The sequence below is a fragment of the Bufo gargarizans genome, chromosome 7 (genome assembly GCF_014858855.1).
Source record: "Bufo gargarizans isolate SCDJY-AF-19 chromosome 7, ASM1485885v1, whole genome shotgun sequence".
NCBI classification, from domain to species: Eukaryota; Metazoa; Chordata; class Amphibia; order Anura; family Bufonidae; genus Bufo; species Bufo gargarizans.
The window spans coordinates 32,994,909-33,138,884 of record NC_058086.1 but is presented as its reverse complement, the minus strand read 5'-3'; the positions used below and the strand labels follow the sequence as shown (position 1 = coordinate 33,138,884).

The following is a 143,976-nucleotide window of genomic DNA, read 5'->3' as shown; positions in this document are numbered from 1 at the left end:
CTACTCGTTTCAATCTGGATTAAAACTACTTTTTCTCCAGATCGCCAAGTGAAAGGTACCATTTCGTTCTGCAGAGCTAGTCCTACAAGGCATTGTGTCTGGCTTATAAGTGAACTTCCCCCTGACAGATTCCCTTTAAGTTAATAAAGCATCCAATCACTCTCACCCAATCATTTTGGCAGCATATATACAGTGGGCAGTGAACAAGAACAAGCGTTGTTCATACCCGACCTCAGCATGGGCCTTCAAGAGCCCTTCAAACTATAGAGACCTAAATATATTAAATCACCCTAAAAGTTTGCAAAGTTTTAAAATGTTCAAATTTCTCTTCCTAGTGAGAGCATTTATATCAAAGCTGTATACGAGCTATCCCATCTGGTGAACTACAGATTGTTCTATCCCCTGTATCATAACGATCTGATTTTTTATCTGAGCCCTCATGGATTCCGATTCCGCCGAGCCTTGAAGATAGCGCATGAACACACAGGTGAGTCTAATCTGGAGTAATACACCCAATGGTCTCCAACCGGTGGCTCTCCATCTGTTGTAAAGCTCCAATCCAACATCACTTGTTGGGAGTTGTAGTTTAGAAATTACATTTATTTTACTACTGGGGTGCTTTAGGTTTATAGTTTTAGGAACCAGGGTCGGACTGGCCAACCAGAGTATCCTCCAGGGAGCCCAAACTCTGACACAATAATGGGCCCCTTATAATGTAGGGTCACTGAGGTCTAGCAGGAGATAATTTGGAACTGACCTTGAAACCAATGAGGAATTAAACTTTATAGATAACTCCCGAATATGGAATGATAGCAAAAATGGCTTAAAAGCGAATGTGTGTATAATGGTGGGCGCCCAGGATCATTTCCTCCGGGGGGAGGGGGGGGGGGGGGCCCAAAGAACTTCAGTCTAACGCTGATAGCAACACCTACTGAGTTCATTATTGTGTGCTTACATTAGGCATGAACTTTGAGCTGTTGCTGAATACAGTGAACCGGACTTTGTTATCAACCACAGTTGATGCCAAGTGATACAACAGAGTCCAGCACGCCCATGTAGAATTGTAAAACTTGCATGGAATCACTGGGAAGGCATCAAACTAAAAGATACGATTCCAGCTTCCTTAAAATATAGAATTTTTCAAGCCAGTAAAGTCAAAGAAAAATGACATGTGCACACTTTAACGCGTTTCGGGCCAACACTAGTTTAGAGATACATGCAGATGTGTCCTTCATTACCCGACACCCTTGCCAATCAGCTGTTTGAGGAAGCTGTGGAATTCACTGGAGCTCCGTCGAGGGTTGTGGCCTCCTGACAGCTCCGTACATTGTTTAACATCTGTGCTTGTTTTTTGTAGCTCAGCCCCATTGACTTGAATAGGGCTGAGCTGCAACTAGGCCATGTGACCAATGTATGGTGACATAACATGGCCTAGGAAGACTCTACGTCACTCATGCAGTGCCCCGAATCTTCTAACAGCTGAACGGTGGAGGTCCCGGGTGTTGGATCCCCACAGATCTGATATTGATGACCAATCCTGAGGATAGGTCATCAATATCTTTTCCCGGATAACCCCTTTAATGAAATCTGTGGAAAGGTAAGGGCGGACATGTGGGTAGACTGAATTGATCTTGATCTAAGGATTAAAATCTGGGAAAAACCCTCCAAGTAAGGTTAGGTTCACATCTCCGGTATGTACTACAGACTACTCGAGTATACTATATCCATCATATCCAACCATCGCTGGACCCCCATTGACCATAATGCTGACTTTTATGTTGAAAAACCCCAGATTCCCATCAGATCCCATTATGGACAAGGAGGATCCGGCAGTGTGTGGCAGTGTCTGGCTGTGCCGAATACAGTGCTTCCAGTAGTCTGTTCCTCTGCCGGAATACCCAAAGCCTGTATTGCACTGGCCGATTGCTGGCCAGTTCATTGTTAGCAATGATCTGACAGTCTAATACTGTCGCCGATAACCTGATGAACAAGCAAAAGATCATTCATCAGGCAATCCAGATTTTAAAGCATGCTTAAAAATCATCATTTGCCGGCAGCAGATCATGCTGTGTAATTATGATCTGCTGCCGGCAAACAACTGGACAGCATGGGGGCGAGCAATGGCATAACAATCGCTCCTCCCCATACGCTGGAGGAGATTGCTGCATGTAATAGCAGTGGTCTCCTCTGCTAGCAAGCAGGCGATTGCCAGGAAGGAACCCTTCCCTCCCGACAATAGCCTGCTAGATCGTATAATCTAATACAGGCAGGGGTGCACCTAGCCTTTATGCTGCCTGAGGCGAAAACTGAAGTGGCGCCCCAACCCCCAATTGTCACGGATGATGTTGCAGATAGCTGGAAGTTATGATAAAATGTCCAACTGGCTTGATCCCAAACTAAGGAGCATATAGGTGACCACTACAAAACCCTAAGAGCTCAGCCTCACTGCTAAGCACATACAAGGGTCTCAAAGGTAGACGATTGTATGCCCCCGTAACCTAAGACTGTTTGACACCTGAAAACCCTATAATAGTGAGGGGACACGACCACCTGCTCCCTGCACTTCATACGGGGGGAGTCAGGGTCACCTAGAATCAAGCCAGCAAGGAAACACAATACATGAAAGGACTTATCTGAACAAGCAGCAGCAGAAGTCTCCAGCAGTGAACACTTCAATCCAGGAAGTAGTATAAACCGCAAAGTGAGGCAGTATGGGAGGGAATATAAAGGAAAGAGGATTAGTCTAAATAGGTGACACCTGGGAGAAGGAAATGAGATGAGAAAGTGAAACCAAAACAAAGAACATCATGCAATAGGTAGAGAAGGATGTCTGTCAGACCTTCTCACAGAAGTGGCGGTGACACCAATGCCAATTTCTTAACCTAACCACTTTCCTTCAGCCCTACTGTTAACCCCTTAGTGACCACCCATACTTGTTTTTACGGCTGTCACTAAGAAGCCTTAGGCTGGGCTGCTGCTTTTTTTATGTTGGCCCACGGGTCCCCCGTGCAGCGGGAAGCAAGGACCCAGCTCTCACATGGGAGCCACAGCCCTGCTCTAACAGCCCGGACTGGCAGGAGTGCCGATCCGGGCTGTTTAACACTTTACATGCCGCGGGCATCGGCACCCCGCAAATGTGATTGCCAGGTGCCGATGTGTGTGAATGCTGCCTGGGGTCTGATGTAGGCCCCAGACCAGCTTTCAGTAATTTCCAGCAGGCTGTGCCTCTCTGGTGCAGCCTGCTGATAAATGTTAGAATAGAATTGCCATTAAAATGCAATGCACTATAGGGATTGTGCATTGCTTTTAAAAGCAATCAAAAAGCTGTTTGTTATAGTCCCCATGTGGGACTATTAGGTGGTAAAAAAAACAAAAAAAACTCATTTATTCAATAAAAAAATGCCATTAAAAAATTACGCTTTTCAATGAAAAAAATTTCGAAAAAAAAATCTTCCCCATATGTTTGGTATTGTCGCGTCTGTAATGACCCGAACTACATAAATATTATGCAAATTATCTCCTACAGTGAACGCTGTAAAAAAAAAAAGAAAAAAAAAAGAAAAAATTGCTAGTTTATTTTTAGTTGCCACAGAAAAAATGTAATAACAAGTGATAAAAAAAGCTCCATTTACTCCAAACTGATACCAATGAAAAATACATGTCATCCCACAGAAATCAAGCCCTCACACAACTCCATAGAAAAAAATTATGAGTCTTGCGAAGAGGCAATACAAAAGCATTTTTTCCTTTTAAAAAAAGGGGGTTTTATTGCAAAAAAGTTGTAACATGTAAAAATAACTATATATATTTGGTATCACTGTAATCGTACTTATCCAGAGAATAAAGATATTATGTTATTTATACCGAAAGATTAATGCTGTAAAATGTATAAAGTAAAAAAGCTGTGGCAGTATTGCTGTTTTTCCCATCTCGCTCCCAGAAAGATTTTAAAAAAGTTAATCAGAAAGTTATGTGTACCCCAAAATGGCGCCATTAAAAACTACAACTTGTCCCGCAAAAAACAAGCCCTCATAAAGATATATAGACGGGAACATAAAAAAGTTATAGCATTTGGAACGCGACGATGAAAAAAGGAAGAAAAAGGCTTGGTCAGTAAGGCCCAAAACAGGCTGGTCACTAAGGGGTTAAAGACATACTTGGAAAACATTACATACAGAGCTACAAAACATACAGAGTAATACAGCGCCACATACTGTGCCCATTGTGCTTCCTAATACTATACTGCAGAAACAGATAACCGCCCCTTCCGCTGCCCCCTCTTGCCCTTACCTGGTTCTGCCTGAGGCAATCGCCTAACCTCATCTCATTGGTGGTGCACCCCTGAATACAGGCTTAAAAGGAGATGTGAACATAACCTAATATTCTGTCTGTTCTGCACTTCAGATAAAGTAATTAAAGAGAGGAAACAATCCCTCAAAGAAGATACGGAGCTGGAGAAGATCCAGAAGAAGAGGCACCTGGATTTCCTTGATATTCTCCTCTGTGCTAGGGTAAGTTACGGCACCCCTGACTGATTATATTTCCATGTGCCCCATTAGGGTTTACTGACAAACATGGATGAGGTCCCCTTCAGGAGACCCCCATTATATTAGCCAGACAGAAGAGGCCATAAATAAGAGCTCCTCCTGTTCTGGTGGATTCAGTCTGGCCGGGTATTACATCATCGTCCTTTCATGTGAACAGATGGGATGAATTTTAGAATTTCTGGGTAATGTGTGGCTGCACCAAACATCCCCAGGCAGTATCTGCAGAGCAACCTTTATCGGTGAGACAAACCAATGTTCATATCATGAGTCTTGTTTGGAAGTAAATAAATATAGCATTCTTCCTGATGCCACTACAAGATGCCTGATGGCTACCCTCTCCTTGCCTTGTACCTGCTGAGGATATTGGGTTCACAGGACATGCAAATCAAGTGGACAAGTCAAACTGATTGTCTCCATCTGTATTGATTTTGTTTGTTGAGGCCAGTAATTTTACAATCTATAAATGCTACTCAAATTTCATCAAAGTACCCCCAAGACTGTGTACCCCTTGTACCACAGGTTTAGAACTTGGGGTGTATACTATCATTCTGGAAAGCTCCACAGTATAAATGGAGGGGTTATCCCCTTTTCAGAATTAAGCCACCAGCTTCACCCAGCTTCTCTTATCGTCAATGATCGGAGCTGGAGAACCTGTTGTTCATTATACGTGACATGTAATATAACTTTATAGGATGAAAATGGTCAGGGTCTATGTGATGAAGACCTGCGAGCAGAGGTGGACACCTTTATGTTTGAGGGTCATGATACAACATCGAGTGGCATCTCCTGGATATTGTATTGTTTGGCTAAATATCCTGAACATCAGGTCAAATGCCGGGAGGAGATCAGAGAGGTCCTGGGGAAGAGGACTACAGTGGAGTGGTGAGATTCTGCGGTTTGCAGCATCTACTTGTATTATTATTAATATTGTATATTCTGTTTCATAAATTGATAAATTCATGTGATATCTAATATTTGATGCCTCCCTTTCTCCATGCGCTGAAGCTCTGTGCTTTGTGACTGGCTGTTAGGATTAAGCACAAACCCTAGCCCGCTCTTCAACTAGTGCCCAACTTCACATTAAAGGGGTCCTCTCACTTCAGCAAATGGCATTTATCATGTACAGAAAGTTAATACAAGGCACTTACTAATGTATTGTGATTGTCCATATGGCTTCCTTTGCTGGCTGGATTCTTGTTTCCATCACACTATACACGGCTGATGTCCAGGGGTTATGACCACCGCTGCAGCGCAGATACAAGGTGGACGGGAGCTGCTGCGCATGTTTGCCTATGTGCACTCCCATGGTGCAGGCCAGAGAGGCCGATACCTTTCTTATGGTGTGCAAACACGACCACTGCTTCCGGATTGCAGGGTGGTCATAACCCCTGGGAATGAACATTGTATACTGTGATGGAAAAATGAATCCAGCCAGCAAAGGAGACAATATGGACAATCACAATACATTAGTAAGTACCGTACTTTCTCTACATGATAAAGGCAATTTTTGCAGAAGTGAGACAACCCTTTCAGGGGCTTTTCCCATAAAAAACTCATATTGACTATATATCCCACAAGCCTGGTGGGACCTGGACTAGGCCACCTCTGTCCTTAGCACAACCCATAGAATGCCTCGATATCTACCAAAGATAAGTCATAGTTTCGTGTGTAACCTGTTATCTGTCTGAAGATTATGTTTCTTCACTGTGTGTGCCAGGGAGGACCTGAGTAAGCTGCCATACACCACCATGTGTATTAAGGAGAGCCTGCGTCTCTACCCCCCTGTACCAGAAGTGGCTCGCCAACTTAAAGAACCAATAACATTCATTGATGGACGGAGCCTACCCAAAGGTTAGATACATTCTGAGACATTGAGGGTAAAAAGTAACTTTCATCTATCTATCTATCTATCTATATCTATCTATCTATCTATCTATCTATCTATCTCATATCTATCTATCTATCTATTTAGGGCCCTCACTCCTAGTGTTTCAGTTCAATATTAGCCGGTAACTTTGTGATGTCCTTTGTTACTTGAATCCTCTGAATTGTAAAGCGCTGCAGAATATGGTGGCGCTATATAAATAAAGATTATCTATCTATCTATCTATCTATCTCTTATATCTCTCTCTGTTATGACACTATTTTATATATTGTATATATGATCAGTTATCGTCTCGTCTGTCTACAGGTGCTATTATCTTCCTCTGTATATACGCTATAAACAGGTGCCCCAGCATCTGGGAGGATCCAGAGGTAATACTAGGAAAGTCAAAATGTTCTACAAGTCCATGAAACCACAAACCGTTATCCTGTCACACTCCTGCAATGGCATTCTGCTCTATTTAACAGGACCAGACACAAGTAACCGGGATCTCAGCCAAATATCGTTGGCTCTGTCCCTACAACAGGAGATATGTGACACGGCCGGATTGTGTTAGTCATTGTGTCTGGACATGACTTATCCAATTCCCCACAGCCCTCCAGTTTTGGTATAACATCAGATTAAGGCTACTTTCACACTAGCATTTTGGCTTTCCGTTTGTGAGATCCGTTCAGGGCTCTCACAAGCGGTCCAAAACGGATCAGTTTTGCCCTAATGCATTCTGAATAGAAAAGGATCCGCTCAGAATGCATCAGTTTGCCTCCATTCAGTCACCATTCCGCTCTGGAGGCAGACACCAAAATGCTGCCTGACGAAGCGGAGCCAAACGGATCTGTCCTGGCACACAATGTAAGTCAATGGGGATGGATCCATTTTCTCTGACACAATCTGGCACAATAGAAAACGGATCCGACCCCCATTGACTTTCAATGGTTTTCAAGACGGATCCGTCATGGCTATAGAAGACATAATACAACCGGATCCATTCAATGTATTACTGTAACGGAAATGTTTTTGCAGATCCATGACACTAGTGTGAAAGTAGCATGCTGTATTAAGATGGAGCTTAATAATTTAACAAATGTACATGAATACTGCACCCCTCTCCCATTGGCCAAATTAGTAAACATACTTAAAGGGGGTTTTCAGGATAATAATTGTATTCCATTTTGTTAAAAGAAGAATTAAGAATAAGTTAAAAATGTAAAAAGAATCATTACTCACCTCACTGATCCTCCACCGCTGCTGTTCTGATGCTACTGCTCCCTTCCCTAACTGCTTCTCACTTCCTGCTCCTGGGCTCGACACACAGAAAATCCCTTGGACTGCTCACAGAGCCAATGACTTGCTGCAGCAGTGACCTACCTGCCAGTGATTGGCTGAATGGGCAGCCTACGCCATTTCCTGTATGCTGAGCCTGGGAGCAGGAGCTTGAGAGTGGCTGGGAATCAGTGAGGTGAGTAATGATTCTTTTTTTTCTTCTTTTTACTATTCTGCCCCTCTTTCTTTTTTTTATAAAATCAGTGAGGTGAGTAATGATTCTTTTTTTTCTTCTTTTTACCATTCTGCCCCTCTTTTTTAAAAATAAAATTATTCCCCTGGAAAACACCTTTCAAAAGACCCATGTTGCAAACTTAGATATGTGCTATGGTAAGCGTTACATGTCCTATGTCTTTTTAGGTATTTGATCCCCTGAGATTCTCTCCTGAAAATTCATCCACTAGACACTCCCATGCCTTCTTGCCCTTCTCTGCTGGAGGAAGGTAATGTAAAAAAGCTAAATAGTAATAAAGAAACCATTTGGAAAAAAAAACAACTAGTGGACCGGACCGCAGGGGCACAGTGGGACGATGGGGGTAGTAGTTTATCTGCTCACGGTTAGCAGGGTCTCCCTGGGCCGGTGTGCAGTGATGGGGAAGACAGCACTAAATCCTCCGGGGCACTCTCTATTGCAGGGAACACCAGCCAGATGGTGGTTGAGGTGCCCTTGATGGTAATGGGTATTTAAGGTGCTTTTGTGGCTGGGCCCCTGTGTTGTTCGTGACGCTTGGTACAGTTTACACAGACGCCTCCTGTCCACGCAGGTACAGAGAGGCCACAAGCTGAGAGAGCCTTTTCACTGCCCCAGTGAAACAGTGCTTTATCAGTCCGGGTAGACTGCCACCCAGCTTCTCGTTTGATATAAGCTTGGTCCACTAACGGGATTATGTAGGGTGAGAAACCAACCCGCAGTAGCGTATAACTAGGCCAAAACACAGACATGGGGATTCGTGATACCAGGACAGCACAAGATTAAATTATATATTTAATTGTCTTAAGGGCTCACTAGACATAACACGATATACACAGGGAATATATACAGTGGTCTGAGGTTTAAATACATATGTAGTGGTACAAACAAGGTTAAGCCGAACAAAAGTCAGTTTACCAGAGATATGAGTCCTTTGGGTTGTGATGAGTTCTTAGCTGTAGTCACATGGAAGGCAGTGATGTCAGTAGTTTGCAGGTCCCTCTAAACACATGGCACGATGTGACCCCCCTTCAGAGAAAAGACACGCCCGCTTGCTGGCATGAGCCTTTTGACCTGTAGCCGACCCCACCCCTTCCGGCCTCTGGGAGGAGTACCCCCCTACCTGCTAGTCCGGGCCGCCCAATGATCCACGAAACCCTTTAGGGTACATAGCTCCAGGCCAGAAGGTCACAGGTAGATGGTTCTGGGACCAACAGACCCGCCTGGGTTCCGGCTACAAGTAGAGTCCAAACCTGGTACCGTTATTTGGTTTGATAATTTTATTGAAGTGGTGAATGGCTTAGAGTCTGGAGTGTGAAATTGTACACAAGTGGCCTGCTTGGCCCGGACCTCCTGCAGAGTTCTCTGACCTCTGCTATCTGGCTGCTCTTTGAAGCAGTGCCCCCCATGGAGTTTGATTTCCTCTGCCCACTCCTGGAGCATATGGCAGGAATGAAATCATATTCCATATTCCTCACAGTAATCCTTACAACAGGTCTGGCAATTGTCAGTTGAGGAGTTTTCCTAATGCTGTTACTTTACAGGCAAGACAAAAGTTCTCTTCTTAAATAATTGTACTTTAAGTCCAATCTCTAGCACTCAGGTACTGAATATAATGGTTTTCTTACTTTATATTGAGCAATCCAATAAGGGCGTTCTCCCTCATGGCAGGCAAACTCTCTGCTACATTAATTTATGCAGGATGCTCTCCTGAAGTATTCAGTTTCACTATGTCCCAGAAGGCATTTAGTGAAATAGGATAATTATGGCATTTAATTATCTGGTTGTGTCCAGGTACCTTCAAGTTCCTCCTGGTCACTGGTACTTGTGAAGTCCCTTGGCTAGACTCAACTCTAATCTTCACTAGACTTACTTTATATTCGTACATAGACTCACTTGTCTGTGCTGGGCTGCTTTGACTTCTTGGTCTGTCCGCTCCAGGTTTGATCAGGGCCCAGAGGAAAGAAAGGCAGCTACATCTTAGACTGATCCTGCTCTGCTCCTCCATACACTTGCTTCTCCTCTCTGCTTCCTACATTTTTCACTTCTGCTTCAACACTTCCTTCACACTGTGTCAGCAAACCCCAAGCTATATATAATATGTGGTGCCAGCACCACCTAGAGGCGAATAGATGTAATGACAATGCCAGCCTGCACTTAGGAAGTACAATACATTAAATACATATACAGAAATTTAGGGGAATCACTTATACACACATAAGTGGGACACTGCACTACCTTATTAACAAGGTCATACTATTGTTCACGGGGACTATGTCGTGTTTGCTGCTATTGGACAATGAGTACACTCCTGGGCATGTAATAGGAAGGTACAGCATCATCATCATCACACCTACCACATCACATACCTACAATACATATCATACTTGGCTGGACTGTACTTCTTGACAACCTATTGAATATATCTTAGCATAAAATCAAGGACAGATTGTAGGAAGAATGACTGGAGAATCAGACTACGCAGTGTTTTTGTTGTCTGTTACTATGGAGACACATAGGACTGTAGTGGAGCTGTCAAAACAAAGAGGAAACAATAGGAAATTTGGCTCACACATGATTCAGACTTGGAAAGTTGCACCATTTTTCATCTCATATCAGTTGGGATAATTATTAAAACACATTAAATATGGAGTTCACAGGACCCACCCGAGGAACAGATTTTAAAGTCCTCCCTCCATGTATACATAGCATGTGCATGTACGCTTAATTTCATCCTAATCTTTATTATAATCACACACCGGATATATGATCAATATGGTCTAATAGGTTATTTGTGAATCATACCTTAAAGGGCATCTGTCAGCAGTTTTGTACTTATGAAACTGACTGACCTGTCACATGTGCACTTGGCAGCTGAAGATATCTCTGTTGGTCCCATGGTCATATGTGCCCGCATTACTGAGAAAAATGATGCTTTAATATATCAGCAAATCAGCCTCTGCTGACAGATGCCCTTTAAAAAATAGACCCTAGTAGTCTGATTGTGTCCAAGTCACCTTCAAATGTGATTGCCATCGTTGGGGGCCATTATTGTGTCAGAGCCCACCCGAGGATCCTCTAGCATTAGTATGACCTTAGTTACATGTATTATACATTGTATTACTATTACTATATCTTACCTCTATATTTTTTTCCGTCCCAGGAACTGCATTGGGCAGAACTTTGCAATGAATGAAATGAAAGTCGCCACCGCTTTAACCTTACAGAGGTTTGAGCTACAGCTGGACCCTAAGAGAGAACCAGTAATACGATCCCAATTGGTCTTACGCTCCATGAATGGGATACACGTCAATCTGAAGAAGATCCACTCGGACAAGACAAAAAATATCTGATCTGATAGAAATTTCTGAATATCACTGTTCATAATGATATTTAATCTAGAGGTTTTCAAGGATACAATCATGAAATTAATATTAAAGGGGTATTCCGATTTTTTTGGGTATCAGATCCCCACCAATCAGACGACAGGCCATGACTTGTTAAACTCTGGAATACCCCTTTAAATATCCTACACTGCTCAAAATTGAGATACACTATAACATTCTGTTTGCCCACAGCTCCCACTACATAAAGCACCCATCAGCAGGATCAACTCCATAGGGTTGATCCAGAATGATAGCAACAGTGTTCTTTCGTCATCCATTCGGCAGTATATGCCGTGGTTTCTGAATAGGGCAGCGGGCTGCTGTGCTATTCCATCCAGAGACATCCAGTAAAAAACATATACCGTGCAGAATAGGTTTTTAACATGGGCGCCTGTGGGTGATGAGTGCCGCCCAATGGTATCTGTAAAACGCATACGTTCCAGGTTTCCATGGGGGAATACTCCCAACAGACACTGCTGATATAGTTTGAAAAGGGCCATATACATGTTTACTGCTTTTGTGTCTTTTTATAATTTTACACTGCATTCTTGTACTTTCTATAATTTTATGCATTTTGATTAAATTGTGTTTAAGAGAGTATTTCCACGCCATCACTTCCAGCTGTGTTTGATTAAACCTCTCTACCAGGCCATCCGTTTGCGGATGATACACGGACGTCTGTAGCTGTTTTATGTGGAGCAACTGTAACTGTCAGGTACACACACACACACAGGGGGGAGGATAGTGACCACTGCGCTCCACCCTCACCCCTGGCCCTGCCTACTTGCCTCGCAAGTCCTGATGACAGGGGACAACTGGACGACAGTCCCTAGCTTAGAATACATACTGGGAGGACAGACAAGACAAACAACGGATAGTGAATGGACCGAGTCAATACCAAGAGAGCGACAAAGTACAAATGGAGTAAGCAGAGAATAGTCAGGAGAAGCCGGGGTCAAATACCAGGAGAGTAATAAAGTACCACAGGAGTCCGCAGAGAATTGTCAGGTGGAGGCCGGGGTCGGAATACCAAGAGAGCAACGCAGTACAGGAGGAGCTGGCAGAGGATCCTCAGGGAACACAGGAACAGGTAAGTATGCCAGGTAACAGAATCGCAAATGAACCTAATTAACAGGCTTCCTGTGGCCAGCAGGCTGCCTGTTAAATACTGACTAGCTGGGTGTCACAACTATGGTTTTGGTCGTGACTCTTTGTGTCGCATGCAGTTGTCAGCGGTCTGCTCTTTGTTGTCTTCCGCAGGTGAGGGCAGTTAGTTTGTTGCCTCAAGCGTGGTTGCCGCTGGCAACATGATGTTGTTGGCAGTGTAGCAGCCTGAGCTGGTTGCTAGGCGGCTCGCTGTCAAGGCATGCGGTTCCATCTGGCAACGTGTGTTTGAGTGTGTTCACTTTCTATGTTTGGTGTGCACAGGATTTAGTTGTGTGTACACTTCCCCTTTAAGTGGCTACCTAACCTTGTCGGGTGGTGGAAGGGTTAACTCCTTTCCTAGTATGTGGGTGTGGCTGCTTGGGCTATTTAGCTTCTGCTGGCTGCCTGTAGCTGGGGGGTACTGCAGCCATGCTTTACGCTGGAGTCATCCTCCTGGTCTGTATATGCCATCTATCCAGTGAGGGCCACCCTTGTGGTCATAAATATATGTTAAGATGTTAAGAAGATGTTTTTATGATCTTTATGTTTATTGCAGCTATGGGTGTCCTGGGTACCTGTGTGATTTGTGGTGTGTGCTGTGTCCTTAATGTTTGTGTGGACATCAGTACCTGTGCACAGGTTCCAGTCAGCGTGTCTGTGGCAGGTAGGTGTAGAACTGGTTTAACTCACCTGCCATATCCATATGCTGTATATGTTTCCCCTATCCTTGCTCCTTGGCCAGTGGAGACTCCTGTTCATCCGTGTCTAGGAGGAACAGGTCGTCTTACCCTGCTCCTAGTCCAGGGATTTCCTGAGGGCTAGTAGGGACCCTGGGTTACGGAGTATGAGCCCTCCTACCATCTGGGTTGGCTCATACGGTTAGGAGTCAGGGTGAGAATTAGGGACGCGCTAGGAGGTGACCTGCTCCCTGATCCTGTCGTCCTGGCCTAGCAGCTCCCCTTATCCTATGGACATCGCACGGTTGAGGATTTCCCCCACTCTCATCTGTGACACTGACCCAGTGAGTCAGCTGTCAACCATATTAACTAACCCTGTAGGTAGTAGTTCAGTTTCTCTATTGCTGCATTCTGTCCTGTCTCCCATGAGAGTGCTGAAAAATTTTGGCTAAAAATATTTTTAATTAGCCTTTATTAAAAATATTGAGCCGTTCTGTCACAAAGGGTTAACTGTTTTTCTAGCTGTGCACTGGTACTTTCACTTAGTGCCGGTCATCTAATAACCCCTATCTCTAAACTATATAAACACTTATTAATCCACATTCTTATCAGTAAGATAACGATTGAGCTCTGATGACCTGAACGCGCGTTCGCAGCGAGCCCCATTCACTTTAATGGCAGGCAAACCTGAAAAACCTTCAGGTCATATTTGTAGCCACCAAATACTTACTAGAAGTGCACAAATAGTCCCACAACATGGACAGTGACATACAAGAGGGGGATCAATGGCGAAAATCCCCACAAAAAATATGTATTTTAATCAGGGGCCATTTTTATGCGTCTTAAAGGGAAACTTTCAAAAATGTGTCCTGCTGGAGCCTAGAATAATTTTATTTTAGGCCACTGGAGTACGGGCCCCAAAAATTAGGCATTCACCTGACAGAAAAGAACAAGTGGTTATGTGGCTGGAGGTATATTAGGCGGTCACTGAATAACAATTTTACTGTAGGCCAGTGGAGTACAGGCCCCAAAAATTAAGCATTCACCTGACAGAAAAGAACAAGTGATTATTATGTGGCTGGAGGTACCTTAGATGGTCAGTGGATAACAATTTTACTGTAGGCCAGTCGAGTACAGGCCCCAAAAATTAGGCATTCACCTGACAGAAAAGAACAAGTGATTATTGTCTGGAGGTATATTAGACGGTCAGTGGATAACAATTTTACTGTAGGCCAGTACAGGCCCCAAAAATTAGGCATTCAACTGACAGAAAAGAACTAGTGATTATTAGTGTTGGGCGCGAATATTCGAATAGCGAATATTAATCGCGAATATCGGCACTTCAAGAATTCGCGAATATTTAGAATATAGTGATATATATTTGTTTTTTTTTCGAATATTCTAGTTTTTTTTTCATCTGAACACATGATCCCTCCCTGCTTCTTGCTTGTCGGCCAATGAGAAGGCTGCAATGTCTTTGTCTGAGCTTAGCAACATGCAAGTCCAGCACAGAAAGATACAAGCCAATATAGGGTCAAATGGAGAAATAACTAATTCCAGCAGTAGTACTAACCCTCTAAAAAATTATATACTTTAATTATAATCATTACATAAATGACAAACAGGAACACTATTACTATTGGGTGGGGAAGCTATCCCTATAACCTCACCCTAATCTCATGCTCAGCCCAGGGACGGCCCCTGATGGTGGGTACTCCCTGTCCTCGAACCGGGACTAAAAGTTCCTAATACCACCCTATTACCGGGATAATGATAAAGGGTAGAAAAAAAATCGCCTATTGTTAGATGACAAAACATACACAATACATAACACATATACAACCCTACAGACGTAGGGTAAATGGATGAACTTTGTATACAGCCCAAATGACACAGAAGCTGGTCAACGGTACAGAGAACATCCAAGTATATGACACACCCACAACATAAAATACAGTAGAAACAAAGAAACCCCAACGCGTTTCCCCTACGGTGTGGGATCATCAGGGGGTAGGTATACGATCAGGTAGTTGATATCATAAAAGGCGGATATCCATACTATAAAACGATACCCGTAAACAGGGTGAAAACCACCAATATTGATAGATCGGTGTCAATCATGTATCCATCATAGTTGTGAAAGGACCATCACTCAATGGGAAAAAGAGGACAAAACCAGTTCAATTCAGAGACCAAAACTATATGCTCCATATAGTCACATATTCAATGGCCACATCTGTGGGGGAGAGACACAATAACTATAGTAACCTAGTGAACTTGCTTAATAGTGACCTCCACCCAGATCACATATGTATTCCTGTTTGTCATTTATGTAATGATTATAATTAAAGTATATCATTTTTAGAGGGTTAGTACTACTGCTGGAATGAGCTTAGCAACATCCCTAGGAACCAATAGGAAAGTTGCCTACCCCTTACTAAATAAGAATATAAGAACCTCCCCAGCAGTGTCATTGCTGTGCTCTGTGCTTTCCACACTACATTAGATAGATAGAAAGATTATATATATAATACAGATAGTTAGTGGGAGATAGTCAGTGTAGGTTTGATTGATCTATAGTGTAGCTGTCGCAGTGCAGGGTGTTAGGTAGTGTGATAGGTTCTGCCGTCCATACATACATGCTATAGACAGTGCTGTGATGTCACAAGTTCACAACAATACTTAGTGCACCAATCAGTAATATGTAGTAAGACCTGCTAAAATATGAAGTTGCCCGTATTGCGCCGAAATATGCGCATCATTAATTGACGATTTTCAGATTCGCGAATATATTGGAGCACTCTATCTGCATATAAAACTTTTGTAATGTTCTACCGTGCCAACCATTTTGTCCAGTCTCAGGAAACTTCCAGCAGCTTGGAAAATGTAGCAATAGTTAATATTACATTGCCGATTTTTCGCAATCAAGAAAATTATCTCGAATTTGCAAATATATTACAAATATTCGCCCAAATATTCGTGAAATATTGCAAATTTGAATATAGCCCCTGCCGCTAATCACTAGTGATTATGTGTCTGGAGGTACATTAGGCGGTCACTGGATAAAAAAATTACTGTAGGCCACTGGAGTAGAGGCCCCAAAAATTAGGCATTTACCTGACAGAAAAGGCCTTTTATGCCGCTGTATATACATAAGAAAAGGTCCATTCTTTGTTCTGGGTGGTGGCGGATATGTGTGGGCTGGCATGAGGAAATTCAATTAGACGTGGTCGTCACAGGTGTTGAATTCCTCTGAGATACATGCCTCATTCATTTTTAGAAATGTGAGGTAGTCCACACTGTCGTGAGCTAGGCGAGTGTGCATATTGGTCACAATCCCCCTTGCTGTGCTGAACGTCCTTTCGGACAGGACACTCGACGAGGGGAAAGCCAAGAGTTCCATGGCAAATTGTGCCAGCTCTGGCCACAGGTCAAGCCTGCACACCCAGTAGTCAAGGGGTTCCTCGCTTCTCAGAGCATCCACATCGGCCGTTAACCCGATATAGTCGGACACCTGTCGGTCTAGGCGTTTCCTGAGGCTGGATGCGGAGTACGGCTGTCGATGGGTTGTATGCAAGAATGATCTCATATCGGAAGTGACCAACACATCTTCAAACCGACCTCTTCTTGCAGGCGTGGTAGGATTGGTACCCCCACCTGTTTTGCTGTCGGTGGAAACTCCTCTGCCAGCACCCACAACAGCAGAATGCAGTATCTCTTGCAGCAAGGCCTGGAAATGCTGCATTCCGACAGCCCTCTGTGATTCTGGTAACATGTCCGCCATTTTGTGTTTGTACCGGGGTCTAAGTACGTTGCCACGCAGTACTAGTCCTTGCCATTTATGCTTTTTATACGGGGGTCCCTCTTCAAACACTGGAACATGAAGGCCCCCATTTGCACAAAATTGGAAGCTGTGAAGCACCCTGGCTCCTGCTCATTGCCCACGAGAATGTCGTCCTCAGTTTCCTCCCCCCAGCCACGGACAACACCAGGGATCTCCGAAAACCACAGACAAAAGGAGGATGAGAGAGCTGCTACTAAACCCCACCAGTCCTGCTGCCTCTAACTTGGAGGAATCAGCACATGGCGCGGCAGGCTGCGTTACCGCAGTGTTCTGCTCCAGATTTGATGTGCCCAATTTGGAAACTGAGAGCAGACTGGTGCAGGCAGCGTGTGCAGCTAAATTTGTACTAATTTATTGTGGGCTTTACAAAGTTAAAATACCTTTGAAAAAAAACTATTTCAATGGAAAATATAGCATTTTGTATGCATGGGAGCACAATCCTGCTCTAGACAAAGAACCTGCTGCGGTCTGGTGGGGGCCCATTCCTGGGAACACATTCCTACTGCAAAGAACCTGCTGCTGTCTGTCCTGATCATGCTGAGTTATGTGTAGGCCTGATACTACACCATTACCTTTACCTGCTGCTGTCTGTCCTGACCATGCTGAGTTATGTGTAGGCCTTATACTCCACCATTACCATGTACCTGCTGCTGCTGTCTGTCCTGACCCTGCTGAGTTATGTGTAGGTCTTATACTCCACCGTTACCATTACCTACTGCTGCTGCTGTCTGTCCAGATCCTAGTAAATTTGCCATGGACTAAATGGGCCTTACTGCAACCTTATCGTTTACAATTACATGAAAACATAACAGTATTAAAAAAGTACGCACACGTTTCAACTGCAAAAACGATTTATTCAAAAGTTGGAGCCAAACATGGCTCTATGGCAACTTTTTAAGTAGCTCCTGCAGGTCACACAGCACCTGCATCTGATTTAGTTGCAGTGCATCAAACTGCTGCACCTTCAGTGCAAGCTTTTGCTGCTGCTAATGGATCTCCTTCACCTTCTTTGCCAGCTGCCGCTGCTGCTCCTCGTTCTCCTGCATATTTTCTTTCTTCTCCTGCTGCATCTTGTTGAGGAGTGTTTTATATTCACTGAGTACTTTTTTGTTAGGAAAAAAATAATGAAAATTACTTGCAATTCCGATAAAGAGGCAATTAGTACATTGTGTGTAGTATTTGTTTAAGCACTGCCGATTTACATCTCAATTCGTTAGTTAATTATATTTATGCTAATTATATAGTTGGTTAGTTAGTGATAGTTAAGTAGAGTATAATGTTATTTATTTGGTTAGTTAATGGTTTTTATGTAGATTACAGAGTTAGTGTCCAGTGTTTTTGTTTTCTATTACTGTACTTCGTGTTGTCCCCTCATTGTTGGCCGTTTTAACCCCTTCCCGACCAGCGCCGTAATAGTACAGAGCAGAGGGACATGACTTGCCGCCCAGCGCCGTACTATTATGGCACAATGAACACCGGCCACCAGGCATAATCGTTCAGAAACCGGGGTGCAAAGGCTGCTCTGCCGAGCAGGCAGCCATGTTAACTAAACGCTGCGGGAGGTTTTTCTGACCCCTTGCAGCCCCGATCGCTACTATTGGCTGGATTCCTTACACATGCGCATCGCAGCTCTGGGCGGTGGGTGTCATGTGGCGGTGACCGACGATAAAAAAGTCATCACCTGTCTACTCCGAGGTGAGGCAGGGGACATCAGTGTTTTGGGTCGCCTGCCAGCGCTGCTATTGGCTGGAACAATGCTCCAGCTAATGGCAGGGCTGTGGCTGTACAGGAAGAGGCATAACTTCCCTGCATGCAGCCATTCTTGCTGGGGACTGCATGCAGAGAGGTTATGTACCTTTCTGTGCTGCTTGTGGCTTGCTGGGACTTGTACTTTTTTTTTTTCATTTGCAGCTGTTCTAGATTATTCCCAGCTGAAGTCCCCCAGACAGCAAGAAAGGGAAGGACCCAAAAAAGATGGTAAAAGGGGTATTAGGAAGGACACCATTTACCACGCAAAACCTGCCCTGAAAAACATGGCATGCGCATGAGGTAGTGTTTTAAAATCTAACACTCATCCATGGTGAATACATTTAATTTCATCCTTTATGCTCCCTTTAATATTTCCACTTTATATCTCTGATTTAGTCCACCTCGCTTGCATATCCACTTTCCAACAACCAATACATAATTTTTCACGCGAGACAACTGTTCGGTCAAAAGTACTCTTTCCACCCCTTAAAATGTTCGTACGGGGGTGCGCTTTCCAAAATGGGGTTACCTGTTGGGGTTTGTCATTTCTGGGGACCTCAGAAATGTATTTATCGTGATATTGGAATTGCTGCATGGCTAAGTTCAAGACGTGTGCCAAGCACGGCACGTGTGTCATTTTGCCCTGTTTCAGCGCACTCAGCAGATTGGCACCGTTGTCGCACACCACTTTACCAACTTGAGCGGGGTTAACCACTGATCGGCATGTGACCGCAGAGCTCAAAGCGGTGCAAGACTGGTGTGGCTCTTGGCTTCCAGGCACAACAGCCGCAGCACAGCATGGCAACGTCTCACCTGGCACGTCGAATAGGTTCTGGGGAGCTTGGGGGGTGCAGTGGAAGAGGCGGTAGCAGTGGAAAAGGAGGAGCCAGCCGAGGAGGAGATGGAGTATGGAGTAGCAGGAGGAGAAAAAGAGGCAGGCCTGCATGCAATCTGTGGCGGTAACACCAAATCCACACGGGTGCCATGGGTTACATGCTTGACGTCATCAGAAGGTTCACCCAATTGGCAGTAAACGTTATGCACCTTCCCTGCCCGTGTTTGCTAGACCATGTGTCTGTGGTCAGATGTATCTGTGTGCCAGAGATATATTAACTTGCCGCCGAACGTGGCCATATAGTTCAGGGATGCCCTTCTGGGAGAAATATTTCCTTCCGGGGACCTTCCATTGCGGTGTGCCAATGGCCACAAATTTTCTAAAGGCCTCCGAGTCCACCAATTTATATGGCAGTAGTTGGGGGGCCAGCAGTTCCGACAAGCCAGTGTGCAGCCGTTGGGCAAGAGGATTATCTGGCGTCATCATTTTTTAGGCTCAATATTTGGTGGAAACGGGTATATCAAACCCCTTAATCAGTATTGTGTGGAAGCAGGTATATCAAACCCCTTAATCAGTATTTTTTGGAAGCAGGTGTTTCGCAGGCCTCAATCAATATTTGGTGGAAGCAGGTATATCAATCTCCTTAATCAGTATTGTGTGGAAGCAGGTATATCACAGGACTTAATCAATATTTGGTGGAAGCAGGTATATTAAACCCCTTAATCAGTATTTTTCAGAAGCAGGTGTATCTCAGGCCTCAATCAATATTCGGTGGAAGTAGGTATATTAATCCCCTTAATCAGTATTTTGTGGAAGCAGGTATATCGCAGGCCTCCATCAATATTTGGTGGAAGTAGGTATATAGAACCCCTTAATCAATATTTTGTGGAAGCAGGTATATCGCAGGCCTCAATCAATATTTGGTGGAAGCAGGTATATCAAACCCCATAAAGGGACATTGTCACCTGGATTTTTGCGCTGCAAGATCCCCGCTAGCATGTCCGCTATATACATTCCCCATAGCTCTCAGTGCTTTTATTTTGCTAAAAAAAGATTTTATATATATGTAAATGAGGCAAGTAAGGAGCCCAAGGGGCTGTTACTAATGTTTCAGAAACCCAGCCACGCCCACTGTGAAGGAGCCCAGCACCGCCCGCATCCTCCCAATCTCCTCCTTGCTCCCCTGTTGTCACATAGCTGAAGCGCTGTAATCTGGCTAGCTCGTGCATCTTGAGATTACGGCGCTCTAACTTTGTGACGTCGGGGAGCAATGAGGAGATTCAGAGGATGCGGGCGGTGCTGGGCTCCTTCACAGTGGGCATGGCTGGGCTCCTGAAACATTTACATATATATAAAATATTTTTTTTAGTAAAATAAAAGCACTGAGAGCTATGGGGAATGTAAATTGCGGACGTGCTAGCGGCGATCTAGCAGCGCATGTCCGCAGCTCTTTACCCCAACTCCAGGTGACAGGGTCTCTTTAATCAGTATTTTGTGGAAGCAGGTGTATCGCAGGCCTCAATCAATATTTAGTGGAAGCAGGTATATCAATCCCCTTAATCAGTATTTTGTCGAAGCAGGTATATCAAACCCCTTAATCAATATTTTTGTGAAAGCAGATATATCACACCCCTCAATCACTATTTTCTGGAAGCAGGTATATAGAACCCCTTAATCAATATTTGGTGGAAGCAGGTATATCACACTATTCAATTTGTATTTTGTGGAAGCAGGTATATCAAACCCCTTGATCAGTATTTTGCGGAAGCAGTTATATTGCAGACATCCATCAATATTTGGTGGAAGCAGGTATATCACTCCCCTTAATCAGTATTTTGTGGAAGCAGGTGTATCGCAGGCCTCAATTAATATTTGTAGGTAGCAGTTATATCAATCCCCTTAATCAGTATTTTGTGGAAGCGGGTAAATAGAATCCCTTTATCAATATTTGGTGGAAGCAGGTATATAGAACTCCTTAATCAATATTTGGTGGAAGCAGGTATATCGCACCCCTCCCCAATCAGTATTTTTGGGAAGCAGGTATATAAAACCCCTTAATCAGTATTTTGTGGAAGCAGGTATATTGCACCGCTCAATCAATTTTTTTGGGGCGCAAAAGGTATATCACACCCATTGCAAATAGTTGTTCCAATAGTGCTTGTCCCTCTATATACCTGCGGTATGGCAGCAGAACTGCACACAACTACTACACAATACAAATGCACTATATACTTTCTATGTTAGAAAGTATATTATAGGTATATCACACCCCTCAATCAGTTTTTTTGAGGCAACAGGTATATCACACCAGTTGCAATTAGTTATTCCAATAGCGTTTGTCCCTCTATATAACTGCAGTATCGCAACAGAACTGCATGCAACTGCTGCACAATACAAATGCACCATAATATACTTGTCAGAAAAGTGGGTGAAAGTATATTATAAGTATATAACACCCCTCAGTATATCACACCTATTGCTAGCACACCCATACCAGTCCTTAAAAAGACTTTTGTGGCCCTATTAGCTACCCTATCCTCTAGGTAGGTCATCAATATCTGATTGCTGGGGTTTCGAAACACCCAGGACCCCTACCAATCAGCTGTTTGAGAAGGCAGTGGCACTTGCAGTAGCTTTACCTAGGCCAGTGACCTCACGTTCATCAGTCACGGGGCCTAGGAGCAGCTCAGCCCTATAGAAGTGAATTGGCCTGAGCGCGATACCCAGCACAGCCACTATACAATGTATGGCGCTGTGCTTGGTAAGCACGCAGAAGGCTGCAGCGCTCACAGGAGTACAGGTGCCTTCTCAAACAGCTTATCAGCGGGAGTCCAGGGTGTCGGACCTCCATTGATCAGATACTGATGACCTATCCTGAGGATAGTTCATCAATATTAAGGTCTCAGTAAACCCCTTTAATAGAAGCAGTGGAATAATTGCAAAATACAGAACACTTCAATCTTTTATGCTTCATTGAGGTTAGGAGATGTCCAGGTCCCTGTTCTTTAAAGCCTATACAGACAAGCACCAACATGTCAAAAGTCACACTTAAAGGAGTATTCCTCCCAACTAGTGACATATCTTCCACTCTGGCCACCCACCTGTCTGCTATGGAGCCCGTATGGAAGGTGGGGTGGCGTTGAACTGCTTTTTACTGTTCCTAACATAGATTCACTGCATCTTCCATTAACCGCCACTAGAGGGAGCTCAGTGCAAAGAGATTTTTACAGCTTCCATGGCAGTCGATGGTAACTATACAAATTCCTATGCATTAAACTCCCCCTAGTGGTAGCTTCAGTAAGACAGTTTTATAATGCATTGAGGGAAAGCAACAGACATAGAGCTGTATGGGGAAATTTATCAATGTATTCATGCCAGTTGTCTGGTGTCAATACATTGAGAAATATGATGCTCAGAATGAGCGCAATATTTATGAAGCACCTGTTTCACTTCTTGTGACGTAGATGTCAGAAAAGTGGGTGAGCCAGAGGGGGATTTTTGTTATTTATTTTTTAATTTTTTTATTAAAATTTATTTTACTTAATAATAAAAAATCATACATTTGTCAGAAATCTGGGGCGTTAGGCTTTGACACATGTGTATTGGAAAACTGGGTCAGGCAAAAATGTGGGCCATACAAATTTTTGCTGTGGAGCCCTCTAAGATCTGTGTATGCCTATGCTCCCAAGCTAAGTGTTACTGCCTGTGTCCCTTCCAATATGGCAGGGAAGTATGAACATGGGCACCATGATTGGTGGGGAAGAAGGGTGCATAGGCACTTAGTAGACTTCATCTCAACGTGATCTGTACCTGCAACTCCCATATCTGTCATTTGTGACATGGCCATACTGTATATCGCATATGGATTTGCACAGTATTGGGAAAACCAAGCTCAAATAAAGGCTTGCGCTTTAGTTTCCTTCCTTGACATGTATTGTCGTAAAGAATAGGACGTGTTGTATATCTGCAGGAGACTCGAGACTTCGGTGGTATCTCGAAGCAATGATTGTCAAATTATAAACAAACGTGCCTTCGAGACAACCACTGATTATATCTCTAGAGGTTAGACACTCTACGGCAAGTGTACAAACAGTGATATTGTAACCACTCCAGGTGGCAGATCTTGCACTGTCTCAAAGCTCACCAGGTAGATGCTGATGGTTATAATGGCAATGACCACAGGCAGCCATACCAGAAGCTTATGAGGTTTTCATCGAAGAACAGGTCTCTTCTACTAGGCTCACCTTTGTATGTTATGCAGTATGTGTAACAGAAGATTGCTGCAGATGTCATCTTTCCTATGGCACTAGAAGCCAACATGGCTAGGTAGGAGCATATGGGAACCAGAACTGGAATTCCCAAAAAATTTACAACTTTGGTTCTGGAGTTCTGCGCTAGGAGGGTAGACTTTCCATGTTTAGGGGGTTCCAATTCTGGTCTCCAAGTGATTGTGATGTACTGGCTAAGAAAACATTTGCCTAGGGAATGCATGGGTGATGTAGCAGTTGGAGGGAATGGTCTGCTTTAGGGTACATTGATATGACTGTATGTATTTTGCGGTCCGCTCTGTAAAATTTGGATGAAGTGACTTTAATGGGTCCATAGCCTGCATTTTATGGCCTAGAATAGGGCCACACCACTCGTCACACAACCAAAGATCACTGTGTAGCAGTGCAGCTATTGAGCTGAATGGTAGTGCAGTGCAACTTGGAAGTTTCCACGACCCCAGAAATGGAAAACAAAATATAATAATCACCATTCTTTTGCTATTCTGGGGTCATGGAAACTTGAAGGTTGGGCTGCCACCCCATTCAGTTCTTTGGATGCACTTCTACACAGTGATCTTAGCTCATGCAACAACTGTCATGGCCAAGATCCCCGTGTAGCCCTGCCTCATAGTGGTCAGGGTCCTGGTTTCCAATTTTCTTATGGTGGTTGTACATTGTCCTGGAACTCCACTGTAAAGTGTCCATGTATTGTATTTAATGCACTCTATGTCCCAAATACTGTGTATGAGTGGGAGATACCTAGTTCTGTAGCTGGGGGAGCTGGCACATTTTCTTGCTCTGTAGGAGGAAGTTTTAAACTACATTTGACTTACACTGTGTCCGTGTGACTTATCCAATTTGCTCATAGTTTGCATTGTTATGCATTTTTTTTTTTGTTTGTTTCTGGCCATAGGTCCTAGTAAGGAATGGTTGGCAATCCAACCATTGCTTAGGTGTTGCAGCCTCTGGGGCCTTTCAAAAAAGGTGTGTATATGTGATGACAGATCATGTGACACTTAGATTGCACACAGGTGGACATCATTTCACTATTTATGTGACTTCTGAAGGTAATTGGTTGCACCAGAGCTTTTTATGGGCTTCCTAACAAAGGGGGTGAATACATACGCACATGCCAATTTTATGTTTTCTATTTCTAAACAATAGTTTTATTTATATATTTTTCTCATTTCACTTCACCAACTTAGACTATTGTGTTCTGATCCATCACATAAAATTCAGATTAGCACCATCCATCTTTCCCTCCACTCTGACCAGTTTCCCAGTCCCATCCCCCCAGCATGATGCTGCCACCACCATGTTTCTAAGTGTCACATGATCTGTCATCACATATACACACCTTTTTTGAAAGGCCCCAGAGGCTGCAACACCTAAGCAAGAGGCATCACTAACCAAACACTGCCATGAAGACCGAGGAACTCTCCAAACAAGTAACTCTCCAAACAAGAACATGGCACAACAGCAAACCTGCCAAGAGACGGCCGCCCACTAAAACTCATGGACCCGGCAAGGAGGGATTAATCAGAGAGGCAGCATAGAGACCTAAGGTAACCCTGGAGGAGCTGCAGAGTTCCACAGCAGAGACTGGAGTATCTGTACATAGGACGACAATAAGCCGTACGCTCCATAGAGTTGGGCTTTATGGCAGAGTGGCCAGAAGAAAGCCATTACTTTCAGCTAAAAACAATAAGGCACCTTGTGAGTTTGTGAAAAGGCATGTGGGAGACTCCCAAAATGTATGGAGGAAGGTGCTCTGGTCTGATGAGGCTAAAATTTTACTTTTCGGCCATCAAAGAAAACGCTATGTCTGGTGCAAACCAGAGTGGAGGGAAAAGATGGATGGTGCTAAAAACAAGGATATTCTTGAGCAAAACCTGTACCACTCTGTGTGTGATCTGAGGCTAGGATGGAGGTTCACCTTCCAGCAGGACAATGACCCCAAACACACGGCTAAAGCAACACTTGACTGGTTTAAGAGGAAACATATAAATGTGTTGGAATGGCCTAGTCAAAGCCCGGATCTCAAGCCAATAGAAAATCCGTGGTCAGACTTAAAGATTGCTGTTCACAAGCCCAAACGATCCAACTTGAAGGAGCTGGAGCAGTTTTGCAAGGAGGGAATGGGCAAAAATCCCAGTGGTAAGATGTGGCAAGCTCATAGAGACTTTATCCAACGCGACTTGGAGCTGTGATTGCCGCAAAAGGTGGCTCTACTAAGTACTGACTTTAGGAGGGTGAATAGTTATACACATTGACTTTTTCTGTTATTTTGTCTGTTATCTTGTTGTTTGCTTCACAATATAAAAACAAACAAACGTTCTCAAAGTTGTCGGCAGGTTCTGTAAATTAAATGATGCAAATCCTCAAACAACCCATGTTAATTCCAGGCTGGGAGGCACCAAAATACGCAAAAAGTCAAGGGGGGGGGGGGGGGTGAATACTTTTGCAAGACACTGTATATACCTGTACACACTACATCTATTCGACCTTGTATCTCTTATATCAGTATATTGCTGTATATACTATATCTCTGTACACACTGCATCTATTCTACCTTATACCTCACATATTAGGACACTGCGGTATATACTATATATCTGTACACATTGCATCTATTCTACCTTATACCTCACATATTAGTACACTGCGGTATATACTATATATCTGTACACATTGCATCTATTGTACCTTGTACCTCACATGTCAATACATGGCCTAATGGAGTCTGGCTTTTAAAGATGGTCTGAGTGTACTGATATGTGAAGTACGAGGTATAATAGATGTAGTGTGTACAGGTATATAGTAGGCGCACAGACCTTTCCCACTATCTTGAAGATGGGAGGGGGGAAGGAGCGCATTCCAAAGCCCAAGGAACATGTCAATGAGGGGGCTGCGGAGCTGTGCTGTCAGATGATTTCTTAAGTCAGCCTGATGAAAAAGAAGTGTAAGATTAACCCATTGAATGCTTGCTATTGCTTCCCAGTAACCAATAAATAAGCACCACATTTAGTCCCCTCCCACCGGGAGTGTATATTCTGTGTTAACACTTGCAATTAAACTAGAGATTTACCTTGACTCCAATAGGTGTGTCAGAGTTTGATTTCTCCGTGCACGTTAATACAATTTTCTACTCATTTGGAGCAGTACATCAACCTACCTGGTACCTTGGCCAGATCCAAAACATACTGATATGTGAGGTAGGAGGTATAATAGATGCAATGTGTACAGATATATAGTATATACAGCAGTGTACTGATATGTGAGCAGTGGCGTAGCTATCAGGGAAGCATGGGAAGTGACTGCTTCAGGGCCCGAGCTTAGAAGGGGCCCCAAAGCAGTACTGAATGTCAGGGCCCGCATTGGGGGGGGGGGGGGACTGGGCAATTGCCTTTGGCCCCCATCACCAAAGGGGCCCCTTCAGGTGGTCTTCCTCTTATCTTTACATGAAACAATGCTATGAGACTGAACCGGAATCAGTCTGCACTAGCCGGGCAGCAGCTAAGTCCTTCCTTCTAGCAGAGGTTCCGTCTGCTAGCAGCTGCTTTCCTGCCTGTGCTCCCGTCATACACTTCCCCCTCCCCTGGCACTCCCACAGAGAAGAGAAGCGTGGGACTGAGAGGGGGGGAGGATGTTTGCATACACTCTCAATCCAGCTAACTCGCCCTCCAGCTCACCCAGCTATGTGCATAAAAAGTAAGTGTATGTTTGTGTAAGGTGAATGTAATTACAGTATGGCCATACCTGAGTGTAAATGTGTATATTGTGTGTTTTTATGTAGGTGTGTGTGTATCTATACACACACTGTATGTACACTCACCTAAAGAATTATTAGAAACACCATACTAATACGGTGTTGGACCCCCTTTTGCCTTCAGAACGGCCTTAATTCTACGTGGCATTGATCCCACAAGGTGCTGATAGCATTCTTTAGAAATGTTGGCCCATATTGATAGGATAGCATCTTGCAGTTGATGGAGATTTGAGGGATGCACATCCAGGGCACGAAGCTCCCGTTCCACCACATCCCAGAGATGCTCTATTGGGTTGAGATCTGGTGACTGTGGGGACCATTTTAGTACAGTGAACTCATTGTCATGTTCAAGAAACCAATTTGAAATGATTCGAGCTTTGTGACATGGTGCATTATCCTGCTGGAAGTAGCCATCAGAGGATGGGTACATGGTGGTCATGAAGGGATGGACATGGTCAGAAACAATGCTCAGGCAGCCCGTGGCATTTAAACGATGGCCAATTGGCTCTAAGGGGCCTAAAGTGTCCCCAGAAAACATCCCCCACACCATCACACCACCACCACCAGCCTGCACAGTGGTAACAAGGCATGATGGATACATGTTCTCATTCTGTCTACGCCAAATTCGGACCATTTGAATGTCTCAGCAGAAATCGAGACTCATCAGACCAGGCAACATTTTTCCAGTCTTTAACAGTCCAATTTTGGTGAGCTTGTGCAAATTGTAGCCTCTTTTTCCTATTTGTAGTGGAGATGAGTGGTTCCCGGTGGGGTCTTCTGCTGTTGTAGCCCATCCGCCTCAAGGTTGTGCGTGTTGTGGCTTCACAAATGCTTTGCTGCAGACCTCGGTTGTAACGAGAGGTTATTTCAGTCAGCGTTGCTCTTCTATCAGCTTGAATCAGTCGGCCCATTCTCCTCTGACCTCTAGCATCAACAAGGCATTTTTGCCCACAGGACGGCCGCATACTGGAGGTTTTTCCCTTTTTCACACCATTCTTTGTAAACCCTAGAAATGGTTGTGCGTGAAAATCCCAGTAACTGAGCAGATTGTGAAATACTCAGACCGGCCCGTCTGGCACCGACAACCAAGGCACGCTTAAAATTGCTTAAATCACCTTTCTTTCCCATTCTGACATTCAGTTTGGAGTTCAGGAGATTGTCTTGACCAGGACCACAACCCGACATGCATCGAAGCAACTGCCATGGGATTGGTTGACTAGATAATCGCATCAATGAGAAATAGAACAGGTGTTCCTAATAATTCTTTAGGTGAGTGTATATTCTTATGTATGAGTGTATGTGTATATATATATATATATAGTTAAAAGTTTATTTACCCATGTGGAACAATTCAACAGCAACGTTTCGGCTCATCCATAGAGCCTTTCTCAAGCAAAAAACACATGTGACTAGTGGCAAATATATAATCCAACCAATCAATAAATCTCATAAGTGATAATTGTGATAAACATTGAGTAAAAACATATGAAAAATGTTATTAAATGACATAAAAACAGGTGATGTTCACATACTGTCATCATATTAGCGACATAATATTAGTGAAAACATAACTGTGTTACAAATACACAGTATTCATAATACTTAATTAGTGTACAGCCTTGTATGTGCATAATCATTACCAGGTGATGTGAATCAAAACGATGGCGCAACGAGCCGGGATATGAGAGAGAGCTAACGAGTGTTCATACCCACCAGGTGTGACAGCAACCTCATGTATTCCAAAGCCAAAATCTCAGCGTGCTGTAAGGTGTACTGCGCCTGCGCCAAAAGGCATCAACCTTCAAACAGGAAATGGTCACTAGAGATGTCCCGAACAATTCGCCGGCGAACAGTTCCCGGCGAATATCGCATGTTCGCGTTCGCCGCGGTGGGAAAACATATGCGATGTTCGGTCCGCCTCCTATACGTCATCATTGAGCAAACTTTGACCCTGTACCTCACAGTCAGCAGACACATTCCAGCCAATCAGCAGCAGACCCTCCCAGACCCTCCCATCTCCTATCAAAAAGCAAGGACAGCAGCCATCTTAGATTAATTCTGAAGCTTCAGTGTCACAAAGTTGTAATCGCAATGCGAATAATACAGGTTATATTATTCGCATTGCGATTACAACTTAGAGCTGCTGGGTTCCTAATGGTTTTATTGCTAGAATATAACGAAGACTGAGAATATAGCGCTATATTCCTTATATTCGTCAATTCTAGCAATACAACCATTAGGAACTCAGCTCTAAGTTGTAATCGCAATGCGAATAATGCAGGTTATATTAATCGCATTGCGAATTCAACTTAGAGCTGGGTTCCTAATGGTTGTATTGCTAGAATTGACGAATATAAGGAATATAGCGCTATATTCTCAGTCTTCGTTATATTCTAGCAATAAAACCATTAGGAACCCAGCAGCTCTAAGTTGTAATCGCAATGCGAATAACATAACCTGCATTAATCGCATTGCGATTACAACTTTCTCAAATCCGACAGTACATTCTAGCATGGAGCCGTTCCCATGGTTCCGTTCCATGAGCACGGAAGTCGGCAGAAGCTCTAAGTTGAAATCGCAATGCGATTAATTCAAGTTCTATAAATCGCATTGCGATTTCAACAGAACTTCTGCTGACTTCCGTGCTCATGGAGCGTCCCTATCACCATGGGAACGACTCCATGCTAGAATGTACTGTCGGATTTGAGAAAGTTGAAATCGCAATGCGATTAATTCAAGTTCTATAAATTGCATTGCGATTTCAACTTACCACACTCTGCGTCAACTACGTAATTTTCCATGGGAGTTTTGCCATGGATCCCCCTCCGGCATGCCACAGTCCAGGTGTTAGTCCCCTTGAAACAACTTTTCCATCACTATTGTGGCCACAAAGAGTACCTGTGGGTTTTCAAATTCGCCTTCCTATTGATGTCTATTGCGGTTCGCCCCGGTTCGCCCGTTCGCGAACATTTGCGGAAATTCGCGTTCGCTGACAGAAAATGTTATGTTTGCGACATCACTAATGGTCACACGGACCCACGTTGGAGTCTATATATGTGGTGAGTGTGTGTATGAGTGTGTCCAAGTATGTGGTGAGTGCATCTATGTATGTGGTGAGTGCATGTATCAGTGTGTCCATGCATCTGGTGACTGTGTATTAGTGCGTCCATGTATGCGGTGACTGTGTATGAATGCATCCATGTACAGATGTAGCAAGGGTAACACACACACTCTTAACTCAAATTTCTTAACTCATCACGTTATCTTGAAACAAAAGCCAATGAAAAGCAATTGCTTAACGCATTTAGTTGCATTTAGTTTAGATAACATGTCTCATAAAGCATGTGATTTAACCCTGCTACATCCATATGTGGTGACTGTATAAGTACGTCTATGTATGTGGTGAGTGTGTATGAATGCATCCATGTATGTGGTGACTGTGTATGAATGCATCCATGTATGTGGTGACTGTGTAGGAGTGCTTTCATGTATGTGGTGAGCACGTGTATGAGTGCGTCCATATATGTGGTGAGCACGTGTATGAGTGTGTCCATGTATATGGTGAGCGCATATGTGAGTGCATCCACGTATGTGGTGAGCGCATGTATGAGTGTGTCCATGTATGTGGTGAGCACATGTATGAGTGCGTCCATGTATGTGGTGAGTAGTGATGGATGAACATCGTCCGGGACGGTTCGCAAACGCGATCAAATGTTCGCGAACCGCAAGTTCACGGCGGGTCCCATTCACTTTAATGGCAGGCGAACCTGAAAAACCTTCAGCTCATATTTGCAGCCACCAAATACTTAGTAGAAGTGTACAAATAGTCCCACAACATGGACAGTGACATACCAGAGGGGAATCATTGGCAAAAATTTCAACAAAATATGTAGCTTAATCAGGGGACATTTTATATGTGTCTTAAAGGGAAATTCTCTGAAATGTGCCCTATTGGAGCCTAGAAAAATGTTATTTCAGGCCACGGGTGTACGGGCCCCAAAAATTAGGCATTCACCTGACATAAAAGAAATTCTGATTATGTGGTACATTATGCGGTCAATAGATAAAAATTTTACTGTAGGCCACTGGACTACATGCCCCAAACATTAGGCATTCACCAGACAGAAAAGATCAAGTGATTATGTGACCGGAAGTATATTACACAGTCAATGGATATTAATTTTACTGCAGGCCAGAACAAATACAGGTCAAATTCATATGTTTAAAATAACTAAAAATATGAAATTGGAATAAAAACATGGCTAACTAAATCCCCCCTCTTGAAAAAAACTCTAATGATAATAGTTGAAATTCGATAACACATGGTCGTCACTTGTGTTAAATTTCTCCGAGGCCGCAACAATTATTTATTCAAGAACAAGTAAGTATGTGACTGGAGGAAGATTACACGGTCATTGGCTATCAATTTTCCAGCAGGCCAGTGTACTAGAGGTCCCAAAAATTATGCATTCAGCGTACATAAAAGAACAAGTATGTGGCTGGAGGTAGATTACACAGTCATTGGATATTAATTTTCCAGCAGGCCACTGTACTACAGGCCGCAAAAATTATGCATTCAGCGTACATAAAAGAAAAAGTAAGTATGTGGCTGAAGGTAGATTACACGGTCATTGGATATCAATTTTACAGAAGGCCAGTGTACTACAGGCCCTAAAAATTATGCATTCAGCATACATAAAAGAACAAGTAAGTATGTGGCTGAAGGTAGATTACACGGTCATTGGATATCAATTTTCCAGCAGGCCAGTGTACTACTGGCCCCAAAAATTATGCGTTCAGCATACATAAAATAACAAGTATGTGGCTGGAGGTAGATTACACGGTCATTGGATTTCAATTTTCCAGCAGGCCAGTGTACTACAGGCCCCACAAATTATGCATTCAGCGTACATAAAAGAACAAGTATGTGGCTGGAGGTAGATTACACGGTCTTTGGATTTTAATTTTCCAGCAGGCCACTGTACTACAGGCCCCAAAAATTATGCATTCCCCCCTCTTGAAAAAAAACCCTCTTGAAAAAACCCTAATGATAATAGTTGAAACACGTGGTCGTCACAGGTGTTGAATTCCTCCGAGGCCCAAAACATTAGGCATTCAACGGACAGAAAAGGCCTTTGATGCCGCTGTATTTACCTAAGACAAGGACCAATATTTGTTCTGGGTAGTGGCGGATATTTGTGGGTTGGCATGAGGAAACTCAATTAAACGTGGTCGTAACAGGTGTTGAATTCCTCCGAGACCCATGCCTTATTCATTTTTAGAGCTAGGCGAGTGCGCTTATCGGTCACAATCCCCCCAGCTGCACTGAACGTCCTTTCGGACAGAACACTGGACGAGGGGCAAGCCAACAGTTCCATGGCAAATTGGGCCAGCTCTGGCCACAGGTCAAGACTGCACACCCAGTAATCCAGGGGTTCCTCGCTTCTCAGAGCGTCAACATCGGTCGTTAACCCGATGTAGTCGGACATCTGTCGGTCTAGGCACTCCCTGAGGCTGGATCCAGAGGGCAGCTGTCGATGGGTTGACTGCAAGAAGGATCTCATATCCGAAGTGACTAACACATCTTCAAACCGCCCTCTTCTTGCATGCTCTGTTGGATTGGTACCCGCAACTACTTCTCTGTGAGTGGAAATTCCTCTGCCAGCGCCCACAAAAGCAGAATGCAGCATTTCTCGAAGCCAGGCCTGGAAGTGCTGCATTTTGACAGCCCCATGTGATGCTGGTAACATGTTGCCATTTTGTGTTTGTACCAGGGGTCTAAATACATTGCCACCCAGTACTGGTCCTTGCCCTTTATGCTTTTTATACGGGGGTCCCTCTTCACACACTGGAGCATGAAGGCCCCCATTTGCACTAAACTGGAAGCGGTGGAGCGGCTTGGCTCCTGCTCATCATAGTCCAGGATAATGTCGTCCTCGGTCTCCTCGCCCGAGCCACGGACAACATCAGGGATCCCAGAAATGTTTAAAGCATGCTCTTCTTGCTCCTCCTCCGCCCTAGCACCATCCTCCTCTTCAGGCTCCTGTTAACTTCTGGAGTAGCCCCCCCCCCCCCCCGGGAATTCATCCAGCATTGCGACTTCCTCATCTTCCTGCTCCTCAACGGCTTGCTTGATCAATGACACGAAGCAATGCACACTCCAGAAAGAAGGCGTAAGGTACGATGTCACTGATGGCGCCCTGGCTGCTCTCATCAAATGGCTACAGAAGTCTGCACGTGTCGCGCATGAGCAGCCACTGGCGCAGTGAAAATAAACAAGCTCCCGAGAACCTGTCCTACCGCAGAGTTCATACAGGTAGTCGTTAACTGCACGTTTATGCTGGAGCAGCCTATCAAACATATACAAGGTGGAGCTCCATCGCATCGGGCAGTCACAAATCAGATGTCTGACGGGCAGGTGGTGTAGCCGCCAAACGTCAGCATGGCAAGCCATGGCCGTGTAATATCTTCTAAAATGGCCAGAGATTTTCCTGGCCTGCCACAAGACGTCCTGGACCCTGGGGTATTTGGCAACGAATCGCTGCGCGACTAAGTTCAGGATGTGTGCCATGCACGGCACATGTGTCATTTTGCCCTGTTTCAGCGCGCTCTGCAGATTGGCACCATTGTCGCACACCACTTTACTAACTGTCAAATTGAGCGGGATTAGCCACTGATCGGTCTGTGACCGCAAAGCTGAAAGGAGTGCAGGACCAGTGTGGCTCTTGGCTTTCCGGCACAACAGCTGCAGCACAGCATGGCAACGTCATACCTGGCACATTGAATAGGTTCTGGGGAGCTTGGGGGGCGAAGTGGAAGAGGTGGTAGCAGTGGAAAAGGAGGAATCAGCTGAGGAGGAGACGGAGGATGCAGTAGGAGGAGGAGAAGAAGAGGAAGGCCTGCATGCAATCTGTGGCGGTAACACCAAATCCACACAGAAGCCACGGGTTACATGCTTGACAGCCGTCAGAAGGTTCACCCAGTGGGCAGTAAAAGTTATGTACCTTCCCTGCCCGTGTTTGCTAGATCACGTATCTGTGGTTAGATGTATCTTGGCACCGACACTGTGTCCCAGAGACACATTCACTTGCCGCTGTACATGGCCATATAGCTCTGGGATGCCCTTCTGGTAGAAATATTTTCTTCCTGGGACCTTCCATTGCGGTGTGCCAATGGTCACAAATTTTATAAAGGCCTCCGAGTCCACCAGTTTATATGGCAGTAGTTGGCGGGCTAGCAGTTCCGACAAGCCAGCAGTCAGCCCTTGGGCAAGAGGGTTATCCGGCGTCATCATCTTTTTCCGCTCGTACATTTGGGCAATGGAAGCCTGCCTTTTGCCAGATGAATGCGATGACGGCATGGTGGAAGGTGGAGTGGAGGACAAATGGGAGGAGAGAGGAGAAGGAGAAGAGGCAGGACGTGGAGCACCAGGAGTGTGTCTTTGTGGGTTCTGACGGTGTTGCTCCCACTGGACTCGGTGATGGGAGGCCAGGTGCCTTCTTAAGGCGATCGTCCCTAGGTGAGTGTTGGGCTTACCGTGACTTATGCGTTGACAGCACAGTCTGCAGATGGCAACACTATTGTCAGTAGCGGACACGTTAAAAAAAGGCCACACTGCAGAGCCATGTGCCGACGTCCTGGGAGCGCCAGATGTGACCGTGCATGGTGGATGGCTCGTTCCAGATACATTAGCAGTGTGCTTTTTGCCTCCAGTGCACTGTAAGTTCTGCCTGCTTCTCCTCCCTATCTGCTACTCCATCTCTCCCTCTGAACTCCCCTCCTCTTCCTCTCTTGTGGGCACCAACATGACATCCATAGACACGTCATCATCATCCTATTCACCACCACTGACATTAGAGATCTCAGAGTAGGCAGCAACATCGGGGACCACCCTCCGTGGGCTGATCTGGGTACTGTCGTCAGACCGCTGGGTGGCGACTGTTGATACCTCTTCTTCCTGATCCGATGCCAAGAATTGCTGAGCATCGGAAAGGTCTTGTAATGGATGGGAAAATTATTCCTCTGACTCGAGCAGATGGGATATGGTGGTGGTGTCTTTGGGGGTGCACACAGCAGAGAGTGAAGAGGGTGCAGATAGAGAGGATGAGGAGGGTGCAGAACAAGAAGGCTGAGTGAGCCACTCAACCAAGTCTGGTGCGTCCTTTGACATAATCGCACGCACCTTCTCCAACTTCCCACTTAGGCTCCGGCCTGGTGCACCTGCCCAACCCTTACCACCCCTGCGGAATGGCCTGCCTCTTCCTCTGCCTGTCATTTTCAAAATGACCTTGTGACAAAAGTCCCTATAGAAGAGCAGTATTTGTGGAAGAAGGTATATCACACCCCTGCTTCAATCAATTATTTTTTCAAATATTGTTTTTCACTCTGTGTAGATGCGGCAACGCAGCAAAACCGCAAACAAATGCTGCACTACCTAAATGCACCATATAGAAAGTATTTAATTGGTATATAACACCCCTGCTTCAATCCGTTTTTTGGGGGGCAACTGGTATATCACACCAGTAGAAATTATTGGTTCCAATGGCGTTTGTCACTATCTGTAGCTGCGTTATCGCAGCAAAACCGCAAACAAATGCTGCACTACAAAAATTTGCTGTGGGGCCCAGTCTTTTCTAGCTACACCCCTGTTTGTGAGGTACAAGGTATAACAGATACAGTGTGTACAATAAGTTAGTTATATATATCTATATTATATATTATGGTTATTGTCTGAGGTACATGAGGTAATAGTGGTTGTAACTGTCTGTACAATATATGAGTGAGATGTGAGTAAAAATGGGGGGGGGGGGGGGGGCAAATGAAGAGAAAAGGAGGAGGACCTCCTCTTAGGCTACTTTCACACTTGAGTTTTTGCCTGATCCGGCAGGGCTCAGCAAAAACGCTTCCGTTACTGATAATACAACCATGTGCATCCGTTATGAACGGATCCGGTTGTATTATCTTTAGCATAGCTGAGAAAATGGTTTAATCCCCATTGACTTTCATTGTGGTTCCGCATCCCATGGGAACGCAACCAAATGGAACGGAATGCATTTGCGTTCTGTTCAATTACGTTTTGTCCCCAAAGACAATGAATGGGGACAAAACAGAAGAGTTTTTCTCTGGTATTGAGATCCGCAAGTGTGAAAGTAGCTTTACCACTCCATTCTAGTCTCAGTGGAGAGCTCATCCTGCAGTTCTCCTCACTGTTGGTGGTTGAAGGACCTTTGATGATGCTCTATGCAGTTCCTTTACTAGATGTACAGGACCTGTGATGCTGAAGATGATGTCAGCACAGGTCCTGGCAGATGCCCCTATTTAGCCTGGGACCTACACCATTCTTTGGAAAGTTCCTTTACTAGAAGTACAGGTAGTATTTGGTGCAGGTTCCTGTTCTAAAGAGATTGCCTCGACGTTGGTGGACAGGCACAAATTATTTTGGCCAAAATATGTTTGGCAAGCATCTCACATTTATAATGTAGCATTAGAAATAGTACAGTTTCTATAGTGAGTTTGGCACTATTGTATTTACTTGATTATTTGTGTTTGCAGAGTGCTGTTGCATTGTTTTTGCAACTATGCATTTTCACCTTGGAACATTTGCATATCTCCTAACTTTTGAAAAACAGAAAGAGGGACAATATGTGCAGCACACACAATTTTTTTCATACTAGGCCATGCCTCTTACTTCGGCCAAAACCTAACTATACACACCCAGTCCCCTTAATTTCCCCACATGTGTCAGCACACAGTAGTAATGCACACATTGTGCCTCTCAAAGTAGCTATGTCCACATTGTGCCCTCTTCACAGTAGTTGTGCCCAGATATGCCCCCTTCATTGTAGTTATGGCCAGATATGTGCCCCTTTCACAGTAATTATGCCCAGATATGTTCCCCCTCACACTGGATTTGCCAGATATGTGTCCCCTTCAGGGGAAGTAAAAATTTTTTTTTTTTAGTAAATACTCACCTAGTTCCTCCAATGCCGGCACTCCCCAGTTCAGATGCTGGCACTTCCCAGTGCTGCTGGTCTGTGGATAAGGAGGAGCACATATTCCTGGCTCCTCCTCCACAGACCTTCAGCCCGATGTGTGAGGGCATAGTGCTGCTGGTAAGCGCCGGCGGCTGAGCTGCATGGTGAAGCGGGGAGCATCCTATGGAAGCAGGACCGTGGGAAAGCCACTGAAATCCGGAGCTGTCACGCTGGATCCGGGATGGTTAGGAGGTATGCATTTGAGGATATTTATCAAAACTGCTGAAAAGAAAAACTGGTTTAGTCACCCATTGCAACCAATCAGATTTCACATTTCATTTTTAAAGGAGCTGTGAAAAATTAAAGGTGGAATTTGATTGGTTGCAATCAATGACTAAGGCAGTGTATCTTTACACTAACCTTGATAAACGAGGCCCATTGTGTTGCGTACTGCTCCTGCCCTCGTCCTGACATTCCCTCCTCCTCTCTACAATGTCCTATGAACCTTTTTCAACAGAGCACGATCTATCTCCAGTGTGACAATCCTGACCTATGTAGCAGAGCTCAGGCTGCGTCCCGGACATGTCACCCCCTGTATTCTTCGGGCTGCACTCGCAGAGTGTGTGGTCCTGGGCGGTCTGGCTCTGCCTCCTGTATGTGCTGGTGAAAGCCTGGAAGCTCTACCTGAAGAGGAGGCAGCTGGAGAAAGATTTTAGGCAGTTCGAAGGTCCCAAGCGTCACTGGCTGTACGGCAATGCTCAGGAGGTAAGAGGTGTGCAATGTAGAGGGTTCTGCATCAATGTACTTTATGTTACTGCATTACTTCCATAGCAATCTATCTGTCTATATATATAAAGAAGGACGTATATATGTATGTATGTACTGTATGTATGTATGTTACACGATCACTCAAAAACGCAACCATCGATTTCAATGAAACTTGGTATACACATCCCTTGCTACCTGGAAAGAAATCTTAGGTGGGGGGTGGGGGGGGGGGGGGGGTCACAGCTCTCTAGGACGTACCGTTCCTGAGATATTCCCAAAAAAAGCATTAACCAATACAAGCCTGCAAGTCTTTCTCCTCGTATCCCAACTGCCATACACACAGTCACATGTCCCTTTTTAGCCAATAGAAGCTTGCAGGCCCTTAGTCTCCACATACATACAGTTTTACTCCAGGTTTCCATAGCTACCCAGCCATTTTTCTTCACTGCTGTAGGTCAGCTTTAGGCTAGGGCTGCACGACACATAGGGCACAACTACACTGCTACATGTGTCGCGCGACATTGAAGTTGCACCAATGTCGCACAACAATTTTTATAATGATTGTCTATGGTGTTGCACTGCGACATGTGACATGCTGTGACTGCAACAATGGATTTTTTGCAACTGTCGTGTCGCAGTCGCAGCATGTCACAGTGCGACACCAATAGACTATCATTATAAAAATAGTTGAGACAAAATGTCGCGCGACACATGTCGTCATGTAGCCCTAGCATTAAAGGGGCAGGGCACCGTGGAGGTCACTGTTAAAGGGGCGGGCACTGTGGAGGTCACTGTTAAAGAGGCGTTCACTGTGGATGTTACGGTTAAGGGGGCAGGCCGCTGTGGAAGTCACTGTTAAATGGGCGGACACTGTGGAGGTCACTGTTAAGGGTGCAGAGGCCACTATTAAAGGGGCAACTGCTGTGAAGGTCATTGTTAAGGCAGCAGGGTACTGTGAGGTCACTATTAAGGCAGCGGGGTACTGTGGAGGTCACTGCAGGGGCGTAGCTATAGGGGGTGCAGAGGTAGCAGTCGCTACCGGGCCCAGGAGCCTGAGGGGCCCAAAGACCCTTGTGCCACATTAGACACTGGCATTATAGAAAGTGCATGCTGGTCAATTTACACCTCTGGCCGGAGGGAAGAGGTTAGGTTAAGAATTTGGCATGAGGGGAGCCCTTTCAATGTTTGCCTCAGGCAGCAGGAAGGCTATGTGCTCCCCTGCCCCTTGCCAACAAGCACTGTGGGACGGGGGCCCAAGCTGAACTCTTGCACCAGGGCCCATGAGCTTTTAGCTACGCCCCTGGGTCACTGTTAAGGGGGCGGGCCCCTGAGGAGGTCACTGTCAAGGGAGTGGGGTGCTGTGAAAACTCACTGTTAAAGGGGCGGGCTGCTGTGAAGGTCAAAGTTAAGGGGATGGGCTGCTGTGGAAGTACCATTTTAAAGTGGCGGGGCACTGTGGGGGGGGGGGTCAGTGTTAAGGGGTGGGGGACTATGGAGTTCACTGTTAAAGGGGCGGGGTGCTGTAGAGGTCACTGTTATGGGGGATACTGTCAATATCTTTTAACGACACACACAAACATTAAATTAAATAGATGAAATATACCCGTGCGAAGCCGCGTCCTTCTGCTAGTTCCGTAATAAAAGTCACTTATTATGTGATCAAATTGGCAGTAAAATTCCAATACTGTAATTTTTCATCTCATCATCCAGAAGGTCTGAATAAAATTACCGAATCTTATCTTAGCCATAACTAAACTTTGTTCTGTACTTGAAGTATAATTAAAATCACCTAATCGTATCTTTACCTTATCTAGGGTTGTAGTCTGAGCTCCACTTATCCCCACTGGGATGGGATATGGCCGGGTTCACGTCACCGTTTCGTTTCCCGTTCTTCTGATCCCTAAGAAGAACTGAAAGATAAACAAAAACAAAAAAAACGGATCCTGTATTTTAAGCATCCGATATTCACCGTTATGCACAGTTTGCATCCATTTTTAGCCATTTCCATCTCAAATCCCTTATTTTACACAGAAAAAATTCAATGCAGACATTGTGCTTGTTCGGATTTGAACCTAGGACCCCAGCGCTAACCACTGAGCCACCGTGCTGCCCGATTGTTTTTCTTGATTAGCTACTATATGTCTTGACCTCCGATCTGCTTTTCCTTCATTAGTTGGCACACTACCACACGATACCTCCATTTGCGAATGAGGGCGAGTGAATGTGATCTAATGTTATTAGCTTAATGGGGTGCTGCTGCTCCTAGAAATGGATCATCAATATCAGATCTGTGGGGATTATACATCCCGCACCCCCACTGATCTGCTGTTTTCGGCAGCTGCCGGTGCAGGAACTCTGGTCGGAACCAGAGAGCAGAACACTTAATTTACTGCCTAGTGGCCATGCTGGGTACTGCAGCCCAGCTCACATTCAGCATGGTCACTACACTATAGATGAAGTCTTCTGCTTTCGGCTCCATGCCTGTGTTCTAGAGCTGGCAACTGGTTGCTGGGGGTGCTGAGTGGCCACCAATATCTAGAAAATGAGTAACCCCCCTTTAATCAATAGGATAACTCACCGTCCAAAGAATCATTGCTGTTCATTGTGAATGCCTCAGCTTTGAGTACCTGTCTTTCTTGATTCCCACCATAGTTCCGTGAATCTGGCAATGACATGGATATTTTGGTTCGTTATGCTGAACAATACCCGTACGCCTATCCAATGTGGCTGGGAAATTTCTTTGCAGCACTGACCATATGCCACCCAGACTATGCAAAGGCCATTCTGTCCAGACAAGGTGAGAGGCCCTTGCGATGACGTCTTGTTGACCATTTTTCTGTCACACATTGCAGGAGATTTATCACCGAGGGAATATAGAAGTGAATTTAGGAGTCTGCGTTGCACCAAATGTATCAAAATGTTTGATAAATGTGGTGTTTCTTCAAGTCTAAGGGTAGGACAACATGGTCAGGTTTCCAGATGCAGTTTTGGAAGCCAAAACCAGTAGCCTGATTTAAAAAAAGAGCAGAAGTCATATCCACCCTTTATACTTTCTCTCATTTTTTGAGCCACTTCTGATTTTGGCTTCCAAAACTGCATCAGGAAACCTGACCGTGTGGCCGTATGTAGAAGATGGTTGATAATTGAACAGCAGTTGAGCAAACATCTGGTGAACGTTCGTTTTGCAGACACCCTTTGGTCCATATTGACCGTTATGGTTGATCAAACTGCCCCACACATGTTCAATGAAACCGGGCGATGTAGGAAAGAACCTTCTGGGAATGTTCTTTTAGAAAGTTCTTTCATTCCTGAACGATCACTCTTTGAAGAAAAGATCTTTCGTCAGATTAAAATATTAAACACAGCCGACGGTTTTAAACGATAGAGTGTCGACTAAAGCGATTGTTCATTGTTAAATTTCACCCGACGAATGTTTGTTTTGGTCAACACGTTCCTTTTGATAAACTTTAGACTAATGTGTATGGCCATCTGGGGTTATCTGGTTTACACCGCTGTCCTGTATGGGGGCCACTTCTTGGATCCCATGCAGTACAGTAGGCACATGATCCTAGCCTGGCGTTTGAACCCACAGAGCATGCACGAGTCTGAATCACTCGTTAGCACTGTGGTGAGAGGTTCAGGCTCACGCATGCGCAGAGGGTGCTAACCCCAGGCTAGGATCACATGCCCAATGTATGGCATGTGATCCCGGAAGTGCCCGCCGCACGGCATCAGGGCAAAATCCAGATAAACCCCTTTAAAATTTCTGTCTTTACATGTTATTCTACTTTCTATGCCAGCCCTTTACTGAAGTAAGACTTTTAAAATGTTGCAGTTAATGAATGTTCCTTATATCAGCTGGACAGGCTATCCATGTCCGCTTTCCTACCCTTTTCTCAAAACTGAAAGGAGTAATAGAAGTGCAAAAGTTTGTCCCTACGCAGTCTGACAATGGCAGCACTGATTGGATAGTATTAGACTGTGCAGGAACATGCCCTCAACTGGTAAAACCCAGCTGGACCTTCAATGTAAACGGTTAGCAATCCATTCATAACTTCTAGCAGGAATATTAAAGGAATGGCAGGACATAGAGTCGTAGGAATAGATGCTCCAGAATTATTATTACATGGGGAATGCAATTAGATGATAAAACAGACATCTCAGGAGGGAAGACAGGTCCTAAGAATAACACAGTACTATTTTGCCCAAAGTGTTCCTTGAAATCCCCCTCTAAAATGTTAACCTAGATTTTCTTTTTTTCTTTCTTTTTTTAGATCCAAAGGATAATTTTTTCTTCTACTTTATTACTCCATGGATAGGTATGTAATTTAGTAGAAATAACTATGACTGAGGTGCCTACAGACATTGAGGTGATTAAAGAGGACTTCATCAGGATCCAGTAACAGCCTTCCTGTGTATCTGACACCAAGATCTAAATCCACATTCTAAATCTTCAAAAAAGCTCATTTCTCACATTTGCATCATTTAGGGAAGGGGTTGCTGGTGTTATCAGGAGAGAAGTGGTTTCAACACCGCCGGCTGCTGACCCCGGGATTTCATTATGATGTTCTGAAGCCGTATGTCAAGCTGATGTCCGACTGCGTCACTGTCATGCTGGTAATTCTGCAAAAAGTTTAATAATGGAATATGACGAAGGATTTCCACCAAACAGGGATGACAGCTTCCCCCGTTCTTCATCAGGATGGGGCTTCAATTTATAGTATGGGCAGAATGTATGGCTTCAAGGGCTTTCCACCATTAGGTCGAGTTGTACCATCTAAGGTGTGAAAATACTATATTTCTGGAATCCCTAAGATTCTTCAGGAGTGAATCCTATCTGTATTGTTACTATGGCAAAATCCCCATATTACCGCTATGCATCTATATCTCTATGTGGGGTCAGACTGGGGTTCCTTGAGTCCACCAGAGGAAATTATTCTCAGGCCCAAACCCCATATCAACAATAAAGTCTAATAGATTTTGATTCAAAGCTCTAGACCCTAATAGTAGGTTATTGGCTCCAAAAGCAACTCCAAAAAGAATTTTGTTCCTGGACCTTTGGGGCCCACTATGGTATCAGAGCCCAGGAGGATCCTCTGGTTCTCTGGTGGGCCAGTCTTACACTGTCTCTATGGTTATAGTCTATAGCTCCTGAAATATGTTGTTGATGTATTGTTGAAGGACAAATGGGAACGTCTTATCCCAGATCAGAACCCTGTGGAGCTTTTCCATCACGTCAGCCTCATGACCCTGGACACCATCATGAAATGCGCCTTCAGCTACCAGAGCAACTGCCAGATGGACAGGTTAGCCCAAAAAAACATATGACACATAAGTATAAAGTATTTTGGGAATAGGAATTTGTATTAAATATAGGGATTGTACAGCAAAATGTAGATGCTTTCTTCCAGAAACAGCGCCACACCGGTCCGCAGGGTATGTAGCAGCTTAAGGGTGGGTTTGCATTTGCGTTATGTCATTCCGTTATAGATTACGTTTATAACGGAATATAACGGAATGTCCAGACAGAATGCAAACGAAAGCCTTTAAGAGACATTCCATTTTGACCCGTCACAATAGAAGTCTAAAGGCAAGCATAATGGATCTGTCTGGTTTCCGTTATGCAGAACAGAAAAAAGTCCTGTCCATAGTTTTTTTTTCCGTCCTGCATAACGGAAACCAGACGGATCCATTATGCTTGCCCATAGACTTCTATTGTGACGGATCAAAACAGAATGCCTCTTAAAGGCTTCTGTTTTGCATTCCGTTTGGGCATTCCGTTATAATCGGAACCTATAAAGGAATGCCATAACGCAAGTGCGAACCCACCCTTAACGGCATCTTTGTCCCTATGACACCGGCTGACCTGTTACATGTGCACTTGGCAGCTGAAGGCATCTCTGTTGCTCCCATGTTCATATGTGCTTGTATTGCTGAGAAAAATTGTGTTTTAATATATGCAAATGAGCCTCCAGTAGCAACAGGGGTTGTTGTCATTACACCTAGAGGCTCAGCTCTCTCTGCAACTGCCGCGCCCTCTGCACTTTGATTGACAGGGTCAAGTATTATGATGTTTCCACTGCCTGGTCCTTTCAATCAAAGTGCAGAGTAAGGTCTAGCAGATGAAGTGGGAGGATCAAGAGTGCACACAGTGACTTGGACCTGCCTTCAGTGCACTTACCTGATCCTCAGCATGGGCCTCCAAGAGCCCTTCAAACTATAGCAGGCAATGAAGTGTCCCTACAGCGACCTAAATATATTAGATCACCCTAAAAGTTTTCACTTTTAAAATGTTCAAATTCCTCTTCCTAGTGAGAGCATTTATATCAAAGCTGTATACGAGCTATCCCATCTGGTGGACTACAGATTGTTCCATCCCCTGTATCATAACGATCTGATTTTCTATCTGAGCCCTCATGGATTCCGATTCCGACGAGCCTTGAAGATAGCGCATGAACACACAGGTGAGTCTATTCTGGAGTAATACACCCAATGGTCTCCAACCGGTGGCTCTCCATCTGTTGGGAGTTGTAGTTTAGAAATGGCCTATTTAACGAGATAACGACATTTCTTTTACTACTGGGGTGCTTTAGGTTTATAGTTTTAGTAATGTCGGGATTCGCTCTGGTAAACAGGATAAGCGGACGCAGTGTAGAGGAACCAACCAGTTTGTAAACCAAAAGTTCAGTGTTTATTCACATGTTAGAAAGTCCACAGAACAAAAAAATACTTTCAAGCAAAAAAGTCACTGCTGCTCACTTTCTGTTTGAAAAAGACACCTGTGAGTGTCGAAACGCGCGTCACATGAGTGACCAATAAATCTTTTTGAGCAAAGAAAATTGGAGTGCCGGTTTTTCTTCGTTGTGCAGACTTCAGGATTACATCCGCAAGACCGAGCACCCACCGACTAACGCGCAGTGCTACCTGACCTTACCATACATCGTGCAAGTATTGATGTCAGTTCACACCATGCCGCCTGTTCTGCCAACAAGAGTCCATCAGCAGGCTTTAGTCTGCCTGTTTCCCCTCACATGGGTCTCAGCACTCCACCCCAGCATAAGCCTCAGATCCCAATGCAGAGATCTTTTAAAGAGGACCTTCTACCTGGATACATCTATAGAACCAGTTACATTACCTAACAGTGCGGCCTCCAGTGATGTATTTCCGATTATTATTTTTTCAAAGGACCCCCCCTTTCGTCCGCTGTGGTCTCTGATAGTTCTGGCGCCTCATATGCTAATGAGTTGATTCGGTTCAAGTAGGCGGTGACTAGAATTTGTCCTGGGCATGGTTATCTTATCCCTGGCTAAGAGCGCATCCAATCAGAGTGCCGCGCTCTTAGCCAGGGAGAAGGAGCTCAAGTTCTTGCAAGATTTGCGAGAACTTGAGCTTTTACACATCCCGAGGCGTGCGCCATCTTGGAGTCCCCACGGAGAGCATCGCAGCGGCGGCATAGGCGGCAGCAGCAGTAGCATCCTGTCTGTAAGTATTCTATGGTTGTTTTTATTTCATACTTACAGACAGGATGCTACTACTGCTGCCACCTATGCCGCCGCTGCGATGAGGCACCAGAACTACCGGAGACCACAGCGGACGAAAGGGGGGTCCTTTGAAAAAATAATAATCGGAAATACATCACTGGGGGCCGCACTGTTAGGTAATGTAACTGTTTCTATAACATGTATCCAGGTGAAAGGTCCTCTTTGAAGGCAGCTAGGTGTTAACAAAAACCCAGACCGGCACCTGCGATCCAAACCGGTATTTGACCTTATCTGACTGCTAATTAGTCCAGCAGCACACACTGGGAAGAAAATACCTGCCTCCACATACAATTCCCTTAAGGCCTCATGCACACGACCGTTGTGTGTTTTGCGGTCCGCAAACACGGATGGCGTCCGTGTGCATTCCGGAATTTGCGGAATGGCACGGACAGCCTTTAATACAACTGCCTATTCTTGTCCGCAAAGTGCGGAGAAGAATAGGACAGGTTATATTTTTTTTGCGGACCACGGAACAGAGCAACGGATGCGGACAGCACACGGAGTGCTGTTTGCATCTTTTGCGGCCCCATTAAAGTGAATGGGTCCGCATCCGAGGCGCAGTTTTGGCTAAAACAACGGCCGTGTGCATGAGGCCTTACTGTGTCACAGTAACAAGGGTCAGGCTGGCCCACCAGAGTATCTTCCAGGGAGCCCAAACTCTGACACAATAATGGGCCCCTTATAATGTAGGTCTAGCAGGAGATAATTTGGAACTGACCTTGAAACCAATGAGCAATTAAACTTTATAGATAACTCCTGAATATGGAATAATAGCAAAAATGGCTTAAAAGCGAATCATTTCCTCCGGGGGGCCCAAAGAACTTCAGTCTGACGCTGATAGTAACACATACTGAGTTCATTGTGTGCTTATATTAGGCATGAACTTTGAGCTGTTGCCGAATACAGTGAACTGGACTTTGTTATCAACCACAGTTTAGAGATGCCAAGAGATAAAACAAACAGAGTCCAGCTCGCCCACGTAGAATGGAATCACTGGGAAAGTATCAAAATGAAAGATACGATTCCAGCTTCCTTAAAATATAGATTTTTTTTTCAAGCCAGTAAAATCCAAGAAAAATTACATGTGCACACACTAATGCGTTTCGGGCCAACAGGCTAGTTTAGAGATACATGCAGATGTGTCCTCCATTACCTCTCCTCGTGATCGATAAAAAATAAATAAACCTGTTACTCAGTCGGGCGACCTTTATGTTATAAGTCCTCAGAATAGGTCATCATTATCACATTGGCGGGAGTTGGAGTCCCGACACCTTTGCCAATCAGCTGTTTGAGGAAGCTGCGGAATTCACTGGAGCTCGGGTGAGGGTTGTGGCCTCCTGACAGCTCACCAAGCACAGCTCCGTACATTGTTTAACATCTGTGCTTGTTTTTGTAGCTCAGCCCCTTTGACTTGAATGGGGCTGAGCTGAAACTAGGCCATGTGACCAATGTATGGTGACATCACATGGCCTAGGAAGAATCTACATCACTCATGGAGTGCCCGACTCTTCTAAAAGATGAACGGTGGAGGTCCCGGGTGTTGGATCCACACAGATCTGATATTGATGACCAATCCTGAGGATAGGTCATCAATATCTTTTCCCGGATAACCCCCCTTAATTAAATTTGTGGAAAGGTAAGAGTGGACATGTAGATAGATTGAATTAATCTTGATCTAAGGATTAAAAACTGGGAAAAAAACTCCAAGTAAGGTTAGGTTCACATCTCCGGTATGTACTACAGGCTACCGGAGTATACCATAACGTCGGAACCATATTGACTATAATGTTTCACATCTCCGGTGTATACTCAGTAGTAGAGCTGTAGACTACTGGAGTATACTATATCCATCATATCCAATCACCACTGGATCTCCATTGACCATAATGCCGACTTTTATGTTGAAAACCCCCCAGATTCCCATCAGATTTCATTATGGACTAGGAGGATCCAGCAGTGCCTGTGTGGCAGGTGCAGCACTATGAAGTGCCTTTTGCGCTGTGGCATTAAAAGAATTTTGATATCTCTGACTTTTAGTCTAACCAGACTGTCTATTACTCTGTAATTCCTCTAGCGCCGTTCTATAGAAACAGTAGGTTTAAACAGCACACCAAATGCTTGAAATAACTTCTTTATTAACTTCAACTTTTCTTAATATATAACACTGCCGCCTCCGCAGCAGATAGTCCATGTACAAAACACGTGTTGCATAAAGATTCATAAAATGGCGGTATGAATAAGATGGTGGTTCAACTGTTCAATCTTGTCATTCAACATAAAATGGTGGATATATTTCTCTCTTGAGTATCTGTACTCTCACTTTAAGTTATTTAAGCACTATATTATCTCTCTGAGAGGTATATCTGAGATTTAACAGTTCTACTGGCTAAACTTGGTTTGCACTTTGCAGTAACTATTTGCAGATTGGTTGAGTATGAATTGAATTAGCAATTCTATGCTTGCAGTTTGTAGCTTGAAATTTGTAGCTTGCAATTTGGAGTTTGCACTTAAATTTGGTGGAACTGTAAGTAAACACACATATAACTGGTTCAGTATACAGTTCTAATCACTATACTAACAGTAGGAACATTATATAACTGTTTTAAATATCTCTCTGCTTCCATAAAAACACAGCTCTCAGTGGAGTGAATGTCTCTTCAGCTCTTGTCTCTGGTGATTAATGATTCTAGCAGCTCCTGCTAGGGGCATTCCCAGACAGGCTGTGTGTGAGGCTTGTGTGTGAGGCTGGCTGTGATTGGTGAAAACTCTTGCTGTGTTAGAAGCTGGCTGTGATTGGTCTAGACTTCTGCCCAGCAACAACAGATTAACACTATGCTTTCTGTTGTTTCTGCTGTATCACTGAGCTTACCTTACATTACAAAATTAATTTAAAAGGCATATTATCTTTTTCTGATTCTGTGAACACAAAATATATGACAACCAAAACATGATGTCACAGTAAATAACTCTGCTTTTGTCTTTAACACATAGACATAGGAAATGTATTAAGGTTACTAGCAGGTTTAGCTGTATACACTTATAAGCTAAACTAGCAACCTAGGACAGGTCTTAGCTGGCCAGCTACAGCCCGGCAGTGTGTGGCAGTGTCTGGCTGTGCCGGATACAGTGCTTCCAGTAGTCTGTTCCTCTGCCGGAATACCTAAAGCCTGTATTGCACTGGCCGATTGCTGGACAGTTCATCGTTAGCAATGATCTGATAGTCTAATACTGTCGCCGATAACCTGATAAACAAGCAAAAGATCATTCATCAGGCAATCCAGATTTTAAAGCATGCTTAAAAATCATTGTTTTCCGGCGGCAGATCATGCTGTGTAATCATGATCTGCTGCCGGCAAACAACTGGACAGCATGAGGGCGAGCAATGGCATAACAATCGCTCCTCCCCATACTCTGGAGGAGTGGTCTCCTCTGCTAGCGAGCAGGCGATTGCCAGGAAGGAACCCTTCCCTCCCGACAATAGCCTGCTAGATCGTATAATCTAATATAGGCAGGGTGCACCTAGCCTTTCTGCTGCCTGAGGCGAGAACTGAAGCGGCGCCCCAACCCCCAATGCCAATTGCTTAACCTAACCACTTCCCTTCAGCCCTACTGTTAAAGACATACTTGGAAAACATGACATACAGAGCTACAAAACATACAGAGTAATACAGCGCCACATACTGTGCCCATTGTGCTTTCTAGTACTATACCGCAGAAACAGATAACCGCCCCTTCCGCTGCCCCCTCTTGCCCTTACCTGGTTCTGCCTGAGGCAATCGCCTAACCTCATCTCATTGGTGGTGCACCCCTGAATACAGGCTTAAAAGGAGATGTGAACATAACCTAATATTCTGTCTGTTCTGCACTTCAGATAAAGTAATTAAAGAGAGGAAACAATCCCTCAAAGAAGATACGGAGCTGGAGAAGATCCAGAAGAAGAGGCACCTGGATTTCCTTGATATTCTCCTCTGTGCTAGGGTAAGTTACGGCACCCCTGACTGATTATATTTCCATGTGCCCCATTAGGGTTTACTGACAAACATGGATGAGGTCCCCTTCAGGAGACCCCCATTATATTAGCCAGACAGAAGAGGCCATAAATTAGAGCTCCTCCTGTTCTGGTGGATTCAGTCTGGCCGGGTATTACATCATCGTCCTTTCATGTGAACAGATGGGATGAATTTTAGAATTTCTGGGTAATGTGTGGCTGCACCAAACATCCCCAGGCAGTATCTGCAGAGCAACCTTTATCGGTGAGACAAACCTATGTTCAAATCATGAGTCTTGTTTGGAAGTAAATAAATATAGCGTTCTTCCTGATGCCACTACAAGATGCCTGATGGCTACCCTCTCCTTGCCTTGTACCTGCTGAGGATATTGGGTTCACAGGACATGCAAATCAAGTGGACAAGTCAAACTGATTGTCTCCATCTGTATTGATTTTGTTTGTTGAGGCCAGTAATTTTACAATCTATAAATGCTACTCAAATTTCATCAAAGTACCCCCAAGACTGTGTACCCCTTGTACCACAGGTTTAGAACTTGGGGTGTATACTATCATTCTGGAAAGCTCCACAGTATAAACTGAGGGGTTATCCCCTTTTCAGAATTAAGCCACCAGCTTCACCCAGCTTCTCTAATCGTCAATGATCGGAGCTGGAGAACCTGTTGTTCATTATACGTGACATGTAATATAACTTTATAGGATGAAAATGGTCAGGGTCTATGTGATGAAGACCTGCAAGCAGAGGTGGACACCTTTATGTTTGAGGGTCATGATACAACAGCAAGCAGCATCTCCTGGATATTGTGCTGTTTGGCTAAATATCCTGAACATCAGGTCAAATGCCGGGAGGAGATCAGAGAGGTCCTGGGGAAGAGGACTACAGTGGAGTGGTGAGATTCTGCGGTTTGCAGCATCTACTTGTATTATTATTATTAATATTGTATATTCTGTTTAATAAATTGATAAATTCATGTGATATCTAATATTTGATGCCTCCCTTTCTCCATGTGCTTTGTGACTGGCTGCTAGGATTAAGCACAAACCCTAGCCCGCTCTTCAACAAGTGGCCAACTTTATATCAAAGGGGTCCTCTCACTTCAGCAAATGGCATTTATCATGTAGAGAAACTTAATACAAGGCACTTACTAATGTATTGTGATTGTCCATATTGCCTCCTTTGCTGGCTGGATTTATTTTTTCATCACACTATACATGGCTCGTGTCCAGGGGGTTATAACCACCGCTGCAGCGCAGATAGAAGGTGGATGGGAGCTGCTGCGCAGGTTTGCCTATGTGCACTCCCATGGTGCAGGCCAGAGAGGCCGATGCCCTTCCTATGGTGTGCAAACACGACCACCGCTTCCGGATTGCAGGGTGGTCATAACCCCTGGGAATGAACAGTGTATACTGTGAAGGAAAAATGAGTCCAGCCCGCAAAGGAGGCAATATGGACAATCACAATACATTAGTAATTGCCTTGTATTCACTTTCTCTACATGATAAAGGCCATTTGCAGAAGTGAGACAATCCTTTTAAGGGCTTTTCCCATTAAAAACTCATATCACTGTCTGCTTAAACTAATAACACACAAAGAATTAAATGTTACCATGTTTTTATTGAACACACCATGTAAACATTCACAGTACAGGTGGAAAAAGTATGTGAACCCTTGGATTTAATAACTGGTTGAATTTCCTTTGGCAGCAATAACTTCAACCAAACATTTCCTGTAGTTGCAGATCAGATGTGCCCCCACCACCATACTTCACAGTTGGGATGAGGTTTTGATGTTGATGTGCTGTGCCTCTTTTTCTCCACACATAGTGTTGTGTGTTTCTGCCAAACAACTCAACTTTGGTCTCATCTGTCCACAGAATATTTTGCCAGTACTGCTGTGGAACATCCAGGCGCTCTTGTGCAAACTGTGAACGTGCAGCAGTTGTTTTTGGACAGCAGTGGCTTCCTCTGTGGTATCCTCCCATGAAATCCATTCTTGTTTAGTGTTTTACGTATCATAGATTCGCTAACGGGGATGTTAGCATATGCCAGAGACTTTTGTAAGTCTTTAGCTGACACTCTAGAATTCTTCTTCACCTCATTGAGCAGTCTGCGCTGTGCTCTTGCAGTCATCTTTACAGGATGGCCACTCGTAGGGAGAGTAGCAGCAGTGCTGAACTTTCTCCATTTATAGACAATTTGTCTTACCGTGGACTGATGAACAGCAAGGCTTTTGGAGATACTTTTATAAACCCTTCCAGCTTTATGCAAGTCAACAATTCTTAATCGTAGGTCTTCTGAGAGCTCTTTTGTGCAAGGCATCATTCACATCAGGCAATGCTTCTTGTGAAAAGCAAACCCAGAACTGGTCTGTGTGTTTTTTATAGGGCAGGGCAGATCTAACCAACACCTCCAATCTCATCTCATTGATTGGACTCCAGTTGGCTGACACCTCACTCCAATTGGCTCTTGGAGATGTCATTAGTCTAGGGGTTTACATACTATTTCCACCTGCACCGTGAATGTTTACATGGTGTGTTCAATAAAAACATGGTAACATTTAATTCTTTGTGTGTTTTTAGGTTAAGCAGACTGTGATTGTCTATTGTTGTGACTTAGATGAAGATCAGATCACATTTTATGACCAATTTGTGCAGAGATTCATATCATTCCAAAGGGTTCACATATTTTTTCTTGCAACTGTATATCCCACAAGCTTGGTGGGACCTGGACTAGGCCATCTCTCCATCTCTGTGCTTAGCACAACCTGTAGGATGCTTCGATTTCTACCAAAGATAAGTCATAGTCTCGTGTGTAACCTGTTATCTGCCTTGAAGGTTATGTTTCTTCACTGTGTGTGCCAGGGAGGACCTGAGTAAGCTGCCATACACCACCATGTGTATTAAGGAGAGCCTGCGTCTCTACCCCCCTGTACCAGGTGTGGCTCGCCAACTTAAAGAACCAATAACATTCTTTGATGGACGGAGCCTACCCAAAGGTTAGATACATTTTGAGACATTGAGGGTAAAAGGTAACTTTCTTCTTTCTATCTATACATCTATCTATCTATCTATCTATCTATCTATCTATAATCTATCTATTTATATTATTCAGGCAGGCTTATCATACTTCCTAAGCTGACACATTCCTTTCAGTACAAAGCTGGCTGGACCACTTCAGATAACAATCAGCTACCTTTTGTGTCACCCCCAGATTGTAAGCTCTTGCGAACAGGGCTCTCACTCCTAGTGTTTCAGTTCTATATTAGCCGGTAACTTTGTGATGTCCTTTTGTTTCGTACATAAATCCTCGGAATTGTAAAGCGCTGCAGAATATGGTGGCGCTATATAAATAAAGATTATCTATCTATCTCTTATATCTCTCTCTGTTATGACACTATTTTATATATTGTATATATGATCAGTTATCGTCTCGTCTGTCTACAGGTGCTATTATCTTCCTCTGTATATACGCTATAAACAGGTGCCCCAGCATCTGGGAGGATCCAGAGGTAATACTAGGAAAGTCAAAATGTTCTACAAGTCCATGAAACCACAAACCGTTATCCTGTCACACTCCTGCAATGGCATTCTGCTCTATTTAACAGGACCAGACACAAGTAACCGGGATCTCAGCCAAATATCGTTGGCTCTGTCCCTACAACAGGAGATATGTGACACGGCCGCATTGTGTTAGTCATTGTGTCTGGACATGACGTATCCAATTCCCCACAGCCCTCCAGTTTTGGTATAACATCAGATTAAGAAAGTGGTCCAAACCGCAGTTTTACCAAGCTCTGCGTAAAGATCTTTTGTGCATATGTAACCACATGCCGTATTAAGACGGAGCTTAAAGGGGTTGTCCAAGTTATATTTATTGATGACTTATCCTCAGGATAGGACATCAATATCAGATCGGTGGGGGTCCGACACCCGGCACCCCCGACGATCAGCTGTTTGAAGAGAAGGCGCGTGCCGTGCCAGCGCTGCCTCCTCTTCACTGTTTACCTTCTAGCCGTTGCGACTGCAGTGGTGAGCAGGTGTAATTACACCCAAGCCGTCCCATTCATTTCAATAGGAAGGCTTGGGTGTAATTACACCTGCTCACCACTGCAGATGCAACGGCTAGAAGGTAAACAGTGAAGAGGAGGCAGCGCTGACACCGCGCACGCCTTCTCTTCAAACAGCTGATCGGAGGGGGTGCCGGGTGTCAGACCCCCGCCGATCTGATATTGATGACCTATCCTGAGGATAGGTCATCAATAAATATAACTTGGACAACCCCTTTAATAATTTGACAAATGTACATGAAAGCAGCACCCCCCCCCCTCCCATTGGCCAAATTAGTAAACATACTTAAAGGGGTTTTCCAGGGAAATAATTTTATTTCATAAAAAAAAAAAGAAGGATTAAGAATAAGTTAAAAATGTAAAAAGAATCATTACTCACCTCACTGATCCTCAACCGCTGCTGTTCTGATGCTACTGCTCCCTTCCCTTACTGCTCCCCACTTCCTGCTCCTGGGCTCGACACGCAGAAAATCTCTTGAACTTCTCACAGAGCCAATAATCATTGACCACAACTCTCTGGACACGGTCCTTCAGCCAGTTTTCAATCCAATTACAAACTATACTTTCCAAGTCTATAGACCTTACTTTACCTATTAAACATCTATGAGGGCCAGTATCAAAAGCCTTTGCAAATTGCAGAAACACTACATCCACAGGTGCCCCTCTGTCCAGGCTACTGCTCACCTCCTCAGAAAAACAAATCAGGTTAGTCTGACAACTTGTTGGTTATCACATGTTGGTTATCACTTATAATATTATTTACATAATCCTGTATATAGTCCCTTAAGAGTCCTTCAAACATTTTCCCACAACAGAAGTTAAACTAACTGGTCTATAATTACCTGTGGAGGACCTAGATCCTTTTTTTAATATGGTCACCACATTTGCCTTGCGCCAATTACTTGGCACTGTACCAGTCCCTAGAGAATCTTAGAAAATTATAAACAGAGGCACAGCAATAACTGAACTGAGCTCTTTAATAACTCTTGGGTGCAATCCATCTGGACCCGGAGCCTTGTTCACATTTACCTTATTTAACTTATCTTGGACCATATCTACAGTTAGCCAATTGAGTATATTACTGGATGTACTAACAGTCTTTTGTATATACAGAGCTAAAAAACCTATTTAGTAACTCTGCCTTTTCCTTATCTTTTTTTTTTTTTCAAGTACTTTTTATTTGAACATTTCAGGATTGAACAAAAACAGAAATGTTGCTACAGTATGAAAGACATGCCATAAATAAAGATTTTCAAATCATTACATCCTCTTGAGTATCTCTTCCAACCATTGGCATAGTAGTCAAACGCAATAATGTGGTATATAAGAAACCTTTGCTGAAAGGAAAAGGGGCAAGGGAGGGGAAGGTGGGGAAAGGGGCAAGGGTGTATTACACTTGAAAAGCGCCTACAGTTTCTTTTAGAGAAGAAACAATGTACCAGGAGGTATATTGAAATGGTTTGACCATCGAATGAAAGAAAAGAGAAACTGTTTGCGAGTGAGTGGATTGGTGTGTTGGTAAACAAATATAGTGAAACAAGAATGTTTGAGGTTCAAGGGGGAGAGAGATCAACCAGTGCCTTTTGATATACAGAACCAAAAATCTGTGGCCTCTATTTTACATTTGGGGCAATGGGTAATGTGATCTGGGAAACTGGGAGAGGCCGGGAAATTGAATCCATATATACAGCATTATGCATCATTTTAAAATAAGATTCTCGCCATCTCTCATTTATGACACAGAAACGGACCTTCGCCAATCCTTTCAAGATTTTGTCCCTGATTTCATCATCCTTCGTGATTTGTTCCCATTTGCAGAAAAGTTTGGATGGTATCGCTTTTGTGAAATTCCCAGACATGGCTCTGTAGAGATCCGAGAGCGACACCATTGGTGGAGAGCTACCTACTATGTCATCAAAGGTGTTTGTGGTTGCTTCCTTTGAGAGATCCCGGACCTTATGTTTGCAGAATTCCAGCACCTGCATAATATGCAAAAAATGAGAGTCTGGAAGTTGGTATCTTTCCTTCAGTTCTCTGGGTGACAACTATCTTTTCTCCCCCATGTGCATCAGATGCTCCGCCCTTACTATGCCCCTGGATTTCCAGTCCTTAGAAAACCTTTCATGTATCTCTTGAGGAAACTCTGGGTCATTCCATAACGGAATCCATTTGGACATTGAGCGAGGAAGTCCAAATGTTCTCCTGATAATTTTCCAAGCCACCACCGTGTCTCTTATTAGCACAATTTTTTTTTTTATCTCTTGAGGGAGAGCAGCCAGATTAGAATGCAGATGTTATATCCCCGTATATTTGGAAGTTTCACTCCGCCCTTCGGCTTCCATATCATCAATTTTTGTAAAGATATCCGTGGGAGTTTACCCGACCATACAAATGCAGTGAAGGCCATGTTGAGAGTGTCAACATTCATGTGTTTTAGCAAGATTGGAAGAGTTTAGAGAGGGTATAATAGTTAGGAAAAGCTCATCATTTTGATTAGGTGACATCTATGATAATGGAAGGCTATGCCATTTCTTTAGTTCTGCTACTATCTTTCCTATGAGTGGCGGATAATTCAGATTATATAGCGAACTAGGAAGCCTACTAATTTTCAGTCCCAGGTATGTTATGTGTTGTTTTACTGACGAGGTGGTGAACCCGTTCTTCTGCCAAAAAGCGGGGGATTTTTGCTTTGTAGTTCCAAAATTTCACTTTTGGCAGAGTTTATGTGTGTTACGCTGAGCGCTCCGGGTCCCCTGCTGGCCGCGGAGCGCTCACAGCGTATGCCCCCAGGCAGCACTCCAGTGTCTCGGCGTGTGCGTCCTCGCTCTCTAGGGCGCGCGTGCGCCGGGACTCTTAGATTCAAAGGGCCAGTGCACCAGTGATTGGTGCCTGGTCCAAAAGGGATATTAAGGGTTAAGGTTTGTGAGAGGCAGTGCTGACTTAATTAGGCTGCACCTGTGCACTGCCCATTTATACCTTCTCCTCCCACAGCTTCCTGCCGGATCTTTGTGCCTTGTGCCTCAGAGAAAGCGTTCCAGTGTGTTTGTTTGCCTTGCCTGTTGCCGAACCCGTTGCTACCGTCTACTCGCCTTTGAACCTTTGCCGCCTGCCCTGACCTCTGCTACGTCCGACTACGCTCTTGCCTTCTCCCTGTGTACCACGCCTTATCAGCTGCCAGAGAGGTCGAGTTGTTACTAGGGGACACGACCTGGTAGTTACCGCCGCAGCAAATCCATCCCGCCTTGCGGCGGGCTCTGGTGAAGACCAGTAACTGCTTAGAACCGGTCCTCTAGTACAACCCGCGCCATCGCCTCTCTGGTCCAGAGGATCCACTACCTGTCCTGCCGGTACGTGACAGTAAGATCCGGCCATGGATCCCGCTGATGTTCCCCTGCCAAGCCTAGCGGACCTCACCACTATTGTGGCCCAGCAGGGTCAACAGCTGGCCCAGCTGACCGCTATGTTGCAGCAGCTCCTGCCTTCTCAGCAACAGCCAGCTCCTCCGTCTGCTCCTGCTGCGTCACCTCCGCCTGCAGTTGCCACCGGTTCCAGAATCCGTTTGTCCCTACCAGACAAATATGACGGAGATCCTAAGCAGTGCCGTGGGTTCTTGTCGCAGTGCTCTCTCCACCTCGAGCTTCTGTCCGACCAGTTTCCTTCTGAGCGAGCCAAGGTAGCCTTTATTCTCAGTTTACTGTCCGGGAAGGCCCTGGCCTGGGCTACACCACTATGGGACCGCGCAGATCCTGCCACCGCTTCCGTCCAGAGCTTCTGCCTAGAGTTCCGGAATGTTTTTGAGGAGCCTGCCCGGGTTACCTCCGCAGAGACTGCCTTACTAAATTTGACCCAAGGAGGTTCTTCCGTGGGTGACTATGCCATTCAGTTCCGCACTCTGGCCTCTGAGCTGAACTGGAACAATGAAGCCCTTTGCGCCACCTTCAAGAAGGGACTTAATAGTGAAGTAAAGGACGTTCTGGCTGCACGTGAGCTTCCTTCCACTCTTAGTGACCTCATCTTGCTGGCCACTAGGATAGACAAACGTTTCGCCGAAAGACAAGAGGAACTCCTCCTTGAAAAGGAAAAAGCTCGTCCTAGACGCTTTCCTCGTCTGGCTCCCGTTTTTCTGCGTCCACCTCAACCCGCTACTGGGCTTTCCGCCGTGGAAGCCATGCAGGTGGATCGGTCACGCCTGACTCCGCAAGAACGAAGCCGCCGCAGAAACGAGAACCTGTGTCTGTACTGTGCCAGTACCGAGCACTTCCTTAGAGATTGTCCTCTCCGTCCACCGCGTTCGGGAAACGCTCGCACCTAGTAAACGTGGGAGAGGCGTTGCTAGGTGTGGATTCTTCCTCTCCACGTCTCATCATACCCGTGCAGTTGATCATCTCTTCCAAGTCCTCTTTCTCCGCAGCCGCCTTCTTGGATTCCGGTTCAGCTGGCAACTTCATTCACGCCTCCTTGGTTGACAAGTATCGTATTCCAGTAATCCGTCTACCCAAGCCGTTTTTCATCTCTACGGTTAACGGTGAGAGACTCTCTGCCACCGTGCAGTTCCGTACCCAGCCTCTGCAGATGGACATCGGAATATTTCATACCGAGACTATAGAGTTCTTTGTCCTTCCCTTCTGTTCCTCCGAACTCCTCCTGGGTCTGCCGTGGCTTCAACGTCATAGTCCTATCCTGAATTGGTCCACCGGTGAGATCCTGCGTTGGGGTTCCTCCTGTTCGGACCGCTGTCTCAAGCCTGCACTGGTCAAACAGAACCCGCAAGTTTCTCCGCCTTCTGGGCTGCCCAAGCCATACCATTCCTTCGCGGATGTCTTCTGCAAGAAACAAGCTGAGGTCCTTCCTCCTCACCGATCCTATGATTGCCCGATCGACCTGATACCCGGTTCTACTCCACCTCGGGGCAGAATTTATCCTCTCTCACCTCCTGAGACTCTTGCCATGTCCGACTATATAGGTGAGAACCTACAGAGAGGATTCATAAGAAAATCTTCTTCTCCTGCTGGGGCCGGTTTTTTCTTCGTGACAAAAAAAGACGGCTCCCTCCGCCCCTGCATTGACTACAGAGGTCTTAATAAAATTACCATCAAGAACCGTTACCCTCTGCCTCTAATCTCTGAGCTATTTGATCGTCTCCGAGGGGCTAAGATCTTCACTAAATTGGACCTTCGAGGGGCCTATAATCTGATCCGTATCCGTGAGGGAGACGAATGGAAGACCGCCTTTAACACAAGGGACGGCCATTTTGAGTATTTGGTGATGCCCTTCGGCCTCTGCAACGCACCTGCTGTCTTTCAGGAATTCGTTAATGATATTTTCAGGGACTTACTTTACACCTGCGTGGTCGTATACCTGGATGATATCCTGATCTTTTCCTCCAATTTGGATCAACACAGGGTCCATGTGCAACAAGTTCTTACTCGTCTTAGGAGAAATCGCCTGTACGCTAAACTTGAAAAATGTCTTTTTGAACGGACCTCCCTGCCTTTCCTGGGATACATTATCTCTGCCCAAGGACTTCAAATGGACCCAGCCAAGCTCTCGGCGGTACTGGATTGGCCACGCCCCTCTGGTCTCCGAGCCATACAAAGATTTCTGGGCTTTGCGAATTACTACAGGCAATTCATCCCTCACTATTCCACTCTGGTAGCTCCTATCGTGGCCCTCACAAGAAAAGGAGCTAACCCCAAATCCTGGCCTTCCCAAGCCGAGGAAGCCTTCCAGTCCCTGAAATGCGCCTTTGCCTCTGCACCCGTTCTCTCTAGACCAGATTCCACCAAGCCTTTCTCTCTTGAAGTGGATGCCTCCTCGGTGGGAGCCGGAGCTGTCCTCACCCAGAAGTCTTCCCGGGGCAAGATTTCTACTTGTGGCTTCTTTTCCAAAACATTCTCTCCCGCAGAGAGAAATTACTCCATTGGGGACAGGGAACTGCTGGCTATTAAATTGGCACTGGAGGAATGGAGACATTTACTCGAGGGCGCCACACATCCTGTGTACATCTTCACGGACCACAAGAACCTGGCTTATCTCCAGTCTGCTCAGAGATTAAATCCCCGTCAGGCTCGTTGGTCTCTGTTCTTCGCCCGCTTTAATTTTGAGATCCATTTCCGTCCGGCTTGTAAGAACATTAGGGCAGATGCTCTGTCTCGCTCCTCTGATGTGGTGGGCGACGAGTTAACTCCTCGATATATTATCCCTCCAGAACGCCTTATAACAGTCGCTCCCGTGGACCTGCGCCTTCTTCCTCCTGGCAAATCCTACGTACCTCCACGTCAGCGGCTGCGAATTCTCAAGTGGGGCCACGCCTCCCCTTTTGCCGGTCATCCAGGGGTGCAAAAGTCTCTCCAACTAATCTCCCAAAGGTACTGGTGGTCTTCTCTAGAGAAAGATGTCTCGGACTTCGTCCAGGCCTGTATGATTTGCGCCCGGGATAAATCGCCTCGCCAGAAACCAGCGGGTCTCCTCTTGCCTCTACCCGTTCCTGAAGTTCCCTGGTCTCACATCGCCATGGACTTTATTACTGATCTTCCCTCCTCCCATGGCAAGTCCGTTATTTGGGTCGTGGTGGATCGCTTTTCCAAGATGGCTCACTTTGTCCCCCTGCCCGGTCTACCCTCTGCACCCATGTTGGCCAAACAATTTTTCCAACACATCTTCCGTCTCTATGGCCTTCCCAAACATATTGTCTCGGATCGTGGGGTACAATTCGTCTCCAAATTCTGGAGGGCTCTATGTGCTCAGCTCGGGATCAAATTGGACTTTTCTTCTTCGTACCATCCTCAGTCTAACGGCCAAGTAGAACGGGTGAACCAAATTTTGGGTGACTATCTGCGTCACTTTGTATCCTCACGCCATGACGACTGGGCTGATCTACTTCCCTGGGCGGAGTTCTCCTACAACTACAAACAATCCTCTGCCTCTAACAAGTCTCCTTTCTTTGTAGTTTTTGGCCGTCATCCTCTTCCACCTCTGCCGCAGTCTCCCACTCCTTCTTCTGTACCTGCCGTGGACAGTCTTGTACAGGATTTTTCCTCCATCTGGCGAGAAACCCACGCTGCTCTCCTCAAGGCTTCCGCCCGTATGAAGGTTCAAGCTGACAAGAGACGCAGATCTCCCCCGGAATTTCGCCCGGGTGACAAGGTGTGGCTCTCCTCTAGGTACATCCGATTTAGGGTCCCAAGTTACAAGTTGGGCCCTCGTTTCTTGGGACCCTATAAAATCAAGAGTCGTATCAATCAAGTTTCTTATCAGCTCCATCTTCCTCCCTCCCTCCGAATCCATAACTCCTTCCATGTCTCCCTTCTTAAACCTGCTGTCTTTAACCGTTTTTCTCCCAAGCTTGTTTCTCCCACCCCTGTCGCCGGTACCTCCGATATATTCTCTGTCAAGGAGATCTTGGCGACCAAGATCTCCCGGAGAAAAAGATTTTTTTTGGTCGACTGGGAGGGCTGCGGTCCTGAGGAGAGGTCATGGGAGCCGGAGGAGAACATCCTGGACCGCAGTCTCATCCGCAAGTTCTTCGGTACCAAAAAGAGAGGGAGACCAAAGGGGGGGGGGTACTGTTACGCTGAGCGCTCCGGGTCCCCTGCTGGCCGCGGAGCGCTCACAGCGTATGCCCCCAGGCAGCACTCCAGTGTCTCGGCGTGTGCGTCCTCGCTCTCTAGGGCGCGCGTGCGCCGGGACTCTTAGATTCAAAGGGCCAGTGCACCAGTGATTGGTGCCTGGTCCAAAAGGGATATTAAGGGTTAAGGTTTGTGAGAGGCAGTGCTGACTTAATTAGGCTGCACCTGTGCACTGCCCATTTATACCTTCTCCTCCCACAGCTTCCTGCCGGATCTTTGTGCCTTGTGCCTCAGAGAAAGCGTTCCAGTGTGTTTGTTTGCCTTGCCTGTTGCCGAACCCGTTGCTACCGTCTACTCGCCTTTGAACCTTTGCCGCCTGCCCTGACCTCTGCTACGTCCGACTACGCTCTTGCCTTCTCCCTGTGTACCACGCCTTATCAGCTGCCAGAGAGGTCGAGTTGTTACTAGGGGACACGACCTGGTAGTTACCGCCGCAGCAAATCCATCCCGCCTTGCGGCGGGCTCTGGTGAAGACCAGTAACTGCTTAGAACCGGTCCTCTAGTACAACCCGCGCCATCGCCTCTCTGGTCCAGAGGATCCACTACCTGTCCTGCCGGTACGTGACAATGTGATAGCCTGAGAGGGAACTAAAACAATGTAGTTGGTCTATCAAAGGGCGTAAATGTTGCTGGGGGTTGGACATAAAGATTAACAGATCATCCGCATATAATGCCTGAATATAAATCTGAATCTTCTAAGAGTCTGGTCAGGGGTTCCAGGGCTAAGTCAAAGAGCAGCGGAGATATAGGACAACCCTGCCTGGTACCTTTTTGAAGGGGGAAGGTAGGGGACAAAAACCCACCTGTGTGTACTCTAGCCCTCGGGTCTGTATATAGACCAGTTAGAAAGGTATAGATGTCACCAAATATCCAGAATCTGTCGAGCACCGCCCCCAGCCAGTCCTACCTTACTGTATCAAAGGCTTTCTCCGCATCTAAAGCCAGCATTATGGAGGTTGTTTCCGTCTGAGGGCGTTGCCCGACCCAGTCCAGGGTAACCAGCACCTTTCGGATGTTAGCCACTGCCGATCTATCTTTTATAAACCCCACCTGTGAAAGTCCCACCAACAATGGCATCAGAGTTCCCAATCTATCAACCAAGATCTTTGTCATGATCTTCAGATCTTGATTGATCAAAACGTGATCAAAACGTAATTTTGACGATACAAACATTTCAACTTTGTAACGATGCTTAAGATAAAGCAGTCTCTACGCAGGTGAGTAAAAACGTATGGGTAGTAAGCTCTATCACTTAAAGTGACTTGTGGGTGATATATAAAGAGAAGAGAGAAAAATGAAGGGGTAGGTGGGGGGGGGGGGTATAAATTAGTGACTTAGTAGGTAGACGTCTTGTACCTAGAGTGATCAAAGCATTAGAGAGCAAGACGGGGAAGGCACCACGAGTTACAAAACGTTGGCTCTGTTCTTTCACAGTTGCCATACTTCTACAAACTTATCATGTGTTCTGGAAATCCAACTGGATAGTTCTTCATATTGACAAATCAGATCAACTTTCTTAACCCATTACTGTATTGCGGGAGGATTCTTGTCTAGCCAGTGTAGTGGGATCAATGATCTAGCAGTTGCGAGTAGCTGCGTGATTAAATCTCTTTTAGAGGGTGTGAATGTTTTGTTGGGTCTTGCTAAAACTATCATATTTAGGGAAATTATGATCTCCTAGTGACTTTACGTATGAAGCCTTGAATCCCATTCCAAAAGGGACGAATCTCTGGGCAGTCCCACCATATATGTGACAATGAGCCCACTCCAACCCCACACCTCCAGCAGCCTGGAGACGGCAGTAATCCCCTGTTGGGCAGGAACTCAGGGGTTTTGTACCAACGGGATAATAGTTTATAGTGACTTTCCTGCATGATGAAAAGCCATGGGAGGCGGATAGTATCCTCTTTACCTCACCATCCGACAGCGATATGTCCAGCTCTCTCTCCAACTCCATCAAGAAGCAGGGTCTGTCTCAACCTGGATCCTAAGAAGCGTCTAGATAGCAGAAATTTTCCTATGCTTTAGGATTGGAGAAGTAATTATTTTTTCAAAGAGGGACAACAAAGTCCCCACTACGTTTTTAAAAAAAGCTCTTTGGCAGATCGAGGTAAAGTGTGCCCGACATAGAGTCAAGGAGGCTGGGTGTCTAAGGCCTGGAGGAAGAGCTTCCTGAGATGGGAATTGGTGATTATGAAAAAAAACTCCTCTAAAAAAGTCTGTGAGAAACAATCCCAGAGTTCTTGATAGGTATCTGGTGGTGATCCCATGAGGACCAGGAGGAGACTAGCTGGGAGCATTGGGGAAGGGATTTGAAAGAGATCATTGTGGAGCTTTGCCCCTGTTTCCCACAGGGCCTCCAAAAGTGGGTCACTTGTTCCTGGAGTCTGTGAAGGGTTCCGGGGGAGCCACAAGCATTGGAGGAATGAGGGACCCTCCGAGAATGCCGCTAATTTGGCAACATCCTGTTGCCTCCTCAGGGCTGCTAGTTCAATCCATCTATTTAGTTGTACTGCTTGATAATAGAAAAGGGTGTCAGGTAATCCTAGACCCCCCCCCCCCCTCTCTACTTCTAATGATGGGGTAGTCTGGGGATCTTCTTAAGAATCTCGAGAAGGCCCATTTAATTTCTGAGAAGAAAATATTGGGAAGCAAAATTAGGACCATCTGAAGCATATAAAAGGATTTTGGGAAAAACATATGCTTTTAATACATTTTTCCGACCCATCCATGATAGGAGGGGGATATCATACTTCCTCAGGAGTTCTCTAACTTTCTCCAACAAGGGGATATAATTCACCTTATATAGGTCCCAAAGGACATAGGGACTAGGGACTAGCTAGGGACTTCTCTTTTTTCTACCATGTCGAGCCCCCTGCCACTTCACTAATAAATACGCAGCATTGCTAATCCTCATGACTCTATTATTTAAAGTTGTCTACCCCTAAGAAACAGAAGGCAACCTATCCTAAAAACTGAAAGTTCACAACTTTTTGCAGGGTCAATTGTCAGTGTCATCAGTGTTAACTGTCACTCCATCATGATGACTTGAATTTCGAAGTCTTCCATCCACCAGTAGATCAACGACTGGAGAACCTGTCGAACGACTCTGAAGCCATTCTTCTGATACTTCTGGATCGGCCCATTGACGTCCCATGGTCTTCTTCAGGGATTGCAGAAGGGATCGCAGCAGGGATGAGGACGTGTCGGGGTCCACTATTTCGGGGATGAAGTTTAGCGCTTCTTCTGCCGCCCCGGGTGTATCAAATATGGAGGGGGCCACCTTACCGTGGAAAACCTTAAGAAGGGCTGGATAAAGTAGCTGAAATCTAATATTTTTGCGATACAGAATAGGACTAAACTCTTTACGCTTCCTGGCTACTTCTGTGGAATAGTCCTCATAAATCATGATCCTATAGCCCCTATTAGAGATGGTGTTGCCCGTGGATTGGGGGAGGAGACCGAGAACGACATTCTCCTGGGCGATGTGCAGGAGCCAGGTCGCTCCACCGCTTCCAATTTAGTGCAAATGGGGGCCTTCATGCTCCATTGTTTGAAGAGGGACCCCCATATAAAAAACATAAAGGGCAAGGACCAGTACTGGGTGGCAACGTACTTAGACCTCCGGTATAAACACAAAATGGCAGACATGTTACAAGCATCACAGAGGGCTGTCAGAATGCAGCATTTCCAGGCCTTGCTTCGAGAGATGCTGCATTCTGCTGTTGCGGGAGCTGGCAGAGGAATTTCCACCCACAGAGAAACAATTGCGGGTACCAATCCTACAGTGCATGCAAGAAGAGGGCGGTTTCGTTTTTAAGATGTGTTGGTCACTTTGGATATGAGATCATTCTTGCAGCCAACCCATCGACAGCCGCCCTCTGGATCCAGCCTCAGAAAAACACCTAGACCGACAGGTGTCCGACTACATCGGGTTAACGGCCGATGTGGACGCTCTGAGAAGCAAGGAACCCATTGACTACTAGGTGTGCAGAATTGACCTGTGGCCAGAGCTGGCACAATTTGCCATGGAACTCTTGGCTTTCCCCTCGTCGAGTGTCCTGTCCAAAAGGAATTTCAGCGCAGCAGGGGGGGATCGCGACGACCACGTGTTATCGAATTTCAACTATTATCATTTGTTTTTGTTTTAAGAGGGGGGATTTTGTTAGCCATGTTTTTAATCCAATTTAATATTTTGAGTTCTTTTAAACATATGTATTTGGCATGAATTTGTACTGGCATGCAGTAAAATTAATATGCAATGCCTGTCTAATATACCGTACCTCCAGCCACATAATCACTTGATGTTTTATGTACGGTGAATGCCTAATGTTTGGGGCCTGTAATCTAACTGGCCAACAGTAAAATTGTTATACGGTGACCGCCTAATGTACCTCCAGCCACACTATCAATTGTTCTTTTCTGTACGGTGAATAAATAATTTTTGAGGCCTGTAGTCCACTGGCCTGCAGTAAAATTGATATCCAATGACAGTCTAATATACCTCCAGCTACATAATCACTTGATGTTTTCTGTTCGGTGAATGCCTATTGTTTGGGGAGTGTACTCCACTGGCCTGCATTAAAATTGATATCCAATGACCGTCTTATATACCTCCAGCCACATAATCACTTGATGTTTTCTGTTCAGTGAATGAATAATTTTTGAGGCCTGTAGTCCACTGGCCTGCAGTAAAATTCATATCCATTGACTATCTAATAGACCTCCAGCCACATAATCACTTGATGTTTTCTGTCCGGTGAATAAAAATTTTTTGGGGCCTGTAGTCCACTGGGCTGCAGTAAAATTGATATACATTGACTGTCTAATATGCTTCCAGCCACATAATTACTTGATCTTTTCTGTACGGTGAATGCCTAATTGTTGGGGGCTCGGAGGAATTCGACACCTGTGACGACCACGTGTTATCGATTTTCACCTATTATCATTTGGGGTTTATTCAAGAGGGGGGATTTCGTTAGCCATGTTTTTAATCCAATTTTATATTTTTAGTTCTTTTAAACATATGTATTTGACATAAATAATTTTTGGGGCCTGTACTCCAATGGCCTGAAGTAAAATTGTTATCCAATGACCGTCAAATGTACCTCTAGCCACATAATCACTTGATGTTTTCTGTATGGTGAATGCCTAATGTTTGGGGCCTATACTCCAATTGCCTGCAGTAAAATTGATATCCAATGACAGTCTAATATACCTCCAGCCACATAATCACTTGTTCTTTTCTGTACGTTGAATGAATAATTTTTGGGGCCTGTACTCCACTGGCCTGCAGTAAAATTGTTATCCAATGACCGTCTAATATACCTGCAGCCACATAATCACTTAATGTTTTCTGTCCGGTGAATGCCTAATGTTTGGTGCGTGTATTCCCGTGGCCTAAAATAAAAATTTTCTAGGCTCCAGCAGGGCACATTTTTGACAGTTTCCCTTTAAGACGCATAAAAATGGCCCCTGATTAAAATACATATTGATCCCCCTCTGGTATGTCACTGTCCATGTTGTGGGATGATTTGTGCACTTCTATTAAGTATTTGGTGGCTGAAAATATGACCTGAAGGTTTTTCAGGTTCGCGAACATTTGATCGCGTTTGCGAATCGTCCCGGTCGATGTTCGTCCATCACTAATCTTCAGTGACTACCCCCCCTTTACCATTATTTAGGGGACCTAGCTGCTCGGACCTTGGTTTTTTTGTATTTATATATTTAAATAATTTTTGGGGATTTATTTTGCTCTCTTTTGTCACCTGCTGTTCGTTTTGTATTTTTGATAATTTTATCTCCTTTTTACAGATTTTATTAAGCCCTTTGTAATTTTCAAACACTACAGCTGACCCCTCAGATTTGTATTATTTAAATGCTATTTTTTTTGTCTTTTATTGCCCTTTTTACAGTAGCTGTAAGCAATGGGGGGTTTAATTTTAGCCGTTTAATTTTTCAGTGCAATTACTCAATGTGGATTTAAAGCTCTCCCATTTATCCTCAGTATTATTATGTGACAGTAGCTGCTCCCAGTCTATGCCCCGAAATGCTGCCCTCAACCCAGGGAAATTAGCTTTTTTTAAATTCAGTGTCTTTGCTCTGCCTGACAGAGTTTGCTTCTTATAGTTTAGGGGGAATATAATTATATTGTGGTCACTATTACCTAGTGTTTCTCGAACAGTAAGATTTCCAACAAGCTCTGCATCATTAGAAATTAACAGATCCAACAGAGCATTGCCCCTAGTGGGAGCTTCTACAAGCTGGCCCATAAAGTGGTCCTGCAGCAAGTTGAGGAATCTTCTCCCCTATGCGACTGAGGCAGAATCATGACCCCAGTCAATGTCTGGAAAGTTAAAATCTCCCATTATGACCACTGTACCAGCCTGTGCAGCCCACTCTATTTGGTTATACAGTTGTGTTTCTATCTCCTCTGTGATGTTAGGGGGTCTATAGATTATAGTATTATTTTTTCAGTGTTTATATCACTTTGTACTTCCACCCATAAGGTTTCCACATCCTCACCCACAATTGCCTCTTTCACACTGAGTAATGATTAAGTGAGTCATTACTTATTAGTGAGTAATGACTCTTTTTTTAATTCTTTTTACCATTCTGCCCCTCTTTTTTTTTTTTTAATAAAATTATTCCCCTGGAAAACACCTTTCAAAAGACCCATGTTGCAAACCTATGATATGTGCTGTGGTAAGCATTACATGTCCTATGTCTTTTTAGGTATTTGATCCGCTGAGATTCTCTCCTGAAAATTCATCCACTAGACACTCCCATGCCTTCTTGCCCTTCTCTGCAGGAGGAAGGTAATGTAAAGAAGCTTAATAGTAATAAAGAAACCATTTGGAAAAAACAAACAACTACCTTATTAACAAGGTCATACTATTGTTCACGGGGACTATGTCGTGTTTGCTGCTATTGGACAATGTGTACACTCCTGGGCATGTAATAGGAAGGCACATCATCATCATCATCATCATCACACCTACGTCACATACCTACAGTACATATCATACTTGGCTGGACTGTACTTCTTGCCAACCTATTGAATATAAGTTAGCATAAAGTCAAGGACAGATTGTAGGGAGAATGACTGGAGAATCAGACTACGCAGTGTTTTTGTTGTCTGTTACTATGGAGACACATAGGACTGTATAGGAGCTGTCAAAACAAAATGAAACAATAGGAAATTTGGCTCACACATGATTCAGACTTGGAAAGTTGCAACATTTCTCATCTCACATCAGTTGGCATAATTATTGTAATGCATTAAATATGAACTGGAGTTCACAGGACCCACCCGAGGAACAGATTTTAAAGTTCTCCCTCCATGTACAGTACAGACCAAAAGTTTGGACACACCTTCTCATTCAAAGAGTTTTCTTTATTTTCATGACTATGAGAATTGTAGATTCACACTGAAGGCATCAAAACTATGAATTAACACATGTGGAATTATATACATAACAAAAAAGTGTGAAACAACTGAAAATATGTAATATTCTAGGTTCTTCAAAGTATTATTATTATTTATTATTTAAGCGCCATTCATTCCATAGCGCTGTACATATGATAAGCGGTGCACATACATAACAGACAATTGTACTAATCATAAACAAGATGAGTTACAAACTGGTACAGAAGGAGAGAGGGCCCTGCCCGTGAGGTAGCCACCTTTTGCTTTGATTACTGCTTTGCACACTCTTGGCATTCTCTTGATGAGCTTCAAGAGGTAGTCACCTGAAATGGTCTTCACTTCACAGGTGTGCCCTGTCAGGTTTAATAAGTGGGATTTCTTGCCTTATAAATGGGGTTTGGATCATCAGTTGCGTTGTGGAGAGGTCAGGTGGATACACAGCTGATAGTCCTACTGAATAGACTGTTAGAATTTGTATTATAGCAAGAAAAAAGCAGCTAAGTAAAGAAAAACGAGTGGCCATCATTACTTTGAGAAATGAAGGTCAGTCAGTCCGTAAAATTGGGAAAACTTTGAAAGTGTCCCCAAGTGCAGTCACAAAAACTATCAAGCGCTACAAAGAAACTGGCTCACATGCGGACCGCCCCAGGAAAGGAAGACCAAGAGTCACCTCTGCTGTAGAGGATAAGTTCATCTGAGTCACCAGTCTCAGAAATGGCAGGTTAACAGCAGCTCAGATTAGAGACCAAGTCAATGCCACCCAGAGTTCTAGCAGCAAACAAATCTCTAGTTAAGAGGAGACTGTGTGAATCAGGCCTTCATGGTAGAATATCTGCTAGGAAACCACTGCTAAGGACAGGCAACAAGCAGAAGAGACTTGTTTGGGCTAAAGAACACAAGGAATGGACATTAGACCAGTGGAAATCTGTGCTTTGGTCTGATGAGTCCAAATTTGAGATCTTTGGTTCCAACCACCGTGTCTTTGTGCGACGCAGAAAAGGTGAATGGATGGACTCTACATGCCTGGTTCCCACCGTGAAGCATGGAGGAGGAGGTGTGATGGTGTGGGGGTGCTTTGCTGGTGACACTGTTGGGGATTTATTCAAAATAGAAGGCATACTGAACCAGCATGGCTACCACAGCATATTGCAGCGGCATGCTATTCCATCCGGTTTGCGTTTAGTTGGACCAGCATCTATTTTTCAACAGGACAATGACCCCAAACACACCTCCAGGCTGTGTAAGGGCTATTTGACCATGAAGGAGAGTGATGGGGTGCTGCGCCAGATGACCTGGCCTCCACAGTCACCGGACCTGAACCCAATCGAGATGGTTTGGGGTGAGCTGGACCGCAGAGTGAAGGCAAAAGGGCCAACAAGTGCTAAGCATCTCTGGGAACTCCTTCAAGACTGTTGGAAGACTATTTCAGGTGACTACCTCTTGAAGCTCATCAAGAGAATGGCAAGAGTGTGCAAAGCAGTAATCAAAGCAAAAGGTGGCTACTTTGAAGAACCTAGAATATGACATATTTTCAGTTGTTTCACACTTGTTTGTTATGTATATAATTCCACATGTGTTAATTCATAGTTTTGATGCCTTCAGTGTGAATCTACAATCTTCATAGTCATGAAAATAAAGAAAACTCTTTGAATGAGAAGGTGTGTCCAAACTTTTGGTCTGTACTGTATATAGAGCATGTGCATGTACGTTTAATTTCATCCTAATCTTTATTATAATCACACACCGGATATATGATCAATATGGTCTAATAGGTTATTTGTGAATCATGCCTTAAAGGGTGTCTGTCAGCAGATTTGTACCTATGACACTGGCTGACCTGTTATATGTGCACTTGGCAGCTGAAGGCATCTGTGTTGGTCCCATGTTCATATGTGCCTGCATTGCTGAGAAAAATGATGCTTTAATATATGCAAATGAGCCTCTTGGAGCAACGAGGGTGTTGCCGTTACACCTCGAGGCTCTGCTCTTGTAGCGGTCAGGGGAGGAAGAGACCGCAAGGCAGGATTCAAGTACAGTACAGCGGACAAGGAAACTGAAGCAAAAAACGGCTTTATTAAGGAACAAAACGAGACTGCCGGAAAATCTGATTAACAGTACAGTACCACCGCACCAGAGGCGCAATGAGTCAATGACAGGAATGGTATGAACAGGTGAACATAAATCATAAACAATGGTAATGAGATTTTGCATAGACACAGAATGATGTAAACAGCAACCAGAAAGCTTACAAGCTACTCTCACTAACAATTACCTATCTAGCGACGCTTCTACAGCGCACTGACTAGATTCCCTTTCTCGATAACCTATCACAGATAAGCACCGGTGCCACTCACAGTTCTGCAGATACTCCTTGGTCCGGTAAGTGATGGAACGTGCAGTCTGGTTCCAGGTCCAGTCGCTTGCTTGTCTGTCTTTCTCTCTCTGGTTGGATCACAGCAGATGCAGGTCTTCACCTAATTCCAGCTCTGGCAGGAAGAATCCGGCTTGTCTCTGATCCCAGTATGACACGGTCCCACTCTTCTGGAACACACTGTACAGTCCTCTGTATGCTGCTCCACAGCTGTCAGGGAAAACTTAGCTATTGTAGCCTCCTGCTGCTCCAGTCTTTTACTGTTGTCTCTCAGCAGCCAGCCTCCCTGTCTCTCTCTCTAGAAAGCTCAGGCAACCTCCAGCACAGCATGGGAAAACTTCTTCACTCTTTCTTAGCCTCTGGAACATGCTCCTGCTCAGTCACAGTGGCCTCTGGTGGCCGGAGGGAAACATGACAGTCTGCAAAGATATAAGTGCTGGAAATGCTGCTGGATGATTCAGGGCTGCCTCTTACACTCTCTCTGCAACTGCCGCACCCTGTGCACTTTGATTGACAGGACCAGGCAGTGTAAACGTCATCATGTCTGCCTGACCCTGTCAATCAAAGTGCAGAGGGCGCTCTAGTTGCAGAGAGAACAGAGCCTCTAGGTGCAACACCAATGTCCCCATTGCTCCTAGAGGCTCATTTGCATATATAAAAACTTCATTTTTTACAGTCATGCAGGCACATATGAACATGGGTCCAACACAGATGCCTTCAGCTGCCAAGCGCACATGTAACAGGTCAGCCAGTGTCATAGGTACAAAACTGCTGACAGATGCTCTTTAAGAAATAGACCCTAGTAGTCTAAGTGATTGTGTCCAAGTCACCTTCAAATGTGGTTGTCATCCTTATTGGCCATTATTGTGTCAGAGCCCACCTGAGGATGCTCTAGCATTAGTATGATCCCACTTTCATGTATTATACATTGTATTACTATTGCTATATCTTACCCCTATATATTTTCCGTCCCAGGAACTGCATTGGGCAGAACTTTGCAATGAATGAAATGAAAGTCGCCACCGCTTTAACCTTACAGAGGTTTGAGCTACATCTGGACCCTAAGAGAGAACCAGTAAAACAATTCCAGTTGGTCTTACGCTCCATGAATGGGATACACCTCAATCTGAAGAAGATCCACTCGGACAAGACAAAAAATATCTGATCTGATAGAAATCTCTGAATATCACTGTTCATAATGATATTTAATCTAGATATTTTCAAGGATACAATCATATAATTTATATTAAAGGGGTATTCCGATTTTTTTTGGGGTATCAGATCCCCACCAATCAGACGACAGGCCATGACTTGTTAAACTCTGGAATACCCTTTTAAATATCCTACACTGCTCAAAATAGAGATAAAATATAACATTCTGTTTGCCCACAGCTCCCACTACATAAAGCACCCATCAGCAGGATCAACTCCATAAGGGTTGATCCAGAATGATAGCAACAGTGTTCTTTCGTCATCCATTCGGCAGTATATGCCGTGGTTTCTGAATAGGGCAGCGGCTGCTGTGCTATTCCATCCAGAGACATCCAGTAAAAAACGTATACCGTGCAGAATAGGTTTTTAACATGGGCGCCTGTGGGTGATGAGTGCCGCCGAATGATATCTGTAACGCATACGTTCCAGGTTTCCATGGGGGAATACTCCCAACAGACACTGCTGATATAGTTTGAAAAGGGCCATATACATGTTTACTGCTTTTGTGTCTTTTTATAATTTTACACTGCATTCTTGTACTTTCTATAATTTTATGCATTTTGATTAAATTGTGTGAAATCGTCTTTATGAAGTAGAGCATTGTTTTCGTAGATAAGAGAGTATTTCCACGCCATCACTTCCAGCTGTTGCAGAACTACAACTTCCAGTATGTCTGGACAGCCTACAGCTATTAAGGCATTCTGGGAGTTGTAGTTTTGCAACAGCTGGAGGGCCGCAGGTTGAGCATCCCTGGGGATTTGTTTCTCTTTTTAGGATAGCAGGTGGGGTTATGCAAATCATTAAAACGTCACTTCACAAACCCATGACGTCTTGTGCTGATGATATCCTAAAAGCCTTAAAGGGGTTTCCTGGGAATTCAATATTGATGGCCTGTCCTCAGGACAGTTCAACAATATCTGATCGGAGGGGGTCTAGATCCCGGCACTCCTCGTTGATCAGCTGTTTGAAGAGGCTGCGGTTCTCTGGTGACCAAACACAGTGCCATACATTGTTTAGTGGCTGTGCTTGGTATTGCAGCCCAGGCCCATTTACTTGGGTGGGACTGAGCTGCACCTAGGTCATGTGACCGACGAATGTGAGATTAGGCTACATGCACACGACCGTGCCTTTTTTGCGGAACGGAACGAGCGGCCGTCAATATAAATGCCTATTCTTGTCCGCAAAGCGCGGACAAGAATAGGACATGTTATATTTTTTTAGCGGGGCCACGGAACGGAGCAACGAATGCAGACAGCACACGGAGTGCTGTCAGCATCTTTTGCGGCCCCACCCGTTTTGGTGGCTCGGATGCGGACCCAAACAACGGTCGTGTGCAGGAGGCCTTAGTAAGAGGCCACTTTTCAATCAGCTGATCGGCAGGGGGTGTCTGAATCCGGACCCCCACCAATAAGATATTGACCAGCTATCCTGAGGATACATATGTTTGAACAGCTAGGTCTATAATATTCGTCTCTATCTGTGGTATGGCCTGACATCCTGACAGAAGCTCCCATGAACCAGCTGCCATCACCAGGGAAACCTCTGACCGGCCATATATTGTGTCTGCTGCATGGAAAATGTAGTGTTACATGGCGGATTATCAGATCTTGCCTTTTATTTCTGACAAACAGCACCACACTTGTCCACAGGTTGTAAATGGTATTGCAACTCAGCCATATTTACTTCAATGGAGCTGAGCTGAAAATGCCAGACACAAACTTTGGACAAATGCGAGCTGTTTTTAGAACAAAAAATAAATAAAACTGCCGGAAAACACGGCGCCGAAACCGGCTTTCATGCAAGTCAATGGGAAAAATGCCGGATCCGGCGTTCAGTCAAAGTGTTCCGGATTTTTGGCCGGAGGGAAAAATACAACATGCTATGGTTTTCTAAAAAAGCCTGATCAGTAAAAAAGACTGAACTGGATGCAACCTGAACAGATCGCTCTCCATTCAGAATGCATGGGGATAAAACTGATCAGTTATTTTCCGGTATAGAGCCCCTAGGACGGAACTCTATGCCGGAAAAGAAAAACGCTAGTGTGAAAGTGCCCTAAGGGTCCATTCACACGTCCGTTGTTTCTTTCCGGATCCGTTCTGTTTTTTGCGGAACGGATGCGGACCAGTTGCGTACCCATTCATTTTCAATGGGTCCTGAAAAAAATCGGACAGCACAATGTGTGCTGTCCGTTTCTGTTGTTCTGTTCCGCATGTCCGATAAAATATAAAACTTGTCCTATTATTATCCGCAAAAATCGGTTCCTGGTACAATACAAAGTCAATGGATCCGAAAAAAACGGATGACATACGGAAACATTTTCAGGAACAACGGATCCGCAAAAAACGGACCAAAATTCGGGATATAGAAAAATACTGACGTGTGAATGGACCCTTAGGCTAGGTTCACACGGGCGTCGTGTTTTGGCTCAGGATGCGTCCCGGGTGCATTGCGGCAAACCCGTGTGAGTAGGTACCCAAACATTTTGCAAAAATGTTGGTAAATTTTGATTAATATAAAAAAAAGTTAAAATGTGAGCAGCAATGAGATACCACCAAATGAAAGCTCTATTAGTGAGAAGAAAAGGAGGTAAAATTCATTTGGGTGGTAAGTTGCATGACCGAGCAATAAACGGTGAAAGTAGTGCAGTGCAGAAGTGTAAAAAGTGCTCTGGTCATTAAGGGGGTTTAAAGAGGACCTTTCATCGGTCCAAACATTGTAAACTAAGTATCCTGACATATACAGCGGTGCCCGGGGATCTCACTGCACTTACTATTATCCCTGGGCGCCGCTCCGTTCTCCTGCTATGCCCTCTGGTATGTTCGGGGACTTGATTATAGTAGGAGGAGCCTGCCCTTGTTCTCCTGGGCGTCTCCTCCTCCTAGGCTGTAGTGCTGGCCAATCGCAGCGCACAGCTCACAGCCTGGGAGAAAAAAACCTCCCAGGCTGTGAGCTCTGCGCTGCGATTGGCCAGCGCTACAGCCTAGGAGGAGGAGGCGCCCAGCAGAACAAGGGCAGACTCCGCCTACTATAACCAAGTCCCCGCCTACTATAACCAAGTCCCCGAACATACCGGAGGACATAATGGGAGAACGGAGCGGCGCCCAGGGATAATAGTAAGTGCAGTGAGATCCCTGGGCGCCGCTGTATAGGTCACGATACTTAGTTCACAATGTTTGGACCGATAAAAGGTCCTCTTTAAGCTAGGGGAGCTGAGGTGGTTAAAGAAGAAGAAAGAAAAAGAGCCGGGCTGCGCCAACAAGTGGATAAGGTGAGTTTAATTTGAATTATTTTTTTTAACCCCTCCATCCCTAATATACTTAGCATTCTGTATTAAGAATGCTATTGTTTTCCCTTATAACCCTGTTATAAGGGAAAATAATAATGATCGGGTCTCGATCCCGATCGTCTCCTAGCAACCGTGCGTGAAAATCGCACCGCATCCGCACTTGTTTGCGGATGCTTGCGATTTTCACGCAGCCCCATTCACTTCTATAGGGCCTGCATTGCGTGAAAACCGCACAATATAAAGCATGCTGTGATTTTGAAAGAGGCCTAAGGCTGGGCTCACACCCGAGCGTTTTACAGCGCGTTCCTACGCGCTGTAAAACGCTCAACAAGCAAGAACCAATGATTCCCTATGGGAATGGTTCTCACCTGAGCGTTTTACAGCGCGTATGATCGCGCTGTAAAACGCCCGACGCCCCAAGAAGTACAGGAGCTTCTTTGGCGTGTCTTGTCGCGCGTTCCCGTACATAGACTTCCGGGAACACGCGACAATGGGCGTTCACTTGTTCCGGAGCCGCGATTGTAAACGCGCATACAGAGCGCTTCATCCCGTACGCTCAGGTGTGAACGCAACGTTAGGTGGGGAGTTTGCGTAAGTTGGTAAAAGGTAGGGAGGCTGTTGGAAAAGTAAAGAGACAAATGCTGTCATGGTGGTCATGCGAATGACTACAGAGAAATCGTCACTTATGAGGAATAGATAGGATTTAACTGCAGTGAAATCCCCTTGCGGGGCCTGTGTAGAGCTGATATCTACCACTTTATGGTCACACTATGGTGGTAATATTGGTTTTTGTATAGCCATTGTTTTTCCACAGTATGGTGGTATTATTCAGTCACTATGTGGTGGTATTATTAGGGCCTTGCCTCGTGGGATTTGTGTCCCTCATCTGTTTTTGTTTTGCACAGGATGATGCGCTACCAATGCTTTTAATCATACCTCCCAACGTTTGAAAATCACAAAGAGGGACAATATGTGCGGAGCGCACCACAGTTCCACGCCTCTAACTGCGCCGAAAGCTCTGTCAGAACTGCCGCAGCTGGGGATCAGTTAGATGAGTAAAATGTCCTTTATTTTTTTTACAGCAGGTGGAGCCCCTGGTAGAATTTATTTTTTTTTGTGCTTCAATATCCATTTAAATATTAGCTCATAAATCATCAGATTATAGATATTTTATGGTCCAAATTGCACATAATAATGACGTTATGGTCTAATATACGGGTAGAAACCGTACAGATAGTTTAGTAAGGAGCAATTTAGTAATTTTTTTGATGCACATTTCTGCATTAATTCTACAGGTCAAAAAGAGGGACATTTAAGGAATAAAGAGGGACAGAGGGACATGGGTTGAAAAGTGGGACTGATCCTCTGCTGTGTGTCCTGATTGTTTTGCAAGGCCTCAATAAAAAATTAGAAAAAAAACCCTGCAAACAAAATGTGAATCCCAGCGACCTGCGAAGTGTCCCTCATTCACATAGTGTCTTCTCCAGCCCTCCTCTCTTCCCTCCCTCCCTGAGACACCCTCCTCCTCCTCCTCCTCTGTGCAATGTCCTGTGAACCCGTCTGGATCTTCCTCCAGTGTGACAATCTTGACATATGTAGCAGAGCTCAGGCTGCGTCCTGGACATGTCACCCCCTGTATTCTTCGGGCTGTTCTCGCAGAGTGTGTGGTCCTGGGCGGTCTGGCTCTGCCTCCTGTATGTGCTGGTGAAAGCCTGGAAGCTCTACCTGAAGAGGAGGCAGCTTCTTAAAGCCTACAGCCCATTTGAAGGTCCCAAGCGTCACTGGCTGTTCGGCAATGCTCATGAGGTAAGAGGTGTGCGATGTAGAGGGTTCTGCACTGTTACGGGTTCACATTTGGAGCTACTTTACAGAAAATATCAGCACATACCCTTATCAGTACGGACTCTGTACCTTGCTTATTTTCATTGTTGCATGTCCTTTTATTTTCTACAGTGTAAGGCCTCATGCACACGACTGTGCCGTTTTTTGCAGTCCGCAATTTGCGGAACGGAACGGGCGGCCCATTGTAGAAAAGCCTATTCTTGTCCACAAAACGGACAAGAATAGGACATGCTATATTTTTTTGGCGGGGCCACGGAATGGAGCACCGAATGCGGACAGCACACGGAGTGCTGTCCGCGTCTTTTGCGGCCCCATTGAAGTAAATGAGTCCGCACCCGAGCCTCAAAAAATGCGGCTCGGATGCGGACCAGAACAACGGTCGTGTGCATGAGGCCTAAGATCCTTCATTGTTGGCAGGATGTTGGGGGGTCTATGCAATATCTGAATTGTAGGGTCAGCCTGCAGCCCTCATTGTGGACACTTTTCCAGATATCCCAATGACGGACTGAACGCCAAGGGGGTCCTTTGCTTTGAAAAGTCCTGGTTTAGTAAAACAAATATTCTCGGTAATCTGAAAACTGCCATCCGGGTTGTATGAATTTTCCTTAAAAACTGCATTTCCCCTTTAAGCAATTTTCTAATATTTTTCCGGTCAGCGCTGGGAGTAATCGGAGAGACAATCCTGATAAACCCGATATTAGTGCCAATTCTAGCTTTGTTCCTGCATATGCTACGGGACTTTCCTGGGTCCTTTGCAAGCACTCGCTAATTATACACTTATAAAAAAAAAAAAGTTCTGAAAATCCATTTTCCTATACCCTATTAGAGGGAGGTCCGCCATTCAGGTCCTCATCTAACAGCCAGAGGAGACAGCATAAAGAGTGTCTCTTGCTTTGGAGGACCCAATACTAGTGTTGAGCGCGAATATTCGAATTACGAATTTTTTTCTCGAATATCGCAATTTCGAGATTTCGTGAATATTTAGAATATCGTTCTATATATTCGCGAATTCGAATATTCGTATTTTTTTTTTTATTATAATATTTTTTTTCTTTCCCACTTCTCTAAAGTTGTTCTTACCTGTCCTTTGGATTCCTGGCTTCCTGGCTGCTCCAGTCAGTGGCGTTTTCAACTTACTGCTATATTCCATATTAGCTAAATTACAATCTAATCTATATATGTATTTTACGAAATTTCGCAAGTTGCGATGCGAGTAATATAATACGAAATAATCGCATGAAGATTTCAACTTAGCACTGCTATATTCCATATTCTAGCCTAGTGTGGAATAGAGCAGTGCTAAGTTGAAATCTTCATGCGATTATTTCGTATTATATTACTCGCATCGCAATTTCGGCTTTTGCAAATGTTCTTAATATTGCTCTAACTTCGTCTTTTAGGATATTACGAATATTCTAAAAGACGAAGTTAGAGCAATATTACGAAATTTCGTAAAATACACATAGATTGTATTTAAGCTAATATACTGCTATAGTAATATTTTTTAATAGTGTACATATTTTACAAAACTTAAGTTCAGAAGAGGCAAAAAAAAAAAAGAGGCAAAAAAAGGGATTATAGCAGTATATTAGCTAAATTACAATCTATATGTGTATTTTACGAAATTTCGTAATATTGCTCTAACTTCGTCTTTTAGAATATTCGTAATATTCTAAGAGACGAAGTTAGAGCAAATCACGAAATTTCGTAAAATACACATATTAGCCTAGCCATAGTCAATTAGCATAGGAACGTTGCCTTATACTATCAAGATAAATAATCGCAATACGCGAAAAAAAAATCGTATATTATTCGCGATAATTGGAATAATTACGAATATTCGATTTCGACGAATATAACACGAATATTCATTCGAATATTCGCGAAATATCGCGAAATCGAATATGGCACCTCCCGCTCATCACTACCCAATACCACAATGCATTTTACTGAAAGACCATTAGAACAGCATAATGGGTAATTTCCCCTGTGGAGGCGCTGTGGGGAAATTGGACGTGTGCTTTATCCCCCCCCATGGATCACAATTAATTATGAGTTTAAGCAGCGGGACATCATGTGATTGACATCATTAGATACCGTTTGAAGGGTTGGCTAATAAAAGTGAATGGTATAAAATAAAAGAATCCCCCGCCACTCCAGCGCTGCCACTACGGTAGTTCCTGACGGTCTCAATCACTGGCCTCAGCACTCATGTGCTATAAATACAAGGATCACCACTGAGGCCAGTGATTGGCTGCAGCAGTCATGTGAATGCAGGATCGGCAGGGACCACCAGACGGGCAATGCTGCAGTTATGGGGGATTTACGGAATAATGTGTTTTTTTTAAAACATTTTCTGCTATACCCCGATTTTCTTAAAAGCCCAGACAACCTCTTTAATAAAAACAGGATTTCCAAAGATGACATATACAGAGACCTAGACCAGGGGCGTACATAGAGAAGTAAGGGCCCCATAGCAAAGATCAAACCTGGCCCCCCACACAGGACAGTAGAGTTTCTGCCTAAACCCTTTTCAATGACCCTTGGGCCATTTTTTTTTACTGCCTTATTTGCTAAAACTTGTTCCTTTAGCTGAGGGGTCAGCAACCTCCGGCACTCCGATGTTTGTGAAACTACATCTCCCATCATGCACACTTGCTTGGCTGATCTCTAAACTCCCACATAAGTGAAGGAGCATGCTGGGATTTGTAGTTTCACAGCTGGAGTGCCAAAGGTTTCTGATCCCTGCTTTAGATGGTAGAGTCCAGACTAAGTTTTCACCCCCAGTAGAAAAGGGGATGATCCCAACTGGGCCCCCTCTTGCCCTGGGCCCCATAGCAGTCGCATGGTCTGCCGCTATAGTAGTTTCGCCCTTGACCTAGACCCTTAGACATCTATGAGTGCAATATGGCCTTTATACTGGCAATTCTATTGAATCTTTAGATCTGGAGTTTGAGCTCTTTTTATGGCTCTTAGGATGTTTTCATCCTCATAATATGTCTGTGTTGTGGGTTATGTTTTTTCCCACTTTCACCTACTTTTAGTTTATTATGAAGACTTATCTTTTCTTGATTGTGCCTTTAACTGTTCCTTATTTTCCTTTTTATTACATTTTTTTATTTTTTTACAAAAATCCCATTGATTTAGCCCCTAGGTCACTACATTGACTGCCTTGGTGGAAAGAATGAAAGAACGTTGTCTACTGTCATAGCTAAATTATAGGGAGGACAATTTGATTGTGTGGCCAAGGGCCTCTACAACCTTAGGGGCCTCCAACTCCACCTAACCTGTCCAGGCAATTCTTCCAGTGGGGTTCAGCATTTTCTAGTTCCTCCCTTGGCAGTCACTATTATCCAGTACTCTCACCCTCTGACACCACCAATTCCCAGGAAAATAAGTATTCCCTGATGGTCGTTTAGTGACCCTATCCAACAGAGAAGAGGTGTTGCATGCTTGCTCCCTCTTTCGAAAGTCTACGGGTCGCCAGCTTGGCTGTCTCCAGAACTCCAGTTGATATTAGTGAATAAGGCCACATGTGGGGTCACCTCCTATACTGTATGTGGCTGCAATTAGGAGGGCCTGGTAGAGTTTGTCTCCCAGAGCTGGAATCCAGTCCTATGTATAGCAAAAGTATTGGGGTAGTGTCAGTTAACTTGTGATGTCTCATCATCTGACTATGTTGGCCACCTTCTGTGCTCATGTCTTGTCCACAGTGTTAGACAAGGCAGAGTGGCTTGTTGGTGCCTCAACCTGGATACCCCAGCTATGCCTTGGTTCGAGAAAACGAGGCTAAGCTGCAATACTACATACAGCCTACAGACAAGGTGGCACTGTTTCCGGGAGAAAGCAAACTTACCTTAGGCTACATTCACATCTGCAATGTGAACTTCGGCAGCCTGATCCATCAGAGGAACAGACGGCGTAATCTGGATAGGGCCATGCACTGCCTGATCCCTATTGACTACAATAGGATCCAGTGGGGATCCAGACAAGTTGAAAGGTTGGCTTTCAACTTGACAAAAGGTCTTGCGTGCACGACTCTGCTGCCTGGCTGAAAAACAGCATTTATGCCCGAAAGTGGCCGGATGCCCATTGGATCGCATTGTAGTAAATGAGAATTTGTTCATATGCTGGAAATGGTGAACTCCGGCAGAGGAACAGACTTTGCAGATGTGAACAAAGACTTATGTGTATATTTGCCGATTTGAAACTCTTATTTCATCCTTAGTTCCATGGGGATGGCAAGGACCTGGACGTTATACTTCGTTACGCTGAACAATACCCGTACGCCTATCCATTGTGGCTGGGAAATTTCTTTGCATCACTGACTATATGCCACCCAGATTATGCAAAGGCCATTCTGTCCAGGCAGGGTAAGACTATGGGTGCATGACCCATCTGATGTATTTTTATTATACTTTTATTGATTTATAGCAAACTGAGCCACATTGCTTGAGGAGCAAATAAAAGATGAGCATTTATAACTCATATCTTTGTGGCACAGTCCTTGGTGATCATGTCTTATGAATCTCACAATCAGGCCAATACCTAGTGCTTCTGCTCAAGTCAAAGGAAAGGGCCACCTTTCACCATTTGCTTCATCTAAAAGGAAAACTGAAAGAACTTTGAAAGCAGTCTTGAGTCCTTTGAAGCAGTCCTTTTGTTCTCAGCTGCTATGCAGACCTATGTGTCTCCAGAGTAACTGACTGCAAACAATCCCTGTGTAGTCTGAACCTGCAGTTCCCAAATTATTACTAACCTATCCAATATACATTACATTAGCAAATGTAAAGGACTGATGGAAGATGCAGGATCGGACTACACAGGATTTGTTTGTAGTCTGTTACTATGGAGACAAAATTAAGCCGAGTTTTCCATGCGGGTGCAATGCGTTCACCTCACGCATTGCACCCGCACTGAATCCGGACCCATTCATTTCTATTGGGCTGTGCACATGAGCAGTGATTTTCACGCATCAAGCACAAGCTCTATATTGTGCGTTTTTCACGCAACGCAGGCCCCATAGAAGTGAATGGGGCTGCGTGAAAATCGTAAGTATCCACAAGTAAGTGCGGATGGGGTGCGATTTTCCCGCACGGTTGCTAAGAGACTATCGGGATGGGGACCCGATCTTTATTATATTCCCTTATAACATGGTTATAAGGGAAAATAATAGCATTCTTAATACAGAATGCTAAGTAACTTAGAGATGTAGGGGTTAAAAAAAAAATAAAAAAATTAAACTCACCTCATCCACTTGTTCGCGCAGCATGGCTTCTCTTCTTTCTTCTTCTTTGATGACCTGGGAGGAAAAGGACCTTTGGTGACGTCACTGCGCTCATCACATGGTCCATCACATGATCCATCACCATGGTGATAGGCCATGTGATGGCTCCGCAGTGACATCACCAAAGGTCCTTTTCCTTCCAGGTCATCAAAGAAGAAGAAAGAAGAGAAGCCGGGCTGCGCGAACAAGTGGATGAGGTGAGTTTAATTTATTTATTTTTATTTTTTAACCCCTACATCCCTAATTTACTTAGCATTCTGTATTAAGAATGCTATTATTTTCTCTTATAACCATGTTATAAGGGAAAATAATAAAATTTACACAACACCGATCCCAAACCCGAAGTCCGGGTTCGGTTCTGGGTACCAAACATGCCGATTTTTCTCACGCGCCTGCAAAACGCATTAAAACGCTTTGCACTCGCGCTGAAAAATCACGCATTTTCCCACAACGCACCTGCATCCTATCTGGCCCTCATACGCGACGTCCGTGTGAAAGAGGCCTTATACTTTTTTTTAAAAAGACTATTTGCTTCACTCCATTTTAAATGCAAATAATAATGTGAAGAGATATGTATGTGTTATCTTATTATTGGTAAGTAATAATAATAGTTGTGTCCTTCTCATCAGTGATAAATACCAGATGGGTTCAGGCCTGATTGCTTGTGTGATAACTGTTTTTGGATGGAATACCCCTTTAAAACTTTCCAATATGTCAGGTTTATCCATTTCTGGATCACTGTGAAGCATTTATCTTCCTTGAACATCTAAAATACTGAATGCGGTAATGTAATATCTTCTTCTTCTCCAGATCCGAAGGATAACTTTGGATACTACTTTATTACTCCATGGATTGGTATGTCATTTGGAACACTAAACGTGTCTGTAGATAAACGGTGCTGATGTCAGCAACCTCTAGTGACAGGCTTCATGTCTATGAACTCCATTACATTACTTCCAGCCATGATATTGGCATAAATAGTCCAATGTCTGCTTAACGCCTCATGCACACGACCGTTGTGTGTTTTGCGATCCGCAAATCGCGGATCCGCAAAACACGGATGGCGTCCAAATTGCGTGAACGGCAAGGACAGCCTTTAATATAGATGCCTATTCTTGTCCACAAAGCACCGACAAGAATAGGACATGTTATATTTTTTTAGCGGGGCCACGGAACGGAGCAACGGATGCGGACAGCACACGGAGTGCTGTCCACATCTTTTGCGGCCCCATTGAAGTCAATGGGTCCGCATCCGAGCCGCCATGGATACGGACCAAAACAACGGCCGTGTGCATGAGGCCTAACAGTAAGGTAACTACAAGGCATTACATATCTAGGACTGATCCAGAATAATAGCCTGTATTATAATCCAGAGCTGTATTCACAATTCTGCAAGCTTCAGAGCTGAAATCCCTCAACAGATCTGTGTGGCTACATATCAGTACCCATAGTTTTAGGAAATATGGAATGCCTTAAAAAATTGCTATTTATTCTTTCACACATCCATGTCTATTATGATATCCTCTGACAAAATGGTCAGTGGAAGATGTCTGTGATGGATACGTGTTTGGTCAGTGTGACCATTTTTTGCCCTTGGTGTGTCAATCATAGTGATGGTGAGCGGCAGGGGCAATATTCGAATTTGCGATATTTTGCGAATATTTTGTTGAATATTCATCATATATTTGCAAATTCGAGAATTCGCGATTATTTTCTTGATTCAGAAAATCGGCAATGTAATATTCGCGTAATGCGCGCGCAATACAGGCGTGAGTCACTTTTGCTACATTTTCCAAGCTGCTAGAAGTTTCCTGAGACTGGAGAAAATGGTCGGCACGGCAGAACAGTAAAAATGGCTTTATATGCAGATAGAGTGCTCCAATGTATTCACGATTGCGCTAATTGGCACTAATGATGCGACTATTTTGGCGCAATACATGAAACTTCATATTTTAGCAGGTCTGACTACATATTACTGATTGGTGCACTAAGTATTGTTGTGAGATCCCAGCACTATGTCAGTAGCATGTATGTATGGACAGCAGAACCTATCAGCTCCACTATATCAGGATATAACCTACACTGACTATCTGTATTATATATACGAGCTATCTAACTATCTATCTAATGTAATGACACAGTAAAGCACAGAGCACAGCAATGACACTGCTCTCTCTCTCTCAGAACTCCATAAAACAGCAGAAAGTGGCTGCTGGGGAGGTTCTTATATAGTAAGGGGCAGGCAACGTTCCTATTGGTTGCTAGGGATGTTGCTAAGCTCAGACAAAGACATTGCAGCCTTCTCATTGGCCCACAAGCAAGAAGCAAGGAGGGATCATGGATACTGATAAAAGAAAATCTAGAACATTCGAAAAAACGAATATATAGCACTATATTCTAAATATTCACAAATTCTCGAAGTGCCGATATTCGCGATTAATATTCACGATTCGAATATTTGCGCCCAACACTAATCAATCATATTCCATGTACACTATTCAAAATTGGCTTCCAGCGCATCTCCTACCTGTTCATGGGCCCATAGTCTATAATGTGCGAGATGAATCTGTCATCATGGACAAAAATAGGGCGTGCTCCATGGTGTCACCACAGAGCCACGGTCCGTGGAAAACTACTGATGTTTGAATTCACACATTAAAGGGGTCCTCTCACTTCAGTAAGTGGCATTTATCATGTAGAGAAAGTTAATACAAGCCACTTACTAATGTATTGTTATTATCCATATTACATCCTTTGCTGGCTGGATTCATTTTTTCATCACATTATACACTGCTCGTTTCCATGGTTACAGACCACCATGCCACCCATCAGTGGTGGTCGGTGCTTGCACAATACAGGAAAAAAACACTAGCTTATGTGCTCTCCTACGGTGCCTGCAACCACAGAGGCTAACGCTTTTGCCTATAGTGTGTAATCACGACCACCAATGATGGATTCCAGGGTGGTCTGTAACCATGGAAATGACCACTGTATATTGTGATGGAAAAATGAATCTAGCCAGCAAAGGAAGCAATATGGACAATCACAATACATTAGTAAGTGCCTTGTATTAACTTTCTCTACATGATAAATGCCATTTACTGAACTGACACAACCCCTTCAAAGTCAATTGGTATGTTTGCAGTTTGTGGAGACTATGAACAGCACATGTCCATAAGTCACTGACGCGTGAAAGAGGCGTTAAGTTAAAGGGAACCTGTCATGTGGATATTTGATTATAATCAAACTAATTATATACAATCATTAACTACTAAAAAGTGCCTTAGATGTATTCACTTACAGGTGTGACAGATGGTTACCTCATAATATACACACAAAGATGCTGCATGCCGCATGCTAATGAGCTGATTTGAGTCCAGCATGATGTCATTGAGTCCAGCATTTTTTATTCAGAGCTATAGCCACTCCCCTGCCCACCTGCTGCTGATTTATATGGAAAATAACTGTCAATCAGCAGCAGGTGGGCGGGGAGAGTCAGGAGCTCATAAATATTCAGGACTCATCATTATCAGCTGGAGCTTTTCAATACAAGATGTTGGCAGATTGACTGGGTCAATTAAAGAAAGTGACCCAGCATTTTGCTAAGAGAATCAGTCACTTATTTATGTTGCCCTTAGTTAGGACTAGAGTTGAGCGAACACCTGGATGTTCGGGTTCGAGAAGTTCGGCCGAACATCCCGGAAATGTTCGGGTTCGGGATCCGAACCCGATCCGAACTTCGTCCCGAACCCGAACCCCATTGAAGTCAATGGGGACCCGAACTTTTCGGCACTAAAAAGGCTGTAAAACAGCCCAGGAAAGAGCTAGAGGGCTGCAAAAGGCAGCAACATGTAGGTAAATCCCCTGCAAACAAATGTGGATAGGGAAATGAATTAAAATAAAAATTAAATAAATAAAAATTAACCAAAATCAATTGGAGAGAGGTCCCATAGCAGAGAATCTGGCTTCACGTCACCCACCACTGTAAGAGTCCATTGTCATAAATTTAGGCCCAGCACCCAGGCAGAGGAGAGAGGTCCCGTAACAGAGAATCTGGCTTCATGTCAGCAGAGAATCAGTCTTCATGTCATAGCAGAGAATCAGGCTTCACGTCAGCCACCACTGCAACAGTCCATTGGCATATATTTAGGCCCAGCACCCAGGCAGAGGAGGGAGGTCCCGTAACAGACAATCTGGCTTCATGTCAGCAGAGAATCAGTCTGCATGTCATAGCAGAGAATGAGGCTTCACGTCAGCCACCACTGCAACAGTCCATTGGCATATATTTAGGCCCAGCACCCAGGCAGAGGAGAGAGGTCCCGTAACAGACAATCTGGCTTCATGTCAGCAGAGAATCAGTCTGCATGTCATAGCAGAGAATGAGGCTTCACGTCAGCCACCACTGCAACAGTCCATTGGCATATATTTAGGCCCAGCACCCAGGCAGAGGAGGGAGGTCCCGTAACAGAGAATCTGTCTTCATGTCAGCAGAGAATCAGTCTGCATGTCATAGCAGAGAATGAGGCTTCACGTCACCCACCACTGCAACAGTCCATTGGCATATATTTAGGCCCAGCACACACACAGGCAGAGGAGAGAGGTCCCGTAACAGAGAATCTGTCTTCATGTCAGCAGAGAATTAGTCTGCATGTCATAGCAGAGAATGAGGCTTCACGTCACCCACCACTGCAACAGTCCATTGGCATATATTTAGGCCCAGCACACACACAGGCAGAGGAGAGAGGTCCCGTAACAGAGAATCTGTCTTCATGTCAGCAGAGAATCAGTCTGCATGTCATAGCAGAGAATGAGGCTTCACGTCAGCCACCACTGCAACAGTCCATTGGCATATATTTAGGCCCAGCACCCAGGCAGAGGAGAGAGGTCCCATAACAGACAATCTGTCTTCATGTCAGCAGAGAATTATTCTGCATGTCATAGCAGAGAATCAGGCTTCACGTCACCCAACACTGCAACAGTCCATTGGCATATATTTAGGCCCCGGCACCCAGACACAGGAGAGGTTCATTCAACTTTGGGTAGCCTCGCAATATAATGGTAAAATGAAAATAAAAATAGGATTGAATGAGGAAGTGCCCTGGAGTCCAATAATATATGGTTATGGGGAGGTAGTTAATGTCTAATCTGGACAAGGGACGGACAGATCCTGTGGGATCCATGCCTGGTTCATTTTTATGAACGTCAGCTTGTCCACATTGGCTGTAGACAGGCGGCTGCGTTTGTCTGTAATGACGCCCCCTGCCGTGCTGAATACACGTTCAGACAAAACGCTGGCTGCCGGGCAGGCCAGCACCTCCAAGGCATAAAAGGCTAGCTCTGGCCACGTGGACAATTTAGAGACCCAGAAGTTAAATGGGGCCGAACCATCAGTCAGTACGTGGAGGGGTGTGCACACGTACTGTTCCACCATGTTAGTGAAATGTTGCCTCCTGCTAACACGTTGCGTATCAGGTGGTGGTGCAGTTAGCTGTGGCGTGTTGACAAAAGTTTTCCACATCTCTGCCATGCTAACCCTGCCCTCAGAGGAGCTGGCCGTGACACAGCTGCCTTGGCGACCTCTTGCTCCTCCTCTGCCTTGGCCTTGGGCTTCCACTTGTTCCCCTGTGACATTTGGGAATGCTCTCAGTAGCGCGTCTACCAACGTGCGCTTGTACTCGCGCATCTTCCTATCACGCTCCAGTGCAGGAAGTAAGGTGGGCACATTGTCTTTGTAGCGTGGATCCAGCAGGGTGGCAACCCAGTAGTCCGCACAGGTTAAAATGTGGGCAACTCTGCTGTCGTTGCGCAGGCACTGCAGCATGTAGTCGCTCATGTGTGCCAGGCTGCCCAGGGGTAAGGACAAGCTGTCCTCTGTGGGAGGCGTATCGTCATCGTCCTGCCTTTCCCCCCAGCCACGCACCAGTGATGGACCCGAGCTGCGTTGGGTGCCACCCCGCTGTGACCATGCTTCATCCTCATCCTCCTCCACCTCCTCCTCATCCTCGTCCTCCTCGTCCTCCAGTAGTGGGCCCTGTCTGGCCACATTTGTACCTGGCCTCTGCTGTTGCCAAAAACCTCCCTCTGAGTCACTTCGAAGAGACTGGCCTGAAAGTGCTAAAAATGACCCCTCTTCCTCCTCCTCCTCCTCCTCCTGGGCCACCTCCTCTTGCATCATCGCCCTAAGTGTTTTCTCAAGGAGACATAGAAGTGGTATTGTAACGCTGATAACGGCGTCATCGCCACTGGCCATGTTGGTGGAGTACTCGAAACAGCGCAACAGGGCACACAGGTCTCGCATGGAGGCCCAGTCATTGGTGGTGAAGTGGTGCTGTTCTGTAGTGCGACTGACCCGTGCGTGCTGCAGCTGAAACTCCACTATGGCCTGCTGCTGCTCGCACAGTCTGTCCAGCATGTGCAAGGTGGAGTTCCACCTGGTGGGCACGTCGCATATGAGGCGGTGAGCGGGAAGGCCGAAGTTACGCTGTAGCGCAGACAGGCGAGCAGCAGCAGGATGTGAACGCCGGAAGCGCGAACAGACGGCCCGCACTTTATGCAGCAGCTCTGACATGTCGGGGTAGTTGTGAATGAACTTCTGCACCACCAAATTCAGCACATGCGCCAAGCAAGGGATGTGCGTCAAATTGGCTAGTCCCAGAGCTGCAACGAGATTTCGCCCATTATCGCACACCACCAGGCCGGGCTTGAGGCTCACCGGCAGCAACCACTCGTCGGTCTGTTGTTCTATACCCCGCCACAACTCCTGTGCGGTGTGGGGCCTGTCCCCCAAACATATGAGTTTCAGAATGGCCTGCTGACGTTTACCCCGGGCTGTGCTGAAGTTGGTGGTGAAGGTGTGTGGCTGACTGGATGAGCAGGTGGAAGAAGAGGAGGAGGAAGCCGAGAAGGAGGAGGTGGCAACAGGAGGCAAAGAATGTTGCCCTGCGATCCTTGGCGGCGGAAGGACGTGCGCCAAACAGCTCTCCGCCTGGGGCCCAGCTGCCACTACATTTACCCAGTGTGCAGTTAGGGAGATATAGCGTCCCTGGCCGTGCTTACTGGTCCACGTATCTGTGGTTAGGTGGACCTTGCCACAGACGACGTTGCGCAGTGCACACTTGATTTTATCGGATACTTGGTTGTGCAGGGAAGGCACGGCTCTCTTGGAGAAGTAGTGGCGGCTGGGAACAACATACTGTGGGACAGCAAGCGACATGAGCTGTTTGAAGCTGTCTGTGTCCACCAGCCTAAATGACAGCATTTCATAGGCCAGTAGTTTAGAAATGCTGGCATTCAGGGCCAGGGATCGAGGGTGGCTAGGTGGGAATTTACGCTTTCTCTCAAATGTTTGTGAGATGGAGAGCTGAACGCTGCCGTGTGACATGGTTGAGACGCTTGGTGACGGAGGTGGTGGTGGTGGTGTTGGTGGTACATCCCCTGTTTGCTGGGCGGCAGGTGCCAACGTTCCTCCAGAGGCGGAGGAAGAGGCCGAGGCGGCAGCAGCAGAAGAGGCCGAGGCGGCAGCAGCAGAAGAGGTAGCAGGGGGAGCCTGAGTGACTTCCTTGGTTTTAAGGTGTTTACTCCACTGCAGTTCATGCTTTGCATGCAGGTGCCTGGTCATGCAGGTTGTGCTCAGGTTCAGAACGTTAATGCCTCGCTTAAGGCTCTGATGGCACAGCGTGCAAACCACTCGGGTCTTGTCGTCAGCACATTGTTTGAAGAAGTGCCATGCCAGGGAACTCCTTGAAGCTGCCTTTGGGGTGCTCGGTCCCAGATGGCGGCGGGCAGTAGCAGGCGGAGTCTCTTGGCGGCGGGTGTTCTGCTTTTGCCCACTGCTCCCTCTTTTGCTACGCTGTTGGCTCGGTCTCACCACTGCCTCTTCCTCCGAACTGTGAAAGTCAGTGGCACGACCTTCATTCCATGTGGGGTCTAGGACCTCATCATCCCCTGCATCGTCTTCCACCCAGTCTTGATCCCTGACCTCCTGTTCAGTCTGCACACTGCAGAAAGACGCAGCAGTTGGCACCTGTGTTTCGTCATCATCAGAGACATGCTGAGGTGGTATTCCCATGTCCTCATCATCAGGAAACATAAGTGGTTGTGCGTCAGTGCATTCTATGTCTTTCACCGCTGGGGAAGGGCTAGGTGGATGCCCTTGGGAAACCCTGCCAGCGGAGTCTTCAAACAGCATAAGAGACTGCTGCATAACTTGAGGCTGAGACAGTTTCCCTGGTATGCATGGGGGTGATGTGACAGACTGATGGGGTTGGTTTTCAGGCGCCATCTGTGCGCTTTCTGCAGAAGACTGGGTGGGAGATAATGTGAACGTGCTGGATCCACTGTCGGCCACCCAATTGACTAATGCCTGTACCTGCTCAGGCCTTACCATCCTTAGAACGGCATTGGGCCCCACCATATATCGCTGTAAATTCTGGCGGCTACTGGGACCTGAGGTAGTTGGTACACTAGGACGTGTGGATGTGGCAGAACGGCCACGTCCTCTCCCAGCACCAGAGGGTCCACTAACACCACCACGACCATGTCCACGTCCGCGTCCCTTACTAGATGTTTTTCTCATTGTTATGGTTCACCACAACAACAAATATATTATTTGGCCCAATGTATTGTATTCAAATTCAGCGGGATATAAATTTGAGGCCTAGTATTTAGGCGCTGGGTGACCGGTATGGATTTACTAACAGAATTAGACTTGGAAATGCACAGTAGCGTGTGTGTGAAGTTATTCTGAATGACCCTATGTGCACCTTGAATATTATATACCCTTTTAGGGATAGATTTCAAATAGCTCTGATATAGCAGGAACCACTAAATTATGAAATTGCTAAATTGGGAATTGTATTTCAACCCAGAACAAAAAATGTGCTTTGACGGACACTAAATAACTTTCCCAGCCACAACAGGACAGCGGTAACGAGAGATTTAGCAGGATATAAATTTGAGGCCTAGTATTTAGGCGCTGGGTGACAGGTATGGGTTTAGTGACAGAATTAGACTTGGAAATACACAGTAGCGGGTGTGTGTGAAGTTATTCTGAATGACCCAATGTGCACCTTGAATATTATATACCCTTTTAGGGATAGATTTCAAATAGCTCTGATATAGCAGAAACCACTAAATTATGAAATTGCTAAATTGGGAATTGTATTTCAACCCAGAACAAAAAATGTGCTTTGACGGACACTAAATAACTTTCCCAGCCACAACAGGACAGCGGTAACGAGAGATTTAGCGGGATATAAATTTGAGGCCTAGTATTTAGGCGCTGGGTGACAGGTATGGGTTTAGTGACAGAATTAGACTTGGAAATGCACAGTAGCGGGTGTGTGTGAAGTTATTCTGAATGACCCTATGTGCACCTTGAATATTATATACCCTTTTAGGGATAGATTTCAAATAGCTCTGATATAGCAGGAACCACTAAATTATGAAATTGCTAGATTGGGAATTGTATTTCAACCCAGAACAAAAAATGTGCTTTGACGGACACTAAATAACTTTCCCAGCCACAACAGGACAGCGGTAACGAGAGATTTAGCGGGATATAAATTTGAGGCCTAGTATTTAGGCGCTGGGTGACCGGTATGGATTTAGTGACAGAATTAGACTGGGATATGGCCAAAAAATAACCACACTATTGCTGGTTAAATGCACTTGGTGACGGGCGCAGCTTGCCCCTGATGTAGTATATGGCCAAAAAATGAACAGACTATTGCTGGTTAAATGCACTTGGTGTCACAGCTTGACCAACCACACTACTGAGGGTTAAATGCACTTGGTGACGGGCGCAGCTTGCCCCTGATGTAGTATATGGCCAAAAAATAAACAGACTATTGCTGGTTAAATGCACTTGGTGTGACAGCTTCACCCTGATGTAGGCTTTAGCCAAAAAACAACCACACCATTGAGGGTTAAATGCACTTGGTGACAGGCGCAGCTTGCCCCTGATTTAGTATATGGCCAAAAAATGAACAGACTATTGCTGGTTAAATGCACTTGGTGTGACAGCTTCACCCTGATGTAGGCTTTAGCCAAAAAACAACCACACCATTGAGGGTTAAATGCACTTGGTGACAGGCGCAGCTTGCCCCTGATTTAGTATATGGCCAAAAAATGAACAGACTATTGCTGGTTAAATGCACTTGGTGTGACAGCTTCACCCTGATGTAGGCTTTAGCCAAAAAACAACCACACCATTGAGGGTTAAATGCACTTGGTCGCAGCTTGGATGCACTTGGTCGCAGCACCGCACAAGACACAAAATGGCCGCCGATCACCCCAGAAAAAAGTGACTGACAAACGGTCTGGGCAGCCTAAAAACAGTGAGTGAGCATTTGAATTTCAGCAGCTCAATGATGCACAGCTGCAGATCGATCGATTAATCAAGTGAAGTCCTTTGGAGGAGTTAATCTGCCTAATCTCGCCCTACTGTCGCAGCCGCAACCTCTCCCTACGCTAATCAGAGCAGAGTGACGGGCGGCGCTATGTGACTCCAGCTTAAATAGAGGCTGGGTCACATGGTGCTCTGGCCAATCACAGCCATGCCAATAGTAGGCATGGCTGTGACGGCCTCTTGGGGCAAGTAGTATGACGCTTGTTGATTGGCTGCTTTGCAGCCTTTCAAAAAGCGCCAAGAAAGCGTCACAAAAGCGCGAAGAAAGCGACGAACACCGAACCCGAACCCGGACTTTTACGAAAATGTCCGGGTTCGGGTCCGTGTCACGGACACCCCAAAATTCGGTACGAACCCGAACTATACAGTTCGAGTTCGCTCATCCCTAGTTAGGACACCATAAAACTGGTGACAGGTTCCCTTTAAATTCATACTCCAAATCCTAATGGAAACTATTTTTCTTTTAGGGAAGGGATTGCTGGTGTTATCAGGACAGAAGTGGTTTCAACACCGCCGGCTGCTGACCCCGGGATTTCATTATGATGTTCTGAAGCCGTATGTCAAGCTGATGTCCGACTGCGTCACTGTCATGCTGGTATAATTATAAAAATCTATACAACATTTAAAACTCAGAAAAAGCACAGAGAAGATTGGGGGAATTTCACCTATTTTGGTCAATTTCATGGTGTAAAAAATTTTTTTTTAGGGAGTGTTCACATCTCTGTTTCATTTTCAGTTTTTCTGATCCAAAAACAGGAAAATAGGAACCTGTATAAAAAAAAAAAAAGGATTCCTGTGCATCATTTAGGGCCAATTCCATGGGATTTCGGGTCCGTGACATGTCCTATCTTTTGTCATATCTTGCAGATCGTGGACCTATTCAAGTCAATGGTTCTGCACAGCAATACGGAATTCGCACGGCCAGTGCCCTTGCATTGCAGACCACTATTTGCGGTCCGCAGCACGGGCATGGAGCCCTTATGCACAGGATCCAGTTTTTTTTTTGGGACGGATCAGAAGAACGGAAAATGAAACGGAGATGTGAACGCTCCCTAAGTCTCTTCCTACATTTCAAAATGGGTGTGAAAATGGGGCAGGGTTTTATGGAAAGTGGGCATGGTTTAGTGGAAGGGGTGCGCCTCCTGAGAAATTCACACAAATAATATTGAAGTGAATGGGTCCGCATCTGAGCCGCTAAAACGGACCCAAACAACGGCCGTGTGCATGAGGCCTAATATTGAAGCCAGATTTATGAGCAAGCATAGAATTTGATTTCCAGTGCAAGGACAGGCAAAACGCACCAAGTTTATTAGGAAACTTGACTTATCTTACTCCAATGTATTTTAGTTTACATGGCCTGATGGAGCAAGCGATTGTTCCTTCCCGACAATCGCCTGCTTGCAGGGCCGGTGCAAGGATTTTTTCCAACACAAGCGAAGGTACATTTTGGCGCCCCCCCCCCGGCAGCTCACCTGGCCCTGGTCCCGTCTGCAGCAGCTGGCTTCTCCTCTGTGTGGTCCTGGTATCTTCTCTCTGTTTCAGACAATCGCTTGTTTGAGGACCGTATTTTTCGCCCTCTAAGTCGCGCCGGCCCATAAGACGCTCCTAGGTTTTAGAGGAGGATAATAAGAAAAAAATATTTTCCATTACACCTCAGGTCAGACCCCAATGTTAATCAGACCTCAGCTGACAGCTCCAATCAGACCCCCAATGTTAATCAGACCTAAGATCAGACCCCATGTCAGACATCAGCCCCCATCCATCAGCCCCCCATGTCAGCCATCATGCCGCCATGTCAGCCATTAGCCCCCCATGTCAGCCATCATCCCCCATCCATTATGTCCCCATGTAAACCATCATGCCCCCATGTCAGTCATCAGCCCCCATGTCAGCCATCAGCCCCCATGTCAGCCATCAGCCCTCCATGTCACATTTCTCCCCCTCCATGTCACATTTCTCCCTCTCCATGTCACATTTTTCCGCCCTCCCCAGGGGGCGCCCTAAGGCAGCCGCTTGGTCTGCCTTATGGTAGCACCGGCCCTGCCTGCTTGGTAATGATGCATTTACAGGCCACAATCTCCTCCACAGTATAGGGAGGAGTGATCGCTAATGCCATCATCTCATACAGCTGAGGATGTTTAGACAGAACAATCTGCTGCCAACAAATTATAACTTAGGTGACGGCACTAACAATTGTATTGTACGATGACTGAGCATTTTGCTCGTTCATCTGGTAATCGGTGGCACCTTCAAATGGGAAGATTATGGCAAATAAGCGTTCCTAAGACCCAAACATCGGGCAGTGTTGAGGGGCTGGAGTATCTCCTCCATTGTCTTCAGTTCTGCAATCCTAATATCTTCTCATTGTTTTAGGACAAATGGGAACGTCTGGTCCCCAAAGATAACCCTGTGGAGCTTTTCCATCACGTCAGCCTCATGACCTTGGACACCATCATGAAATGTGCCTTCAGCTACCAGAGCAACTGCCAGATGGACAGGTATTTTGTAGAGAAAAGGTCCGCGAAGATTGCTGTCAGCGACAGACTGAAGTTCCTTGGGCCCACCAGAGGAAATGATTCTGAGGTCCACCCTCTATGTATATAGGACCTTAAGAGCCCTTTGTTATTAGGGGTCCATTATTGTCAGAGCTTGGGACCTCCAGGAGGATCCTCTGGTGGGCCAGTCCGACCCTGATTGCCAGTAATACCTGGGATGTAATACCGGGATATTTGGACTTATTGATGGGCAGAGCCGAGTGATTTTCATCATCTGTAGATGTGTAGAGAATGGGCTGCACATACTGTATCTCTCCCAATGTCTGCTACAATGTATCAGACTGTATAGCTCACAGAGCATTGTCTGGACTGGATACAATTGTATCTACCTTTCAACTGAGAGCAGGACTACCTATGGACAGGTTTACTGCCTTTGAATGTAAAGAAAAGTATTCTCATTCATTGAAAGCAAATACACACCACTTGAAAATGATAGAAACTGAAACAGATAGGCCTATTTCACACTGGCGTTTACGCGTTCCAGCAGACTGTTCCGGCAGCGTTTTTTGTCTGTCCGCCTCGGCATATTATAGTGAATGGGGCTGGGTGGACTTCCGGCAGCACACACATGTACACTGTAGTACGGATTCCCCTGCCGGAACGAGTAAATGCCAGTGTGAAAGTAGCCTTAGGGTACTTTCACACTAGCGTTAGAAGAATCCGGCAGGCAGTTCAGTTGCCAGAACTGCCTGCCGGATCCGGAAATCCATATGCAAACGGAGATCATTTGTTTCTGGATCTGCATGCGGATCCGTCTGACAAATGCATTACCGGATCCCTCTCTCTAGTGTCATCCGGAATAACGGATCCGGTATTTTTTTTTCTTCACAATTCTAAAGGTCTGCGTCTGCGCAGACTGGAAAACCGTATCCGTCAATGCGGCAATTTCCTGAACACTTGGTACTGGATCCGGCATTAATACATTTCAATGGAAATTAATGCCGGCAAGTGTTCCAGAATTTTGGCTGGAGAAAATACTGCAGCATGCTGCAGTATTTTCTCCGGCCAAATACAGTAAAGGGGACGGAACGGAAGACATCCTGATGCACGCTGAACGGATTGCTTTCCATTCAGAATACATTAGGACAAAACTGAAGCGCTTTCTTCCTGTATTGAGCCCCTATGATGGAACTCAATACCGGAAAACTTTAACGCTAGTCCAAAGTTCTGACTCGTCTTTATAGCTTTGCTGTGCCTTTTTCTAGACTGTGTGCCATAAAATAAAATCTACGCCAGCTATGAGCTAGCATCGATATGAGCTACACTCTATGAGTAAGTTATAGTAAATGTATTGGGGGCTGACTGGCCCCCACCCCTCCACAAATATGGTGCCTGACATAATTTGAAACTTTTTTAGGTAATAAAAGTGGTGGAAATCCCTTTAGAGATCCACCCCAAAGTATATTAGAAAGTTGTTAAACTTTCCATTTATATTACTTACACAGGGGCAAAGGAGGGAAAAGCAATCAAATAGTAAAAGCAACATTATTTACCTATTAGATCGAGTGCCTTCTGCTCTGGTTCTCCCTACCTTGTGTACCTGGCTGCAGCGATGATATCACATCATCAACATGTGACCACTGCAGCCAATCACTGGCCTCAATGTTTTTTTTCTGGACAACCCCTTAAAAGCAGGGGAGCAAAAAACTCTTCTCATATGAACAGGCAAAGTGCAAGGATTAAAAAAAGACTCACCTGTCTCTGGCACTCCGATTCCAGTGCTATGCTCCTTTCTCCTCCTCTTCAGGTTTCTTCTGGACTAGAAGTGTGACATGCTTTCTACATTTCTGTCACCGCTGCCGACCAATCAATTGCACCACCGGTAATTTGTGCAGGTAAAGCATGTGACCGATGAGGACATTGATTTGCTGGCAGCGTTGATGTCCATGTAGATGGCCTATCACATATCTGGTCCAGCGGGGAGCAGAAGTGGAGGAATAGGGAATTCAGAGCAGAAATCCCTGAGGAGACTATATTTTTTCAAACCCCTGCTCCCTGCCTGCACAAATAAGAAGGGTTTTCCCGTCTTGGAGAACCTATTAAGGTCAATGGCTAGTAAGCTGAAGGACCATTGATGGTGACCAATGAATTGGCCGAAAAAAATCAATTTTAGTTAATGTCCTCATATAACATGGTGACAGTTTAAAAAAAAAAAAAAACTCTTTAGGGCAACCTCTCAGAGAACGCTCTATTATATTAGGGTGCACTCAAACTCACTGTCTGTTCTTTCCTCTCAGTGAGAGCGCTTACATCAAAGCTGTTTATGATCTCTCCTACCTGGTGGACTTCAGATTTGTCTGTTTACCCTATCATAATGACCTCATCTTTTACCTGAGCCCTCATGGATTCCGTTTTCGAAGAGCGCTGAGAGTAGCGCATGAACACACAGGTGAGTCTGATGCCCTCTAATATGATAGATAATGTATGATGATAGTGATTAGAAGTCACCGATGAACTGTTCAATCATGATCATAAAGACCAGGGTCTCCTGGGTAATTACTTCTCGGTGGTCCATAAATTATTATTTTCTTCTACGACTCTCAGGTAAAGTAATTAAAGAGAGGAAACAGTCCCTCAAGGAAGATACAGAGCTGGAGAAGATCCAGAAGAAACGACACTTGGATTTCCTCGATATTCTCCTCTGTGCTAAGGTGGGGAAAATATATCATTATTAGCTTTATCATAATTATAGTGGTTAGTAAGGAGCCCATGATGACCTCTAATGCTTGGGAGCCCAGATCACCTTCCGTCCCCACCGGGACAAAAGTGACTACTTGTTGTAACATCTTCCTAAACTAGAAAGATGGTTGACCAACACTGAACCTTGTAAGTACCTTATCGATGCTATGTCCTTATTGCATTATTGAATTCGAGTGGAAATCTATTTATTGTCTGAAGAAAGGGTGAATGTACATCCTGAAACGCGTTATTATATTTAAATAGAAAAGTAGATATTATCCTGCGTCTCTTTGGATGCTTGGGTACCAGTGCAGACACTTCTTTTCCACTCAAATTCATTGCTGGAAGGTCTTCCAGAGGTTGCCCTGGACTGCAGCTGACCCGCATCACCTCTCATTTTCAGCCTCTAAGAGAATAGCGTCTATCAGCCCAACTGACGTGAGCACCTAATTTAATACGTTTCATGGCATTTTGTTCAAGCAGGAACGTTACTGCTCGATGAGTCGCTCCTTCTCCTTTTATTGTTTAATCCAGTTTATAGCATCATTATTTTACAGGATGAAAATGGTCAGGGTCTATCTGATAAAGATCTGCAGGCTGAGGTGGACACGTTCATGTTTGAAGGGCACGATACAACAGCCAGTGGTATCTCCTGGATATTATACTGCTTGGCTAAATACCCTGAGCATCAGGAGAAATGCCGGGAGGAGATCAGAGAAGTTCTGGAGAAGAGGAGAACAGTAGAATGGTGAGAACATGGTGTGCTACAGGACCATTACATTTCTAACCCTCATTTAACCCTTAAAGGGCTTGCCTGGGTTGTAGGTATTGGAGACCAAGGTTATCAGTAGAGATGAGCGAGGTTTGGAAAACTTCGATTTGGCTGCTTCACAAATTTGACAAAGCATTTCTTTGAGCATTCGTGAGCCAATGACCTGGAATGATGATTTTGCTGCCCCCCTTAATACCTTAATTTGAGTGCAAAGAGGCCGCCGCGGCCAACTGCTGGCTGGCGTGATGACGTCATGCGTCACCAGGCACAAGATTTTGCACGGGATCTTTTGGAGATTGGACACGGCGGCCTCTTTGTGCTAAAACGGATGACGTGAGTGTGAATTTTTTTTTTTACCGCCATTTCAAGGAAACTTGATTGATTACCACGAAGCACAAGCTAATCAAATTTTCCTTGAAATTCGGATCGAAGTCCACTTCGGATACTTCGTTCATCACTAGTCATCAGTATCAGATTGGTGGGGGTCCAAAACTCTGTTAGCACAGCTTAGCACGGCGCATCATGTAGATATATATATATATACACCGTATATATCGTCTTTGGTGGAATAGATCATCAATGTTTTTGCTTTTATGATGCCAGGGAGGACCTGAGTAAGCTGCCCTACACCTCCATGTGTATTAAGGAGAGCATGCGTCTCTACCCGCCTGTACCAGGGGTGGCTCGTGAACTTAAAGAACCAATCACCTTCTGTGATGGCCGCAGGCTGCCCAAAGGTCAGTGACGTTGACATTTCTCTGATCCAACATCTCCCAAATGCAATAGTAAAATGATTTCCATGCACAGACCTTGGAGATACATGATGCCCGTGTGAACCGTCTTTGTACTTTCTTTGCAGGTGCTGACGTTCTCATCAGTATTTATGCCATAAACCGCTGCTCCAGTGTCTGGGAGAATCCAGAGGTAAGTGTACGGTTAATTCATTGCTTTCCCAATAGTATTACATGGTGGACATTCAGATGAATGCCGGTCTATGTAATATAAGGAAGCATTGCGTCCACCAGGACGGGGCTGCCTGCAGCTACCACTCCTCATATAGAGGACCTCCAAAATGTGGCCAATATGCCAATAATAGGCTCAGCATGAACACTGCCCCCAGAGGCCAAGGTGTGAAAATACATGACCTTGCAACAAATTATGGTATGAATCAAATTTCTAATATTTTATTTAACTGAAATGGCACAAAAATGTGTTATTTTCAAAATGATTTGCACAATAATATAATGTCACATCAAGTGCGGAAAAACATGGACATTCAGGAGCTCGAATATTCATTGTATTGTATTACAGTTACCCTTATAAAGGAGGAAATGTACTGTAACTAAGTTTACTCATCTTTATTTCTGTTTAGGTTTTCGACCCCCTTAGGTTTTCTCCAGAAAACACCTCCAATAGGCACCCCCATGCCTTCCTGCCCTTCTCTGCCGGAGGAAGGTAAAGCACTTGCTACCATCAGAGCGACATCTTTTATAGTATTGTTACTCTTTATAAATTATACGGAAAGGGAAAACAGATTTGTTTTCTTCCTATGTCTCTCCACCCTGACCATCCTGTCTGCATTAGAGATGAGCAAAGTATTCAAAAATTTGATTCGGCTGCTTCGCCTAATTTTACAGCAAAATTCGCTTTGTGACGCAATACTTTGTCACGAAGCGCCTTTCTTTGTAAGTAGTGGGCGCAATGACAAATGCCGCCCCCGTCATTGTACCCCTCAGATGCCGCGTTCATAGGTGATCGCAGCATCTGACAGTAATGTGTAAATTTAAAAAAATATAAATTAAATCATACTTACCTCATCTATTTGCTCACGATGGACCGGCCGCCACCATCTGGATTGAAGATCTAGCACAAAATCTTGCGCGGCCTTTGATGACATCATCACGTCGGCCGGCGCGGCGTCGACGTATGTCACTGCGCACAGGATTTCACCCGAGATCTTCAAGCAAGATGGAGGCTGGCCCGTTGTGAGAAAATGGATGAGCTAAGTTTGATTAAAAAAAAATAAAAAATTTAACCGCCATTTAGGGAAAATCGATTCGCTACCACGAAGCACAAGAAAATTCAGCTTCACGGCAAATCGAATTTTCCCTGAAATTCGGATCGAAGTCTACTTTGTGGACTTTGATTCACTAAACACTAGTCTGCATCCGTATGTCCGTTCCGCAGCTCTGTAAAAATGATAGAACATGTCCTATTGTTGTCAGCAAAATGGACAAGAATAGGCATGACAATGGGTCTGCAAAAAAAAAAAAGTCCATATAGTACTTACAGGGAACATGTCACATTGGACATGCAGGCTGTTCTGCCAGCATAACATTGTAGTGATTGACAGATGCACGCTTATACAGGAAAGAGTGTCGATCACTGATTAGGATCACCTAGTGCAGGCTCTCCAGCTGTTGTAAAACTACAACCCCCACCATGCCCTGCTGTAGACTGATAGCTGTAGGTAGCCTGGGCATGCTGGGAGTTGTAGTTTTGCAACAGCTGGAGAGCCTCAGGTTGGCCAGCCCTGACCTGTGGTTTCCTAAGCACAGTTCTGACCAGGCTGAACTGCTGACAGCAGTAGGTCGGGACCAGCAGCACAAAAATAACTTCTGTGGAGTTTTTCTCATTAGGAGTACTGTGAATATCAAGTTTTATTTTGCCAGATTCTAGTCTTTAAAGGAATTGTGCCACCTCAGACATTGGTGGCATATGTTATGCCACCAGTGTCAGACAGGTGCACATCCCAGAGATGGGACTTGTATAGGAGTTCTGAAAATAGCTGAGCGAGGGTGCTTAGCTATTTTCGGAAGTCCCTTAGAAAGGAATGGAGAGCGCACCGCCCAACCGCAGCCCCCACTCCATTCAACTTTATGAGACTGCCAGAAACAGAGAAACAGCTGAGCTTAGCTATTTTCGGAACTCCACTAAGAATGGCGCGCGGCTGTGCATGAGTAGCCATTTACTGTTCACTTTAGGGGTCCCAGTCTATAGGTAGGTACAGGTCCGTAGTGACATAGCGATATGCCACCAATGTCTGAGATTAAATATTCCCTTTAAAGGAGTTGTCTTACTTCAGCAAATGGCATTTATCATGTAGAGAAGGTTAATACAAGGCACTTACTAATGTATTGTGATTGTCCATATTGCACCCTTAGCTGCTTAATTCATTTTTCCATCACATCATACACTGCTCATGTCCAGGGGTTACAACCACTGCTGCAGCGCAGATACGAGGTGGCTGGAATGGGAGCTGCTGCGCATGCGTTCCTATATGCGATCCCACGGTCCCTGCCACCAGAAAAGCTGGTGCTTTTTCTTACAGTGTTTAAGCACGACCACCGTTGCTGAATTTCAGGGTGGTCGTAACCATGGAAATGACCAGTGTATAATGTGATGGAAAAATGAATCAAGCCAGCAAAAGAGGCAATATGGACAATCACAATACATTAGTAAGTGCCTTGTATTCACTTTCTCTACATTATAAATGGTATTTGCTGAAGTGAGAGGACCAATTTGCGTCCAGTGGAGGTGGAGCTTCACTTGAAGTTATTATTTCATAGCCCCTCCCCTGTTCTCCGAGTGACAGCTGTAGCATCCAATCAGGAGACCAGTACAGCTGTGACTCAGAGCAGAGAGCACTTTACACTGAAGCTCCACCTCCACTGGACTTTACAAGTAGACTTTGGCAGAACAAAACTTCATATTCACAATACTCCTTTTGATAAAAGCTCCACAAAAGTTATGTTTGTACTGTTCTCCTCAGCCCCTACTTAGTGCTGTCAGCAGTTTAGCATGGTCAAAACTGCTGACAGATTTAATTTAAATTAATAGATCACAAGTTATACGGAGTCTTTTCCCACAAAACTATACATCAATCTGATTAGCATCATACTAGCTGGGTTGCCAGAATTTTTCTTTTTTCTGGACAACCTATCCCAAAATTACGGGCAGCCAACATTTTTTACAGACAGATTGGAAAACCATAATGAATGATAAAGATTATGCCCCCTTGCAGACGAGCGTTCCTCCCGCATCGAGTCCGCATCGCAGCATCCAGCCTGACCTCCCAGCACTGACGGAATTCACATAGCATTATATTGATTTATGATGCTATGCAACCCTTTCACACGGGCAAGAATTCCGCGTGGGTGCAATGCGTGCGGGGAACGCATTGCATCCGCACTGAATCCGGACCCATTTACTTCAATGGGGCTGTGCAAATGAGTGGTGATTTTCACGCATCACTTGCGCGTTGCGTGAAAATTGCATGTTCTATATTCTGCGTTTTTCACGCAGGCCCCATAGAAATGAATGGGGATGCGTGAAAATCGCATAGCATCCCCAAGCAAGTGAGGAGGCAATGCGTTTTTCACGCATGGTTGCTAGAAGATGATGCTAGTAAATATTATTTTCCCTTATAACATGGTTATAAGGGAAAATAATAGCATTCTTAATGCAGAATACTTACTAAAATGTTGCTTGAGGGGTTAAAAATAAATAAATAAATTAACTCACCTCATCCACTTGATCGCTCAGCCGGCATCGTCTTCTTTCTTCTTCTTTCAGGACCTGCAAAAGGACCTTTGATGATGTAATCCTTCTATCTTCATTCAGCAAGACCTGCGCTGACGTCATCAAAGGTCCTTTTGCAGGTCCTGAAAGAAGAAGAAAGAAGATGATGCCGGCTGAGCGATCAAGTGGATGAGGTGAGTTAATTTATTTATTTATTTTTAACCCCTCAAGCAACATTTTAGTAAGCATTCTGCATTAAGAATGCTATTATTTTCCCTTATAACCGTGTTATAAGGGAAAACAATAAAATATACTGAATACTTAACCCAAGCCCGAACTTCAGTGAAGAAGTCCGGGTTCGGGTCTGGGTACCACATTCAGTTTTTTATCACGCGCGTGCAAAATGCATTGCACTCATGCGGAAAGAATTGAACCACGCAACACAATCGCAGTCAAAACTGGGCATAGTAGCTGCTATGGTGGGAGAAGGGTGTCACTCAAGTGCAGGATCAATAATAACAATTGACTTTACAAATCCTGATTTACTATGCCACTGTTAGTCAATGCATTACACATACGCCTCTGCTGCCTATGGCATTTAGGCTAAAAAGTGGTTGTTATCCATATAAGTGATCGGACCAGTTGGTATGAATGGCACTCCGTTTTTCTTTGCACCGGTTTTTCTTTAACGAGCCGCCCTGTAATGTGACATCACCGCTGTGTGTTCTCTCTCTCTCTCTCTCTCGCAGGAACTGCATTGGGCAGAATTTTGCGATGAATGAAATGAAAGTCGCCATTTGCCTGACTTTACAGAGGTTTGAACTGCACACGGTCCCCGGGAAAGAACCATTAACACAACCCCAATTAATTTTACGCTCCGTGAACGGAATATACATCAATCTGAAGAAGATAGACAAGATGTGACAAGATGAAAAAGATCTGACAATGCGATAACGCAAACCTATTGGCCAATGAAAAAAAGAAGTTCAGAAAATCTTCATAATTGTTAATAATTGTATCCCGCGTCTATTTCTACATGGACGTAATCCTCTTCTATACATAATCTCCCAATGGCAAGTAATTTATTAACCAGTCCAAAAATATGGCGCCACCCATTTTCACAGCTCAGCCTCATCCCCTTCAATGGAGCTGAGCTGCAGTACCAGATAAAACCCAAGCATGGGTGCGGTGCTGTTTTTGCAAGAAAGCAGACATTTTTTCCTAATCTTGGACAATTCCCATTCTGGCTATTCCAATCCCCAACCCCTGGGACTGACAAAAAAAAGATGCACAACGAATGCTCAAAATAAAGGATCTGTGTTTTTTATAAAAATGTTCTGTTCTTCTGACGGATCAAAGGTAATTAGTTTCATGAGACACCTAGCAGAAATGCCGAAAAGGCCACTTTTGGACAAGAGTGCACTGCACTCACCACTAGAGGACTCTCTGAGTGGATCCCATATAGAAGTCTGTGGACCCATAGGCACACAGAGGTTTTTGCCTTCTCCACTGGATGCCATATTATAGCTTTATTGCTTTTACGTGGATTTTGTTATTAGGTGGTTTGGAGCTATGCAGATAATTTTAGGGGTCTAGACCTCCAATAGTGTCCTCAAAAACGAATAAGGTCAATAGACTATAGACTGTAATGAGATCCATGGCGCCTGATAAAAAGTCCTCAAATATTGAGGGGAAACATGCCCATCCCCCGATTGTCCAGCTGACAGCTATTTCTCCCGCAGCCACCATACACATGCTCCATCCTACCGACTACCTCATACACATGCATCCTCTGTCCTGCTGAGTATGCAGCCACCATACAAATGCTCCATCCTACCTACTACCTCATACACATGCATCCTCGGTTTTGCTGAGTAAGCATGTGTTTCCAATTGCAAGAGAGAAGACAGTCACTGCCAGACGCCTCAGCTTATTTCCTGCCAGGACAAAGTGATCTGGCATTGAAATTCAACTTGCCTGATCTCCCCCCAACATTGGGACTAGTCAGAAGGACCTCTACACATTAATCCCTGCCGATATCCTAATGCGCATGGACCAGAGAGGTTGGATTTTTCCTGTCTGACCCCCAATGTTTCCCGCTTAGATAAGCGGCGCCGTATGTGTATGACAGCCACTTATCTGCCCTGTCAGATAAAATAGGATTAAGGGCTTGTTCACATCACTGTTATGGATTCTGTCATTGTTTTCGCTTTCAACGGAAAATAACGGAATCCATAAGACGGAAGTCAAAACGAAAGCCTTGAAGAGGCATTCCGTTTTGATCTTTCGCAATACAAGTCGGTGGGCAGTCCTGCATAACGAAAACCAGGACGGATGCGTTATGCTGCCTATAGACTTGTATTATGATGGATTTCCGTCATAATAGAAGTCTACGGGCAAGCATAACGGATCCGTCTGGTTTCCGTTATGCAGAACGAAAAAAAAGTCCTGTCGACAGGTTTTTGTTTTCTGTCTTGCATAACGGGAACCAAACGGATCCGTTATGATTCCCATAGACTTCTATTATGACGGATCAAAACGGAATGCCTCTTAAAGGCTTCCGTTTTGACTTCCGCCTTATGGATTCCGTTATTTTCCGTTATAACCATGTTATAACGGTGATGTGAACAAGCCCTAAGCAGTCACCTTAATTAATAACACGAACCTCAGCTGTGAGACAGCGAAACCTTGAGATAATATCTTCTAATTTATTTGTCTGAAATATGATATTTATGGACAGGACAAATTAGTTTTACAATAAACTGTTGGATTTTTTTGTGGTCATAACATTTCAATATTTTTTTTAATAAATAATTAAATGTATTAAAAATAATATGAATCTGTCTTTGCTTTTTTCTATCACTTCTGAATTTGCAGGGACTGTTTTTAATTTTCAGAACCAGTCCCTGCAAATTCGGGTTGTCCTGAACCAAAGTGGACGGGGTTTATGTAAGATTCGCCTATAAATGTGCGGACCCACATGGTTTGGGGGGCGTTCCCAGAGGGTGGGGTGGGCGTGTCCCTAATTTACCAACTACAGTGTTGGCAAATATGTTCTATGGAACAACTTGGAGAATAGTTTTGGGACTGTCCTTAATTTTCACAGCCAGTTCCTGCAAATTTGGTCTGTTCATTAGTCACAATGGGCAGGGCTTATGTAAGATGCGCCTATAAATGTGCGGTCCCACATGGTTTGGGGGCGTTCTCCGAGGTTGGGTGTACTTATCCCTAAGGCCTCTTTCACACGAGTGATACTGATTGGCTCCGGATCCGTTCAGGATGCGTTCAGTGAAACTCCCAAGATTTCGCAAGCAAATTCAGGCCTCATGCACATGACCGTATGTATTTTGCGGTCCACAAAAAACGGATCCGCAGAAAATATGGATGACATCCATTTTTATTCTGTATTTTGCAGAACGGAACAGCTGACCCCTAATAGAACAGTCCTATCCTTGTCCGTAAAGCAGACAATAATAGGACATGTTCTATTTTTTTGCGGAACGGAAATACAGACATACAGACATATGGATTACCTTACGTTTTTTTTGCGGACCATTGAAATGAATGGTTCCGTATACGGTCCGCAAAAAAAATGGAACGGACACAGAATTCCGTTCAGTGTTTCAGTTTTTTCCACATGGGTGCAATCGGTTTTGATGCGTTTTTTACGCGTGTGAAAAAAAACTGAAGCTTCACGCACAACATCTTCTGGCAACCATCAGTGAAAAAGACATTACACCCGGTCTGTATCGGGATTACACCCGGATGCAATGTGTTTTTCACTGAAGCCCCGTTCACTTCTATAGAGCCAGGGCTGCGTGAAAAACGCTGAATATAGAACATGCTGCGATTCTCACGCAGTGCAGAACTGATGCGCTTTAATGGGTTCACAGACCCATTGAAATGAATGGGTCAGGATTCAGTGCGGCTGCTATGCGTTCACTTCACGCATCGCACCCGCATGGAAAACTCGCTCGTGTGAAAGGGGCCTAATGCTTTAGTAATTATTGTCATATTTTTGAAGACCCCTGACAGAAATGAAAATTTTAATCTGTGTTGGTAAAAGGGAACCTGTCCCTCCTAGCTCCACCACATAAGGCCTCATGCACACGACAGTTGTTTTTTGCGTCCGCCAAAAAAAACGGATGCACCATCCGTTTTTTTGGGAGGATCCGTTTTTTTCCACAGATCCCTTGTAATAAATGTCTATCCTTGTCCGCAAATGTGAAAAAAGTAGGAAATGCACTATTTTTTTTGCTGAAGGGAAACACGGACAACGGACGCGGAACAGAAACGGATGAACTATCAGCATTTTTTTGCTGACCCATTGAAATGAATGGGTCCCCATCCTATCCGCAAAATAAAAAACAGAATGGAGGCCGACGTGTGCATGAGGCCTAAGACTGATTTCTTTACATCTTCCGCTATTCTTCCAGTTACTACCATCTCACATTCAGTATCATTTCTAGTATTTTTCCCCGATCGCTAGTTCAGCAGTTTAGCGATACGCCGATATTCAGAAATGCATCAGAATATGGGAAGGACGTTTATCAAAACTGGTGCTAAGGAAGAGGGACCTACTTGCCCATAGCAACCAATCAGAATCCAGCTTACATTTGTCAGAGCTCCTCTGGAAAATGAAAGGATGAAGCTGATTGGTTGCTATGGGCAACTAAACCAGTGTATTCCCCCAGCAGACAGAGGTGGGGGGAAGGGATGTGACAACCGATTTTTGAGCTTATCTCTCACACAGAAAGGAGGTTGTCACTCTTCTGGTTCATTCAGCTATCTAATATTTTCTTTTTCACAGAGCAGCGCTTATGGCTGGGATTCTGTCCCTACAGACAAAAGTATAATGGCCCTAAATAAGCATACTTACCAACGTTAAATGGATTCTGTCACCAGGTTTGGGGCTATAGAGATACGGACATGCACGGCTAGATCGCCGCTAGCATGTCCGCAATATATGTGTCCTATAGGGCTGTGTGGTTTTAATGTCTTTAAAAAAGGATTTTATAGATATGTAAATGAGTGTTGAATGTGTCCAAGGGGCTGTACGAATCTTACTTGTGCCCAGCCGTGCCCAGCCGTGCCCGCCTGTGAAGGAACCCAGCACCGCCTATGTCTCCTCCTTTCATCAACGATAGATAGCCGTAATCTTGCGATGCGTGAGCTCGCGCATGCGCAGTGCCGGTATGGTGTTCCTTCCCTGTGCTGGCATCAGCCTCAGGGAAAGAACTGCGCATGCGCAAGCTTGCGCATCGCGAGATTACGGCTATCTATCGTTGATGAAAGGAGGAGACATAGGCGGTGCTGGGCTCCATCACAGGCGGACGTGGCTGGGCACCAGGGGCGTAGCGTGGGGGGGGCCGGAGGGGCCGTTGCCCCGGGCGCCAAATTGCAGGGGGCGCCAGGCATCCGAAATTTCAATGAGGGCTACGGGAGCCTATGGCTCCCGTCCCCTCCGTTATGCCCCATAGGCTTCAGGCCTAGTGGCCTGAAGCCTATAAGGCAGTAGAGGCGAGCGACGCAGGACTCGGTCACGATAACCTCACTGTGACCTCCTGCGTCGGGTCTCGCGAGATGACGCGATGACGCGGCGCAGGAAGGCACAGTGAGGCGTTCGTGACCGCCTGCGGCGGGAACAAGCAGGGATGGAGATAGGTAAGTATTTTTTTTTAATGTTAACTTACCTAATTGCAGAGGCTCTGGCGGCAGTATGGGGGGTGGGAGAGGAGAGGAGAGGAGAGGACTGGAGCAGAAAGGCTATATTCAATGGCATTGGCACAGCAATAAGAGGGGCGATTATATTAGCAAAGAGGGGGGCCAGTACATTAATAACAGAGGGGCCATTACATTAATAACAAAGAGGGGGACATTATATTAGCAAAGAGGGGGGCCAGTACATTAATAGCAAAGAGGGGGACATTACATTAGCAAAGAGGGGGCCAGTACATTAATAATAAAAAGGGGGCCATTATATTAATAATAAAGAGGGGCCAGTACATTATTAATAAAAAGGGGGCCATTATATTAATAATAAAGAGGGGGCCAGTACATTATTATTATTAATGTAATGACCCCCTCTTCATTATTAATGTAATGACCCCCTCTTTATTATTAATATAATGGCCCCCTCTTTATTATTAATGTAATGGCCCCTCTTTATTATTAATGTAATGGCCCCCTCTTTATTATTAATGTAATGGCCCCCTCTTTATTATTAATGTAATGGCCCCTCTTTATTATTAATGTAATGGCCCCCTCTTTATTATTAATGTAATGGCCCCCTCTTTATTATTAATGTAATGGCCCCTCTTTATTATTAATGTAATGGCCCCCTCTTTATTATTAATGTAATGGCCCCTCTTTATTATTAATGTAATGACCCCCTCTTTGTTATTAATGTAATGGCCCCTCTTTATTATTAATGTAATGGCCCCCTCTTTGTTATTAATGTAATGCCCCCTCTTTATTATTAATGTAATGGCCCCCTCTTTGCTAATATAATGGCCCCCTCTTTGTTATTAAAGAGGGGGCCAGTACATTAATAATAAAGAGGGGGCCATTATAATATACAGGGGGAATGAAAGCTATCTGTCTGGCTCTAGCTCAGTATTGGGGGGCAGCAGGATGACAGTGTTGAAGGAAGGAGAGCATGATAGTAAAGTGAGGAACCTAAAAATTTTTCGTTGAAACTCTGCAGAGACGAGAAGCGGCTGAAAGAAATTATCATGGTGGTCTTATCTCTGAATGAAGACGTCGAGGAGAGTCTACATCACAGGAGACGTCACTGGATGTAACAGGTATGGTGCGGTATTCTACTGTAATAATAATGTCCATCCACATATCTGTTTCATGGTAGGGTTGGGGGAGAAGATTGAGAATTTGGCCCATACTGCCGCATTCTGGCCCCAGACTTCAGGTCACACTGTACGTGTTCAGAATTCTGGGGCCTCACACCCATCTACTACATTATCTGTACTCAGAGAGTTATCTCTGTGTTATCTGAGGTGTTACATAGGACTGCTAGTGATCTACTACAGTATCTGTTAAAAGTGGCGTGCCTGGGGTAGGCGCGGGGGGGGGGGGGGGGGCGCAATTTTTGGCTTGCCCCGGGTGCTGGCAACCCACGCTACGCCACTGCTGGGCACGGCTGGGCACAAGTAAGATTCGTACAGCCCCTTGGACACATTCAACACTCATTTACATATCTATAAAATCCTTTTTTAAAGAAATTAAAACCACACAGCCCTATAGGACACATATATTGCGGACATGTTAGCGGCGATCTAGCCGTGCATGTCCGTATCTCTATAGCCCAAAACCTGGTGACAGAATCCCTTTAAGATTGGTAAAATAAGGGCATCCAAAACCCCACCATGCGAACGCCTTTACCCCACCCAGGAATGCCTACTTATAAGTGCGGTTATCATTAGCCACACCCATTTCCAGCTTGGGAAAGTTCAAATTTGCTGGGACTGTCTCAGAAAATCGGGGACAGTCCTGGGAAATTTGGGACTTTGAAATAAGAACAATTTCCCTTATGGATGGGGCATGTCAGCATTGTGTCAGAGTGTGCAGGGACACACCCAATTGACAAAAGCGATTGCAACACAGGCCCAGATTTTTTTTAAAAGTGGCGCTAATTGGTGCACCTAGGGTTTCAAAATTTTTTTTAACGACTTGCTCAAAAAAAGGGGTAGGCTTTGTGGGAAGGGGAGGAGCATTGCAGTATAGGGGTGTGGCCTAAGATGCACCATTTTGCGACAAAATTATGCCACCATTTTAGAGTAAACCAACCAATAGTCAGTATAAAGTAACGACCATATTTTTTATCCATCTGTTATTGGCATTTTTTGCGGATAGTACACTGACCGATTAATTTCTATGGGGCCGTGCACACCAGTATAGATACGTGTGGCCATTCCGCAAATGATAGAACATGTCCTACTTTTGTCTGCGTTGCAGATAAGAATAGTTATTTCTATTGATAGGAGCGCAAATTACGGATCCACAAAATAGGGGTTCCTTCCATGTTGCACCCGCATTTTTTGCAGACCCATTGACTATTTTATGGATCTGCGATTTATGGACTGCAAAACGGATACCATCATGTGCATGAGGCCAAAGGTGTCAATCCCCCGCACCAGATTTACATCATCCAGCACGAGCTCCTGTGATCAATCTAAGGCCTCCTTCACACGACCTTATAGCCTTTTCAGTGTTTTGCAGGCCATTTTTAACGGATCTGTTTTTCAGCTTTATTGTTTCAGTAGTGTTTCCGGTTCCGTTTTGCCATTCCATTTTTCCTTTTAGTTTCTGTTTTTGCGGATCACAAACGGAAACTGAAGCATGGCATATACAGTATACAGTAATTACATAGAAAAATGCGGCTGGGCATAAAATTTTCAATAAATGGTTCAGCAAAAACGGAACGGATATGGAAAACATACGGATGCATTTTTTTTGCGCACCCATTGACTTGAATGTAGCCACTGAACGTGATTTGCGGGCAATAATAGGACTTGTTCTATCTTTCAACGGAATAGAAAAACGGAAATACAGAAACGGAATGCATACGGAGTACATTCCGTTTTTTTTTTTGCGGAACGATTGAAATTACCGTATACGGAACACAAAAAACAGCCCGTTAACGGGAAAAAAAACGTTTGTGTGAAAGAGGCCTAATGTGGTTCTAGGCACCGTTTAAGTTTACGCCATCTATAGGATTGGTAAAACTAGGCTATAATTTTCAATTTCTTTGCACATTTCCAGGAGGAATAGCAGAGGAACGGTACAATACAAGGTTATAAGAAAAGACGCTGCAGAATTGTAATTGCAGGAAGAAAATAAGCATTTACTACAGCAGATTATTGAAGCTCGATTACGAAGATACGCGATTCTCGTTACATAATAGGCAAATTGCAGCCGGCTAAGAGAACATGCTGACTCACTATGAGAGCAGAGTTCATGCTGTAAAGCTCTACCTGACAGTATAGTAATGGGTGTGACACCCACGTGTGATGATTGACAATGTCGGAGTCTGAAAAAAACCTAAATCCCTTGCATGCAATAAAAGGAGAGAAAGCAGGTGACATCTGATCATAGCATGGTGCAAGACAGGAGCAAGAGAAATGTGAACAAACAGGAAAAAAGGAGCCGTCATGTGTGACCAAGGTTAATTCTAAATGCATCTTAAAGGGGTTGTCCCATGATAAATATTCTACATTTTTCCAACAAGCACCTGTATCTGAATACTTTTATAACTGCATGTAATAAAAAAATTTGTATAGCCACTGAGTTATTCAATGTTATGTATCTGTATAGCGCCACCTGCTGTTTGTTTTTTTTGTTATTTCTTTGTCCGACTTACTTAGATGGCCGCACATGCTCAGTTTCATCCTTCAACAGCTCCCTGAGCTGTCATAGGGAGAGAGCTGCAATGGAAAGGACACTTCTTGAGCTGCAGCAGAAAGGACACAACCTCTGAGCTGAAGAAGAAAGGACACTACCCTTGACCTGCCAGCTTGATATAAATCTAGCAGTTCAATTTGAGCAATGAATGTGGAGATCTCTGGATCCACCTGAGGTTCAGGGCTGGTTCTAGCTTTGTTAGAAAGAGATTGTCATTTGCTATATGATGTCTGTGTAATCCCTGCAGAGAAAGTAGTGGGTCCAGGGTAGTGGTGGTGAGACAGAAGGGGCACTCAGAGCTCTCTATGTGGGCTTGTGGCTCTGTGTGGGCCATGCTCAGGGTTGCCACCTGTACACTATTACTAATGAGCACTTCCATTGTGGTATAGTGGTATAGTACAAGCCTTTGCCCCCCCCCTTTCTGCTTGTATTAAATACATAAATAAATAAATCATTAAAAGTCACCTCATCCATTTGATCATGCCACGTTGAACACTCGCTTCTCACTGGATGTGCAGGACAGGACCTGCACTCCAGCGTGATGATGTTTTTCAGCATTGACTGGAAGCAGCAGGACCTGCGAAACATCATCATGCTGGAGCTCAGGTCCTGTCCTGCACATCCAGTGACAAGCGAGTGTTCTACGTGGCACGATCAAATGAATGGAGTGAGTTTTATTTATTTATGTTTTAACACAAGCAGGAGAGGGGGGCAAAGGCAAAGAGGGCAACGTTTAATTTAAAAGAAGAGCGGGGAAGGGTGCATTATTAATACTGTGGCCTCTAATGGGGGCATTATTAACACTGGGAGCCACTAATTGAGGAAAAATAATACTAGGGGGGCACTAATGGAGGCATTCATTTTACTGGGGGCTATTAGAGAGGACCTTAATAATACTGAGGGCCACTAATGGAGGCTTTATTAATACTGGGGGCAACTACTGGGGCATTATTAATACTAAGGGCCAATAATGAGGGTCTTATTAATACTGGGGGCCACTAATGGGTGATTTATTAATACTGGGGGCCACTAATGGGGGCCTTATTAATATTGGGGGCCACCAATGGGGCATTATTAATACTGTAATACTATATGATGTCTGTGTAATCCCTGCAGAGAAAGTAGTGGGTCCAGGGTAGTGGTGGTGAACCTATGGCACTTTGGGATGAATAAGTGGGTTTTGGGTTGCAGTTTGGGCACTTGGTCTCTAAAAGGTTCGCCATTACTGGTCTAGTGGATGCTACTGCTGCTAGCCACAAGCAGCGACTCCGGTGTTTCCAGTGTAAGAGGAGAAAGCTCAGCTGCTGCATTAACCCTACAGCTAAGCCTGTATCCCAGGAGGATCTTACCCCCGACTCCACTACCATCCAAGCTTCTGAATGCTGCAGCCGCCAGCTGGTACCCGGGCAGGACTATGGTAACTGCACCAACATTAGTGCGCCAACATTTTCTGCAATCGGGCCTCAACGTTTGGACTGGGTTAATTTCTAGACAGTAGGGTATAGTAAGCTGAGCGCTAGAAGTAGATAGCTGGGAAGTGCATACTGTCTTCATCTTCCAAAGGAGAATGTATGTGACCACCATCACTGTTTACCGTTACCTCCACCAGGGGGTTTTCTTAGACAGAATTGCAGCGGGGCAGCGGTTTCCCAAATCGGCCCCTGGCAGAAGAGGAAGCTCCAAGCAGGATTTTGGAGGAGGCACTGCGCCATAGTGAGGTGAGAACCACCATACACCCTGCCTACCAAGGGCGCCCAAAGGGGTGTTATATCTGATCTTCATTTTTTACATTACTCATGGGATAACCCCTTTACCCCTTCATACACTGGCTGTACCAGTAATTATCTTTCAGGAGTCAAGGAGGTGGAGCCTCTTGGAAGGAGAATTATGATGGCCATGTCTAAAACCTGGCTTGATCGTCCTTGAGGACAGGGTACGTCCTCTCAAGTCCATACAAAATCCCATGCGTGCAGTGGAACTCTGTAGCCTGCCACAAGACTGTTCCCATCCACTGCGCATGTGCCGGAACTAAAAAAGAACGATGACACGTGCGTAGGATTTCAAACAGGCTTGAGATCATGTACCTTGTTCTCAGGGATGTCAATTAAGCCAGTTTGGCTGAGTTTTGTACATGGCCACCATGACTCTCCTGAGTGGCTCCACCTCCTTGACTCTTGAAAGGTCATTTGCATAAAGCACAGGGAGGCAGAGATTAAAATGCATTTTTTTTCACATATGGAGATGGGACAAATGCAAATTTCCTGCAGAGAGCGGATTTACAGACGCTTATTAGTTAATCAATTGGTATGTGGTAACTAATTCCCTTTAACTACACAGACTGCAGAAATGATTATTAACCTAAAGTGTCACGCCCTGTGTTGGTACATGGGAGGAATTTGTCAGAAGATAATTTTCCTCGCAGTGAATATGTTGCCTAATATTACACGGATTTCTTCCCGGCATGAGATTACTCACGTGGCTCAGCGCCAATGTTATTCTAATGCTGAGAATTATAGTGATAGATTAACTGGTAGTTTACTACAAAATACAACATATCTGATGATTTATGTCCGGGCCATAATAGAACAGTAATGCGGACAAGAATAGGATTTGTTCTATATTTTTGCAGATGCCACAGAACGTGTGCTGTCCGGATCTTTTGCGGCCCTATTGAAGTTAATGGTTCTGCATACGACCCGCAAAAAATGCGGATTGGATGCAGACAAAAATATGTTTGTGTGCATAAGCCCTAACTTGGATACGACCCAAAATGTCCAGCAGAATATTACACTTCAAACATCCATAGGCTCCAATGATAAAATGATGGCTTCCTACAGACTCCAGTAGAGGGCGCTCTCTGCGTACACCATTCCAATTGCAAGCAATATAATTAATATGCCGCAGTGATGGCTACCTTTTGGAGGAGACTTGTCTACTGTGCTGAGGTCTGAGAGATCTTTTCTTTTTGGGTAGACAGCAGGACAGTCCTAGTTTTTTAGACTTGCCCTTTGGGAAGTAGTAAAATCTTCTCCTATTGCAGATACCATTCCGAGAAGATGACTTTGGTCTGTAGCTAAATGGGAAAATTTAAAAAATGGTTGTCATAAGTAAAGCTTCTCTGCATTTGGCTGCCTATGGTGGCTCTGCAAGCTAGAAGATCCCATGACCTGAGGTCAGCTTTACCTTTCGTTCTGTGAAAAGCTCTGATGAAAGGGTTAATGGAACTTAATTCTGAGCTGTAATTCTTGTAGTGACAAGGAATAGGTCAGTTGCATAATCGGAAATTATATCTCCAGAACCTCTCACCTGCTCCATGAATATACTGCAAAATACACAGTGGAGTCCCATTATTATGACCAGTTTCTATTTTCGATGTCGGCAGTGCGTGCTACTGTGGTGAAAGTGTACCGTGAGTGCGCAAATGGCACCACTGAAAATAAGCAGCGTTCAATCTGCGGAGCACCACATGCCTTTAATGTTAGAGGTGAACATCAGCAATGAAGGTGCACAAAGACAGACCGGCACGCTACAGTGGAAAAGCTCACCACCAAAATGAGCCAGGAGGCTACCAGACAAAACAAGAGTTCAGAGAACCTTACTGCGTATGGGGCTCCGAAGCAGACAGATGGTCACCGCACCTCTGCTAACGAAGTTGTATCTGCAGAAAAGGCTTTAGGGTTTATCCAAGTAAGCTGTTATCAACTTCATCACAAAGTCTGGACTCCATTTATTTCTTCATCCCCTTCATCAACAACCCCCTTTTCATTTGTTTCGGAGCCAACGCCTAGGGTCCAGTGTATCCGGGTAGGAGCAGCGTGACACGCGCACCAACATTAAGGTACATTTAGGCCACCCTATACCACTCTGGCATTTCTACATCTGGGTACCATCTACAGTATCACTAAAAAGGGACCCTGTGCCCTTGTTGCTTCACTGCAACTGGAGTCACAGTACTTTCTTCCTCTTAAAGGGCCCTGGGGGGAGGCGTCCGCAGCAGTTGCATTTCCTCCGTGCGTAGTAGACATTCTAAAGTTCAGCGCATGTCGGTTGCATCATTTTTGCTACCAGAGAACTGTTGTCAGCACTTTCTCTTGATCTGATGTGTTAGAGATTTCCATGGATTATAATGTCACTGCTTCCTCCCTCTGCTTACAGTAATGCAGCTTCCTAGTTGCACTGATCGCTCCATGTTTGGGTTGTGGACACACCTCACGCTTGTCTCCTCCTCTGTACTTTGCCCTGTCCTCCTGCATTTGTGACATCGTATAGCTCCTCCTGTCACTAATATATACCCTGGAAGTATAGCACAGAGCACAGTGCAGGCATGGCATCCTCCATCCTGCCGGGTCTCCTCTCCCTGAGCCTCACCGACCTGCTGTACGGGGGAGCCTGCCTGTGTGTCTTCTACCTGCTCTACAAAATCTCTGCCCTCTACCTGAGACAGAAATGGTTGGAGCGAATATTCAGTGCTTTCCCAGGTCCTAAACGCCACTGGCTGTATGGCAATGCCCACGAGGTAAGTGGCATCTGAATTTTTGACATTCCCCCTGCATTGAATTTTTTTTATTTTTTACCAGCAAGTTTCCAAATGTACAGATGTAGCTGAGTTAAATGTGTCAAATCTACATTATTTGTGCATTGTTTTCTAACTCTCTGGGCTGTTTCACACAAGCGGATGCCGTGCGTGACATCCGCTGCGTGAATGACAGCCAAGACCCGATGCAGACTGCAGAGGCACGGAGCATTAACATGATTGATAATGCTCCATGCCTCCCTGTGATCTCTTTACTACGAAATCACAGTGAGATAAAGTTGTCATTGTGATTTCGTAGTAAAGAGATCACAGAGAGGCACGGAGCGTTATCAGTCATGTTACTGCTCCGTGTCTCTGCAGTCTGCATCGGGTCTTGGCTGTCATTCACGCAGCGGATGTCACGCACGGCATCCGCTTGTGTGAAACAGCCCTCTGAGTTAAAGGGGTTGTAGATTTAAAGGATAGCTGGGACCCTCACTGAGCAGGCACACTGCCTCTCCATTCATTCTCTGCTGTAAAAGGGGCAAATACAGCACTCGGCTATTTCGGGCAGTCTCATAGAGATGAATGGAGCAGGAGACTGACTATCCATTCATTTGGGACCCCTGGTCTTGTGATTGGACCCCCACCGATCAATTAAATTTAGATATTGGGACAGCCCCTTTAATAGGATGCAGTAGCTTTATCTCTAGGGCTGAGTAACCATCCCGACGATTGACTGCAGCCGTCATGTTTGTAGATGGGCACGTCACAGCAGCCAGGTAAACCGCACATGGTTTTGTTATTTTGTGCCATTTACTCCTATTAGTCAAATTTCCCCAAATCTTGGAAAACCCTTATTAAGATTGGATTCACATGAATGAACGGGGGATGCTTTGGCATCACGCATAAGTTCTTCAAGTCCAAATCTGTAAATGCTCTGTGTGAATTTACCCTGAGTTATGAAATGGTTTGATGTACTTTGCATTATTTTTCAGTTTTCAAGATCTCTGCTTGTTATCAGTGAAAGGAAATATTCAGAAGAATGGCTGTTTACACTGGTCTTTGTTTCCCCTTTGCGCTGGTGGAGGATGTGCATGATTTATTACAAGAAGTGCAGCGCATCATAACTTAGATGCATCCTTCTGCTGTGTGCGCCTATGAATGGTGTCGTTTTTCAACTGCTTTTACGCTTAAAACTAACACCGCACAGCGTGCATGCTTAGTGAGGGAAAACAGAGGGTGGTTATTAATGGTACACACTCTGATTGGGTCACTGTCACTAGTGGGGTACCACAGGGGTCAGTATTGGAGGGGTTACAGTCACTAGTGGGGTACCATAGGGTCAATATTGGAGGGGTCATCATCACTAGTGGGGTACCACAGGGGTCAGTATTGGAGGGGTCATCATCACTAGTGGGGTACCACAGGGGTCAGTATTGGAGGGGTCATCATCACTAATGGGGTACCACAGGGGTCAGTATTGGAGAGGTCATCATCACTAGTGGAGTACCATAGGGTCAGTATTGGAGGGGTCATCATCACTAGTGGGGTACCACAGGGGTCAGTATTGGAGGGGTCATCATCACTAATGGGGTACCACAGGGGTCAGTATTGGAGGGGTTACAGTCACTAGTGGGGTACCATAGGGTCAGTATTGGAGAGGTCATCATCACTAGTGGAGTACCATAGGGTCAGTATTGGAGGGGTCATCATCACTAGTGGGGTACCTCAGGGGTCAGTATTGGGTCCTATTCTCTTCAATATATTTATTAATGATCTTGTAGAAGGCTTGAACAGTCAAATATTATTTTGTGCAGATGACAAAAAACTGTGTAAAGTAATTAACGCGGAAGAGGAGAGTATAAATATATATATATATTTTCATGAAAGTAGAACTCTGCAATGGCGATTTCCTCATCAGCCCACACCAGTGCTGGGTATACCCCCACAAAAAATATTGGTGTCTTTAATAACTTGTCAGGTGGCCTCGAGCATCAATTACAGCTTGTCAACAATGTCTCCTGCTGTTCACAAGTCGACTTATTGTCTGCTGAGGCATGGCATCCCACTCTTCTCGAAGGGTCATTGAGGTTCTGGGGTACAGAGTTATGAGCCTCTACATGGCTACTCAGCTGATCCCATAGGTTTTCAATGGGATTCAGGTCTGGAGAAAGTGCAGGTCACTCCATTTGAGATCCCCCAGTCTTCAGCAGCCGTTCATTAATGATGAGACCTCGATGAGCTGGAGCATTGTCCTCCATGAAGATTAAATTAGTCCTGTGTTGTTCATGCACAGGCACAATGATTGGATTAATTATGTTATTCAAGTAGTATGGGCTTGTCACTGTACAATTCACAGAATGTAGGGCAGTTCTGTATTGACTAGACACACCTGCCCACACTGTAACACCACCTCCACCAAAGGCCCGTCTGGTGACAACAGTGGCTGATGCATAGCGCTCTCCTTGCATAGTTACATAGTTAATACGGTTGAAAAAAGACATCAAGTCCATCAAGTTCAACTAAGGGATAAGTGGGGACACGAATCCCAGAAGGAAATGTGACTCAGATTTCTACACATTTTCATAAGCATTAACGTCTCCTTGACGTCTCTGATATCGTTGCTGCCATAATTTCTGCTCAGCATGAATTGACTTTCATCAGTGAACAGCACTGAGGCCCACTGGTCCCTCATCCAGCGTAAATGCTCCCTGGCCCATGCCAGACAATGACACCTGTGGTCAGGTACCTTTGCAGGTCGTCTAGCATGCAGACCATGCTGATGTAAACGGTTTTCAATGATCTGACGTGACACTTGGGTGCCTCTCACCTCCCTGGAGTTGTGTGGCATTCATCACCTGGTTCCGCAGGGCATTGTTCACAATGAAGCGGTCATCAGTGTGGGATGTGGCCAAAGGATGTCCACTTCTATGCCTTTCTGTGACTATTCCAGTCTCTGTATATCTGATACAACCTGCTGATGGCACTCTGTGACTCTCTAAGCTCAGTGGCCACTTCCATCTGAGAACATCCTTCGTGAAGCCTCGCAATGGAGAGGTACTGTTGATAAATTGTTAGATGTCATCTTGGTCTCATGATGTCAAAATGTGAACAGCATGATGAGGAGGACTGTTTAATATCCAATTCTAATTGAACCAGAAATTTATTGGGCGATTTCATGGATCAAACACTGGTTGTGAATTTTTCCGTTAAGCTCCTTGTTAGAGAACAGAAAATTGTGCAAAAAGCACTGAAACACTGAACAGTTGGACATGTGCACTCAAACGTTTAGGGAAGGTTACATTAAGTTCACCTGTAAAGGTTAGAGGGCATTTTAGGTTCCTCCTGAAATTCCACCCACAAGCCAAATATTCCTAACTTTTTGTGAGTAGTGTATATACTACAAAGGACACTATACTGTATATATATACACATACCACAGATAACAGTATACTGTATACATACTACAGAGGACAGTATATTGCTACAGATGGATCTGGATAGATTGGAGGCTTGGGCAGAGAAGTGGCAGATTAGGTTTAACACTGACAAATGTAAAGTTATGGACATGGGTGGTAAGGAATAATGCAAGTCACCCGTACATACTAAATGGTAAAACACTCGGTAACACTGACATGGAAAAGGACCTAGGAATTTTAGTGGACAGCAAACTAAGCTGCAAAAACCAGTGTCAGGCAGCTGCTGCCAAGGCCAATAAGATATCAAAAGTCGATGCCGGTGATGAAAACATAGTCCTGCCACTTTACAAATCACTAGTCAGACCACACATGGAGGACTGTGTACAATTCTGGAGTCCTGTGAACAAGGCAGACATAGCAGAGCTGGAGAAGGTCCAGAGGAGGGCAACTAAAGTAATAACTGGAATGGGTGGACTACAGGTCCCAGAAAGATTATCAAAATTAAGTTTATTCAGTTTAGAAAAAAGATGACTGAGGGGAGATCTAATAACTATGTATAAATATATCAGGGGTCAGTACAGAGATCTATCCCATCACCTATTTATCCCCAGGACTGTGACTGTGACGAGGGGACATCCTCTGCGTCTGGAGGAAAGAAGGTTTGTACACAAACATAGAAGAGGATTATTTACGGTAAGAGCAGTGAGACTATGGAGCTCTCTGCCGGAGGAGGTGGTGATGGTGAGTACAATAAAGGAATTCAGGAGGGGCCTGGATGTATTTCTGGAGTGTAATATTACAGGCTATAGCTACTAGAGAGGGGTCGCTGATCCAAGGAGTTATTCTGATGCCTGATTGGAGTCAGAAAGGAATCTTTTTCCCCTAAAATGAGTAAAATTGGCTTCTACCCCATGAGGGTTTTTTGCCTTCCTCTGTATCAGCGCAGGATAACAGACTGATCTGGATGGACAGATGTCTTTTTAGAGCCTTATTATGTTATTATGTTACACTCCCACCACTTGGGAGTAGAAAAAACACCTGTTGTATGGACATAAGCAAAGTCACAAAATGAGGTCTTAAGACTTAGGCTGAGTTCACACTTAAGTTATTTGATCAGTTATTTCCGTCAGTTACTGTGAGCCAAAACCAGTAGTGAAGCTAACTCAGAGATCAGGTGTAATGGAAAGATCTGCACCTGTTCTGTGATTTTGACCACAACCTAGTTTTGGCTAACAATAACTGTTGGAAATAACTGACCAAATGACTGAAGTGTTTTACACATTTCAAAATCAAGTCCACACTAAGCTCCGTCGACAGAAAAATGAAATTTATGTTTTTTTTTTGTTGTTACTTATTGCAGGCTCCAGGAGTGCCCCTCGAATTTTGCCCTTGGAGCCCAGACTACATGGTAGAATTAGAGGGTTCAGAAATCTCACGATTTTTTGTATGGCAGGTGCAATTTTTATCTGTATCCATATCTTGCAAAACTGTACAATGCTCTGCTTGCTGGCAGTGACTGAGTTCTTCACCTTTACCTTGCATGCCGTAAACAAGCTGCTTGCTATGTATAGAAGGACAGGGGAGAGATTAGTAAAAAGTAACCAAATTCCGGAGAGATTGACGAACTTTGTACCAGTTTTCTTGACTGACTTTAGAGTCTTTGCAGTCTTATCAGATGTCGCGGTTCCAGAGGTCTGATCCTGCTGATTATATGGTGGCTATACAAAGTGACATGTTATCGCTCTGTGATTCCTAAAGTCAACTCCAGGTTACATTATTGTCTTCAATAGGTGAAAGGATAAAAATCTCATTACTAAGTCACAAGAAAGATCTGTTGAAGACATTGGGCAAAACATTGTTTAGGGAATCATTTCTAAAGCTGGCCATACACATAAGATGTACAGTATGTTGGCCAAACCAGTGATTTAAAGGGAATCTTTCAGCAGTTTTGTACCTATGACACTGGCTGACCTGTTACATGTGCACTTGGCAGCTGAAGGCATCTGTGTTAGACTCATGTTCATATGTGCCCGCATTGCTGAGAAAAATGATGTTTTTGCATATGCAAATGAGAATCTAGGAGCAATAGGGGCGTTGCCATTACACCTAGAGGCTTTGCTCTCATTTTTCTCAGCATTGCGGGCACATATGAACATGGGACTAACACTGATGCCTTCAGCTGCCAAGCGCACATACAACAGGTCAGCCAGTTTCATAGGTAAAGCATCTATGGTAATTTGTATTGGGGTCTCCAGACTACTCCAAAGGCAGATTTTGGGGGAGAGAATGGTTTGGTGTGTTGGATCTCTAAATGGTCTTTTGAGCAAGAATTATCTCAAGTGTATGATCAGCTGAACTTTCTGGAAAGGGAGGATCTAAGAATAGTCCAAAATAATCATACTGTCACGGCTGAGGATGAGGAAAACCCTCAGCCATGCGATGCCGGAAGATGGTCGCTGCTCGACCAGGACAACAGGATTAGGGAGCAGGTCACCTCCTATCACGTCCCTAACCTGACCCTAACTCCTAGCTGCATGGGCCGACCTTTAAGCTAGGAGGACCCATGCTCAGGAACCTCAGAGCCCTAACTAACCCTCCGACCGGTCCCTGGACTAGGAGTCAGGGTAAGACACCCTGTTCCTTCTGGATACGGAGGAACAGGAGTCTCACTGGCCAAGCTGCAAGGAAGGGAGAAACAAATACAACCTATGGCAATGGCAGGTACTTGCCACAAACATAACACTCACCTGCCACAGACACAAAGCCTGGAACCCATGTGGAAGTACTGCTATCCACAAACAAAAGGACTCAGCACACAACACACATCACATGGGAACACAGGACCATAGGTGCAATAAAAAGGCATAAAGACAAACACATCTTCTAAACACCAAACGACATTATATTTTGCTATGACCAGAAGGATGGCCCCCACTGGCAGTTGGTAAGTAACCAGGAGGATGTCTCCAGCAAGCATGGCTGAAGCACCCTCCCTGACTACTGCCTACAACTGAGGCTTTATAGAGCCAAAAGGCCACACCCATCAGTCAGACACACCCCGTGACTCACACACACAGAAAGAAAGTTAACCCTTCCAATACGACAGTAGGGAAAAACACAACTTAAAGGGGAAGTGACAAACCCAAGAACACACTGTGGCTGTTGCCGCAGGCAATGACATGGGTGGCAACCATGTCCTGGGAGTCAGCCCGAAGGCCGGGACACTGCCACCACATGTACACTATACAACCAAACGTTGCCACGGACAGCCACAGTGAAAGGAAGATGTCAGTGCACACCAAACATCAAACAGAGTGCACACAGACATACAAAAGTGTATACAAACACGCACACAACTCCAATGGGACCGCACACATAACTGTTGTCCGCGGCAACCGCACTTGAGGCTAACAACATTATGCCTCCAGCTGCGGTTGACACTACAACCCAAACCGCAGGCAACTGTATGCGGCTCCCAAGGAGTCACGGCCATCAACATGGTCGTGACACATACTTGAGGCAAAAACAATCCCCTTCAGAGGTAATTTGGGCAAGAGGGAATAAACAAGGATTGTATTAAACCACCTGGTGCCTTAAAACTAAGCTCAGAAGACGGCAAGAACTTGCACCATTACAGTAGAGATAAGGTAGTTTTAGGGTACCCCAAGTAAATTTTTTTCAGAAGTTGGGAAACACCACTCTTGAGAAATGACAGCCATTTTATTGGAAGTATGGACTGCATGGCCAAGACATCTCTCCATTCACAACAATCTCTTAATCAAGTGACCTAACCATGGTTGCACTTATACCTAGTTATCACTTTTTCCAAATACCTCAAAGCTACTTACACAACATGTCTATTCTGAAGTGTGTCCTCTCACCTCTCTTCCTGCTCCCTCTTTGGCCGGCTACAATCTGGCTTCCGACCTCATCACTCAACTAAAGCTGCCATTACCAATGACCTGCCAAAAACATTATTCTGTCCTTCTCCTCCTTGAGCTGTTCTCTGCCTTAGATACCGTTGACCACTCCCTTCTGTTTCAAACTCTTTCATCTCTTGGCATCACTGACCTGGCCCTCTCCTGGATCACATCATACCTCTCAGACCGGACGTTTAGCGTCTCCCACTCTCACACCACCTCCTCGTCTCATTCCCTCTCTGTTGGTCTCCCGCAAGGCTCTGTTCTAGTACCACTGCTCTTCTCTATCTACACCTTTGTCCTGGGACATCTCATAGAGTCCCATGGCTTTCAGTATCACTCTTATGCTGACGACACACAAATCTACCTCTCTGGTCCAGACATCACCACTTTACTATCCAGAATCCCACAATGCCTATCTTCCATATCCTCCTTCTTCTCCTCTAACATAACATGGATAAAACATAATTTATCATCTTTCTTCCGTCTTGCTCAACCCCCCTAACATACCTATCTATTATGATCAATGGCTGCACACTCTCCCCAGTCAACCAAGTCCACTGCTTTGGAGTGACCTTGGATTCTGCCGTCTCCTTAAGACCGAAAATCCAAGCCATTTCCGCCACCTGCCGCCTCCAACTCAAAAATATCTCTCACATCCGTGCAGTCCTCAATCAGGATTCTGCAAAAATGCTTGTACATGCCCTCATCATCTCCTGTCTAGACTCCTGAAACATCCACCTCTGTGGCCTTCCATCTATCACTCTCGCACCCCACCAATCTATCCTGAACTCTGCTGCCTGACTCATCCACCTCTGCCCCTTTTACTCCTCTGCCAATCCCTCCACTGGATCCCCATTGCCCAGCAAATTCAGTTCAAAATACTAACAAATACGTATAAGGCCGTCCACAACCTGTCCCTTCCCTATATCTCTGAGCTACTTTCCCGATACATCACCACACTCACTCTCCGATCCTCACAAGACCTCCTTCTCTCCTCTCCTCTTATCACCTCTTCCCATAATTGCCTCCAAGATTTATCCCATGCATCCCCCACACTCTGGAACTCGCTACCCCAACATATCAGACTCTCACCTACAGTGGAATCCTTCAAAAGAAACCTGAAAACCCACCTCTTCAGATAAGCCTACAACCAGCGACCCTGCTGAGCCTTTACCACCATGACCAGCTTTACCATCTCCTACTGTGTCCTTTCTCCATACCTTGTAGATTGTAAGCCCTCACGGGCAGGGCCCTCTCTCCTTCTGTAACAGTTTGTAACTCATCTTGTTCATGCTTAGTGCAATTGTCTATATTATGTATGTGCACCCCTTTTCATATGTACAGCGCTATGGAATGAATTGTGCTTTAACAAGAAATATAATAATAAAAGAGGGTCTTCAAGTGCAGCCACACTCTGACACCATAATGTACTCAAACTACCCCTCTCTTACCAAGAGGGGAGGAACAGGGTGCTTAGGCCTGTTCCTGTCAACCGTTGGCAACCATTCCTCCTCTGCTGGAATGAATGCCATGAAAAATAACTACATATAAAACAATATAAAACATTGGCAGATACCCCCAGGTCTGGGGTACTGCATCTGCTCTGATACATCTAGGCTAGGCGGCCTTCTGCCCTGAATAATGGTGGGACAAACTGAGGTTTTAGCTGAAACCTTTCTTCTTCTTAACAGTTTAAACGAGATGGAAATGATATGGACAGGGTGAATGGTTATGCAAAACAATTTGATTTCGCCTTCCCCATTTGGTTTGGAAATTTCTTCGCCTCTCTCATTATCTATCATCCAGACTACGTGAAAGCCATTTTGTCCAGGCAAGGTGAGAAACAGTGCTGGTTATTTATTATATTTGCACTTTATTTATTCAGGAAAATCCTCTCAAAGGGATATTTTTTCAGAAACTGCACCACTCTTATCTGAGGGCAGAATCTGACATTACAGCTGAGCCCTGAAAGAGCCTGGACTGCAAAACCAGACGTGGTCCATAGGCAACAGAGTAAAAATAAGAGAGATCCTTTTGTAGCTTAAATTTTTTGTGACTTTTTGTTACAAGTTTGCTCTGTATCGTTGGTAGCGAACAACAATGCTCCCTGGGTTTTATGTTAATCAAAACTGTCTGCCTTGTCATGTTTAACGAATATATCCTTAGGAAATCTTAATCTACCATGTCTTTATAGATCCAAAGGACAGCTTTGCTTATTACTTCTTAACTTCCTGGATTGGTATGTAACGTGACTTTGTAATCTGTATCATATTAAAGCATGGTGTAACATACATTTTCTGACCACTAGGCTTTCAAATAGAACACTTTATGAAGAGTGAAATGAGGCATGATGGGTAATGTAGAAGGGATGTAGGCACCAACAATGCGGCGTGCCAGACGGGAGGCTATTTTCTATGTGATCAGAATTCTGTCTATTTGGACTGACATATTTATATATATTCCCAGTAATACTGATCTACATCTGGAGGAGGACCTGTCATCACTCCTGACAAGCCTGTTTTAATAGCTCCATGCATTCCCCAAGTAATATCAATTCTGGAGCATATATTCTTATGTCTCTATGTTGTGCCATTCCTGTATTATTACTACTAGAAGTTATGAATGCTATCAGTCTGCAGTAAGGGTACAGAGGGGAGGTAACCAGTTGGGGGCGTGTACCTGCACAGTCTGAAAATGTCAGCACTGATTGGATAGAGTAAGTCTGTGCAGGTAGACGCCCCCAACTGGTTACCTCCCCTCTGTACCCTTACTGCAGACTGCTAGCAATTCATTCATAACTTCTAGTAGAAATAATAAAGAAATGGCACAACATACAGACATAAGAATAGAAGCTCCATAATTGTTATTACATGGGGAATGCATGTAGCTATTAAAATAGGCACGTCAGGAGCGGTGACAGGTCATCTTTAAAGGGAAATGATAATGGGACTGTATTTAGGGATCAGTGGCTCTTAGCTGGGTTATTGGTACCATCTCTTGTATAGGGTCTATTGCTGTATTAGGGTGATTTAAGGCGGAGGAAAGGGTGAAAAGTGTTTCCCAACAGAATTATTAGCAGGGAGAGGGATTGTCCAGGATTTTTTTTTTCTAATTCCCTCATCAGCAATACCTGTAAAGAAATCTATACTTACCTGCACCATACTGGCTTTGTGACTCCCAGGCTGTCTTCACTGGACATCCAGCCCGTTTCTGTCAACTTCCACATGAATGGGGTCATATGTGTGTAGTGACCTGGAACAAGGGTGTTTTGGACTATGAACGATTGAGGAGTCCGTACATTTGCCTCTATTGATACTATACAAAGCTCAAACTCATATATAAAATACAAGCTCCCTATTTTGAAAAAAAGATGGTAGGCACTCCTCCTCTTAATGGTTTTGCATGCAGCACTATTCATTTATTAAACAATATTAAAACAAATAATATAGATTAAGGAAAAAGGAAAAAAGGAAAAAAAAATATAGAAATAATAAAAATACATATGCTATTAAATGTTAATTAATCACTTAAAATCCAGATATAGACATGATCCCGTTAGAAATTAGTATTCCAATAGGATAAAGAAATATCATACAAAATTATTAGTTGGTGATATTGTTATACTCTCAGTAATGATTCAGTGCATCAATTCATAGAATCAATGATGGAGCAATGTATCAATTTATAGGGTCAATATTGTTAATTCATTATGTCAATCCATTGTATCAATTAATAAAGTTTTTCAATGTCAGCATATAATCAATATTGATTCATGTATCATTACAGTTCGTATGTCATTTTAAACAACAGTAATGGCTGGAAAGACAAAACTGATTAATAGTATTTGCTATTCAGTAATGATCGGACTGACTATTGAAATGTTCCATACACATAGTCCGTTTGTTAGTTCATATCCATGGTCTAGATCAGCATATCCTATCAAAATGGTACTTCAGACTATGCTAATTCAAAGCAGGAGTATGTAGGTAACGAAGTATAACTTATCAGTGTAGATATATTCCAAATTAGATGAAGTTTTGGTTAATCCATAGTATCTGAGAATCAGTAGCCAAGTAACGAGTGTTGAAATAACTGTTGCACAATATTCTGCAAATAGCTGATTAATTATGCTCGGCAATTAGCTGTGTAACAATTAATTAATCTATATTATTTGTTTAATGTTGTTTAATAAATGAATAGTGCTGCATGCAAAACTAGTAATAGGAGTGCCTACCATTTATAACCAGTAGGTAGTGAACCCCCTATATCCATCACATCATCATAGTGTGAGCCCCTCAATACAATTTGATATTTATAAACTCCCTATTTTATTGCACTTTAAAGGGTTAACTATGATTTATGCGGTTTTGTGCACTTATGCTGTTTTAGATTGTTGAAATTTGTTCTTATGGTAATTGTAATGTTCATGATAGGGTTAATACACAGCCACATAATACTGAGAGACTTAATGACTTTCTACTGACTAACATTGTTTCTGTTTAGGCTGTGCTTCTCCACTCCACCCCTCCCACTATACGATTCTAGTTCAGTTAGCAACTGTATATAAGGAGAGCAGTCAGAGTTTCTAGTTGTCGGGATCAGTGCTTAGCAGGAGAGTCTCTGCCAGACTGTACGTGTGACCAGAAGAAGACACTGCGGTGGGAATACTCTGCCACAGTCTCTGAATCAACAGTCTTTGACCTAGGAACTATCCGGATGGCTAAGCCACAGACCCTGAGCCACCAGCCATTTGGCCAGGGTACCAGTCTACTGAGAGAAAGAGGGACAGCTAGTTTAGGCCTTTCCTCAGCACAGAACCTTCTTCCACCAGGGAGAAGACTGGAGAATCCAGCTAAGTGCATTGACTATATTTTTCTGCCCATGAGTACCTCCAGTAAAGAAGCACTCTAGTTTACTGAAGACCTTAGCTCCCTATAACTGTCTGAACGTATTTCCCATTGCGGTGCACCTCACCTTACCATCCCCTGTGGAGAGCAGGAACATGTGATGACACATTGACAGTGTTGTAGCCACCCCAATCCTGGCAACTGCATGTGCTGCTGCAGCCAATGACTGGCTTCAGCGGTGACCTTGTCCCCGAGCAGCATTTGACCATTCAGGGACACATCATTACTGAGGCCAGTCCTAGGCTTCAGCAGTGCATGTGACCCTGTTTGCTAAAGAAGTTGACCAACATAGACCAGAAGTGTAGTGAAGACAGATGGGAACCAGAGCGCCGGAATAGATCACCAGGGAGCCGACCCCTAGAAGAATGGCCTGCCACACAATCACATCTTTCTCTCACATATCCTAAATTTGGAAAATATTCACACATACAGGTGGGACTAATGATATTAGTAATTATTTGCATCTTTTAGGCCTCCTACTTTAAGTTACCTTTTAAGCAATTTTAGTGCATGCTCCTGGTTCTAAAAGTAAAACTTTCAATGGTTGATATATTTCTCCACCATTTTGACCTGTCTACTGCCTTCCTGTCTTTCAGGGAAAGGTTTGCTGGTGTTGTCAGGACAGAAATGGCACCAGCACCGAAAACTGTTGACCCCGGGATTTCATTACGATGTTCTGAAGCCATATGTCGGAGTGATGTCCGACTGTGTTAATGTCATGCTGGTAAGGAGAACTCACAATGTTGAGAAACCTCCTCAGCCACCCAAAAAAAAGATCTAGTGTAAAACAGTACATAGAAGACAGGACGGGAGGAGGGGATCAACCTATGTGTGGTTATTATTTGTTTGCAATGAATTAATTACTTAGGTTGATGATGAATCTTGTTTAGGACAAATGGGAACGACTGGTCCCAGATAAGAAACCAGTGGAGCTTTTCCATCACGTCAGCCTCATGACCCTGGACACCATCATGAAATGTGCCTTCAGCTACCAGAGCAACTGCCAGCTGGACAGGTTGGTTCTTGCCTACAATTATTTCTATCTGTTGCAGTTTCCCTCCAGCATGGTACACAAACCCTGACTCATCCGTTGTTTTCTATGGGGCTGATCCTGATATCTGGTACATCGGTTTTGATGCTGGTTTCTTTCTAGCACCGGACACTGTTTTCAAGGTATGGACACCAGCCTGGTGCACTGGAGTGCCCAAAGGCTGGGTTCATACACACATCAGTTATGTCTGGTTGTCTAAACGGCACTCTACTTCCAGCAAACAATGTTTCTGTATGAGGACGAGTGATGGCATTAGCAATCACCCCTTCCTATACTGTGGAGGAGATTGCAGCATGCGATAGCAGCTCCTCCAATTATGAGCAGACAATTAGACAATCGCCAGGAAAGTATGCTTACTTCTCCACAATCATCTGCTCCATCGGCCCATTTAAAGGAGCCTTTAGTGGTGAGAACATGTGCAGAACTTTCCTTTGCAGAGAAACTGAACTAACCTACTGGCCATGTCAGGTACTGTGTTCCATAAAATGTGTCACTTCCTTCTTTTTGCAGTGAAAATGAATACATCAAAGCAGTGTATGAGCTCTCCTACCTGGTGGATCACAGATTCCACTACGCTCCCTATCATAATGACTTTATTTTCAACCTGAGCCCACATGGATTCCGGTACCGGAGGGCACTGAAAACAGCACATCAGCACACAGGTCAGAATACTCCATAAGTTATTCAGTCTTTTTTTTTGTATGCAAGTCATAATCCAGTGGAAAAGATCATAATGAACTTTTTTAAACCATTGCTTCCTCTGGTTCATAGCACACAGTTATAGTTCTTGCCTGCATCCGCCACTAGGGGGAGCACCTTGTACACAGATTTATAAAGTTTCTATTGACTATATTAGACTGTTTAAAACATTATGCAAATATCTCCCCCAAGAGGCAGAAATAATTTTATAATTTAATTCAATGGCTGTGTTAAGAGAAGCATGGGATTTGGCAGAGGTTCATTTTAAGTATTAAAATATATGATTTCTTTAAATGCAATGACCTGGGTATTTTAAGCTCCTGTTGAATTTTTGTATAAGAGATATAAAAATACAGAATTCCGTGAAATGCGGTTCAAAGTAGACGTCAGCACTATAAACTCCCGATAATAATCACATTATGTCTGTTCCATATAGAGAAAGTCATCCAACTGAGGAAAGAATCACTAAAACAGGAGACAGAACTGGAGAAGATCAAGCAGAAGAGACGTTTGGATTTTCTGGACATTCTATTATGTGCCAGGGTAATGAATTGATTCACATGTAATCTAACTTGCATCCATAATAATAGCTATAGGTGACAGCATCTGCACCAGGGCCTTGGTGCATGGATCCCTCTACTGCATTAAATCCATTTGGTTTTCAAGGAGTAAGGTTTTGATGACCTACCCCCATATTTTGGAGAGCCTGCAGCAATCCAGCGAGCGCTGCAGCCTTTTCCTAAACTAATGACGTCGCCATACATTGGTCACATGACCTACCTGCAGTTCAGTCCTAATCAAATGAATGGATCTGAGCTGTAATATCAAGTACAGCCGCTATACAATATACGGTGCTGGGCTTGGTATAGTGTGAGCAGACCGCGGCCTATTCAAATAGCTGATTGTGGTAGTGCCGGGTGTCAGACCCCCACCAATTAGAAACTGATGACCTCTCTTGATTATAGGTCATCAATATCTTACTCCTGGAAAACCCATAATGGCACTTAGTAGATGGGGGAGTTCCCCTTAAATTTACATTCTAAAACTGGAGGCAGAGCCATAGCTATATTTGGTGCAGAAGTTGCAGTTGCACTAAGACCCAAAGGCTGAGAATATACCAGTATTATCAATGGCACATGGTGGGTGTGTAGGGGGGAAGCATTGTTAAAAATTTTACATTGAGGCTCAGGAACATTAAAGATGTTTTGCAACATTGGAGGGGGGCATGATCATTCCAGATACAATCCATAAACAAGAGTGGCGCTGTTTCTGAAATAACATCAAGCCCCTATAGCTGTCATCCAAACATTTCCAGTAACAGAGTTGCGTCCCTGTGTTTCTTCTCAGGATGAAAATGGTCAGGGATTGTCTGATGAAGATCTGCGGGCAGAGGTGGACACCTTCATGTTCGAGGGGCACGATACAACAGCCAGTGGCGTCTCCTGGACGTTTTACTGCTTGGCTAAGTATCCAGAGCACCAGGAAAAATGCCGGGAGGAGATCAGACAGGTCCTGGGAGATCGGAGGATGGTGGAGTGGTGAGAGCTTATATTATCTTTAATATAGAACATGACAAAGGAGTAGTAGTAGTAGTGCACCACTGTATCTCCATAAGGGGACCAACGATACATCTAGATATGGGGGTGCAGCTGGATCAAGCAATTGGGGCATATTGCCAGGGTAAGAATTCTGGGTAACTTGTTGCCATTGGCCAAAAAACTGTTTTTCAGGGCCAGGGTGTTTAGATATAGGGTGAGGGTGGTGAACGGAAACTATGCCCCAGGTGAAATAAAGCCTTGTGATCATGGAGGCCATCATTGCCTGCATTCATGTCACTCAGCTGAGGAGGTACACAAGAGAGTATAGGGGAACACAACACTAGAGGTGCGGGATATAAGCAGAGCTGAAACTGTAATATTTTTAGGGGGTGGGAAACCCCTTCAACTTATGTTCAGATTTGGCAGCAGTGATGCCTTTCCCATTATAAATGTTTTTTTTTTGTGTGTGTTTTTTGTGCAATTTTTTGCTTTTTCATTGAAGTGGCAATTCTAGGAAGTGTTCCTGATCACAGATTTATCCTGGCATTTTGCCGGGATAGGATTTCCACTGCTAAAGTCAGTGAGAAGATCCTCAGGGGCGTTGCTGTTTTAAACCATTGACAAAATAAACATTGTAATATTATTATTATTGTTTTATGTGGCCAGGGAGGACCTGAGTAAGCTGCCGTACACCACCATGTGTATTAAGGAGAGCATGCGTCTCTTCCCGCCTGTACCAGGAGTGGCTCGTGAACTTAAAGAACCAATCACCTTCTTTGATGGACGGAGCCTACCTAAGGGTCAGTGCCATTTAGACAACTTTTAAGCCCAAGTGGTAAAAATGGCAAAAAAACTAAACATAATATATATTTTTTTACATCTTCTTCCAAACTATTCTAAACTCCTGGATATTTGGATGTGACAGGTGCCACTGTCCTTCTGAGTATGTATTGCATAAACAGATCTCCGAACTCGTGGGATAACCCTGAGGTACGTGGAGTCAGCGGAGGTATTTATATGGCATGAGTAATGTGAGTGTCAGCCCAAGATATAACTCCTGTGGTCCCTGGTCATCAAGTCTGGAGCAGCATTTTAATGACTATAACGCACTGAGAACAACTTCTCTGGTGCTAAGGGTTGTCTAGGAAGATTAATCATGGGGCATTACTCACCTCACTGATCACCTGCAGCTATCGTTGTGATCCTTACCAGATCCCCGATGGTCTCCACTTCCTGGTCTTGGCTTGACATGCAGGAAATGGCAAGAGATGCTTGATCAGCCAATCACTGGCTGAAAGTGACACTCCTCAGTCACTGATTTGCTCAGCAGGAAGGGGAGACTAGCGGGGTCTGGTTTGAGTTTTTTCAGCCCCATCTAATAAGGTATAACGGAACAAAACGAAACCGTTATTTGTGGCCATAGACATGTATTAGGACGAAGCAAAATGGAATGCCTCTTAAAGGGTTCCATTTTGCATTGTGTTCTGAAATTCCGTTCTATTCCATTATAACTCTGTTATAACGGAACCCTATAACGGAATTTATAATGCGAATGCAAACCTGCCCTTACATACTCTGCATGGATTGTGGATGAGCCTCATTATCTTGTATCATCAAGCTATAGGACCTCTATCTACAATCAGGTTTATGTCTCATCTATTTATGGATTTTAGGTTTTTGATCCACTGAGGTTTTCACCAGAGAATGCATCAAACAGACATTCACATATGTATGTTCCTTTTTCTGCTGGAGCAAGGTAAGACACCAAAAACTACGAAATATATGTAAAGAAATAACAATAATGGGATACAGATGCAGTATGTTCAAGTGTCACAACCACAGTATATAATTGTAGTTGGCACCAGGAATGGACTGGGGTTCCTTGCGCCCACCAGAGGAAATGATTCTTGGGGCCCAACCCTTATATCATCCATAAAGTCTACTAGATTTTGATTAAAAGAAATAGACCCTAGCGCAGTGGTGAGCCAAACAGCCTGATACATTGTAGCAGCGAGCAGCTGTGTATTGTTGGAATTATGTTCTGAGACAGTTGGAATGTTTGTTTTCTACCTGTGGCCTGATTATTGACTCCAACACCATTTGCTGGCCACAGAATCAACATCTCCTGCCTTGCTTTCACACCAAAAACCACAACACCAGGGGACCCTCAAATACCATTAGGTAGGACCCCCAACATCAGGGTGTGCCCCAAGGGAACAACGGTGTGATGAAAGCCACTCTGATAGGCTTTTGCAGCCAGAGCCAATACCATTCTCATCCTCCGCTCTGGCTCCTCAGGGGCTTAAGGCAATTACTTGCCACAAGTTCCCAGAATCAGGCCCACATTCATTAGCTTGCACCAGTTTTGCTGGAAACTGCAGCAAAGATTTTCATGGATTAATTGTGTGTGCTAATATTGCTCAAAATTTCAATATTTACGTCACAATTGCCACAAGTTGGAAAAATGGGTGTCCTCACTATGGAATGGGCGTGCCTCCATGTTTAAGCTTTCTTATATCTCATATATTTCATTTCTTGACTTTAAAGGGGTTTCCTGGGATTTTGATTTCAATGGGCTATCCTCAGGGGTCCCACACCCGGCACCCCCACCGATCAGCTGTTTTGCACTAGCTCCAGTGCTGGAAGGTGGCCATTAATGTTAAAATCCTTGAAAACTTCCTAAAGGCACTCAAATCTGGTAAACTGATTAAGAGGCGCACATCTTTTAATAAATTTGGCACTAATGACTCCAATAATCCAGTGTATAGAATGACAGTCTTAATACATGTGGCCCAATGTTCTTATTTGCAGTCTATTTTGTGACATAATCTGCCCCATATTTAACAAATTTGCCAATTCACACCAAAACCCTCATGTCTTCTCCCCCCAGGAACTGCATTGGACAGAACTTTGCTATGAACGAGATGAAAGTCGCCATGGCACTGACGCTTTTGAGGTTTGAATTGAGTGTAGATCCCAACAATGAGCCGCTAAAGGTTCCTCAACTTGTCTTACGTTCTGTGAATGGCATTCACTTGAATCTGAAGAAGATACAAAAAACATAAACTCATAAACTGCCTTCACTTTTGTATGTTCATTCTGTGCCGCTGTAATTTACCCCCAAAATGTATTATAAAATAAAAAACAATAATAATGTATTGTTCAATGGAGAATGTTGTGTTCTGCCCCCTAGAGGAAAAAAATTGGAATTAACATGAATGCATACTTATGTGCGGTGCCCGTGATGGTGGTTGGAGCTACAGGATATCTTATTCCAGCTCCATGGGTCATTTTAAAGCTGGGGGCCTAGGTTAAAGGGGTGCACGGGTAGTAGTCATACCTAGACCATGATGCCTCAAGGAATCTAAGGCTTTCACATATACAGTACAGACCAAAGGTTTGGACACACCTTCTCATTCAAAGAGTTTTCTTTATTTTCATGACTATGAAAATTGTAGATTCACACTGAAGGCGTCAAAACTATGAATTAACACATGTGGAATTATATACATAACAAAAAAGTGCGAAACAACTGAAAATATGTCATATTCTAGGTTCTTCAAAGTAGCCACCTTTTGCTTTGATTACTGCTTTGCACACTCTTGGCATTCTCTTGATGAGCTTCAAGAGGTAGTCACCTGAAATGGTCTTCACTTCACAGGTGTGCCCTGTCAGGTTTAATAAGTGGGATTTCTTGCCTTATAAATGGGGTTGGGACCATCAGTTGCGTTGTGGAGAAGTCAGGTGGATACACAGCTGATAGTCCTACTGAATAGACTGTTAGAATTTGTATTATGGCAAGAAAAAAGCAGCTAAGTAAAGAAAAACGAGTGGCCATCATTACTTTAAGAGATGAAGGTCAGTCAGTCCGAAAAATTGGGAAAACGTTGAAAGTGTCCCCAAGTGCAGTCACAAAAACCATCAAGCGCTACAAAGAAACTGTCTCACATGCGGACCGCCCCAGGAAAGGAAGACCAAGAGTCTCCTCTGCTGCGGAGGATAAGTTCATCCGAGTCACCAGCCTCAGAAATCGCAGGTTAACAGCAGCTCAGATTAGAGACCTGGTCAATGCCACACAGAGTTCTAGCAGCAGACACATCTCTAGAACAACTGGTAAGAGGAGACTGTGTGAATCAGGCCTTCATGGTAGAATATCTGCTAGGGAACCACTGCTAAGGACAGGCAACAAGCAGAAGAGACTTGTTTGGGCTAAAGAACACAAGGAATGGACATTAGACCAGTGGAAATCTGTGCTTTGGTCTGATGAGTCCAAATTTGAGATCTTTGTTTCCAACCACCGTGTCTTTGTGCGACGCAGAAAAGGTGAACGGATGGACTCTACATGCCTGGTTCCCACCGTGAAGCATGGAGGAGGAGGTGTGATGGTGTGGGGGTGCTTTGCTGGTGACACTGTTGGGAATTTATTCAAAATTGAAGGCATACTGAACCAGCATGGTTACCACAGCATCTTGCAGCGGCATGCTATTCCATCCGGTTTGCGTTTAGTTGGACCATCATTTATTTTTCAACAGGACAATGACCCCAAACACACCTCCAGGCTGTGTAAGGGCTATTTGACCATGAAGGAGAGTGATGGGGTGCTGCGCCAGATGACCTGGCCTCCACAGTCACCGGACCTGAACCCAATCGAGCAGAGTGAAGGCAAAAGGACCAATAAGTGCTAAGCATCTCTGGGAACTCCTTGGAAGACCATTTCAGGTGACTACCTCTTGAAGCTCATCAAGAGAATGCCAAGAGTGTGCAAAGCAGTAATCAAAGCAAAAGGTGGCTACTTTGAAGAACCTAGAATATGACATATTTTCAGTTGTTTCACACTTTTTTGTTATGTATATAATTCCACATGTGTTAATTCATAGTTTTGATGCCTTCATGGTGAATCTACAATTTTGATAGTCATGAAAATAAAGAAAACTCTTTGAATGAGATGGTGTGTCCAAACTTTTGGTCTGTACTGTATATGCAGAAAGCTCCCTCTAGTGGTAGCTACCTTTTGGAGGAAGCATACCTTCTGTGCTGAAGCCTTGAGAGATCTTTCCTGTTTGGGTAGACAGCAGGACAGTCCTGGTTTTATAGATTTGCCCAGTGCAAAGTAGTAACATCTTTTCCTATTGCAGATACCGTACCGAGAAGATGACTTTGGTTTTTAGCTAAACAGGAAAATGTAAAAAATGATTGTAAGAAAAAATATGTCATCTGTGTAGGCTTATGAGTAAGGCTTCTCGGCATTTGGCTACCTATGGTGGCTCTGAACAGATGATCCAATAACCTTAGGTTACCTTTCTTTTTGTAAAAAGCTCTGAAGAAAGGGTTAATGGAACCTAATGCTGAGCTGTAATTCATGTATCAACAGAGAAACAGTCGGTTGCACAATCTGACATTATATATCCACAATCTCACACCTGCTCCATGAATATACTGCAGTGTGCAAGTCCCTCTGTCCTGCCTTGACAATGCAACAATATCAATTACATTATATATATACAGACGTGGACAAAATTGTTGGTACCCTTTGGTCAATGAAAGAAAAAGTCACAATGGTCACAGAAATAACTTTAATCTGACAAAAGTAATAATAAATTAAAATTCTATAAATGTTAACCAATGAAAGTCAGACATTGTTTTTCAACCATGCTTCAACAGAATTATGTAAAAAAATAAACTCATGAAACAGGCATGGACAAAAATGATGGTACCCCTAGAAAACACAGAACATAATGTGACCAAAGGGACATGTTAATTCAAGGTGTGTCCACTAATTAGCATCACAGGTGTCTACAACCTTGTAATCAGCCATTGGGCCTATATATATGGCTCCAGGTAATCACTGTGTTGTTTGGTGATATGGTGTGTACCACACTCGACATGGACCAGAGGAAGCAAAGGAAAGAGCTGTCTCAAGAGATCAGAAAGAAAATTATAGACAAGCATGTTAAAGGTAAAGGCTATAAGACCATCTCCAAGCAACTAGATGTTCCTGTGAGTACAGTTGCACATATTATTCATAAGTTTAAGATCCATGGGACTGTAGCCAACCTCCCTGGACGTGGCCGCAGGAGGAAAATTGATGACAAATCTAAGAGACGGATAATCCGAATGGTAACAAAAGAGCCTAGAAAGACTTCTAAAGAGATTCAAGGTGAACTTCATGCTCAAGGAACATCAGTGTCAGATCGCACCATCCGTCGTTGTTTGAGCCAAAGTGGACTACATGGGAGACGACCAAGGAGGACACCATTGTTGAAAACGAATCATAAAAAAGCAAGACTGGAATATGCCAAACTACATGTTGACAAGCCACAAAGCTTCTGGGAGAATGTCCTGTGGACAGATGAGACAAAAATCGAAGTTTTTGCCAAGGCACATCAGCTGTATGTTCACAGACGAAAAAATGAAGCATATCAAGAAAAGAACACTGTCCCTACTGTGAAACATGGAGGAGGCTCTGTTATGTTCTGGGGCTGCTTTGCTGCGTCTGGCACAGGGTGTCTTGAATCTGTGCAGGGTACAATGAAATCTCAAGACTATCAAGGAATTCTAGAGAGAAATGTACTAGCCAGTGTCAGAAAGCTTGGTCTCAGTCGCAGGTCATGGGTCTTGCAACAGGACAATGACCCAAAACACACCGCTAAAAACACCCAAGAATGGCTAAGAGGAAAAAATTGGACTATTCTAAAGTGGCCTTCTATGAGCCCTGACCTCAATCCTATTGAGCATCTTTGGAAGGAGCTGAAACATGCAGTCTGGAAAAGGCACCCTTCAAACCGGACACAACTGGAGCAGTTTGCTCATGAGGAGTGGGCCAAAATACCTGCTGAGAGGTGCAGATGTCTCATTGACAGTTACAGGAAGCGTTTGATTGCAGTGATTGCCTCAAAAGGTTGCGCAACAAAATATTAAGTTAGGGGTACCATCATTTTTGTCCATGCCTGTTTCATGAGTTTATTTTTTTACATAATTCTGTTGAAGCATGGTTGAAAAACAATGTCTGACTTTCATTGGTTAACATTTATAGAATTTTAATTTATTATTACTTTTGTCAGATTAAAGTTATTTCTGTGACCATTGTGACTTTTTCTTTCATTGACCAAAGGGTACCAACAATTTTGTCCACGTCTGTATATATATATATATATATATATCACAATGAATTTCTAGTGTCCGTTCTTTATTTAGGGCCAAACGACTGGACCAATCTACAAAAAATTTGCCACATAGGTAAATCAGGTGCTTCTGAAGGTTTAAGCTTTCTAGGACCTATTGTTCCTGAGATATTCATAAAAAAACTCATAATACAAAAGCAAATATGGCACTATCACATGACCCCTATTGGCCATAGAAGCTGAGAGATCCTGTATTCTTCATCTCTCTGACATACATAAAGTTTTAGACCAGGTTTATAACAACCCAGCCATTTTTCTTCACTTTTTATAGGGGCACTTGGATGTCACTGTTATGGAGGAACCTACACAAACAACAAATTAAATACACACATGTGAAGCAGGTTCATTCTGCTAGTATATATCTATCTACTGTATTTTTCAGCCCATAAGAAGCAACTTTGTTTAAAAAAAAAAAATATAAGAAAGGTTTTCATCCGGGATTACTTTGTACGTGGCTTGATTCATGTGTCCTTTACAAAGACAAATCTTGGATGGATGGTCACAACTTCAAACCATCAAATACCCCCACATCATGACAGATCCTGCACCAAATTTCACAGTGGCTTCTAGGCCTCTCCAGGTCTCCGTCTAACCATTACACGACCTGTTGTTGGGCAAAGCAAAAAATTGGACTTATCAGAGAAGATGACCTACGGTCCAATTCTTATGGTCTTTTGCAGACTTCAGCCTGGCTCTTCTTTGCCTTTCATTGATGAAGGGCTTCTTTTGAGCTTCGCACCACTTCAGCCCTGCCTCTAGTAACCTGTTTTGAACCGGACTCCCAATGCATTTCACTCCAGCTCCCGCTTGTTATTTTTTTTGTAGGTCACTTGATGTCATCCTACGGTTGTTAAGTGTGATTCAAATGAGTTGGTGGTCATCATGGTCAGTAGAGAGTCGTCTCCGCCTTCTGCCAGACTGTAGCTTTGTTGTTCCCAATGTTTGCTGCTTGACCTTGTTCTTATGAACTGCCATCTTTGAAATTTTAAAGGGGTTGTGCAAGAATGGGGGAGGTTTAGCAACCCCCCCTTCCTCCATTCTGCGGGATAGCAAAAGGAAGCTTACTTATCTGCCAGCTCCCCACACCTTCTCTTGCAGACCTCCGATGCTCTGCTCCAGTAATATCAACATCTGGTTTGACATTGCCTCAGCCAATCACAGGCCGCGGCAGTGTCAGGCTCCCCTTGCGGCCATGTGACCCTTTGTCATGACACAAGGGGACCCTGACACTGCTGTGGCCTGTGATTGGCTGCAGGTGATGTCAAACCAGATGTTGACATCGCTGGACCCCAGAGAAGCATTGCAGGACTGCAAGAAAAGTAGCGAGGAGCCAGCCCCGGGAAGCAGGTAAGTAAGCTTCCCCATTCTTGTACAACCCCTTTAAGGGTAGAAGCAATCTGACGCTCACTGTATCCCTCTGCCAGTAAAGCTAAAGATGAACTCTTCTTTTCCTCTCTCACAACTTTTCTTTTCAGCTCTTTTGGCATGGTCTGTAGTTTTTCATTACACTTACTTTTTAGGTACTACTAGCATTGCTTTTGCCATCCAACTGGTTCTGTAAGGGAGAGTTCACATCGCCGTTTCATTTTCTGTTCTTCTGATCCATCAGAAGTACAGAAAAAACTGGATCCTATAAAAAAAAGCAGATCCTGTTGCACATTTGGCACCCATTTGGATCATTTCCGTCAGAGAAAAAAAAATTACTGCATGCAGGTCATTTTTTTCTGTTTAAAAAAAAACGGATGCCAAATGTGCAGGATCCCTTTTTTTTACAAGACCTTTTTTTCTGTTCTTCTGATGGATCAGAAGAACAAAAAATGAAATGGAGACGCAAACTCCCCCTAACAAGGTTTTTAAACTGTTGCTCGTTAAATAAGATTTGGTTAAAGCCTCATTCACACGTGTCCGTGATGTTATCCGTGATAAGATGGTCAGTGATTCACCTGTGAAGATGTCCACAAAGGGTTCATGTTTGGTCCGTATGTCCGTTTTACACTCTCTGGTCTATGAAACACGGGTGACATCCGTGTTGGGTCCGTGTTTTTCAAGGATCCATAGACTATAATGGGCGTGACGGACAAAATATAGCATGCTTCCATGCTAAAACCACGAAACCTCATGTGGCAATGCTTGTGGCCAAAATATGCCTTTTAAATCATTGGCTTAGTCCAGATACTCCACCATTGAAAGAGATCATTCAGCACATGACTAGATGCTTAGCATTAGAGCGTATTGACACAGAACACTGTAAATCAGCATCAACAACTTATTTTTTTAGAAGGTGGAGAATGTATATGACAGCCTTCTTTACTGACTCGGAGATATTAGCGACTATTCAGCTGTTTCGCTATACTAAATGGTTTGCTGAATTGGACTAAAGACCCATGGTACAGACTACACATACAACAGGAAAAAAAATTGTTGTTATAATGAAAACTTTCAAGAAAACTATATTAAAAAAAAAAAAACACGAACCCACATTAAAATAAATGATCGTGAATGACTGACGTGTGAATGAGACTTTGGGTGATCGCCTACTCAGCACCTCAATGACTAGAATAGAGGGGTGCCTGTGGGGGAATTCAACAAACACTGGAATGGAAAGGCTGCCATACTTGGGGAGATGCTCATTTAAGAAAAAATTGGAGAGGACTCTTAATTTTTTTTTCTAAAGCTGTATATACTATGAATAAAAATAATCTAATGCCATTATATGAAAAACCTGGAATATTTCGATCAAATGGTCTTAGAATTTCCTGCAGTTCCCCAGCAGACCACCGCCTAAACGAGTTGTCCCATTGACTATGGGACAGCCACATCTATAGCATCCATGGTGTCGGCAGTCTTATGATTTACCCAGATGACTGCCTCCATGGCTGCATCTCTTCTGTGCAGGTGCTGAGAGTGATCACTTTTTAGCGCTTGCACAGTAGAAGATGTAGTTTGGGGAGGCAGTCATGTGGGCCAGGGCCGTCTTTATTATTGATTGGACCATGGCAAGAATTCCCTTGGATCCTGCCTTCCCACACCCTAGCATGCATTCGCTCCCTCCACCACAACACACACACAAAAAATGTGTAGTGTGTGAGTATATCGTAGTCAACTCACTGCTTTCCCATAGGGAAGCATTGGGAGGTATTGCGCATGCGTGACTTCATAGAGATGCTTTGAATCAATGCATTTCTATGACGAGTGTTTAAACGTGAATGCCAGTGTTGCACGTTGTGGACTAGGAAGCACCTCTAGTGGCAGTCTGATGAGTGGCCGTCTGATGAGTGGCAGTTTGATGAGTGGCCACTAGAGGTGTTCCTTCGCAGTAATGTAAATACTGACTTTTTTTCTGAAAAGGCAGTGTTTACATTAC

General features: G+C 44.4%; 4 protein-coding genes across 7 annotated transcripts in view; all 4 read left to right on the top strand.

The window, feature by feature from the left end:
- LOC122943213 (cytochrome P450 4B1-like) overlaps window positions 1-11,925 on the top strand; it is a 17,214-nt gene extending 5,289 nt beyond the window's left edge. The window contains exons 6-12 of the mRNA XM_044300782.1: window positions 336-487; window positions 4,405-4,511; window positions 5,239-5,429; window positions 6,265-6,398; window positions 6,739-6,803; window positions 8,113-8,195; window positions 11,106-11,925. Of these exons, the coding sequence (XP_044156717.1) occupies window positions 336-487; window positions 4,405-4,511; window positions 5,239-5,429; window positions 6,265-6,398; window positions 6,739-6,803; window positions 8,113-8,195; window positions 11,106-11,295 (922 nt within the window). The 3' untranslated portion in view covers window positions 11,296-11,925. The remainder of the gene's footprint in view (window positions 1-335; window positions 488-4,404; window positions 4,512-5,238; window positions 5,430-6,264; window positions 6,399-6,738; window positions 6,804-8,112; window positions 8,196-11,105) is intronic.
- Window positions 11,926-27,404: 15,479 nt separating this feature from the next.
- On the top strand, window positions 27,405-73,195 carry LOC122943207 (cytochrome P450 4B1-like). 3 transcript variants are annotated; one of them, XM_044300775.1, is made up of 13 exons: window positions 27,405-27,558; window positions 38,108-38,355; window positions 41,011-41,155; window positions 42,633-42,677; window positions 42,848-42,975; window positions 43,540-43,664; window positions 44,671-44,822; window positions 49,771-49,877; window positions 50,605-50,795; window positions 52,767-52,900; window positions 53,349-53,413; window positions 68,335-68,417; window positions 72,375-73,195. In XM_044300775.1, the coding sequence occupies exons 2-13, from the start codon at window positions 38,173-38,175 to the stop codon at window positions 72,562-72,564; spliced, it is 1,548 nt and encodes a 515-aa protein (XP_044156710.1). In that variant the 5' UTR covers window positions 27,405-27,558; window positions 38,108-38,172; the 3' UTR covers window positions 72,565-73,195. The 3 variants fall into 3 exon arrangements, with proteins under 3 accessions (XP_044156710.1, XP_044156708.1, XP_044156709.1); XM_044300773.1 differs by having other exon boundaries at window positions 52,740-52,900; XM_044300774.1 differs by lacking the exon at window positions 27,405-27,558 and adding an exon at window positions 37,737-37,842 and having other exon boundaries at window positions 52,740-52,900.
- Window positions 73,196-77,450: 4,255 nt separating this feature from the next.
- LOC122943862 (cytochrome P450 4A2-like) lies at window positions 77,451-106,424 on the top strand. Of its 2 annotated transcripts, none has more exons than XM_044301945.1 (12): window positions 77,451-77,703; window positions 81,968-82,112; window positions 83,837-83,881; window positions 93,902-94,029; window positions 95,808-95,932; window positions 98,227-98,378; window positions 98,534-98,640; window positions 99,226-99,416; window positions 100,044-100,177; window positions 100,300-100,364; window positions 100,813-100,895; window positions 104,711-106,424. In XM_044301945.1, exons 1-12 carry the CDS (start codon window positions 77,521-77,523, stop codon window positions 104,883-104,885), a joined length of 1,533 nt encoding a protein of 510 aa, XP_044157880.1. In that variant the 5' UTR covers window positions 77,451-77,520; the 3' UTR covers window positions 104,886-106,424. The 2 variants fall into 2 exon arrangements, with proteins under 2 accessions (XP_044157880.1, XP_044157881.1); XM_044301946.1 differs by having other exon boundaries at window positions 77,575-77,703; window positions 93,907-94,029.
- An 11,151-nt stretch (window positions 106,425-117,575) lies between these two features.
- On the top strand, window positions 117,576-136,587 carry LOC122943778 (cytochrome P450 4A4-like). Its single transcript, XM_044301806.1, has 12 exons — window positions 117,576-117,894; window positions 126,928-127,072; window positions 127,431-127,475; window positions 130,740-130,867; window positions 131,034-131,158; window positions 131,705-131,856; window positions 132,330-132,436; window positions 133,241-133,431; window positions 134,098-134,231; window positions 134,357-134,421; window positions 135,105-135,187; window positions 136,322-136,587. Exons 1-12 carry the CDS (start codon window positions 117,703-117,705, stop codon window positions 136,494-136,496), a joined length of 1,542 nt encoding a protein of 513 aa, XP_044157741.1. The 5' UTR covers window positions 117,576-117,702; the 3' UTR covers window positions 136,497-136,587.
- Window positions 136,588-143,976: the final 7,389 nt, after the last annotated feature.

Excerpts from the sequence above, each read along its gene's own strand:
- LOC122943778 (XM_044301806.1), top strand. The coding sequence starts at position 117,703 with ATGGCATCCTCCATCCTGCCGGGTCTCCTCTCCCTGAGCCTCACCGAC. Across the intron at positions 132,437-133,240 it reads ACATTCTATTATGTGCCAGG|GATGAAAATGGTCAGGGATT; the intron begins GTAATGAATTGA and ends GTTTCTTCTCAG. Across the intron at positions 134,422-135,104 it reads ACTCGTGGGATAACCCTGAG|GTTTTTGATCCACTGAGGTT; the intron begins GTACGTGGAGTC and ends TATGGATTTTAG.
- LOC122943207 (XM_044300773.1), top strand. The coding sequence starts at position 38,173 with ATGTCACCCCCTGTATTCTTCGGGCTGCACTCGCAGAGTGTGTGGTCC. Across the intron at positions 42,678-42,847 it reads CTTTATTACTCCATGGATAG|GGAAGGGGTTGCTGGTGTTA; the intron begins GTATGTAATTTA and ends TGCATCATTTAG. Across the intron at positions 50,796-52,739 it reads AAGAGGACTACAGTGGAGTG|GTTATGTTTCTTCACTGTGT; the intron begins GTGAGATTCTGC and ends TCTGCCTTGAAG.
- LOC122943862 (XM_044301945.1), top strand. The coding sequence starts at position 77,521 with ATGTCACCCCCTGTATTCTTCGGGCTGTTCTCGCAGAGTGTGTGGTCC. Across the intron at positions 77,704-81,967 it reads TGTTCGGCAATGCTCATGAG|TTCCATGGGGATGGCAAGGA; the intron begins GTAAGAGGTGTG and ends TTTCATCCTTAG. Across the intron at positions 100,365-100,812 it reads GTGTCTGGGAGAATCCAGAG|GTTTTCGACCCCCTTAGGTT; the intron begins GTAAGTGTACGG and ends ATTTCTGTTTAG.